At 42.4% G+C, this 144179-nt stretch overlaps 3 protein-coding genes and 2 long non-coding RNA genes across 9 annotated transcripts; 3 read left to right on the forward strand and 2 right to left on the reverse strand.

The window, feature by feature from the left end:
• Nucleotides 1-9995: 9995 nt before the first annotated feature.
• On the reverse strand, nt 9996-23371 carry tbc1d13 (TBC1 domain family, member 13). 2 transcript variants are annotated; one of them, XM_071363328.1, is made up of 13 exons: nt 23252-23371; nt 23116-23162; nt 20660-20733; nt 20529-20569; nt 16292-16353; nt 15472-15571; nt 15213-15295; nt 14799-14958; nt 13776-13986; nt 12023-12186; nt 11564-11724; nt 11261-11318; nt 9996-11149 (listed from the first exon to the last, which is right to left on the reverse strand). In XM_071363328.1, exons 2-13 carry the CDS (start codon nt 23136-23138, stop codon nt 11084-11086), a joined length of 1203 nt encoding a protein of 400 aa, XP_071219429.1. In that variant the 5' UTR covers nt 23139-23162; nt 23252-23371; the 3' UTR covers nt 9996-11083. The 2 variants fall into 2 exon arrangements, with proteins under 2 accessions (XP_071219429.1, XP_071219428.1); XM_071363327.1 differs by lacking the exon at nt 23252-23371 and having other exon boundaries at nt 23116-23251.
• Nucleotides 23372-26162: 2791 nt separating this feature from the next.
• On the forward strand, nt 26163-88219 carry LOC139551998 (protein zer-1 homolog). 4 transcript variants are annotated; one of them, XM_071363337.1, is made up of 16 exons: nt 26163-26457; nt 27344-27687; nt 27989-28139; nt 57168-57613; nt 57988-58155; nt 64998-65112; nt 68355-68501; nt 68810-68983; nt 73333-73548; nt 73664-73705; nt 74017-74136; nt 74304-74419; nt 74733-74921; nt 84498-84595; nt 84841-84943; nt 85139-88219. In XM_071363337.1, the coding sequence occupies exons 2-16, from the start codon at nt 27521-27523 to the stop codon at nt 85194-85196; spliced, it is 2310 nt and encodes a 769-aa protein (XP_071219438.1). In that variant the 5' UTR covers nt 26163-26457; nt 27344-27520; the 3' UTR covers nt 85197-88219. The 4 variants fall into 4 exon arrangements, with proteins under 4 accessions (XP_071219438.1, XP_071219439.1, XP_071219440.1 ...); XM_071363338.1 differs by having other exon boundaries at nt 27347-27687; XM_071363339.1 differs by lacking the exon at nt 26163-26457 and adding an exon at nt 26481-26999.
• LOC139552001 (uncharacterized) lies at nt 33009-34183 on the reverse strand. The gene is made up of 2 exons (XR_011670359.1): nt 33664-34183; nt 33009-33499 (listed from the first exon to the last, which is right to left on the reverse strand). It is a non-coding gene; the product is annotated as an uncharacterized lncRNA (long non-coding RNA).
• Nucleotides 69039-71936, forward strand: LOC139552000 (uncharacterized). The gene is made up of 2 exons (XR_011670358.1): nt 69039-71403; nt 71743-71936. It is a non-coding gene; the product is annotated as an uncharacterized lncRNA (long non-coding RNA).
• A 25332-nt stretch (nt 88220-113551) lies between the features above and the next one.
• Nucleotides 113552-118718, forward strand: LOC139551993 (glutathione S-transferase theta-3-like). The gene is made up of 5 exons (XM_071363329.1): nt 113552-113899; nt 116663-116750; nt 116945-117095; nt 117597-117773; nt 118221-118718. The coding sequence occupies exons 1-5, from the start codon at nt 113788-113790 to the stop codon at nt 118416-118418; spliced, it is 726 nt and encodes a 241-aa protein (XP_071219430.1). The 5' UTR covers nt 113552-113787; the 3' UTR covers nt 118419-118718.
• Nucleotides 118719-144179: the final 25461 nt, after the last annotated feature.

Genomic DNA, 144179 nt, shown 5'->3' on the forward strand with positions numbered 1-144179 from the left:
TGGAAGTCACTGGCAGCCTGGACGAGACAAGATCAGGTGGGACCATTCTAGCCAATGAGAGGGCTAGTTATCACAGCCACAAAGTCAACATTGGCTATACAGTAAAACAATTCACGAAAACAAAAATGTTATGTGTTTTAAAATTAGGGTCAATGTTGGGTTTTAAATCAAATTGTAATAAGATAAACTGTATAAATAGGCAGGGTTTATGAATTTGTGGCTTTATGACTTTTTTTCTCAAAGTTGCAGGGATGTCACATCATACCTATATTAGTACACTCGTAACAACCTAATCATTGCGAAACTTATATTTGATTAAATAAGCCACACGTAGAAAACATGCCATTACATGATAACCAAATTCGACACTAATTGACCTCAATACAAACACCTGCTGGAGTTATGATTTGATAGAATGTTGCACTTCACTCGCAATAGCTCAAGTCGAGACAGATAGAAAGGGAGGCAGACAGGCGGAGTAGAGAGATGCATGTGATTGAAAGATATTTTCTGTTTTTATTTGTTGTCTTTAGGCCTATGCATTTTACATAGTTGACAATATAAGTTATAGGCCCACTGATGTGTTCTATGCTCATATTTCTCTAGCTGCCAATAGATCACAGTGGATTAATTTGTCCATATGGCAGAGGCTAGTGCTCTCGCCAAAGTTGAATTTTAACTTTTAGATTTTTATAATTTTACTTCAGATTTTATGATTTAACCACGTGACAATGAGTTTGAGAAACATAAACGTTATTATTGAAATAAAAAATGTCCACGAAAATGCGCATATAAAAACAATAACTGGCACACAGATGGTAGAAATGGTAGGATAAATTGTAAGTTTCCTTAAATTCACGGTCTTTACGCTATTATTACAGCCATTCAAAATATTGCAAACTGGGCTAGCACATGCACACAGGAGGTCCCGTGAAAAAACGTGGGATCTTGGACATCTCATACTTCTGACTAGAGTGCGTTCAAAACAACTGGGAACTCGGAAAAAAACGAGCCCCAACTGGGAAAAATCGATTTGAAAGGTCATCTAACTCCGAATTCCAACTCGGTAACTCAGGCCTCTTCCTAGAGGTCCATCTTCCCGACCTGAAAATGACTGATGTCATGATTTGACCTGAGACTTTTCCCGAGTTCCCAGTCATTTTGAATTCAGCAATAGGCCCTATGGGATCATCAGATCATATATATTACTCTTTCACCCTGAGGCTTTGTGATTATTGAGGTCGGGAGTGTTGGGAAAAAAATTCTAATGCTGAGGAACTATCATTCGCAGTGGATGTTAAAAAAACAGACTTAGTAAAACAATTTATTGACTTGTGTGAGACAAATAAAAAAACTGAGTGGTGTACGTGGTGAGTTAAGACAATCAAGAAATCAGACATTGACAAATGGACACACCATACCTTCGCTACACCCCCCCTCCCCTTCTCGATGCAACATTTTAAATTCTACTCAAGACACATTGTCTTCACACACACTGAACAAAAATATAAACTCAACATGTAAAGTGTTGGTCCCATGTTTCATGAGCTGAATCAAAAAAATCCCAGAAATGTTCCATACGGATAAAAAGCTGATTTCTCTCAAATTTTGTGCACAAATCATTTTACATACCTGTTAGTGAGCATCTCTCCTTTGCCAATATAATCCATCCATCTGACAGGTGTAGCATATCAAGAAGCTGATTAAACAGCATGATCATTTCACAGATGCACCTTGTGCTGGCGACAATAAAAGGCCCCTCTAAAATGTGCAGTTTTGTCACACAACACAATGCCACAGATGTCTCAAGTTGAGTGAAAGTGCAATTGGCATGCTGACTGCAGGAATGTCCACCAGAGCTGTTGCCAGAGAATGAAATGTTAATTTCTCTACCATAAGCCGCCTCCAGCTTCGTTTTAGAGAATTTGACAGTACGTCCGACCAGCCTCAAAACAGCAGACCACGTGCATGGCGTCATGTGGGCGAGCGATTTGCTGATGTCAAAGTCGTGAACAGAGTGCCCCATAGTGGCGGTGAGGTTTGGTATTTTATTAGGATCCCCATTAGCTGTTGCAAAAGCAGCAGCTACTTTTCCTGGGGTCCACACACAACATGAAACATAATACAGAATGACATAACACAGAACATCGTTAGACAAGAACAGCTCAAGGACAGAACTACATACATTTTTAAAAAGGCACACATAGCCTACATATCAATGCATACACACAAACTATCTAGGTCAAATAGGGGAGAGGAGTTGTGCTGCGAGGTGTTGTGTTGATCTGTTTTTCTAAACCAGGTTTGCTGTTTGTTTGAGCAATATGAGATGGAAGGAAGTTCCATGCAATAAGGGCTCTATATAATACTGCACGTTTTCTTGAATTTGTTCTGGATTTGGGGACTATGAAAAGACCCCTGGTGGCATGTCTGGTGGGATAAGTGTGTATGTGTCAGAGCTGTGTGTAAGTTGACTACGCAAACGATTTGGGATTTTCAACACAATGTTTCTTATAAAAAGAAGAAGTGATGCAGGTCTTTCCTTGCAGCACTGGACCACACGACTGGACAATTTCTCGGAGATCAATTCCCTCACTTTGTCCTCAGACTCCATCCAGGTCTCGTGGAGATTCTGCAATTCTGTCCACAACCATGTTGTTTCGCCTTGATTGTCCCTCGAGATAGCAATGACAGATAAATCAGACTATCATGGATTCACACACAGAACTGATGTCCTCTCTCAGTGACTTACAGATTGCTGTCATCTTGTAGTTCTCCTGTTTCAACTCGTCGAGCTGACCCTGGGAGAACTGCAAACTGTTCTTCAGGTCCTGGACACCTCTGGTCAGGTCGTCCATTCTTTTATTAGTAGAATCCACAAGCATTTGGACAAAACACTTGGAACTATTTTCTTGTTATTGTAACAACTGCTTATCTCGTTTTGTTTGTTTAAAAGATCCTTCACGTGTGACAGACACCACTGGCACTGTCCTCAATGATACTCCCGCCGGCTTTGGTCTTTGTCATGGTAGCTAGCAACGTATGTTAGGCTGTTACTCCTCACAGTCCCAGACAGGGCAGGTCACGGGGAAAATTGAAAACAACAAACAGCAGGGATCTAGACAGCCACAAACCCGGAACAATCCGCGGTCCCAGCCATAACGGCTAACCCTGTCGTGGACTGCGTTCAAGAACACCTCACTAGCTTGATGTCCAGCTAGCTAGCAGCTAGGCTAGCTGCGATGCCAAATAGCTCCTCAGACTAAACCTTGTTCAGCAAGATCACTGTAAAGATAGAAGCAGTCCCAGCAACTGATGCCAACTGCGTCGCGGGATCCAACATAAGAAGCTAGGTTATTGTATGAGCAGGCATAAGCTACGGACAACGAACACAATTTAATTTTATCGATGGCAATTTGAAATGCACAGAGATACCGTGATGAGATCCTGAGGCCCATTGTGCAGTCCATTCTTTTTTTAAGGTATCTGTGACCAACAGATGCATATCTGTATTCCCAGTCATGTGAAATCCATAGAATAGGGCCTCGTGAATTTATTTAAATTGACTGATTTCCTTATATGAACTGTAACTCAGTCAAATTTTTGAAATTGTTGCATGTTGCGTTTATATTTTTGTTCAGTGTGTGTGTGTGTGTATGTATGTATACATACAGTTGAAGTCGGAAGTTTACATACACTTTGGTTGGAGTCATTAAAAATCGTTTTCAACAACTCCACAAATTTCTTGTTAACAAACTATAGTTTTGGCAAGTCTGTTAGGACATCTACTCCGTGCATGACACAAGTCATTTTTCAATTGGAGGTACACCTCCAATTGACTCAAATTATGTCAATTAGCCTATCAGAAGCTTCTAAAGCCATGACATAATTTTCTGGAATTTTCCAAACTGTTTAAAGGCACAGTCAATTTAGTGTATGGTAACTTCTGACCCACTGGAATTGGAAAAATACTTGTGTCGTGGACAAAGTAGATGTCCTAACCGACTTGCCAAAACTATAGTTTGTTAACAAGAAATTTGTGGAGTCATTGAAAAACAAGATTTAATGACTCCATCTTATGTGTATGTAAACTTCCGACTTCAACTGTATGTATGTATGTATGTATGTATGTCACAGTGAAAATGTCAGGTACACCTCACAAATATTTTATTTAAACCGTAAATTAAATATTTATTGTGCATTTGCAAACACTGTAAAAACATGTATAGAATTTCCAAACCCATACAAAAATGTATAATCATGCAAGACATTTTTGGGAGAAATGTCTTTACAGACACACACACACACACACACACACACACACACACACACACACAGAGCAGAGTACACATGAAAAAGAACAAACACTTGTTATCAGGGGTGGAAGCTTCTGATCCCTGCTTGAAAAAGCTACTTCAGTTTACGACATCCCTTCATCCAATGATGTCCAAGGCTCATATTTATAACATGGCAGCAATAAAAATAATTCTTAGAAAGAGACAGAGTAAAGCTTGGTGTTAAGTAACCAGAGACGCTGGTGTTTTCCACCACACAAATACAAAACAAGTTAGACAATCAAGAAGAAAATGTATTTATATGCTAGACATTCATTCCGATTCACTTTCTCACTCATCCCAACCGCCTCCTTTAAAAAAATAAAAATAAATAAAAAGAAGACTAAAATCATTCTCTTGCACTTTTTGTTCAGGCACATGTGAGATGAGCAACAACAAAAAAAGAAGCAACAAATAAGTACTGCTACAAGTTTACAAGAGCCTGCATGCGTTTTTGAATTGAGTGAATTGAAATTCATGGTTTTGTCCTTTCAGCTCTGTGAACACAGACGAGGTAGGAGATAAGGACAGAAAATGAATAATGCTGAACCAAACATAATGACTGTTGACTTGCTTTGCCCTTCAATAAATTCCTCTACAACAATTTGAGGGTCTTAAACCACTTCCTTTGTTCAGTTGCTTCCTTTATCTCATTTCCTTCATGTACGCTGATCTGAGAACTTCTCAGAAGAAACAATACTGTGGAAACCTATCCGGTCTGTTCACCGATCAGCATAAGGAAAGAAGACATTACATGGCAAGGAAGGGATTCAACTCAGCCAATCCCCCCAGTTCGCCAGAGAAAATGCAGCTGGGATTAAGTCTCCCTTAGCTAAGAGCACTTCAAGCACAAATGATCAATCTAAACATGACGTCCCTCTCTTCGCCAGTCTCTCCAATTTCACTAGCTATTAAACGGAAGGGATGGGAGGAAGGCGTTCGTTTAAGAAACATTAGTACAGAAACATTGGTTGTGCCAGGCAAGTAGACACATGCCACAATGCCATGCTGCTATCCACCATGGTCACCAACTAACCACAATGCACTCTGATAAATCTTGTTGTTGGGTGAGAGTAGTGGCCATTTTGTCTGCATCACCCAGTCAGTCAACCAATCAGAATGATCATGACTGTAAACAAAAATAAAAGGTTGCTACGGTTTTTCACTGGACACCCTTTTGACTGGTAGCGCTTCTCTTATGTAAAGGATTTTAAAGTTAGCAGGAGAGCAGCTGAACTTTCTGACTGGTCAGTTGTCTGAAAATGGGCCATAATGTCATGATGCCCATTACCAAGAACCAGATGGACAAAGTTCCCATGGCTTTTTTAAAATAATTTTTATTGTGAAAGCAAATTACTCCCAAAAACAACTTTGAAAATGGTTGAACTACTAGTGTTCTGCTTTTCCTAACCCACTTGTCTGCTATTCTTATACTTTGTATCGACTATGCATACTCTCCCTCTCTAGCCCTGTTATTCCACAATTATAGGAGCTTTTTGCCACATATAGGCTATACTGGCTCCCATCAAATGGTTGGCAGAGATGAGACCAGAAGCCGCGAGCTGCCTTCTGAAACAGTCTCCATATTGCTGTAAAACAGATTTTGTTTGAAGTCCAGAAAGGCGAGAGCCAAGGGAATGATGAAAGAATGGTGAAAAAAAAGGAAAACAAATAAATCACAATTGAGCAAGATAAGAATGAGAAAAAGATGGAGAACGATAAATCATTAATCGTTGACAACAGACGTTTGTGAATTACAGGAAGATGAGACTATCCTTCTTTGTCATTGGTGAATCTCCAAGGGGGAATGTATCACTGTTTATATACACAACACATTCAGAAAGTATGCACAGCCCTTTACTTTTTCAACCTTGTTTTGCTTGACAGCCTGAATTTAAAACAGATTAAATTTAGATTTTGTTTCACTGATCTACACAAAATGAAAAGCTGAAATGTCTTGAGTCAATAAGTATTCAACCCCTTTGTTACAGCAAGCCTAAATAAGTCAGGAGTAAATGTGTGCTTAACAAATCACATAATAAGTAGCATGGACTCACTGTGTGCAATAACAGTGGTTAACATCATTTTTGAGTGACTACCTAATTTCTGTACCCCACACATACAATTAATTGCAAGGCCCTTCAAATCGAGTAGTTCATTTCAAGCACACACTCAACCACAAAGACCGGGGAGGTTTTTCAGTGCCTCGCAAAAATGGGCTCCAATTGACATAAAAAATCTAAAATAATAACCAGATGCTGAATTTCCCTTTAAGCATGGTGAAGTTATTAAGCTTTGGATGGTGTATCAATACACCCAGTCAATACAAAGATACAGGCGTCCTTCCTAGCTCAGTTGCCGGAGAGGAAGGGGAAACCGCTCAGGGATTTCACCATGAGGCCAATGGGGATTTTAAAACAGTTACAGAATGTAATGGCTGTGATAGGAGAAAACAGAGGATGGATCAACAACATTGTAGTTACTCCACAATACTAACCAAAATGACAGAGTGAAAATAAGGAAGCCTGTACAGAATAAAAATATCCCAAAACATGTATCTTGTTTGCAACAAGGCACTTAAGTAATGCTGGAATAAATATGGTAAAGAAATTTACTTTTTGTTCTGAATACAAAGAGTAATGTTTGGGGAAAAACCCAACACAACACTGAAAGCCACTCTCAGCAAAGGGGAAGCCAACTCCATATTAATACCCATGATTTTGGAATGAGATGTTCGACGACCAGGTGTCCACATACTTTTGGTCATGTAGTGTCCCTTAGTACCTCACTTTAGTACAATAATGCTACATTGAATTATAGTTAGTCACAGACTGTTAATTTGTACCAATTCCTGCCTAGGGGATGTGTCAGTTGGAGGATACCATCTTGCCAATGAAATAGTGTTAGAATGTATAGTGCCATCGGAAAGTATTCAGATCCCTTGACTTTTTCCACATCTTGTGACGTTACAGCCTTATTCTAAAAATGGATTAAATAAAAATAAATCCTCAGCAATCTACACACAATACCCCATCATGACAAAGTCTAAAACAGGTTTAGAGGTTTAAAAAAACGAATACATTATTTACTTAATAATTCAGCCACTTTGCTATGAGACTTGAAATCCTGTTTCTATTGATCATCCTTGAGATGTTTCTACAACTTGATTGGAGTCCACCTGTGGTAAATTCAATTGATTGGATATGATTTGAAAAGGCACACACCTGTGGTCCCACAGTTGACAGTGAATGTCAGAGCAAAAGCCAAGCCATGAGGTCGAAGGAATTGTCCACAGAGCTCTGAGACAGGATTGTGTCGAGGCACTGATCTAGGGAAGGGTACCAAAAAAATGTCTGCAGCATTGAAGGTCCCCAAGAACACAGTGACTTCCATCATTCTTAAAACGGAAGAAGTTTGACCACCAAGACTCTTCCTAGAGCTGTCCGCCCGGCCAAACTGAGCAATCGGGGGAGAAGGGACTTGGACAGGGAGATAACCAAGAACCCGATGGTCACTCTGACAGAGCTCTAGAGTTCCTCTCTGGAGATGGGATAACCTTCCAGAAGGACAACCATCTCTGCAGCACTCCACCAATCAGGCCTTTATGGTAGAGCTTTGTGGGCTATACTCGGCCTTGTCTCAGAATGGTAAGTTGGTGGTTGAAGATATCCCTCTAGTGGTGTGGGGGCTGTGCTTTGGCAAAGTGGGTGGGGTTATATCCTGCCTGTTTGGCCCTGTCCGGGGGTATCATCAGATGGGGCCACAGTATCTCCTGACCCCTCCTGTCTCAGCCTCCAGTATTTATGCTGCAGTAGTTTGTGTGTCGGGGGGCTAGGGTCAGTCTGTTATATCTGGAGTACTTCTCCTGTCTTATCCGGTGTCCTGTGTGAATTTAAGTATGTTCTCTCTAATTCTCTCTCTCTTTCGCTCTCTCTCTCTCGGAGGACCTGAGCCCTCGGACCATGCCTCAGGACTACCTGGCATGATGACTCCTTGCTGTCCCCAGTACACCTGGCCGTGCTGCTGCTTCAGTTTCAACTGTTCTCCCTGCGGCTATGGATCCCTGACCTGTTCACCGGAGGTGCTACCTATCCCAGACCTGCTGTTTTCAACTCTCTAGCAGGAGCGGTAGAGATACTCTCAATGATCGGCTATGAAAAGCCAACTGACATTTACTCCTGAGGTTCTGACTTTTTGCACCCTCGACAACTACTGTGAATATTATTATTTGACCATGCTGGTCATTTATGAACATTTGAACATCTTGGCCATGTTCTGTTATAATCTCCACCTGGCACAGCCAGAAGAGGACTGGCCACCCCTCATAGCCTGGTTCCTCTCTAGGTTTCTTCCTAAGTTTTGGCCTTTCTAGGGAGTTTTTCCTAGCCACCGTGCTTCTACACCTGCATTACTTGCTGTTTGGGGTTTTACGCTGGGTTTCTGTACAGCAATTTGAGATATCAGCTGATGTAAGAAGGGCTATATAAATACATTTTATTTTATTTGATAGAGCGGCCAGAGGGAAGCCACTTAGTAAAAGGCACAACAGCCTGCTTGGAGTTTACCAAAAGGCACCTAAAGACTCTCAGAAACAAGATTCTCTGGTCTGATGAAACCAAGACTGAACTCTTTGGCCTGAATGCCAAGCGTCACATCTGGAGGAAACCTGGCATCATCCCTACGGTGAAGCATGGTAGTGGCAGCATCATGCTGTGGGGATGTTTTTCAGCAGCAGGGACTGACTAGTCAGGATCGAGGCAAAGATGAACGGTGCAAAGTACAGAGAGATCCTTGATAAAAACCTGCTCCAGAGCGCTCAGCACCTCAGACTGGGCTGAACGTTCACCTTCCATCAGGACAATGACCCTAATCACACAGCCAAGACGAGGCAGGAGTGGCTTAGGGACAAGTCTCTGAATGTCCTTGAGTGGCCCAGCCAGAGGCCGGACTTGAACCCGATCGAACATCTCTGGAGAGACCTGAAAATAGCTATGCAGCAACGCTCCCCATCCAACCTGACAGAGCCTGAGAGGATCTGCAGAGAAGAATGTGAGAAACTCCCCAAATACATGTGTGCCAAGCTTGTAGCATCATACCCAAGAAGACAAGGCTGTAATCACTGCTTCAACAAAGTACTGAGAAAAGGATCTGTATAGTTATGTAAATGTGATTAAATACATGTATTTGCAAACATTTCTAAAAACCTGTTTTTGCTTTGTCATTATGGGGTATTGTGTGTAGATTGAGGGAAAAAAACATTTAATCAATTTTAGAATAAGGCTGGAATGTAACAAAATGTGGAAAAAGTTAAGGGGTCTGAATACTTTCCGAATGTACTGTAGACCGAAATGGATGGCGATACTAGGGAGTGCCAATAAAACTGAAACGCAAACAGTAAAAAGGTAACTGTTTCGTGAGCTGTATCATTGTCACAATAATGATTAAATTGTCATTACAAAGCATACCATTCTCTGTGTACTTAACAAAGTATCACATTATTATGTAGGTCCTACAGTTTGAAAAGGTACATTTCAATGGTGCATTAACTTTGTGGTAACTGTTAGCGTTTTGAGATAAAAAAAAAACAGTAACACATTAAATGTTAGTGATTTTCAGTTGTCAACTCTGTTATCTGTCAATTCCATTACCTGAATACAGAAATGTTATCATAGCATTTTAATGTCATTAATTATACATATTTAATTATTATTATCAAATAATTTGTTCTCTCTAATTATCCAACAGTATGCAGAGCAAAATGTGTTATTCCTCACTTAACATGTCATTAATGTTCCATTTATTATGCTTTACATGTGAACCACTTTTTTAATGCGACCAGAAATGACTCAAAATATATTAAAAACTTGAATGCCCAATTTAATCTGACTGTTTTGTTTGCAAAGTAATGCCCTTACAATAAAATAGACCATCATCATCATCATATCAATTTCCCCCTAAGGCTAGATTTAAGACAATGAAAGGGTTAATTTAGCGTTTCCTTCCTGCCTGTTGCTTCATTAGCTTTTGGGCTAACGTATAAGCATGCACTTTGGGTTAGTGAGTAAGGTACAGGTTTCACACCCCATTCAATTGATACCAACATTTTCAAACATACATTAATATTGGAAATTCAAGGGAGAGGACACAACTGGTTGGCGTTAAACTGGCCAGACTGAGTTTAACTGAAAACAAACAGAGAGGACCTTCACGTTTCAATTGCCCATTACCAAAGGCATACGATCCTAGTAACAATCTATACTTATTTTTTGTTGTGGTTAGATTTTACACGGTAGTATTATATTTCGTCTTTCGTACGAGCGCCACAATAAAAAAGAACCATGTTCACATGTAAAAAATAAACAAACTGAAAAAAAAAAAAAACTTGGTTTTAAAATAACCTAGGAGTGTTATAATAGCACTGACAAACTTTATAATGACGCTGTTGTATGGGTAACTGGTTTCTCTGCTTCATATATGTAGATTGTCATTTTTTTCAAGTGTTCAGTGCAAAAATAAATAGCTTGAGCCCACACACCCTCTCTGAGAGAGTGGAAATACTGTCGGGCTGTGAGTGTGAGACAAGAAGTCTAAGTATCGAGTTTGGTTGCTTTGACCAACCGTGCACCACCCCGGCACCAGGTGGCTTCCTCTCCCTCCCAGGGTGCAATGGGGCCTTGTTGTCACCTAGGGTTACCAGTTTCAATGGTGCATCCCCCAAATCCAGGAGAGGGAGATAGGGGGAGGGGTGGCTATGAGCCACCCTGAAGCTCCTTGGCCTTGGCCAGGATGGTGTGGACATCTGAGATGGGGTAGTCCTGAAGAAGAACATGGACAATCAGTCAAATGTCAAATAAAACCTCCTTAGTTGCCCAAGCATGACCTATATTGGCCCCACTATTTGGATAGACCCTTTTAGATGATCTTACCTGCAGCAGTCTCATGTTGACCGTGAAGTCTCCTGCCAGCAACTGATCTCGAATCAGTCTGAAACCACACAGGACAAGCATGCCAATCAGGACAGAAATAACAAACATAACACATTATACGGTAAGATCAAATTCCTATCCAAATCCATCCAAATTCAAGTCAATTCAGGAATTGCATTGCATTCCTTAAAAAAAAATCAACAGACTTGGGGAATTGGGTATGGGGTCAATCTGGGGTTATGGACGCGGGTTTGTCCAGGGGGTAGTGGTTCATTGCTGGGCAGGACAGAAGGGGGAACTCACACGAGCATGGCGCAGCAGACCAGGATGAGGAAGTCGAAGCGGTCCTGGTCGGAGAAGAGCGTGTCCCAGATGCGGATGACGTCGGGCAAGAGGAACTCCTGGGACAGCAGCAGGGTCAGCCAGCGGAAGGTGAAGTACTGCGGCTTGATGTTCTGCTCCTGCTGTTAGAGAGAAGGGCGGGAGGGAGGGAAAGAGGTTGAACAATTTAACTAACCCCCATCATTACTACAAACAAAACATTAGCCCACTAAATTAAGTCATTTAACTAAATCCAACACACTTTTTGTAATTACATGAAAATAAATAAATGTATGCACCTGTCACCTTTTGCAAAATCTACCCCTCTCCCCTGTCCATACGAACTTGTATCCTTTCAGAGCCATGAAGGGGAGTCAACAAGGGCCTAGGGAAAGGGCCTAAGGATGGTTTTGGGACTGGGCCCAGGAGGCCTTTGCTCACCAGTTTCATATAGAGGTCCATGTCCTTCTCTTTGAGCATGGAGTAGACGCTCTCCATCTTGTAGGTGATGCCGCACTGCGAGTCGTCCAGGCTCTTGATGAACATGTCCCGGTTCTCTGACATCAGGTTGGTGAAGCAGAAGAAGGTGTCTGCCTCGGCGTGCTCTGATTGGTTGGACAGGCAAATCAATCAGTCGATCAATCATGCCCTACCTAGTGTCAATTGTGTCTGTCTGTTAACACGACTGCCAGTCAATCAAATATATTATAGACAGTAACCATGTTTCCAACAACAGTTTTTATGCAACTAAAGTCATACCATATCAAAACAAATCAAGACAGCTGTGATGGAAATAGGAAGTGTCGGTACAATTTCAAAAATGTCAGTCCTCCTGAGTGGCGTAGTGGTCTAAGGCACTGCATCGCAGTGCTAGCTGTGCCACTAGAGATCCTGGTTCGAGTCCAGGCTCTGTCACAGCCGGGCCGCGACCAGGAGACCCATGGGGCGGTGCACAATTGGCCCAGTGTCGTCCGGGTTAGGGGAGGGTTTGGCAGGCAGGGATGTTTTTGTTCCATCATGCACTAGCGACTCCTGTGGCGGGCCGGGCGCAATGCACACTGACACGGTCGCCAGGTGTACGGTGTTTCTTACGACACATTGGTGCGGCTGGCTTCCGGGTTAAGCGGGCGGGCGTTGTGTCAAGAAGCAGTGCGGCTTGGCTGGGTTTCGGAGGAAGCACGGCTCTCAACCTTCGCCTCTCCCGAGTCCGTATGGGAGTTGTAGCGATGGGACAAGACTGTAACTACCAATTGGATACCACGAAATTGGGGAGAAAAAGGGGGTCAACATTTGTTCGTTCGACATTGTGGGATCTTTTTGTGACTGTAAAATTAATTATGCAACAAATTGGGGTGAAAACAATTTCTTGCGCAATTGTTGATAGAATAACTATCGTGTCGAGGTAGATTTGCAGTCACCCGATGCTACGTTGTGTGGTGGTCCGACTACGACTTGAAAAAACATGCCGTTTATTAGGCTACAGATGAAATAAGTTATGATGAACTTCATAGGATGGCGAAAGTACACAGTGATGAGCTTGATGCTCATTTCCAATAAATATCCTGGGTCTTAATTTGTATGTTAGTGACATGATGATCGGTGATTAGCATCCAATTAACAAATAAGAATGATCTTGATCTTATCCATCTCATCATACAACCTAACCTGTCCACTTTGTCAGTGAACTGTTGTCTAGAGAGAAGACTCGGCAAGTTTGCCATTTATTTGCCAACAGTTTGTGATAAAACCATAGATAGAGTGGAAAATGCAATGGAAACATACTGAACTTACTTTAATTTTTATTCGTTGCATGAGAGGAAAAGTGGTTTTTATGTGCATTACGTCATCACGCATAGCCTTTTTAATAATATTTGCATGAAAATCTGTCGCAAATTGGACTGAAATCTAGTTAGTAAAATACTTCTTATGAAATGTTGGCCATCCCTCACTTGTCCTGTAGGTGGCAGTGCTGACTCAGCTTGATCCATTCCATCACAGAACATTAGCATTCGGATGCAGAAACCAGTGGAATGGGGCTAAAATAAGGAAGTAGCAGCAGGCAGCAGCAGATTGGGCTGATGTTTGCATTTAATACAATAGGAATTTATTTGTCCATCTGCACTAGAGACGAAAATGTGCCTTCTGCTATGCTCTCAAAATACACACGCACACACACATCCCCTCCTGCACCCACCTTTCCACTCGTTGTTGGGGTCGGTGGCAAAGGTGTAGTAGATAGGGCCCACCACCTCGTTCATGCCCTGCACGTAGGCGATGCCCGGGTTGAGCTTGGCGTAGATGAACAGGATTCGCTCCACCACCTCCCAGTGTGCCTCGCAGCCGCTGGGCAGCACCTCGTACTCGTTGGACGGGTACAGGTTAAGGGCCTTGCCCGGGGAGCTCACCTGGAGATGGGGAGGGGAAAACAGAGGAAAGAATTAGGACCGGATGAGAAACAAGTCCTAGTTCTGAAAGGATTGGATTAGATATACACAATATGGCCAAATTTCTACCACGCCTATCAGAGGGTAACCTAACGTAGCAGGAGTAAAATAAATGCCTGAAACTAGGGGGAAAAAAACTGTTGGGGGAGGTTCTCTTCTGCACTGTTCAACCAATCCAGTAAATGTAGAGGAGTTAAGAGGGAGTGTCGCTTTGTTAACGTCCAAAAGCGGATGTCACGTCACAGGCTCTTTCCCTGAAAACCGGAATATCCGGTTGTTGGGGACTCAGCAGAGGCTAATCAGAGGGCAACGTGGATCTACTACCATATTGCTTAGGGTGACAAAACAGATTTAAGCCACTCGTGAGAGTTCTTAAAGCAGTTGAAGCATTACAGCTCTCCGCCATAGAAGACCATTGGAGGGGCATCCAGTCAATTGTTATGGGATGGAAATGGACACAAACTGAAAACACCCATAAGTAAAATAAAGGTTATCGACCCATCATCGTCAAGCCAATACACTCACCTGGACCTTGCAGTACACACGCACCACTGCGTGCACATCATGACTGCATTGCTTAAAGCAGGAGAAGGGGGATTGAACATAACACAGGGTGGTAGAGTCAGCCCATCTGAATAGTGTTTCCCCTAGCATTACCAAAACAAGGTCACCCTGCAGCCTCCGGAAGTGGAGGCATTAACATTGACAGAGCAATATGTCTGTTCATACACATGAGAAACAAAAACGCACACGACTCTCCCCCTCTCACTCACATTGGTGACCCCGCTGCGGTTGCGGTCCACAGTTTGGGCCTTGAGGGTAGTCTGTTCCACACGGCGCCTGAGTGTCTCGTAGTCGTTCTGGGGATCCAGGATCAGCTGGCAGGGGTAGTCTGTGGGCCGCTGGAAGAACGCCATGTCGGGGTACAAGCGCCTGCCGTCATGAAATACACTAGTTAGTGTATTCCTATGTGGAACATAAGGCTTCCACGAGAGAGCCACTGCTTCCAATCTTCTGCCTTTTTGGAGATGGTATTACATGACTGGGTACTGGAATACATTAAGACTTTAAATCACCAGTCAAGTTGCTCGCCCCTGCTCTGAAGGATGAGTGACTTAAATTACAAGGAGATGCACGTCAGTCAGCCAAAGAAGTACCTAGCTTGTTGCCCAGGCAGTCAGACCTACCGGACATCTTTATCAATCTGTAGCAGCACCTCGTTATCTCTGAAGTAGTTGTTCCACTTGCTGTCTGGGTTGGGGTTGAGAGGCTGCGAGAGCGAGAAAGATAGAAAGAGGGCATGAAAATGAATGTATGGGAGACTGATCTGCGAAATCTGTGAAAAATCATTTATACACATTAGCTCAGACAGTCCAGCAGTGTGTATCAGAGTAAGAAATGTTCATGTTTTGAGGGCAAAAAAAATGAGGGAGAGGGGAAACTCACGTGGTCCTCCATAGTCACGTCCTCTCTGGAGAGGCCCAGGTTGGCCTTAGCGATGCCTGGCTGGATGATCATCTCCTTTAGGAACTGGGAATACACCTCCCTGTGGGCCACAAATAAATACAATCATCTCTATGCCTGTGGGTAACCGCAAGAGACAGGGACCATCGGAGGTCTGAAACACCTAGTAGTTTCCTTTAAGGAGTTCAATTTGACTTGATTTTGACTTGGGGGGAAAAGTCCTCAAAGATACAGCCATGATATCATGGAGATACCAACATATTTCTTGTACTGACCCAATTCTCTCTGGTTTACATGAATTGACTAGGGGCTAGGCATTGTTTCTTGACAGGGCCAGTACAGGCAATTCAGGCAGGATCAACCAAAAACACTTGAAGTATTTGAAGTATTTGAATAATGTGAGGAGAGAGCCAATAGAAGCAGCAGACAAGCATGACTCATCATCACCATCACTGTTTCCCGGGCCGAGCAGACCTGATATAGCTGTCCGGTGCTGGGTGTTGTGTTTTAGTGTGAGATTTTAATAGGTCAGGTTATGACTCAGCTGTTTGTATAGAAACACTTGGTAAAATCTGAAGGATTCAAAAGTAAACTCCAGTGGGACAGGAGGGATATACTTGACTAAGAACCGGTTAGTTACCGAGGTATAATTCAGGCATAGATGGAAGGACACACTCAGTGACTAAGACTTGAGCAGTAGATGTTTTCATGCACTTTATACACAGAGTACAAAACATGTCCATTAATCTCCTCCTGTTAATAAAGAATTGATGTCCACCAGCACTGTTGGAGACATGTTTACCTCTGCTTTTTGAGGAAGGAGTCCCATATCATCTGGTCCAAAGGCAGGTAATTGAGCAGGACCTGGAAACATTGAAGCAAGTTATCAGAAATTTGAATCGCAACCATTCATTAGAACAGGCTTAAACTAGCACTAAAACTAAGGCTAATGCTACATACTGTAGATCACGTGTCAAACAAAAGGCCTGCAGGCTGAATCCGGCCCGTGACACGTTTCCATCCAGCCCGCGCAATTATTTGGGTTGTCAATTCATTTTGGCCCGCCTCCATACCACCCCCGATGCACTGCATTGCAAACGTGCTGCACGCCAAAAGGCAGTGCATTGCCACAGACACACTCCTCCTCCCAGATCCACACACAAGCCAGTGCGCTGCATCATATCATCACTCATAACACTGACCAAAAAAAGTTCTAAAATAAAGCATTCACACGTGGGGTACACCTTACTACTAAACACACACGTGTGTAAATTAGTCAACAGTTGAGTCAACTAGTTTAGGAAATTACAGCCTGATGCACTCGCATCTGTGAATTCAATGTCAATTGAGCTACTTTTGTCTGTCCCGTTTACAGCGGGCAGCGGAGGGAAAGTGTACATAAACTGTACAGACACATGCCACAGTCCTAGGCTACTAAAATGTTGCAGTCTGGCTTCGGTTTTTAAAGCTTGACAATGACTTTCCAGAAAACTAAACTTGCAACACAACACCATGCAAGGAGAAACATGTAGGCCTATTACAGCCACATTTGAACAGTAGCCTAGACTCAATTACAAGAAGTCAATGTGCGGGGGTAAAGGTTAGTTAAGGTAATTTGTACATGTCGGTAGGGGTGAAGTGACTATGCATAGATAATAAACAGCGAGTAGCAGCAGTGTAATAAAAAAAAGGGAGGGGGAGGGTGTAGTCTGGGTGGCCATCTGATTAATTGTTCAGCAGCCGTATGGCTTGGGGGTTGAAGCTGTTAAGGAGCCTTTTGGTCCTAGACTTGGCGCGCCGGTACTGCTTGCCGTGCGGTAGCAGAGAGAACAGTCTATGACTTGGTTGACTGGAGCCTTTGACAATTTTTTGAGCCTTTCTCTGACACCGCCTGGTATAGAGTCCCTGGATGGCAGGAAGCTTGGCCCCAGTGATGTACTGGGCCGTAGACACAACCCTCTGTTCCACCTTCCGGTCAGATGCTGATCAGTTGCCATACCAGGCGGTAATACAACCGGTCAGGATGCTTTCGATGGAGCAGGATGCTTTCGATAGAACTTTAAGGATCTGGGGACCATTGCCAAATATTTTCTCCTGAGGGGGAAAAGGTGTTGTCGTGCCCTCTTCACAACTGTCTTGGTGTGTTTGGACCATGATAGTTTGTTGGTGATGTGGAATCCAAAGAACTTGAAACTCTCGACCCATTCCACTTGAGTCCTGTCGATGTTAATGGCGGCCTGTACGGCCCTCCTTTTCTTATAGTCCACAATCAGCTCTTTGACTTGCTCACATTGAGAGAGCGGTTGTTGTCCTGGCACCACACTGCCAGGTCTCTGACCTCCTCCCTGTAGGCTGTCTCATCGTTGTCGGTGATCTGGCCTATGACTGCTGTGTCGTCAGCAAACTTAATGATTCGAATTTGGCCACGCAGTCGTGGGTGAACAGGGAGTGTTATTGCCTACCCTTACCACCTGGGGGCGGCCCGTCGGCAAGTCCAGGATCCAGTTGCAGAGGGAGGTGTTTAGTCCCAGGGTCCTTAGCATAGTGATGAGCTTTTTGGGCACTATGGTGTTGAACGCTGAGCTGTAGTCAACGAACAGCATTCTCACATAGGTGTTCCTTTTGTCCAGGTGGGAAAGGGCTTTGTGGAGTGCAATTGAGACATCTGTTGGGGTGGTATGCGAATTGGAGTGGGTCTAGGGTTTCTGGCATGATGGTGTTGATATGGGCCATGACAAGCCTTTCAAACCAATTCATGGCTACCGAGGTGAGTGCTACGGGGCGGTAATCATTTAGGCAGGTTACAGTCGCTATTTTGGGCACCTGGGACTATGGTGGTCTGTTTGAAACGTAGGTATTACAGACCCAGCCAGGGAGAGGTTGAAAATGTCAGTGAAGACACTTGCCAGTTGGTCCGCGCATGCTTTGAGTACACGTCCTGGTAATCCGTCTGGCCCCGCGAGCTTTGTGAATGTTGACCTGTTTAAAGGTCTTGCTCACATTGGCTACGGAGAGCGTGATCACACAGTCGTCCGGAACAGCTGATGCTCTCATGCATGCTTCAGTGTTGCTTGCCTCAAAGCGAGCATGAAAGGCATTTAGCTCGTCTGGTGGGCTGTCACTGGGCAGCTCGCAGCTGGGTTTCCCTTTGTAGTCCGTAATAGTTTAAGCCCTGCCACGTCCGACGACTGTCAGAGCCGCTGTAGCAGGATTCAATCTTAGTCCTGTATTGACGCTTTGCCTGTTTAATGGTTTGTTTGAGGGCATAGCCGGATTTCTTATAAGCGCCCGGATTAGTGTCCCGCTCCTTGAAAGCAGCAGCTCTACCCTTTAGCTATGGATGTTGCCTGTAATCCATGGCTTCTGGTTGGGAAATGTACGTACGGTCACTGTGAGGACGACATTGTCGATGCACTTATTGATGAAGCCGGCGACTGAGGTGGTATACTCCTTAATGCCATTGGATGAATCCCGGAACATATTCCAGTCTGTTCTAACAAAACAGTCCTGTAGCGTAGCATCTGCGTTAATCGGCATGGCTGATTAATTAGAGCCGATTTCAAGTTTTCATAACAAATCGGTAAATCTGCATTTTTGGATGCCGATTACATTGCAATCCATGCGTGGCAGGCTGACCATCTGTTACAGGAGTGCAGTAAGGAGCCAAAGTAAGTTGCTAGCTAGCATTAAACTTATCTTATCAAAAACAATCAATCTTAACATAATCACAAGTTAACTACACATGGTTGATGATATTACTATTTTAACTAGCTTGTCCTGCGTTGCGTATAATGAATGCGGTGCCTGTTAATTTATCATCGAATCAGCCTACTTAGCCAAACGAGTGATGATTTAACAAAAGTGCATTCGTGAAAAAAAGCATGTTTCTACAACTTGGAGTCCTGTGGTAAATCCAATTGATTGGACATGACTTGGAAAGGCACACACCTGTCTATATAAAGCCCCACAGTTTACAGTGCATGTCAGAGTAAAAACCAAGCCATGAGGTCGAAGGAATTGTCCGTAGAGCTCCTAGACAGGATTGTATCGAGGCACAGATCTGGGGAAGGGTACCAACATTTTTCTGCAGCATTGAAGGTCCCCAAAAGACAGTGGCCTCCATCATTCTTAAATGGAAGAAGTTTGGAATCACCAAGACTCTTCCTAGAGCTGGCCGCCCGGGGAGAAGGGCCTTGGTCAGGGAGGTGACCAAGTACCCAATGGTCACTCTGACAGAGATCCAAAGTTCCTCTGTGGAGATGGGAGAACCTTCCAAAAGGACAACCTTCTCCGCAGTACTCCACTAATCAGGCATTTATGGTAGAGTGACCAGACAAAAGCCACTCCTCAGTGAAAGGCACATGAAAGCCTGCTTGGAGTTTGCCAAAAGGCACCTAAAGGACTCTCAGACCATGAGAAACAAGATTCTTTGGTCTGATGAAACCAAGATTGAACTTTTTGGGCTGAATGCCAAGCGTCACGTCAAAGAAACCTGGCACCATCCCTACGGTGAAGCATGGTGGTGGTAGCATCCTGCTGTGGGGATGTTTTTCAGCGGCAGGGACTGCAAAGTACAGAGAGAGATCCTTGATGAAAACTTGCTCCAGAGCGCTCAGGATCTCAGATTGGGGCGAAGGTTCACCTTCCAACAGGACAACGACCCTAAGCACACAGCCAAGACAACAAACAAGTGGCTTCGGGAAAAGTCTCTGAATGTCCTTGAGTGACCCAGTCAGAGCCAGGAGAAACTCCCCAAATTCAGGTGAGTCAAGCTTGTAGCATCTTACCCAACTAGACTCAAGGCTGTAATCACTTCTAAAGGTGCTTCAATAAAGTACAGAGTAAAGGGTCTGAATACTTATGCAAATTTGATATCAGATTTTTTGCTTTGTCATTATGGGGTATTGTGTGTAGATTGAAATAATTTTTCATCATCAATTTTAGAATAAGGCTGTAGCGTAACAAAATGTGAAAAAAAGTCAAGGGGTCTGAATACTTTCCGAATGCACTCTGTCTATTAAAGGGCTGGAGCAACTCACTTTCCAGCAAAGTGCACGGATGCCTCCTTCAAACGGGATACCTGTAGAGCGATAGGAAACATGAAAATGTCTTAATAAAATATGGAAAAATACTTCTTTTTTTTAATGGTGAAAGCAAAGTTCTTGCTTACCGCTGAAGCAAAGTTCCCGAAGCACCTTTAAGTCAAGCTTCTCTTCACTCAAGGCCACCTTGAAATCCTGGATCCTTCATTTGCACAAGAAAGGGAAAAATAACATCTCAGAGTAGGTTGTGTTGTAAGAGGCATATTGTTTGTTTGCATTCATCGTAGATCATAAAATAATGCCTCCCATCAAGAAAGAGGAAGGTAACATTCCTATAATGCCTCATTCAGATCATTACACATGCAGCAGACAGACATAAACAATATAGGACTGGGTGTTCTGAGTGGGTAGACTAATATGTTTACTGTGACAACCACAAATAAAGGAGGAAAGGATCCAAAAGAATGCAAAACACATTATTTTGTGTCACAATCTACAAAGGGCTGCAGTTTCATTTGTTTACCTTGTGCATTGACTGCGGGGGGGGGGGGGGGGGGGGGTGGGGTCAAATCATGTGCCCAGAAAAGGAGGGGGTTGATCAAAATACCCTCCCCCTAACTTGGTACCTATAGCCATAGACCCCCATAGCAACATCGTCAAGTAGTTCAACTTCCACCCTAGACAACTGCTAAGTATACGGTCTTTGACGTTCTGATTTTACCAACACAACCTGCTCCAACTCTTCTTATGGTACAACATAACATATTCAATGGAGGGACTTGGTCAAAGTGGCCCTTTATTGTTTTGTAACACTGCTAAATGACTCATTCAAAACGGAAGTACTGCCACTAGCCTATTCACTGAAACACCCTTCTTACAGCTGGACTGCATTGAGACAGTGACACCTATGTGCTCCCTATGATCAATGCGGGCTGTCCTGCTGTTCTGATCAGCTGACTCTCCAGCCAAATAACAGGACCCATTGATGTGGTGGTTAGGCTACATTACCACTACCAGGAAAAGCAGTATTGACTCTCCCAGAGGAACTCAAAATAGATCGGGCGGACTGATTGTGAACGATTTAGCCAAAAAAACTCAGAGGCCTAGTCTATACAGCAGACCGTAGGTTATAGGCTACAGCAGGTCTTATAGAAAGAAGTGTGTGTAGAACTGACAGGATTGGCTATTCAGCGATTCAACGTCAGAGAGTTGTGTCCATTCTTCATACACCATATCTGTGATATTCAGATTTTGTTCTAACCTACTGAACAGAACCAAATAAAAAGTTATTTGATTTCAATCTAGTATGCCTTTCTCCTGTAATAGCAATTTCTCTTTCCTAAACTTCACCGGCAGCTACATCCTGTTTGTCATGGCTCTCTGGAAAACTGCAGATGATCAGAAAAGTTACTAGGCTTGGGGCTATTCAAAGGGAAAACAGTTCATCTGTTTTTTTCATCAAACACCAGTGCTCACGAGACACCAGCCCTGACCTCAGATCATTAACGAACACCAGGCAAAAGTGCTTTGCTGTCACAGTTAAACCATAACTTTGATTGCCCTTCATAACATTGGATCCAGTCTTTTCCTGGAACAAGAACGTCCACAAGCATGAGTGAATAGTAGCCTAAACGCCAGGGAAGCTTTATAATGAGTAACCTTCAGCTTCTTGCAACTAAGCCTTGCAGCAAAATTTCAGCCATCAAAGAAAATAGGTTACTGTAGTAGGCATTTGAACCGTTTTATTTACAAAGAGTCTGCATTTTCTTGGCTACTGTTTGATACTGCCAAATAGCGGGAGTGTAAATATATTTAATACAAGTGACTTAGTGCGTCCTGCTTTGAACTGCCCTTGTCTCGCAAGAATTTAAAAGGATGTCCTGTTAGTATGTCCATTGCATAGGGCAAATGTTATGCAATAGGCTATATAGCAACATTGCATCTTGAGTAGACTCGTTTGTACTTCTCCCTGTATTTGGGGCTTATAATTAACATGAAGTCAAATACAACGCACAGGTTTGACTGTCTCGTTTAAAAGGGTCTCAAGTTTGTTTTGATCAGTGAAGAATGTGTGCATGATGTTAGCAACCTTGCTTAGTTGCATAATTGTATTTGAGGAATTAGGTAGCTAGCACCAGTTCTGCATTTTCTCTTATTCCTTCCTCGTGTTTGCCACTACATCGTTCATTAAAATCTCGAATTAAATGCTCCTTTAGGGGGTGGACTGCTTGAGCCTATGAATGAGCCAGCTAGCTAGAGCAGATAGCTAGGAGAAAAACAATTCCATTCAAGCGGATTGGAATTTAAAAACATTGTCTGCAGTGTAGTACAGTACAATGAAGCTAACATTTTCCTCGATGTTGCTAGCAGATGATTTCCCATTTCCTCGAGACAACGCAACGGGCAGAGCTAGCTAGTTAACGTTAGCCTACGGGGCTTTCAGAGTCCACCACGTCATAATCCACGATCAATTACAGTGAACGCATCACATGACATTTACGATTGACAAACATAGCTATATCACATTTAATCGAAGGTGTTGTTATGGCCTACTTTCCATTTATACATCAAATCTACATCTCACCTGATTCTGTAAGAGCTAGACATGTTGGATGAATCCAAAACCAAGACCTGTGTGCCACAAGAAAAATACTCCGATGGTGAAACATCCGCAACGACACTTGGGAAAGATTACTTTGCTGTTTGTTTTCAGATCTCACCTGCCAATTTCATTAGAAAAAAATCAGGTGTAATTCTCTTGCAATCAAACTTATAAAAGTTTGACTGAAAATATGAACATTAATATTTGAAAACCACTATTTCTGACTATTTCTGACTCTCACTGTAAACTTCACCAGCACATCAGCATTTGGCAGCGAGGGATGATCTTACCAGTGAATGAAGTGGGTGAGAAAAGGAAGGTGGTTCCATGGTGGACTGAAGAGTGCACTGCAGCTATTCAATAAAGAAATAGGGCTTACAGAGTGTTGCGTAGAAATAAGACTCCTGAGAATCTACTTGATTTCCAAAGGAAGAGAGCTTTAGTACGTAGGGTCATTAAGTCTGTCAAGAGAAATGCATAGAGACAGTTCTGCTCTACAATAGGCAGGGGTACTGAGCTGGGGGATGTATGGTTTATGTTGAAGAAGATGACTGGAAGAAGCAAGTTCACTTGAATTCCAGTTTTGGTTGTGGATCAAAAAATGGCCGTAACTGATAAAGAAAAATATGACTTGTTGGGGAAGACATTTGCTAGGGTACATAGTGGGGTTACTTTGGATGAAGTATATAAGCAACGCAGGTGTGAGATTTTAAATGCTCACGTTAATGTGTATAAGAAACGGGACACTGTTGACTCTTCTTTAGATGCTGTTGTAACGGATGTGAAATGGCTAGCTAGTTAGCGGTGGTGCGCGCTAATAGCCTTACAATCGGTGACGTCACTTGCTCTGAGACCTTGAAGTAGTGGTTCCCCTTGCTCTGCAAGGGCCGCGGCTTTTGTGGAGCGATGGGTAACGATGCTTCGTGGGTGACTGTTGTTGATGTGTGCAGAGGGTCCCTGGTTCGCGCCCGGGTCGGGGCGAGGGGACGGACTAAAGTAATACTGTTACACTGTCTTTACCATATATGAGATGCGTTCAGCCTTAATAGGCTGTGGGTATACAGCCCAAGGTCATGATCAGTTGTGCTATGTAATGTTTAAGTATCTACCTGATGAGGTCATACATGTTCTCCTGGGATTATTTAATACGAGTTGGAGTGAGGGGGTTATACCGTCTGGTTGGAAACGTGCAGTAATATTACCTTTTTGTAAAGCCTGGTAAGGACCTTTCATGTGTTGATAGTTATACCCACCATTGTGACCTGTATGCTCTCGTTGGCTGGTCCTCGATACATATTCGTCGCCAAACCCACTGGCTCCAGGTCATCTATAAGTCTTTGCTAGGTAAATCTCCGCCTCATCTCAGCTCACTGGTCACCATAGCAACACCCACCCGTAGCACGCGCTCCAGCAGGTATATTTCACTGGTCATCCCCAAAGCCAACACCTGCTTTGGCCGCCTTTCCTTCCAGTTCTCTGCTGCCAATGACTGGAACGAATTGCAAAAATCACTGAAGTTGGAGTCTTATATCTCCCTCACTAACTTCAAGCATCAGCTGTCAGAGCAGCTTACCGATCGCTGCAGCTGTACACAGCCCATCTATAAATAGCCCATCCAACCAACTACCTACCTCATCCCCATATTTGTTTATTTGTTTTTTTCTGCTCTTTTGCACACCAGTATTTCTACTTGCACATCCTCATCTACATCTATCACTCCAGTGTTAATTGCTAAATTGTAATTACTTCGTCACTATGGCCTATGGCCTTACCTCCTTACTTAATTTGCACACACTGTATACAGATTTTCTATTGTGTTATTGACTGTACGTTTGTTTATCCCATGTGTAACTCTATGTTGTTGTTTTTGTCGCACTGCTTTAATTTATCTCGTCCAGGTCTCAGTTGTAAATGATAACTTGTTCTCAACTAGCCTACCTGGTTAAATAAAGGTGAAAAATATATATATATAAAAGAAAAGTGTACCAATGGCCTAATGGAATTTGACTTATGAATTAGGGCTAGGATTACCACTGCTATTTTTTTTGTTATTCCTTGTCACCATAATCAATCGTTAATCTTCTACTTTGCATTATTTTATGTAAATAATAATTAGATTCGTTTATTGCAGTAACTATGCACATATTTTGTGTAGTGTGTGCTATGCCAGACCTGGCTACAAGTTCATTAAAACTCATCAGTTTGAGATAGCTAATAAAAAAACATTAAACAAATTGTATTACCGTGAAATGCTTACTTAGGAGCCCTTAACCAACAATGCAGAGTTTTTAAAAAAGTAAGTAAGACAAATTTGCTAAATAAACTAAAGGAAAACTAGTAACACAATAAAAATACATTCACGTAGATAGTACTTCAATTAGCCTGACTAACCAGTGCCCCCCCGTACATTGGCTACCCGGACTATTTGCATTGTGTCCCCCCACCCGCCAACTCACTCTTTTACGCTGCTGCTACTCTCTGTTTACCATCTATGCATAGTCATTTTAACTATATCTACATGTACATATTACCTCAATTAGTCCGACTAACCGGTGCCCCCGCACATTGACTCTGTACCGGTACCACCATGCTACTGTTATTTTCACTGTCATTTTAGTTTTTTATTTTATATTTCTTTACTCATCTATTGTTTACCTAATACCTATTTTTGTACTTAAAAATTGCACTGTTGGTTAGTGCTTGTAAATAACAAAGAAACTTTGATTTGATATGAAATAACAATAACGAGGCTATATAGAAGTGGTTCCTGTACCGAGTTCCTGTACAGGAGTACAGGGTAGTTGAGGTAATTGTACATGTAGTTAGGGGTAAATTGACTATGCATAGATAATAAACAGAGTGTCTGTGTTTCCGTGGAGGCTGCTGAGGGGAGGAAGGGTATCAAACACATCAAAGATGTGGTTTCCATGTGGTTGATACCACTCCATTGACTCCATTCCAGCCATTACTATGAGCCGTCCTCCTCTCAGCAGCGTCCAATGGACAGTGTGTGTGGTTAGAGTCAAGTGACTGTACATCGAGCCAGTGCAAAAAATAATAATAAAATAAGGGTGTCAATGCAAATAGTCCGCTACCTTCCTTATCCAAAATGTGGAGAGGATTTAACTAACAGTGAACATGCAACAATATGCTTTCTTAAAATTCAATGGGAAATAATTAACAGAACCTTCCCCTGAAGCAGGAAGCAATTCCTAACAACACAGATGAACCGGAAAAGGAGCTTGTTTTGTTGACATCAGACGAACACGAAAGAATATAAATGATAAAACAATAAATGAATTGAATCAACCAAAGAAAGCTAAGGTATGACAGTGTCCGATAAACTGCAAATGAGCAATGTGGACAAATCCTGTGTAAAGTAGCTAGATCGCCAAACATTGATTCACTAGCTAGCTAATGAATCTAATTAACGCGAGTTACAGTAGCTGAGCTAGCCAGCAATGGATTTGATGTAGCTAACTAACGTTATTTAGCAAAATAGCTATATGTCATGGTTGCAGGTTACACTACATAAATATACATTCGTACTTGACACTTTTGATACAGCTAACGTTACAGTAGTCAGTTAGCCAGCCATGGCGCACTGTACGCTCATCTAGCTGAGGTCAGGACCGAACTCTCAACTCCGTTGCGCGATTTGCTAGCAACAACATTGAGTCCCTTAGTCGATACTTGTAAGCTTTTTCAGAATTGTAATTTTTTACATGTACTTATTTTGGTCCTGTACAACTGAGGCTGTTTCGCGGGTTGCTGAAATTCATACTTCTAATACAATATGTTATCGAATACAAGCACCGACTTTTTCGTAATCGGTTTTGCTCAAATGGAGACATAACGGCTTGAAAGTAAGTTACTATGTAAGCTGAGATTCAATTGGATTTTCCATTTAGTTTGGCCATGTAGCAGACAAACTGGTACGAATTTAACCTGCCAAGTCCCACTTGTTTAGGTGTTGCTCAAATGGAAACGCTTTCTTTATTTAGCGAACTAGCTAGCCAAATACTTTGTTTACAGTCTTAATCCTACTTTTTTATGACACGATTTACAGTGTTAACAATGAGTTTATGATAATAACTTGCATCATTAGACTGTAATTGCCATTTCCATAAACATGAAGTATATACTTTTTGATATTTCTATCAAAGCAATGTCAAGTATCCTAATGACAACAACTTGTCTTTGTCCCCAGCAGCTTCTTGTAGACCTAACCCCTGAGTTAGGGAGGTCTTGAGCACACACTGCCTCTTCTGTGACCACCTCATCTATCCCGATGCCTACCCTTTGAGAGCTGCCTGGCACCTACCTCCTGAGGCCACCTGCTTTGCCCTGTTGTCAAACAGAGGGGAAGTGAGAAGCAGCAGCCGACATGGCAGCCAAGGCAGGGGACAACCCCGACAGCCTCATGGCACTGACCACAGCCTTCTGCCTGAGGAACCTGAGGAGGACCATGTGCTACCTGGGAGAGAGGAACAAGCTCTGCCTGCGCTCAGACATCTTCCTGCCCAGCGAGATCTGTGACAAGCTGGTCAACACGTACGTATAATTGCTAATCCTAATGTTCAATTAAGCAATGTCAGACTGGTTTTGCTTGTTGGTTTGTCTAATTTTTCACATTATGTTACTATGGTCTTATCGGGTGTCAAGGATGCTTTCATGATCAATCACTTTATTAGCAGCAGCTCCTGAGCATTGATTTATGACTTGCTTCAAATCTCAATGTATAATGTATGTAAATGAATTGTCAAATGCCAACCATAGTTTGATACTATATATCAATTTGATCTTATGTCTTGAATAATAATTTTTCTGCTGTTTTATGTATCTATCTTCACAGATACATGGAGCTGGTCCATATGGACAGTAACTTTGAGCCGCAGGACGGCTTCTTCCAGCTGTTCTCGGACCCGCACAGCACCAGGCTCACCCGGGTACAGCTGAGGGAGGACTTTGTGCGTGACAGGGACCTGGAGGCCATTGGGAAACAGGTGGGACATTGTGGAGGTAGATTAGTCTGGTCCCAGTTCTGTTTGTGCTGTATAGCCCCTGTGGACCATAGGGGTTGGCTATACAGTACAAACAGATCTGAGAGCAGGCTATAGGTAGACTAGAGTGCCCTAAAATGTCATGCTGCTTTTGTATTTCCTGTAAAGGCAGCAGGGGCACTAATGGGTTTTCGAGTGATGGTGAATAAAAAAAATACATTGAAATCCCACAAGTGCCCCTGCTGCGTTTTTCATACATGAAACGGGTGGGGTGGCAGTGGTTCCTTCTGGAGGGCATTGGAATGGTTTCTCCAAGTACCTTAGGCCTAAGCTAACCTCTAAACAAATAAGCCATGACAATACCTTCTTTCTAAACAAATAAGCCATGACAATACCTTCTTTCTAATCAGGACCAAAACAACAGCCAGACGCACTGATGCAAAAAAAAGTATAATTATGTCCAATGGCAAAATTTTACTCATTGAAAAAAAGCACATACTATGAGTGAACAAAGCATTAAGAACACCTGCTCTTTCTATGACATAGACTCACCAGGTGAATCCAGGTGAAAGCTATGATCCCTTATTGATGTCGCCTGTTAAATCCACTTTCATCAGTGTAGATGAAGGGGGGAGACAGGTTAAAGAAATGGTTTGTGTATTCATCCATTCAGAGGGTGGATGGGCAAAATATTTAAGTGCCTTTGAATGGGGTATGGTACAGTGGTTCCTCCTTTAAAACTTGCGTCATACTGCGCCACACCTTGCGTGTGAATTCTGCAGAATTCTGTGAATTCAGAATTCTGTAAATTGTCAGCCATTTTTTGTTGCTGCAAGTTATTTCTAGTTTGACCACCAGAGGGCATCTTTGAGAAGCATTTGATACTAATCCGTATTGGCATTACCAGAGAATTTAAAACCATTTTTGTAATAACATAGTATATGGGATTGATTTTAAGAAATTTGGCTTAATTAATTTGATTAATATTATGGTGTTTCTATTCAGAGAAAAACGAAACCCACAGGGTTTCCATTAGGATGGAATGCAAAATATCCCGCTGTACAACGTGACGGTAGGGAGTAGGCTACAGGATTGGAGGATTCTAAATTGTTTACCTTCAAGAGACAACTTTGTTCCAATATTTCTGTAAATCAGTGATATTTATTCCCATAGTAATTCGTTATGGATCCATAACTAAATCAACATCTGCAATTTGAAAGAGTATTTTTTAATGAAATGTGTTTATTTGTTTATTAGGCTACTCTGCAGTCTACAATGCATACTGTAGTAAACATGGGAAAGTGCCTAATTCCTTACATAAGGGAGAGCAGGCCATGTCTGTACTACAGAATGCAGGGCACGCGGGAGACCGGTGTTATTTCATAGTTGTGATGTCTTCACTATTATTCTACAATGTAGAAAATAGTACAAATAAAAATACTGGAAGGAGTAGGCGTGTCCAAACTTTTGACTGGTACTTGCTTAATTAATTTGATTAATATTACGGTGATTCTATTCTATGAAAAATGAAAAACCCTCTGGGCTTCCGTTAGGATGGAACAGAAAATATGGCGCTGTACAACGTGACGCTCATAAATTCTGAGCGTTGTCAGTTTGTAAATTCAGACTGTTGAGCTCTCGGTGCGTGAACTGGACGTTAAGGCCGATGAGTAGGGTTGATTTGAGCATTCTGGCCTTACAACGGCAGTCAAGCACCCAAGCTAATGTTGGCTTGCTACTTCCAGACACAAATTTACTTGCCCTAGCAGAACTAGTCAGGCAGTTTTTGTGTTAACCGGAGCGTTAGTGACTGTGCTGCTGGAAACAATTTAATTACGCTTTTTTGCCGACTTTACTGACACCGGCCATATTCAACCGGTGTTGAGTAAGGTCATTATTCTGTGCTCTGGTACACTCAGATGAGAGTGCTCTGAAATCGGTGTAGATAGCCAGAGCGAATTTACAAAAGCACCCAAATGTCCATTGAGAACGCACAACGACTATACCATTTAGCTAAGCTAAGAATGACAGGAATTAATCAAGTCAGTAAACGTTGGTTAGTCAGATAGCCTTTAGTTAATATTCTGTCAAGTTTGATGTATATCTGCTAACGTTAGGTAGCTAGCTAACATACCGGTACATACTGCTGTAATGATATGCTATGTGGTTCGTAAGGACAGCGTAGCTAACAAATTGTCAGCCAACATAACGTGTAAGGTAACTTATTTGAAAAGTCATTACTTTATTACATTGAGTAATGGTCATTGGTCCCTTGGTCATTAGGGCAAATCTGGTCTGCGATAGGAGGTTTTTTTTCACACCTACCTCGGCTATTAGACTATTCTTTAGTAATGGTTGCATAGTCTATTGTTCAGCTATTAGCCCAACTTGCAACAAATTGTTGTTGTTCCCATCTCGTTCCTTTCCCTCTGACGCACTTTGTGCGTCAAGAATTCACTCGGTTGTGCGTCAAGAATTCTGCATACAGTAGCACGTTTGTATGAAGGTGTGGTTATTCACAGGCAAATTGTTATATGCTATTGAGGTACAGTTGTGTCTTTTTGTCGAGAGCAAAACTTTATTTTCAATCAAAAATAATTGTTCTGAAAGCAACTTTTTTCCGACACAAAGGAAGTCATAGCGGACACCTACGAAGAAGGACTGTGTGATGATGGCATCTCAGGTAAGCAGCACTGGGCGTTCTTCAGTCCAACTTTCACACAGCTAGCAGTTAGCTCCTACGATTCAGTGTATGTTCATAACATTCTACTATATTACATACATGAATACCGTAGAATGATAAATCATGCAATTATTATTCTCAAGCTAATCAGGCGTTCGTAGCTAAATGCTTTTGTTCTCGCCATTTTCAGTTGAATTATTTTAACTTTCTTTCATGGCAACTCATAAGCAGGCCATGTCATATTTGTTTCATAGTTGATATATAAACATATTTCATGACAGTGTAACGGTTAGCCTTTTTTTTTTTTTTTTTTACAGATGGATGAAAGAACACTATGTCTGTCACGAAGAGTTTTTGCAGCGTGTAGATGGTGCAGGTATCATTGCATATTTCCCATCACCTAATGAACAACCACAATACCAGTCTGGTGTTAGGCTTTCTGTGCTGTATTGATGTATCCTGAAAATGACATCTGCTGCTTTATATTTAACGGTCATAACTCAGCTTATTTTTTGTAGATATGAAAACAATAACTATTTTCTTTACTTTCAGAGTACGAGCTGATCAAGGGGTCGAAAATGTAGATTTTTCCAGTTGTTCACTGTCCGAGGAACAGGCCGTGGAAGCTTTATTGCTGGCAAAAGTGCAACCAGAGGTAGTTAAACTGTTCTGTGTTCTTTTTCTCTCTCCATCTCTGCCTGTCTTTTTGTACATGGAACCTGTCTCACATGTATTAATTAAAAAACCCTGAAGATGTCAGCTGCTAATTTTCAGATTTACACCACATAAACACACAGCAATTTTCACTGGACTATCTGTTGCTGCCATGTCATGATTTCCCTGGGGGTTAACCTTGCAATAACCAAGTGGTGAGACACATAGCCCTCTATATTTAAATGTTTCAGGTACACTCCCGATAGGTGTCTGCGTCACATACAGTATCTTCTATTGACATTATCTTCTATTGTTTGTCCTCATGTGTCTGTTGCTGCCATGTCATGATTTCCCTGGGGGTTAACCTTGCAATAACCAAGTGGTGAGACACATAGCCCTCTATATTTAAATGTTTCAGGTACACTCCGATAGGTGTCTGCGTCACATACAGTATCTTCTATTGACATTATCTTCTATTGTTTGTCCTCATGTGTCTGTTTTTCAGCATAAAGTGCTCTGTAGCCACTTAGTGTGGACACCAGGTGGGACCCCACACACACACAATAACATCTCTCTAATTCACTTCATCCCTTTCCCCCATCTCCCTAAATCCTCTAGGTTATATCAGCTGTTTTGGTGAACCCCTCCCGCATCTGAACTGGCTGACACAGAGGGCACAGCATGATCATAGGTGAGAGGTCACTTGGTCGGGTCAACAGGAAGTATTATTAAGGATATGCTTTACATTGAAATACAGACAGAGATGTAGTAGTCCCAGAGTTAATGATCCAAGGTCAGTTTTGCATTTCACCTCCTGATGATTATGATCACTGACCGTGTTAGAATAAAAAAAAACAAGGCTTAATCATGCTCTCTCTCTATCCACCTGTCTCTCGTCTGCAGGTATGTTTTGATGTGAGAGAGGAAGCCAGTCCCGTCATTGCCACCTCACCCGCTCTTAAGATAACCTTCAGGCTGACTGGGGGCCAAAGGCTGGTTATGAACTGAGAGAATATTAGGGTAGCACTGTAATTCATTAATCATATGCTGCCTGCCGCTGTTCTTACCTATTTCCCTTTCTGTCTTCTACACCTCTCTCTTCCTCGTTTTATAATGCACACCATATGTGCATTGAAGTACAGATTGAACTTGTATTTATAATATAATATTACAATTATAATGCATGTATTATGTATTTATAACACCTGGATAATGATCTTCTTTCAATAAAGCGTTTCACATTCTCCACTGGTTGAAATTAAGTATCTCATTGAAATACTATCCTGTGTCCTCAGATTAATGCAAATGAAGGGAGTTAGATATGCATCGTTTTTTTTCTGTATATATGAATTACAAATCAGCCTTTACTTAAATCATGTTTCTAGTCTATTGCATAGTTACAGTGTGTAATCATTGATGTCCCAGAAGCAGGAGTGGTAAACACTGTTGAAGTGTATAATTGTAATACATACATGCAGACATTCCATCATTCAAATAATGGAGTTTGAAATGACTGAAAAATAATATCTCAGAGATTCATACCTGAACTGCACCTTTATTTGCCAAGGAAGAGTACATTATCAGTGAATATATTCAATGTACAGGCAACAATGTGGGAATCTCATGCGCGGTAATAACTACAGTACATGTATATAGGACTTTCATCCGTGGCACAATAAAGTTATTATACTCTATCCATAGGCTTCATTAATGCCATTCGGACTTGATACAACAACTATGATAGCTGAGGTTCATAAGTTTTGAATTAATATTCATAGCAAACGTTTTAGGGTCCATACACAGATCGGCTACATACTGTAGCTAGCTACACATCCATAGGTATACAGTTATTTTTTTCCCTCCACTACATAATAACAAGTAAATAGTTAGCTAGATATGTTACTTCAGCTGCATTGCAAGGCAAGCTTACACAATTGTACATTCATTTTGCAGTAAATGCTTTAGCTAGCTAGATTCTTTACATCCACTGTTCCACAAGACGACAGCCTGGTTTTCTCAAGAGTCCCTAAAACATTAAACAACACAAATTATAAATTAATTCTCCTGTCATAACACTAGCTAGCTAGCTGGCTAATGTTAGCTAGTCAGCTAACTTGCTAAATAGCAATTTCCGTAAATTAACTTTATGACAAAAAAAATGCACAAATGTTTGTCTCTACATTAACTAACCTATTCCTCTCAATTGTAAATTTTTTGCTTGACTCATTATGGCGTTATAACCACTTTACATTTGGTTCCACCGTAATGTTTTGTCAGCCATCTTCACCCAGGGACGGGTGGCTCGTGTCAATTTCATCTTTGGAACCACTCGATATGATTGGTCATATAAAAACCTTGGGAACCAAATGCATAATGAGTGCTCTAACTCCCCCTTGTGGTGTTCTGGAGCAATGAAGCTGTGACGCTGGGTACCTCTCAGTCCCGCGGTGCAAGCTCGCAACTTTTAAAGGAGGAACCACTGTAGTAGGTGCAAGGCGCACTGGTTTGAGTGTGTCAAGAAATGCAGTGCTGTTCCAAAGGACATCCAGCCAGCTTGACACAACTGTGAGAAGCATTGGAGTCAACATGGGCCAGCATCCCTGTGGAACACTTGTAGAGTCCATGCTGTTCAGAGGACAAAAGGGTGCAATTATTAGGAAGGCGTTCCTAATGTTTTGTACATTGTGCATAGTGAGCATAATGCTAATAATTCAACTGTCATCTTAATAAGGATAATTCATTAGCAAAAATGCATTATTTCATAACAAAATGTAGTGCAAAACGACTCACTGTATAATAACTGTTGTACGCAAAGATTCAAACCAACTGTCCAGTGTTGACACAGTTTATATAGTAATAGACCTTGACATGAATGCCTATACATCATATATAATGGTTGGGGGAAACCGTGGTGGGGGAGACCGTGGTAAAGGACACCTGTCACCTTGTGTCATCCAACCCTCCCATTTGGAGGACAGGGACCAAGTGGTGTCCTGTTTTCACTAATCACCCAGTATTCCGAGTTTAGTTTGTCATGGTGTACAACATTGGCAGCTAAAAACTGAATTGCAGTGTACAGTCCATGCCTAAATAAATAAACAAATAATTAAATAAACAAATCAAGTGCTAAATGTTCTTGGGAGAGAGCATCACGGTCATAGCCAGGGGTAAGCCCCGGGAGCCTCAATCAGGGTCAGTCTGGTCTTGGAGCAATGAAGACTGTGGTCCAGAACCATTAAACAGAGCAGTCTGGTCTCTGTAGCTAGAAAGCTACTCCTTGACCACCACTGATCACGCAGCACCCACTTGGGTGATGCCCCAGCAGCCGATGGGGCCGCCGGAAGGCTCACCGCACCTCAGGGGTATTCTAAAGCAGCCTGTAGTCTTCCCGAGCATTTGTCCACATCTCTGCTTTCCTCTTGCTTAGGGCTTCTCTGCTCAAAAAACATAACATGCTAGCCAGTTAGCTAGCTTGTCAAACCAACCATCCTTCTGATCTTACTTGACAGTTTTATAATGAAATACACTGTTAATAATACGAATTTAAAAAATGCAATCAAAAACAACACAATATTACTAATATTTTACAGAATTTACTGGAGCGATTATGCTATGCTGCCTTTACGGTGTCACTCTGTAGTAGGTTAATATCCTTAATTCTTTGACATTCATGCACCATTTTGTAAAATGTATTTAACCTTTATTTTGACAGGGAGGAAATGTTGAGACCAAGGTCTCTTTTCCAGATGAGCTCTGTATATCACAACAATACATATCAAAATACTATGGCGTCAAATCGGCCTCTAAAGTTCATTGTACGCGAGATGGCGCTGTCGAGCAAGATGAAACAACGTTGAGCAAGCAAACGCTGAGTCGAGAGCGCAGAGGGAGAGCGCAGAAATTTGGTCTGCGAGCGGACATGCCAAACTTGAGCTTGCAAGTGTGACTCTGGGCGAGCAGAACATCATTGCCGCAGATCAAAAAGAAAAATGCCTGAATCCCAAAATATAAAACTGCAAGCAAAGAAACATGCACATTTCTTTTATTTGAAAGCATCAAATTGTTGAACAATAATCACGTCTTTGTCAAGTTTTCACTCTCAATTTCTTAAGTTGCTCTCTCAAGTCTTGGTATCTTTGGGTCTTTTTTTCTGATTGGATTTCAGGCTGGTGGGGGACGGGCTTAGAGGCGGTGGGTGTCTAGAATGGTCACTTACACTGGAGTGATGGACGAACTAACAAATGCTTGCCCTTGACCTATCCAGTGGGTCATCAAAAGTTACCAGAGCCACAAAGTCAGAAGGCCCGCCTACTCGACCAATCAGATGAGGGAGTGTCATGACACATATGCTGACCGGTTTGCAGGGGCAGACTAAAGACATGCATTTATTGTATCTATTACTACATCAATGATTCGGTTATTTATTAGATATAGTAAAACCAGCTGTTATAAATACAATGTTTTAATCGGATGTCTTATTCAAACTCAGCTTTCAAGCTTATGTTTGCCCTTAATCATAGTTACTTGTCTTAACCCATAATAGGTTTACTCCAATATCTGCATTGTTTTTAAAATGGCAGCATGTAGACAAACACATTGACACAGCTTGAGTTCATTTTTTATTTTCAAAATCCACAAGTAAAACGTACACAGTTTCACAGAAATGTACATTTTAGAAATTGGCAGATTTTTTTGGGGGGCTGGTTTAAGATACTTTTGGTCATGCAGTGTAAGTGGACACCTCCTTGTCAAATATCTCATTCCAAAATCATTGGCATTAATATGGAGTTGGTCCCCCCTTTGCTGCTATAACAGCCTCCACTCTTCTGGGAAGGCTTTCCACAAGATGATGGAACATTGTTGCTGGGACTTGCTTCCATTCAGCCACAAGAGCATTGGTGAGGTCGGGCACTGATGTTGGGTGATTAGGCCTGGCTCGCAGTCAGCATTCCAATTCTTCCCAAAGGTGTTCAATGGGGTTGAGGTCAGGGCTCTGTGCAGGCCAGTCAAGTTCTTCTACACCGATCTCGACAAACCATTTCCTTATGGACTTCGCTTTGTGCACGGGGTCATTGTCATGCTAAAACAGGAAAGGGCATTCCGCAAACTGTTGCCACAAAGTTGGAAGCACAATATTGTCTAGAGTTAAGATTTCTAAGGGGCCATGAAAAAGAGCCCCAGACCATTATTCCTTATCCACCAAACTTTACAGTTGTCACTGCATTCGGGCAGGTAGCGTTCTCCTGGCATCCACCAAACCCAGATTCATCCGTCGGACTGGTAAAGCATGATTCATCACTCCGGAGAACGCGGTTTCCACTGCTCCAGAGTCCAATAACGGCGAGCTTTACACCACTCCAGCCGACGCTTTGCATTACGCATGGTGGTCTTATGCTTGTATGTGGCCGCTCGGCCATGGAAACCCATTTCATGAGTTCTTGTGCTGACGTTGCTTCCAGAGGCAGTTTGGAACTTGATAGTGTTACAACCGAGGACAGATGACCGCGAACACTCGGTGGTCCCATTCAGTGAGCTTGTATGGCCTACCACTTTGCGACTGAGCCGTTGTTGCTCCTAGACATTTCCATTTCACCATAACAGCACTTACAATTGACCGTGGCAGCTCTAGCAGGGCAGAAATATGACGAACTGATTTGTTGGAAAGGTGGCATCCTATGACACTGCCACGTTGAAAGTCACTAAGCTCTTCAGTAAGGCCATTCTAATGCCAATTTTTCTTTATGGAGGTTGCATGGCTGTGTGCTCAATTTTATACACCTGTCAGCAACGGGTTTGGCTAAAATAGCCAAGTGTCCACATACTTTTGTGCTGTGTATATGTAGTGTATACGTGCAAAAAAAATAATACAAATGTATCATTCACATAAGATTCCACCTAAAATGACATGAACTTCCTTGCTACTCGCCTCCTTCTCAAAACCCATTGGAGGTCTGAGGGGAGGAACCTTGGGTCCTCTCCGAGGAGGCACAAAAAAAGGCAAGGAATCGAGGAAAGATAAAATGGCACAGTGCTGTTGCATGTTTGCCTCAATATGGAATGGCAGACGTCACTGTGTGTTAAGGCAGGTTGCTTATTTAAGATTGCACTGAGTGACATAGGAGCTGATACAGGTTGCAGGTGTCCCTTTCAATAAGAGAACAAGGATAGGGAGAGAGACTTTTATGTTCCAGTTTAGAGAGATTTAGCTCCCATTTATTTGTCCCAAACAATGATCCATTGCATTTCCATATGTTTGTGGTTGGATATTGGACACACAGATAAAGGGGTAAATGCTGGAGAGTTCTTCCAAGGCATGGCTTGTTTGACACTGAACTAAAAGACAAAGAACTTTGGTATTTATTAAGGGAATTGGCTACAGGTGCGTTTAGAGCAAGGATATGTATAGAGGTCTCTAGTGCCCAAAAGCATATCTTAACATGGGCAGCGTTGATACCATGCGATCTCTATACATCTCTATGGCTCAGAGGTGCCTGCATTTAAAGGTAAAGTTAACCAAAAAGTCTAATTAAAGTGACAGTTCCCTAAAAAGTATAAGAAAAATTAGAGCCTTTTCTACAGCCGCCTCCAAAAAAAACTGTCTTTGCTGGTTTTGCTCTTACTCCTCAAAGACTCAAAGCGGCCTGGTTTAATGCTCCCAAATCATGTCCAATCAATTGAATTTTACCACAGGTGGATTACAATCAAGTTGTAGAAACATCTCACAGATGATCAATGGAAACAGAATGAACCTGAGCTCAATTTTGAGTCTCATAGCAAAGGGTCTGAATACATAAGTAAATAAGGTATTTCTGTTTTATTTTTATACATTTGCAGAAATGACAACAGTTTTTCGCTTTGTTATTATTGGGTGTTGTGTGTAGAATGATGTTTAAAAATATATATATTTTATAATGACATGCTGACCAGACTGGACACGTGAGCGTTGCAAAATAATTTTAGAAATCTATGTTATTCAATTATTGCCTCCACACTGCTCTCGCGGCCAACGAGCGTCTGCTATGCCAAGGGCTAAAATAGAACTCGCTGAAAGTCCTGCCTCTCCCATCTCCTCATTGGTTTATAGAAGCAGGTACCCACGTGCCATCTCCTCATTGGTTATACCCACGTGGGTGATTGAAAGACGAACTGTGTTGCCGGTCGTTGTGGTAAAAGTGTAGATGCCAATCACCATATGAGTTCAAAGATGAAAAAGCCTGGAAGGAGGAGAGATGACTAGAAACGATTCGGTTGGCCGTTTTATGTGTGGATTAATTTTTCGGAGTAGAGGACCTTGTGCAGTTCAGGTAAAATAACAACTCAATGTTTATATCCCAGGACAAATTAGCTAGCAACAGCAAGCTAGCTAAATAGGACAAATTAGCTAGCAAGTGCAAGCTAACTAGCCATACATGTTTAATGCTTTTCGACCTGTCTCCAAATTAATGTCATTGGTTCAGTTTGTTTTGATATTTTAACCTGCGTGTCGTGATCGCGTTTGGTGTAGGGCAGGGGTGTCAAAGTCAAATGGACGGAGGGCCAAATAAAAAATTTAGCTACAAGCCGAGGGCCGGACTGTTCGAATGTTCATTGAAAAATTTTTAAATGACGCATATAGTCTAGTGAACCTAATTGAACCTACTGAAAACCTAACAAATATATTCCAATATGATCAGATAAATAAAGCAATATTTTCTTATGGCTCTGTCAGTAATCTTTAATTTTCAACAGACACAAAAGACAAATTTCCTTTATATAAAAATCCCCATAACATGAACATTAAATGAAAGAAACCGGTATTCAAGGCACCATCAGTAGCCTATATTTTCTATTTTAGCAAAAGTGGGCTAAATTTACTTCAAAGAAAAAAACAATAATAGCAATTTTCTATCATCCACTCAACTGAAATATTTTTAAAATATAATTGGATTGAAATACAATAAAATAAAGTGCAAAAATCTATTAATCAAAAACAACACTTTGTTTAAGGAGAAGTAACATGCAGTGAAAACAAATATTAAACTTTAACTTTTAAACTTGAACTGAGTAAAAACTCTAAATATGTGATTGCACAGTAATGTTCACTTGTTTGAGGTTGAGGGTGATACTTGGTGGTGTCCCATCTTTTCCACAAGTTCATCAATGTTCGGGGTAAGGCTCTGAGCTGAGGAAATCCTCAGAATTGAGTGGAGGTGTTCAGCAGTAAGTCGACTTCTGTGTGATGTTTTGTTCAGGTTCATCAAAGAAAACAGTTGTTCACACAGGTATGTGCTGCCAAACATAGACAACGTTTGAGCAGCCTGGATGCGCAGCTGGGGCATTGTGTCGGGGAGGAAACGGGCGAACTCCGCAGCACCCACTGCCGCATATTTTGCCCTCAGTGCATCATTGCATTGGAGGTCAATCAACTCCATTTGGAGGTTTGGTGGTGAGCTTTCCACGTCAACAGCAAATGGGTTACCGAGCAGTTCCAACCTGCTTTTTTGTGCTTCAAAGTCAGCAAATCGGCGTCGAAAGTCAGCGGCAAGCATACCTATTTTATCAGCCAACTGTGCGCTCGGGAACGCACTGGTAGAGAGCTTCTCTTTCATGGTCTGGCAGCTGGGAAAGTGGCTCAAATTTTCTTTCCGCATCTGCGTCTCCCACAGAGTCAGTTTGGTTTTAAATGCCTTCACTGTACTGTACATATCAGAGATGACATGATCCCGACCCTGCAGCTGCAAGTTCATTGCATTCAGATGACTCGTAATGTCACACAGAAAAGCCATTTCACACAGAAACATTTCGTCTCGGAGTTGTGTTGTGTCTTTCCCTTTGCTGTCCAAGAACAGACAAATCTCCTCACGAAGCTCGAAACATCTTTGAAGCACCTTTCCCTGGCTTAGCCATCGCACCTCTGTGTGATAAGGCAAATCACCATGCTCCGTTTCTAACTCCGTCAGAAATGCCTTGAACTGGCGGTGATTCAAACCTTTGGCTCTGATAAAGTTAACTGTGCGCGTGATGATGCTCATTACATGCTCCATTTTCAAGGCTTTACCGCACAACGCTTCCTGGTGTATGATACAATGATAAGCTGTCAGCTCACCTGTCGCGTTTTCCTCTTGCATCTTTTCCCGTATCTTCGCCACCAGTCCGCTCCTGTGTCCACACATCGCAGGTGCTCCGTCGGTTGTCAAACCCACGAGTTTTTCCCAAGGCAGCTCCATCTCATTTACACAGCAGCCTACTGCTCGGTGCGTCACCGTTGCATTGTGGGAAATGTAGTATTGGTGCGTGTAAAAGATCTGCGGGCTGCCGGCTTGCTGCGGTCTGCGGGCCGGTTCTAATAATAAATCAAGATCATCCCAGGGGCCGTAAAAAACCTTCTCGCGGGCCGGATGTGGCCCGCGGGCCTTGACTCTGACATATATGGTGTAGGGGGACAAAATAAATGTATGCACGATAGCGCATTATGGCGCACGCGCGCAGCCGGTTTGGGTTCGGTGTAAAGGCTATAACCTAACAAAGTGTAGAAAAAGGAAAGGGGTCTGAACTTTCCGAATGCACTCTAGTTGCGGTTTGAGTTTGGACGCCACTGGTCTGTGGAGGTGGTTTCGGTCATAGTGTAGGAAGAGTCCGATAAGGTGATGGTGAAGTGAGACAGTGGTTATGGTGAAGTGAGACAGTGGTGATGGTGACTGATCTTGTGATCCATCCTGATCTAGAACCTGCAACTCCTTTTCTGACTCCAGATCTTGAACCAGCAACTTGACCCTGTAACTCACCCTCTGACTTTTCACTGGCAGAAGGGAATTACAACAGGAGAGGTTGTGGTGTTATGCCTGCTCCTGTAAGCCCCTCTTCTAGCTGTTGAAGAGGGTCATGAGCTATATGGTGGGGCAAGGCTCAACCCTCTGTTGTTGCCCTGGGGGTGGGGGGTGTATTACAAAAAAGGAGGATGATATTCAATATCATTAAATTTGGATGACATTTCCCAGAAGCAGCCATGTATGCATTAACACATTTTAAAATGTGACTTAGATTGTTTTAACCAAACTACATAGCATAATGATTCAAATACGATGGTGTAGGCCTACTCACAATTCAGGTGAATGCATATTCAATAGGAGTGAGTTAATGAGCTTGTTCTGGCTGATCAGTGTAGTCTATGGTGCTTCGGATGACAAACAACCTGTTTGCCTTCCATTTGGGACTTATTAGCCTACTGATCAACAACATTTGCATAGAGTCATTACTCCAGCATGTATTTATTTGTTATGGATCCCCATTAGCTGCTGCCAAGGAAGCAGCTACTCTTCCTGGGGTCCAATAAAATTAAGCCTGTTATACCATTTTTAAAACATTAAAATACATTTCAAAACAGATTTCATAACACAATAAGTGTGTGCTCTCAGGCCACTACTCTACTACCACATATCTACAACACAAAATCCATGTGTACATGTGTGTATAGTGCGAATGTTATCGTGTGCATGTGCCTGTGTTTGTCTCGTCACGGTCCCCGCTGTTCCATAAGTTGTATTTTTATCAGTTTTCTAAATCTGATTGTACTGCTTGCATGAATATTTTTCACAACATATACCCAATAGACATACATCTAAGTAAAGGAATGGATTTAAGAATATATAAATATATGGACGAGCAATGTAGTCATGGCTCAATGTAGTACTGTCTGCCTCCCATAATTTGTTTCGGACTTGGACTGTGAAGAGACCTCTAGTCGCATGTCTTGTGGGGTATTCATGGGTGTGCAAGCTCTGTGATAGTCGTTTAAACAGACAGCTAGGTGTTTTCAATCAAACAATCAAATGTATTTATATAGCCCTTTTTACGTCAGTAGATGTCACAAAGTGCTAAAACAGCAAGCAATGCAGATGTAGAAGCATGGTGGCTAGGGAAAAACTCCCTAGAAAGGCAGGGGCCGAGGAAGAAACCTAGAGGAACCAGACTCTGAGGGGTGGCCAGTCCTCTTCTGGCTGTGCCGGTGGAGATTATAAGAGTACATGGCCATTTAAGGTCAGATTGTTCTTGAAATGTTCATAGTTGACCACCACAGTCAAATAATAATCAGTGGTTGTAGAGCGTGCACAGGTCAGTACCTCAAGAGTAAATATCAGTTGGCTTTTCTTAGCAGAACATTCAGAGGTCGAGACAGCAGGTGCGGTGGAGAGAGAGAGAGTTGAAAACAGCAGGTCCCGGACAAGGTAGCACGTCCGGTGAACAGGTCAGGGTTCCCTAGCAACAGGCAAAACGGTTGAAACTGGAGCAGCAGCACGACCAGGTGGACTGGGGACAGCCAGGATCTTCAGGCCAGGTAGTCCTGAGGCATGGGCTCAGGTCCTCCGGGATGGGAGGGAAAGAGAATTAGAGGGATCATATTTAAATTCACACAGGACATCATATAAGACAGGAAAATTACACCAGATATAACAGACTGACCCTAGCCTCCCTGGCACATAGACTATTAAAGCATAGATACTGGAGACTGAGAAAGGGGTGTGTCGGGGGACACTGTGGCCCTCCCCGACGATACCCCCGGACAGGGCCAACTAGGCAGGATTTAATCCCATCCACTCTGCCAAAGCACAGCCCCCACACCACTCGAGGGATATCAACAGACTACCAATTTACTACCCTGAGACAAGGCTGACTATAGCTCACGGTGATTCTAGCAGCCGTGTTTAGCACTAATTGAAGTTTTATTTAGTGCTTTATCCGGGTAGCCAGAGAGTAGAGCATTGCAGTTGTCAAATCTATAAGTGATAAAAGCATTGATTAGCTTTTCTGCATTATTTTGGGGCAAAAGTTTCTGATTTTTGCAATGTTACGAAGATGGAAAAAAAATCGATCCTTGAAATATTCTTGAAATGTTCGTCAAAAGCGAGATCAGGGTCCAGAGTAACGCCAACATCCTTCAGTTTTATTTGAGACTGTACAACCATCAAGATTAATTGTCAGATCCAACAGTAAATCCCTTTGTTTCTTGGGTCCTAGAACTAGCATCTCTGTTTTGTCCAAGTTTAAAAGTAAAAAAAATCCACCATCCAGTTCCTTATGTCTGAAACACAGGCTTCCAGGGAGGGCAATTTTGGGGCTTCACCATGTTTCATCGAAATGTACAGCTGTGTGTCGTCCGCATAGCAGTGAAAGTTGACATTTTGTTTCCGAATGACATCACCAAGAGGTAAAATATATAGTGAAAACAATAGAGGTCCTAAAACGGAACCTTGATGAATGCCGACATTTACAATTGATTTGTCAGAGGACAAACCATCCACAGAGACAAACTGATATCTTTCCGACAGATAAGATCTAAACCAGGCGAGAACTTGTCCGTGTAGACCAATTAGGTTTTCCAATATCTCCAAAAGTATGTGGTGATTGATGGTTTCAAAAGCAGCGCTAAGGTCTAGGAGCATGAGGACAGATGCAGAGCCTTGGTCTGATGCCATTAAAATGTGATTTACCACCTTCACGAGTGCAGTCTCAGTGCTATGATGGGGACTAAAACCAGACAAGCGTTTCATATACATTGTCTTCAGGAAGGCAGTGAGCTGTTACCCAACAGCTTTTTAAAAAATGTTTTGAGAGGAATGGGAGATTCTAGTTGGAATAGGGTCCAGTATGCAGCTTGCCGGTTTAGAGGCCATGACTATTACGATGAATGTCAAGAGATACAGGATTAAAAAAACTTGAGTGTCTCCATTGATCCTAGGTCCTGGCAGTTCTGTTTTACTCAGGAAACCTTAGCTTTGGAGAAATATGCAGATTCAAAGTGGAGTCTGTAATTTGCTTTCTAATGATCATGATCTTTTAAATCGAAGAAGTTCATGAATTTAGCACTGCTGAAGTGAAAGCTATCCTCTCTTGTTGAATGCTGTTTTTAGTTAGCTTTGCGACTGTATTAAAAATAATTTTAGGATTGTTCTTATTTTCCTCAATTAGGTTGGAAAAATAGGATGATCGAGCAGCAGTGAGGGCTCTTTGATATTGCGTGGTACTGTCTTTCCAAGCTAGTCGGAAGACTTCCAGTTTGGTGGAGCGCCATTTCCGTTCCAATTTTCTGGAGGCTTGCTTCAGGGGTCAGGTATTTTCTGTATACCAAGGAACAAATTTCATGTGACAAATGTTTTTTGTTTTTAGGGGTGCGTCTGCATCTACGGTATTACGCAAGGTTACATTTTGATCCTCAGTTTGTGGTTAACCGATTTTTGTCTTCTGAGGTCCTTGGGTAGGTGGAGGGAGTCTGGAAGGGCCTCTAGGAATCTTTGGGTGGTTTGATAGCACAGCTTTCAATGATCCTTGGTTGGGGTCTGAGCAGATTATTTGTTGCGATTGCAGATGTAGTAAAATGGTGGTCCAATAGTCCGGGATTATGAGGAAAAACATTTAGATCCACAATATTTTATTCCACGGGACAAAACTAGATGCAAGGTATGACTGTGCCAGTGAGTAGGTCCGGAGACATTGTTGGACAAAACCCACTGAGTCGATGATTGCTCCGAAAGCATTTTGGAGTGGGTCTGTGGACTTTTCCATGTTAATATTAAAGTCACCAAAAATGGGAATATTATTTGCCATGACTACAAGGTCCGATAGGAATTCAGGGAACTCAGTGAGGAACGCTGTATATGGCCCAGGAGGCTTGTAAACAGTAGCTATAAAAAGTGATTGAGTAGGCTGCATAGATTTCATGACTAGAAGCTCGAAAGATGAAAACAGTATTTTTTTTTGTGTGTGTAAAATTGTTTTTGCTGTCATAAATGTTAGCAATACCTCCGCCTTTGAGGGATGCGCAGGGGATATGTCACTAGTGTAACCAGGAGGAGAGGCCTTATTTAACACAATAAATGTATCAAGCTTGAGCCATGTTTCAGTCAGGCCAATCACATCAAGATTATGATCAGTGATTAGTTCATTGACTATAACTGCCTTGGAAGTGAGGGATGTAACATTAAGTACCCCTATTTTGAGATGTGAGATATCACAATCTCTTTCAATAATGACAGAAATGGAGGAGGTCTTTATTCCAGTGAGATTTCTAAGGCGAACACCGCCATGTTTTGTTTTGCTCAACCTAGATCGAGGCACAGTCACGGGTTTATACTACTATCTGTACTTACTGGTGGCACAGACGCTGTTTCATCCTTTCCTACAGTTAAATTGCCCTTGCCTAACGATTGCAACACGGCTATCCTCACCATAATACCATAGTTCTCCTGTATATTATGAGTACAGCGACTGCTATTATTTGATGGCGAAGTGTTAATGTTACTACTTAGCTTTTTTGGGTGGTGGAGGTCCTGTCGAACCATGTCCAGATGTATTTATTTAACCTTTATTTAACTAGGAAAGTCAGTTTAAGAACACATTCTTATTTACAATGACGGCCTACCCCGGCCAAACCCTAACCCGGACGACGCTGGGCCAATTGTGTGCCGCCCTATGGGACTCCCAATCATGGCGAGTTGTGATACAGCCTGGAATCGAACCAGGGTCTGTAGTGACGCCTCTAGCAGAGATGCAGTGCCTTAGACCGCTGCACCACTTGGGAGCCCAGATAAAGCGTCCGGGGTGAGAAAGTTGAATGAAAAAAGTTTAGCGATGAAAAACAGAGATGTAGGTAAATGTATTAAAAGTCAAAAACGAAAAGCTTGGCAGATAGCCAAGTAACAACAGACAGAACGGAGACAAGTCCGGAATTAGTGATTAAGTCAATCTCTCTACTACTTTGAGCCAGGAGAGATTAACATGCATATTGTTAGCTCTCCATGTACATTTAAATCAAATCCCAAATAAAATGTTATTGGTCACATACACATGGTTAGCAGATGTTATTGTGAGTGTAGCGAAATGCTTGTGCTTCTAGTTCCGACAGTGCAGCAATATCTAACATGTAATCTAACAATACCACAACAACTACCTTATACACACAAATCTAAGTAAAGGAATGGAAAAATAATATATACATATAAATATATGGATGAGCAATGACAGAGCAGCATAGGCAAGATGCAATAGATGGTATAAAATACGATATGTACATATGAGATGAGTAATGCAAGATATGTAAACATTATTAAAGTGACTAGTGATCCATTTATTAAAGTGGCCAATGATTTCAAGTCTGTTTGTAGGCAGCAGCCTCTCTATGTTACTGATGGCTGTTTAACAGTCTGATGGCCTTGAGATAGAAGCTGTTTTTCAGTCTCTCGGTCGCAGCTTTGATGCACCTGTACTGACCTCGCCTTCTGAATGGTAGCGGGGTGAACAGGCAGTGGCTCGGGTGATTGTTGTCCTTGATGATCTTTTTGGCCTTCCTGCGACATCGGGTGCTGTAGGTGTCCTGGAGGGCAGGTAGTTTGTCCCCGGTGATGCGTTGTGCAGACCTCACTACCCTCTGGAGAGCCTTGCGGTTGAGTGCGGTGCAGTTGCCGTACCAGGCGGTGATACAGCCCGACAGGATGCTCTCGATTGTGATCAGTAAAAGTTTGTGAGTGTTTTGGTGACAAGCCAAATTTGTTCAGCCTCCTGAGGTTGAAGAGGCGCTGTTGCGTCTTCTTCACCACGCTGTCTGTGTGGGTGGACCATTTCAGTTTGTCGATGTGGATAGGGGGGTGCTCCCCCTGCTATTTCCTGAGGTCCACGATCATCTCCTTTGTTTTGTTGACTTTGAGTGAGATGCTATTGTCCTGACACCACACTCCAAGGGCCCGAAAAATAACCTCTCACTCAACGTCAACAAGACAAAGGAGGTGATCGTGGACTTCAGGAAACAGCAGAGGGAGCACCCCATCCACATTGACTGGACAGTAATGGAGAAGGTGGAAAGTTTTAAGTTCCTCGGTGTATACATCATGGACAAACTGAAATGGTCCACCCACACAGACAGTGTTCAAAATGATAATCAGCTAGCTAGCTAGTTAGCTAACTATGTTGGCGCCTTAGTCTCTTCCTCCCAATGAGTCTCTCGCGCCAGACGACTTACTTCTGCACGTGAGACTAGATCTGCTTTATCAGGTACAGATGGCCCTAAAGCAAAAAGATAATTGTAAGTAACTTGTAAATAAATAATCATAACAGTCATGAGAGCTTGGGACCTGATAAACGGATCAACTACATCCAACAGGAGTCCAAGGACAGAGGGATACACTAGCTAGAACCTTCTCATCGTACATCTGGTAGAACCAAAAGTTGGCAATCAGCTCCTATCTAATATCTTAGTACCATGTTTATCTAGCCAGCTAGCTAGCTAACACAACAGATTAAAGGGTTAGTTATTGTAATCTTTACTAACTGGTCACATAGCTATCTGCTTAGCTGGCTTGCTTATTGCATGCATGTCCCGGGACGTCGACACAAGCCTTATTATTAGTGAAAAACTAAACTAATATTTTCAACAGGAGTTTGATTTAGGTCACTGTCAATTCATCCATTTCTCAATACTGCTCCTTTCTGTTGGAGAATGAGCTAGCTTGCCTCTGCTGATGAAGATCTTGTGCAGTGCTTGTGGCTCAGGGATTGAGTGGCGGCTTAGCCGATAGTCCCTCTACAGAGCAAAGAAGCTGCTATCGGCTAAGCCGATAGACTAGAAAAGGCCAATATCGGCTTGATATATTGGCTTGGCCAATTTATCGGTCGTTCTCTATTCCAAATGTCTCTAACGGTCCCCCCAGAGTGAGGATTCTAATGCGTGTGATGTTAGAATTAATTGACTGTATGCAGACATTTGCACATCTCCAGTCAGAACAGTACCTGCCCAAACGTTTTCCCCCTGGTGCCCGCATTGCCTCATTGTTGTTTTCCTTACTAATAATTCCTGTGTGCGTTCGTGTCAAAGTAAGTGCATTATAACCTTGTTATCCACTTTCTGTATATCGTGTTATGTAATTGCTACTGTAGCACACCGTATTTATGTGTGGAACATAACGCATTCGGTGTGTTCCTTTATAACCGCGGCCACACAAGGTACTGATTTCATAACCTCTATGGTGTTATACTCAATTGCGCTTATGTAGTTACGCTTTTCTATTAGTTCTGTAAAACAATGTTCATGCTAATAGCATCAAATAAGTATTAGCTTGTGTTGTATCCTGAAGCTGCCCAGGCTGGCCTTATCTTGACCATTGCATTGTCCTGTATTTGGCCTACATAGCTCTGCCCTGCCCCCTTGTGGAGCTCTTCAATTATTATGTTACTTGTAGTATTGTTTTATTGCTATATCCTGATATTGTATTCTAATTGCTAATAAGTCCTCTTTGATTCTGTACTTTCAGAAACCACACACACACACACACACAGTATTGAACATAACTTGCCAACATCATAAGTGGAACTGGACATATTTTGTGCCCGAAGATCGAAGACAGCTTTTGTATGCTAGCAACATACTGTTTGGAGAGGGAGTAGGGAGTGGAGAGGATGATTTGGGAGTGGGGAAGTGGATAAGATATTGTCAATATAATTGCATAATGGAACTGTATTTAATTTATGTGAACTGTCTGTCCAATTACAAAAAAGGGGGCTTTGAACTCCAGACTGGGACTCATCAAAGCCAACAGCAGGGCCAGGAGGGATGAAATGGCTAGAGGTCTTCCAGCTACCGCCAACCTACTGTACTTTACCGACTGTTGATCTGCCTACATCACCACCAGCATCTTCAGAGGGACCTGGGACTTTGTCAGTGGGCTATGGGTCCTCAGATTCAGGATGCTCAATGGCCACAAGCTTGGGGGGCAACTCCTCACTGTCAGAATCTCCCGAATTGCCGCATTTATGAGTTGTCTCCTTTTGAAAGACCTTGCTAATGCTACAGCTTAGCCAACTAGCTACATACATAAACAACAACACTGAATAGCTCCAAGTGAGTGTCGGGTGACATGATTGGCAGCCGGTGTGGTGATTAGGGTTGTCCCCAACAAAAATGGATTGGTCAATTTCTTTTCATATATAGACATGTTTTATGTTTTAATAAAATCAACTATATGTAGGCTACTGAGCTTGTCAGATTTTTGTTTTGTTAAGCACTGAGATTTAAAAATTAAGACACAAATTACTAAAGAGGGAGCCAGAGGTCAATACAGCCTAACTAGAAGAAAAAAACCTGTTCCCGGTACCGGAGCGCCAAGTCTAGGTCCAAGACGCTTCTAAACAGCTTCTACCCCCAAGCCATAAGACTCCTGAACAGCTATTTGCATTGTCCCCCCCCCCCCGCCTTCTACACTGCTGCTACTCTCTGTTATTATCTATGCATAGTCACTTTAATAACTCTACCTACATGTACATATTACCTCAATTACTTCGACACCAGTGCTCCCGCACATTGACTCTGTTCTGTTAACCCCTGTATATAGCCTCCACATTGACTCTGTACCGGTACCCCCTGTATATAGCCTCCACATTGACTCTGTACCGGTACCCCCTGTATATAGCCTCCACATTGACTCTGTACCGGTACCCCCTGTATATAGCCTCCACATTGACTCTGTACCGGTACCCCCTGTATATAGCCTCCACATTGACTCTGTACCGTAACACCATGTATATAACCTCCACATTGACTCTGTACCGTAACACCCTGTATATAGCCTCCACATTGACTCTGTACCGGTACCCCCTGTATATAGCCTCCACATTGACTCTGTACCGGTACCCCCTGTATATAGCCTCCACATTGACTCTGTACCGTAACACCATGTATATAACCTCCACATTGACTCTGTACCGTAACACCCTGTATATAGCCTCCACATTGACTCTGTACCGGTACCCCCTGTATATAGCCTCCACATTGACTCTGTACCATAACACCCTGTATATAGCCTCCACATTGACTCTGTACCGGTACCCCCTGTATATAGCCTCCACATTGACTCTGTACCGGTACCCCCTGTATATAGCCTCCACATTGACTCTGTACCGGTACCCCCTGTATATAGCCTCCACATTGACTCTGTACCGGTACCCCCTGTATATAGCCTCCACATTGACTCTGTACCGTAACACCCTGTATATAGCCTCCACATTGACTCTGTACCGTAACACCCTGTATATAGCCTCCACATTGACTCTGTACCGTAACACCCTGTATATAACCTCCACATTGACTCTGTACCGTAACACCCTGTATATAGCCTCCACATTGACTCTGTACCGTAACACCCTGTATATAGCCCTGCTATTGTTGTTTACTGCTGCTCTTGAATTATTTGTTATTCTTATCTCTTACTTATTTTTGTTGGTATTTTCTTAAAACTGCGTTGTTGGTTAAGGGCTTGTAAACATTTCACTGTAAGGTCTACCTGTTGTATTCAGCGCATGTGACAAATACAATTTGATTTGATTTACACTTCAGCTACTACAGCAACTGAAATGACTGCAACACTTAACAAAGAGAATTGTATTTTTGGACAAATCTTTCAACAAACCCCAACTACATTTTGTAATAAATTATGTGGAAATTGAGCACGTTGAGGTGACTAAACTGCTTGGTATAACCCTGGATTTTAAACTATCATAGTCAAAACATATTGATATAACAGTAGCTAAGATGGGTCACACCTGGACTATTTGTCGCACCTGGACTATCAGTCGTGTGGTCAGGTGCCAAAAAGAGGGACTTACAAAAATTGCGATTGGCTCAGAACAGTGCGGCACGGCTGCCCCTTTGATGAACACAGACAGCAAAAGTGAATAATATGCATGTCAATCTCTCCTGGCTCAAAGTGGAGGAGAGATTGACTTCATCACTACTTGTATTTGTGAGAGGTATTGACATGCTGAATGCACCGAGCTGTCTTGTTTAAACTTCCATGCATACCCCACAAGACATGCCACCAGAGGTCTCTTCACAGTCCCCAAGTCCAGAACAGACTATGGGAGGCGCACAGTACTACATAGAGCCATGACTACATGGAACTCTATTCCACATCAGGTAACTGATGCAAGCAGCAGAATCAGATTTTAAAAAACAGATACAAATACACCTTATGGAACAGCGGGGACTGTGAAGCAACACAAACATAGGCACAGACACATGCTTACACATACAATATATGCACTATACACACGTACACAAGGATTTTGTGTTGTAGATATACGGTAGTGGAGTATGTGTCTGAGGGCACACATTTAGTGTGTTGTGAATTATGTCATGAATGTATTGTAATGTTTTAAAATGTTTACATTTGCCTGGTCTGTGCGCTCGTTGCACTCATCCTCTGCTTGCGGTACCCATCCGCTGCGCTTTCTCAACAGTGTTTGCTTGCTCAATGATCCTTCATCTTGCTCGACAGCGCCATCTCGCTTCGGTGGACTTTCGAGGCTGATTTGATGCCATAAAATAAAATATACACATTAAACCACACATCCATATATGTGCATTTTAATGTGTATATACATCTATATAAACAACAATGCATGAAAAGCAAAACACAATCATAAAAAGGACACATTCTTTAGTAAAAAAGATCCCAGCTATCTGAAATGCCCTAGAGGCACCAGTTCCTCCAATTGTAAAGCGCATTGGCGATCATGCCGCATGTAAGGTGCAACTTCTTTTTAAGCAGATCTACCCAACTCGGTGGAGATAGAAGGGATCTCCAGTTACCCGACCCGGTCTCAGGGATGGCTATCTCATAAGTCTATAAATTAATAATGAAGTAAGGTACGGCGGAAGTTTCTGCAGGAGGGCTTTATACAAAAAAAATGAGCGCAATGCATCCATCTACAACACTTCTAAGAGGGCCAGCCTACTTTCTGAATGCGGTGATGTGTACTGAACCTATCGGCCATAATAAAGCGTAGAGTGCTATTATAAACTGCGTCCAATGGCTTCAGTACAGTGGCAGCTGCATTCATATAGACAATATCCCCATAGTCTATAACCGCTATGAATGTCAACTGCATGATTTTGTTTCCTGCTATTTAATGAAAGACATGGCCTATTCCTCTAAAATAAGCCCATTTCAATTCTTAATTTCTTGACTAACTCATCAACATACATTTTTTAAAGATACGTTTTTGTTAATCCAGATGTCTAGATATTAATAAGCGGGGACACGATCAATGAGGGCATAAATCACCAAATACATTTTTATGGCCTCTAGGCTGCTCGTTATGGCGCACACCTGTCACCATCGTTACGCGCACCTGCGCGTCATCAGACTCACCTGGACTCCATCACTTCCCTGATTACCTTCCCTATATATGTTACTCCCTATGGTTCCTTACCCAGGCGCCATTGCTTCTGTTTCAGTTTCATGTCTGTGTGCTCTTAGTGTTTCTTGTTTTGTATAATGTTCCATTTATTTTATTAAAACACTCTCCCTGAACTTGTTTCCTGACTCTCAGCGCACAACGTTACATATACTGGGTTTTACTTGCATTAAGTACCAATTTTAGTTCAACAAAGGCTTTCTGCAAAACAATGAAGGCAGATTAAATCTCCAAAAGAGCCTGGTCAACCATGGCGGCAATAGCATGCACAGCAGTGTCATCTGCATACAGGTGTATGTAAAAAAACAAAACAAATGGTGTGTTTATATAAACCGAAAAAAGTACAGGACCTAAAATCGATCCCTGTGGGACACCTTTTGTAATGTCAAAACCTGACTTAACACCACCACAAAAACACATTGTGTCCTGTCTGTCAAGTCATTTTCTGATCCATACTGATTGCAGACAATCTTTGAATCAATATAGTGGTCAACAATATCAAAAGCTTTCAATAAGTCAATAAACAGAGCAGCACATTGCTTCCTCCGATCCATACCCTTTACCACATAATTTAACACCCAAGGTTGTAACATAGATGGTGCTATGACCTGGTCTGAAACCAGACTGGTTTAATAACACTTAGAATACATCTCGTGGCTAGGAAGGATCTCAGCTGACAGTTGATTCATGATTTAAAAACATTGCTAGCCAAGATAATTTTGAGGTAGGGCGATAATTATTTAGGTCGGAGGGGTCACCACCTTTGTGGAGAGGGAGGACATGGTCTGCCTTTCAAACCATGGGGAAAGTACCCAAGATTATTGTTTAGATAAAAAAAAATGTCAATGAGTCTACAATCAGGGGAGCAGAAAGCTGCAGCATGAAAGGATCAAATAAAAAGCCTGCAGAGATAAATCAAATCAAATGTATTTATATAGCCCTTCTTACATCAGCTGATATCTCAAAGTGCTGTACAGAAACACAGCCTAAAACCCCAAACAGCAAGCAATGCAGGTGTAGAAGCATGGTGGCTAGGAAAAACTCCCTAGAAAGGCCAAAACCTAGGAAGAAACCTAGAGAGGAACCAGGCTATGAGGGGTGGCCAGTCATCTTCTGGCTGTTGACTAAAAGCATCACATCTAATTTTTCTCAGTAATGATGCGAGAGTCTGACACAACTTGCTTAGTCAGGAAAGGCATTTCCACGCCACATGCGTTAACTGTTTTCCCAAATTTAGACGGATCACTTTTCTCAAATGAGGAAGTACATCTATTTCTCAATTGCCTGAAACACTGCCAATCAGCTATCGAGTCAGTTTTTCTAGCCTTGGCCCAGGCCTGATTTTTAGCATCCTAATGAGATCTGAAAGTTCTATAGAGAACCAATGAATTGTTCTATTTTTAACTCGAAGGTGTTTAAAGGGGGTGTGTTTGTCTGCCAGAGATCAAAATAGATTAAGTTCTAGAGCCAATTCAGAGTCCGGCATGCAGCTGATAAAGGAAAGCTCAGAGCAATAAAAAATGAAAACATTATGTGAGGAACAATGTTTTTCTGTTTGGTATCTTGAATACATACAATAGGACAGTGATCACTGATGTCATTAGCAAAGACACCACTCAATAAGTACTTGTGGAGGCAAATAAGTACTTGTTTGTCAAAATTAGTGAGGAGTTTTGATGGGTTTCTTACATTCATCTAAGTCAGGTTAAAGCCAAGACGAACAAATATTCTTCAAATGATCAGAGGCCGAGGTAAAAAAAATCCAGGTTAAAATCTCCTAAAAATAATTAATTCAGATGACAAAGGTTTGAAATATTATCAACAGCATCTGTTATTGCAGCAGGGAGGTGGGAAATCCCCGCTACAAACACATGTGTATAACCAAACACTTTTTGGGGATAGTAACACTTATAGATCATGATGCCACATCATGCATCCAGACATCAAGAAGGTCCATCTTTGACATCAAGCGTTGCACGTTTACGTTCAACAGCCCAAGCCCTCTACGTGATTTGAAAACCTAGCTAGTCTCCATATTTGTGAAATTCACAATAGAACTAAAAGCACTTGTTGAGAGAACCACTAGCTGCTGGATTGACAGAGGTATTCCTGGATTGACAGACATTCAGGGGAGTTACAGAAACATAAATGAGGGTACTTTGCTGCACTTCTGCGGGACATAACATGCTTTTCATGTCTGCTGTTGCTAATTATGATATGGAGGACTGGAGCACTAACAGACCCGGACCATCAGTCTCTAAAACAGTTTGCAATGTTGCTGGAATTAATGCTGGAACCCCTTCGGTTAGGTGAATCCTGTCTCTTTTTCCACTGTTGTCTTTATTTCAGCTACAGGTGTTAACAGGCTAATGGAGTAGTGTTTCCACTGCTTACATTGACAGTAGCACAACTATTAGGGGATGAGCAGGGTCAAGGCTGGAAAGGTCTCGGTTCACAAACCCCTTAATGTCCGACAGCGTTAGTTCACCTGGTACTGTGAGGCTAGACTTGATAATTGATACCAAAGGGTTTTGTCTTGTACAGTACACCCCACCAGCAGAAGGGAAATTCATAACATAAAGCAACTCAAAAAGGTCATATGTAAGCCCATTTTCAAATTGCCCCTATATAGTTAAACCAATCAAATTGCGGCCATATAATTCAACCATTCTGGGCCTTTCAGATCTTCGTGAGGGATCAAGTGGGGTTAGGCCATTTATATACACTCACAACCATTTTAAAAGGTACACACACACTGCCTGGGTTATAAGCTGTGTGTGTCACTCGCTCACGCACACAATCACAGGTACTCATAAAAGGTCAATTGGCCCTTCACCAGTGTATGGTATGATGCAGTTATAATGTATTATAAGACTTGTCATGAGCATGCATGACCTCCCTTATCATCTTATTGTTAACTTATATTTATGATCCTGAAATGCCATATTTACATAAGTATTCAGAGCCTTTACTCACTACTTTGTTAAAGCACCATTGGCAGCGATTACAGCCTTGAGTCTTCTTTGGTATGACGCTACAAGCACCTGTATTTGGGGAGTTCCTCTCATTCTTCTCTGCAGATCCTCTCAAGCTCTGTCAGTTTAGATGGGGAGCGACACTGCACAGCTATTTTCAGGTCTCTCCAGAGATGTTCGATCGGCTTCAAGTCCGGGCTCTGGCTGGCCTTCTCAAGGATATTCAGAGACTTGTCCCGAAGCCACACCTGCATTGTCTTGGCTGTGTGGTTATGGTCGTTCTCCTTTTGGAAGGCGAACCTTTGCCCAAGTCTGAGGTCCTGAGCGCTCTGGAGCAGGTTTTAATCAAGGATCTCTTTGTACTTTGCTCCGTTCATCTTTGCCTCGATCCTGACTAGTCTGCCACCATCATGCTTTACCGTAGGGATGGGGCCAGGTTTCCTCCAGACGTGGCGCATGGCATTCAGGCCAAAGACTTCAATCTTGGTTTCATCAGACCAGAGAATCTTGTTTCTCGTTGTCTGAGATTCTTTAGGTGCCTTTGGCAAACTCCAAACAGGCTGTCATGTACAGTACCTTTTACTGAGGAGTGGCTTCCACCTGGCCACTCTACCATAAAGACCTGATTGGTGGAGGGCTGCAGAGATGGTTGTCCTTCCGGAAGGTTTTCGCATCTCCACAGAGGAACTCTGGAGCTCTGTTAGTGACCATTGGGTTCTTGGTCACCTCCCTGACCAAGGTCCTTCTCCCCCGATTGCTCAGTTTGGCCCGGGTGGCCAGTGCCAGGAAGAGTCTTGGTGGTTCCAAACTTCTTCCATTTAAGAATGATGGAGGCCACTGTGTTCTTGGGGACCTTCAGTGCTGCAGACATTATTGGTACCATTCCTCAGATCTGTGCCTCGACACAATCCTGTCTCAGAGCTCTACTCACAATTCCTTTGATCTCATGGCTTGGTTTTTGCTCTGACATGCGCTGCCAACTGTGGGACCTTATATAGACAGGTGTGTGCCTTTCCAAATCATGGTCCAATCATTTGAATTTACCACATTTGGACTCCAATCAATTTGTAGAAACATCTCAAGGATGATCAATGGAAATTGGATGCACCTGAGCTCAATTTCGAGTCTCATAGCTAAGGGTCTGAATACTTATGTAAATAAGGTATTTCTGTTTTTATTTTTAATACATTTGCAAAAAATGTCTAAACCTGTTTTCACTTTGTCATTATGGGATATTGTGTGTAAATTGATGACACATTTTTTTTATTTAATCCATTTTAGAATAAAGCTGTAACATAACAATGTGGGGAAAGTAAAGTGGTCTGAATACTTTCCGAAGGCACTGTATAAAGAATTATACCTGCAGGCTTTAGGTAAAGTGTTACCAAAACAGGTCAATGTTGCCTTTCTACATGACCAATTCAGGAAACATAGGCTAAGCAATGAAACAGTGACATTCAACGTTTGTTTTGAACTAACACAGCCACTCTTCGCCCCAACCAGGACTTGATAGAGCTCCACCTCACCTACTGCAACAACCTATCAGCTCACAGCCTCAGGACTTTAACTAGATTCCGCCAGACCCTGGTCTCCCTCAGCCTGTTCGGCTGCAGCCGCATCTTCTATCGCAAGGGTGGTGCCCCACTGGCATGCGACGAAGAAGAGGAGGAAGATAGGCCGGCCTCCAGACAGGCACTGGACACAGACTTCAGCTTCCAGGGCTTCAACCGGCTGCGGCTGCTCAACCTCGGGGGTCTGCCTGAGGAGGTGGACGCTGAGGCTCTGCTCAAGCCCCTGCCGGCCCTCACCTCTCTAGACCTGTCCGGGGTGCCGCTACCCAAGGCTGCCTTCCTGGCCCACTGGAAGGAGAGGCTGGCCTCGCTAGTGCTCTACAATGTGGACCTCTCCGAGGAGCTAATCAACACGGTGGTGGAGCTGGGACACCTCAGGTGAGCTGGGAAGGGTGAGGTAAAGGGTTTAATCTTGATAACTGCCTCAAAATTGTTTCTTTTTTGGGCACCTTGGTTCTGGAATATCCATCAGAATTTGCTTGATTTAGAGAGTTCAAGTTGAGAGTTCAAGATATGCTGCAGGATACTGTGTGTGTCATTGTTTGTTTTAAATCCTAGACCATGGCTAGGTGATGATTATAGATGTAGGGTTTTGAGCAATAATTAATCAACAAGAACTGTTCATCATGATGATGAATTTATTATCTTGAACTCTCAGCTTCTCAAATTGAATTATCTAAATCAAGCAAACATCACTCGTTGTGCAGTACACTTGTTACATTTTTTTGTACCCTTCTTTCTATGTTCCCTAGGCACCTGGATATCTCCAGAGAGCGCACCTCCAAGTGCAAGATGACCCGTAAGATCCTGACGGCCATTGTGCAGGGCCTAGTCAACCTGGTGTCACTGGACATCTCAGGTCATATCATGCTGGACAACTGCACAGTCCCACACTTCGAGGAGGCCATGGGACGTCCAAGGTGAGCTGCTTCTATGACACTAGCTTGTAAACTCAACAAAAAAAGAAACGTCCTCTCACTGTCAACTGCGTTTATTTTCAGCAAACTTAACATGTGTAAATATTTGTATGAACATAACAAGATTCAACAACTGAGACATAAACTGAACAAGTTCCACAGACATGTGACTAACAGAAATGGAATAATGTGTCCTTGAACAAATGGGGGGTGTCAAAATCAAAAGTAACAGTCAGTATCTGGTGTGGCCGCCAGCTGCATTAAGTACTGCAGTACATCTCCTCCTCATGGACTGCACCAGATTTGCCAGTTCTTGTTGTGAGATGTTACCCCACTCTTCCACCAAGGCACCTGCACGTTCCCGGACATTTCTGGGGGGAATGGCCCTAGCCCTCCCCCTCCGATCCAACAGGTCCCAGACGTGCTCAATGGGATTTAGATCCGGGCTCTTCGCTGGCCATGGCAGAACACTGACATTCCTGTCTTGCAGGAAATCAAACACAGAACGAGCAGTATGGCTGGTGGCATTGTCATGCTGGAGGGTCATGTCAGGATGAGCCTGCAGGAAGGGTACCACATGAGGGGGGAGGATGTCTTCCCTGTAATGCACAGCTTTGAGATTGCCTGCAATGACAACAAGCTCAGTCTGAGGATGCTGTGACACATTGCCCCAGACCATGACAGACCCTCGGTATAACGCTCATTCCTTCGACGATAAACGCGAATCCGACCATCACCCCTGCTGAGACAAAACCGCGACTCGTCAGTAAAGAGCACTTTTTGCCAGTCCTGTCTGGTCCAGCGACGGTGGGTTTGTGCCCATAGGCAATGTTGTTGCTGGTGATGTCTGGTGAGGACCTGCCTTATAACAGGCCTACAAGCCCTCAGTCCAGCCTCTCTCAGCCTATTGCGGACAGTCTAAGCACTGATGGAGGGATTGTGCGTTCCTGGTGCAACTAGGGCAGTTGTTGTTGCCATCCTGTACCTGTTCTGCAGGTGTGGTGTTAGGATGTACCGATCCTGTGCAGGTGTTGTTACACCTGGTCTGCCACTGCAAGGACGAGCAGTTGTCCGTCCTGTCTCCCTGTAGCGCTGTCTTAGGCGTCTCACAGTACGGACATTGCAATTTATTGCCTTGGCCACATCTACAGTACTCATGTCTCCTTGCAGCATGCCTAAAGCACGTTCACACAGATGAGCAGGGACCCTGGGCATCTTTCTTTTGGTGATTTTCAGAGTCAGTAGAAAGGCCTCTTTAGTGTCCTAAGTTTTCATAACTGACACATTAATTGCCTACCGTCTGTAAGCTGCTAGTGTCAGTTTGTGCAGTTTGTCTGGGTGTCAAATGGGGTGTCAAAATGTGCAGTTTGTCTTGTCTTTACTATCATTAACTGAAGACTTAGTTTTATCAAAGATTCTCTGTAATTATTATTACGCGATTAAACTGATTAATCATGTAACTGTAATTAACTAGGAAGTCGGGGCACCAAGGAAAATATTCAGATTAAAGTTATAATTTTCCTAATATATCTTTTCAGATATTTTCATATCTGATCAATTAGTCTTCTTAATTAATGAATTATTTACTTTACCTCACGTTAGTCTCATTCCAAACGTCGTAAATTGTTGGTTATCTGCAAGAACCCAGTCTTCACTATGAGTCATCCATACATCAATTGTCTTAAATCATTTATTTATTAACTTCTTGTGAATAGGGGGGCGCTGTTTTCACTTTGGAAAAAATCGTGCCCGAATTAAACGGCCTCGTACTCTGTTCTAGATCATACAATATGCATATTATATTATTATTACTATTGGATAGAAAACACTTGGCAGTTTCTAAAACTGTTTGAATTAAATCTGTGAGTAAAACAGAACTCATTTGGCAGCATACTTAATAACAGGAAATGAAAAATCTGAAAACGAGGCTCTGTGTCAGGGCCTGCCTATTCAACTGGCTTTTTTTTATCGATCTGTATGCACTTCATACGCCTTCCACTAGATGTCAACAGGCAGTAGAAGGTTGAATGGGGTGTCTAGCTTGATGTGAGGCCGAATAAGAGCTTTTGGAGTGGCAGGTCCGGTCTTTTGTCAGTTTTCGACGGCGCGCAGGGGAACCTCACATTGTCTTCTGAAAAGCGTTCGGTATACACTACGAATTGCTCCGGCTCTCATTTTATTTGATACATATGATAATAACATCATAAAGATGGATTTTCAACCGAGTTTGACCAGTTTATTCGAAGTTTATTGGGTATTTTGGAATTTTTCGTTCCATGCGCCAAGAGATGAAGGACACGTGCGCTCCACAATGCTAGCCAAAGTTGCTAATTCGACAGAAGAAATGGACATTCTAAAACCAAACAATGATTTATTCTGGACCTAGGACTCCTTGCACAACATTCTGATGGAAGATCAGCAAAAGTAAGACAACATTTATGATGTTATTTCGTATTTCTGTGTAATATGTTGACTCCAACACGGCGGAGAATAGGTGAGCGCTGTCTCACAATAATACTGTATGCTGTAGTAAAGTTATTTAAAAAAAACTAACACAGCGGTTGCATTAAGAACCAGTGTATCTTTCATTTGCCATACAAGTATTTTTATGTAAAGTTTATGATTAGTTCTTTGGTTAGATTAGGTGAGTGTCCAAAATATCTCCGGACATTCTGGTGAATTGTTGCTACGTATTCACAATGTATAACCACGATTTGCAGCTCTAAATATGCACATTTTTGAACAAAACATAAATGTATTGTATAACATGATGTTATAAGACTGTCATCTGATGAAGTTGTCCAAAGGTTAGTGATTAATTTTATATCTATTGCTGGTTTTTGCGAAAGCTATGTTGGCGGTGAATAAATGTTTTTGTGTGTTTGGCTATTGTAGTGAGCTAATAGAAATATATATTGTGTTTTCGCTGTAAAACACTTAAAAAATCGGAAATATTGGCTGGATTCACAAGATGTTTATCTTTCATTTGCTGTACACCATGTATTTTTCATAAATGTTTTATGATGAGTATTTATGTATTTCACGTTGCTCTCTGTAATTATTCTGGCTGCTTTGGTGCTATTTGTGATGGTGGCTGCAATGTAAAACCAGGATTTGTAGCTATAAATATGCACATTTTCGAACAAAACATAAATGTATTGTATAACATGATGTTATAAGACTGTCATCTGATGAAGTTGTTCAAGGTTAGTGATTCATTTTATCTCTATTTGTGGGTTTTGTGAAAGCTACCTATGCGGTGGAAACATGGTGAAAAGATGCCGTTGTGTGTTTGGCTATTGTGGTTAGCTAATATAAATACATATTGTGTTTTCGCTGTAAAACATTTTAAAAATCGGAAATGATGGCTGGATTCACAAGATGTTTATCTTTCATTTGCTGTATTGGACTTGTGATTTCATGAAATTATATTATACACTGCTCAAAAAAATAAAGGGAACACTTAAACAACACAATGTAACTCCAAGTCAATCACACTTCTGTGAAATCAAACTGTCCACTTAGGAAGCAACACTGATTGACAATACATTTCACATGCTGTTGTGCAAATGGAATAGACAAAAGGTGGAAATTATAGGCAATTAGCAAGACACCCCCAAAAAAGGAGTGATTCTGCAGGTGGTGACCACAGACCACTTCTCAGTTCCTATGCTTCCTGGCTGATGTTTTGGTCACTTTTGAATGCTGGCGGTGCTCTCACTCTAGTGGTAGCATGAGACGGAGTCTACAACCCACACAAGTGGCTCAGGTAGTGCAGTTCATCCAGGATAGCACATCAATGCGAGCTGTGGCAAAAAGGTTTGCTGTGTCTGTCAGCGTAGTGTCCAGAGCATGGAGGCGCTACCAGGAGACAGGCCAGTACATCAGGAGACGTGGAGGAGGCCATAGGAGGGCAACAACCCAGCAGCAGGACCGCTACCTCCGCCTTTGTGCAAGGAGGTGCACTGCCAGAGCCCTGCAAAATGACCTCCAGCAGGCCACAAATGTGCATGTGTCAGCATATGGTCTCACAAGGGGTCTGAGGATCTCATCTCGGTACCTAATGGCAGTCAGGCTACCTCTGGCGAGCACATGGAGGGCTGTGCGGCCCCACAAAGAAATGCCACCCCACACCATGACTAACCCATCGCCAAACCGGTCATGCTGGAGGATGTTGCAGACAGCAGAACGTTCTCCACGGCGTCTCCAGACTCTGTCACGTCTGTCACATGTGCTCATGTGCTCAGTGTGAACCTGCTATCATCTGTGAAGAGCACAGGGCGCCAGTGGCGAATTTGCCAATCTTGGTGTTCTCTGGCAAATGCCAAACGTCCTGCACGGTGTTGGGCTGTAAGCACAACCCCCACCTGTGGACGTCGGGCCCTCATACCACCCTCATGGAGTCTGTTTCTGACCGTTTGAGCAGACACATGCACATTTGTGGCCTGCTGGAGGTCATTTTGCAGGGCGCTGGCAGTGCACCTCCTTGCACAAAGGCGGAGGTAGCGGTCCTGCTGCTGGGTTGTTGCCCTCCTACGGCCTCCTCCACGTCTCCTGATGTACTGGCCTGTCTCCTGGTAGCGCCTCCATGCTCTGGACACTACGCTGACAGACACAGCAAACCTTTTTACCACAGCTCGCATTGATGTGCCATCCTGGATGAACTGCACTACCTGAGCCACTTGTGTGGGTTGTAGACTCCGTCTCATGCTACCACTAGAGTGAGAGCACCGCCAGCATTCAAAAGTGACCAAAACATCAGCCAGGAAGCATAGGAACTGAGAAGTGGTCTGTGGTCACCACTTGCAGAATCACTCCTTTTTTGGGGGTGTCTTGCTAATTGCCTATAATTTCCACCTTTTGTCTATTCCATTTGCACAACAGCATGTGAAATGTATTGTCAATCAGTGTTGTTTCCTAAGTGGACAGTTTGATTTCACAGAAGTGTGATTGACTTGGAGTTACATTGTGTTGTTTAAGTGTTCCCTTTATTTTCTTGAGCAGTGTATGATATCCCTGTGGCGCTAGGCTAGGCTATGCTAGTCAGCTTTTTTGGTGAGGAGGGAATGTGCCCTAGTGGGCTAAACCGGCATGGCGGCTTGTTAGACAAAAGGGGAGTGGGGGTCAGATGAGAAGTCACTACAGAGTTGATAATTATAACAATTGAAATGCTAATCCTTTGCACATGAACGCTCACTCATTCGGGAACAATTGCAATCAATATATATATATATACGCTCAGTGTGTCGTCGGGATCTCTGCTGAAAAGTTAGTTTCTGTTGGAGAGTTTCCGTCCTCTCTCTCTCTCTCTCTCTCTCTCTCTCTGTCGTGGATAGAGTGGATTGTTCAGAGTGACATTCATTCATGTCGTTATGGATAGGTGTTTCGGCGGTTGTCGTTCTTCGCGTTCAATGATACCGAATTCCTAGCTGCAGACTAGTAATTAATATCAAAGACTTGTTCTTATTCTGTCGGTATCGATAGTCTAAGAGTTTAACCACGTGGGATGGTTAAAAGATTCAGCAGTCTGGTCTCAAACCTTGGCCCTCTCGTTATCGAGGTAAGCTGGTCTGCAACCTTTGTCCTCTCGTGATTGAGAGAAACATGGTCTGGTGATAGAAAACCCGAGTGGGGGTTTTATTCGGAAAGTCAGAAAGGGCCTTTCTCAGGATGCCCGACCATAACTGTGCTCATGCGCGGTCCTCTGATTTAGTTAAACTCAAAAGGGAATTGGAGTTTCCTTCATTAAACAGTCCAAAATCACATTACACAATTTTACAAACAGTATCATCCTCACTCATTCATCTTATACAACAATTAGATGTAAACCTCATATCTGAGGTTATTATATAAACAGCGTTATGGTAATGTGGTCCTATTGTCTCCCATGAGTTTCACCAAGTTGTAACAAACGGACCAGTTCGTAGCTGGATTCTTCACCGATCTTTTATACCTTCTCTGGAACATAAATGTTGTTCGGACCTCAAGTTCTGTGAGGTGGAAGAAATTCCTTTGTTCACTATGAAAATCTGTCTCTATACTGTGGCCATGAGGAGATCATCTCCTCCAGGAATTTACGACCTCTCTGACCACAGCAGTCTAGTTGTAGGAGGTAAGGAGAGGGGGATGGGGCTTGCTGTACCCAAAGAGGGCAACGTCATGACAAGTTGCAAACCGTAGTCTGGCTTTTTAATGGCGGTTTTGGAGCAGTTGCTCCTTCCTTGCTGAGAGGCCTTTCAGGTTATGTCGATATAGGACTCATTTTACTGTGGATATAGATACTTTTGTACCTGTTTCCTCCAGCATCTTCACAAGGTCCTTTGCTGTTGTTCTGGGATTGATTTGCACTTTTTGCACATAAGTACGTTCATCTCTAGGAGACAGAACACGTCTCCTTCCTGAGCGGTATGACGGCTGCGTGGACCCATGGTGTTTATACTTGCGTACTATTGTTTGTACAGATGAATGTGGTACCTTCAGGCGTTTGGAAATTGCTCCCAAGGATGAACCAGACTTGGTTCAATTGGAGGTCCTGGCTGATTTATTTAGATTTTCCCATGATATCAAGCAAACTTTGAAGGTAGGCCTTGAAATACATCCACAGGTACACCTCCAATTGTCTCAAATCATGTCAATTAGCCTATCAGAAGCTTCTAAAGCCATGACATCATCTTCTGGAACCGACTTGCCAAAACTATAGTTTGTTAACAAGAAAATTGTGGAGTGGTTGAAAAACAAGTTTTAATGACTTTGTCATGTAAATAGTAGGACTGGTTGATGTATTCTCTGTACGTTTTCCATGTTATGTAAGTATGACGGACTCATGTCCTCTTTTTCTTTTTTAGTATCGAGCCCTGCAAGAGCAGCATCTACCCTTTCCAGGAGCTAAAGAGGCCTCTGCAGTTTCTGGGGCTCTACAACACCACCCTTTGTAATGTGACACACATCCCTGCTTACAAGGTAAAGATTGACCAACTCCGGTCCTTTAGAACTACTGGGTGTGGTGCGTAGGCTTTTGCTCCAGCTCATCACTAACACCCCTAATTCAAATATTTTCTTATCAAGGTCTTCGTTCAGGTCCATGATTAGCCAAATTAGCTGTGTTACTACAGAGCTGGAACAAATGCTAGAGGAGGGTTGAACCAAAAACCTACACATCCAGTCAGTCTCTAAGAGGGTTGGCTACACCAGGGTGGTATTCATTCATCATCAAACAGAAGACAACTGACTGAAACAGGAAACAACTACCTGAGATTGCCCAATAAGAAACATTTGTTTTCGCTTTCCATTGCAAAACGTTGTGCCATAGTGTGCGCTAATGAATACCACCCTGGTGTATTTGTATGATCAGAGGAGGCTGGTGAGGGGAGAACGGCTCATAATAATGGCTGAAATGGAATGGTAAAACATGGAAACCATGTATGTATGTATGTATGTATGTACGTACACTCGCCTCCGTATGTATTTGAGCCTATAGTGTACCACAGAATGAGTCATAATACCCATAAAACCTAGTGGTCAAACAGAGAAAAGGTTCCAATTTGTTTTTCCACCATTCATTTTTCCAATAGGGGATTGTAAAAACACTTCAAAAATGGGCTCTGTTTCGTGTAGGTGTGACGTTTTGGTAACTGTAAATCTCTCTTGGACAAAGTGACTTTTAGCAATATATTTACTTGTATTTACCCCCCAAAAATGAAATGCTAATTAGCTGCTAATGTGGCTATCATAAAGAACTACAAATGCCATGATGATATGGACGAGACTGCTCAATCAAGGCAAAGGTAAGAACCTCTGGATTAACTATCTATTAGCTAAATGTAGTAAATAATAAACTGGCTACATTTCTTAAAATGGACAATTCTGTGAGCTGTCTTGTGCAAGTTTTAAATTGACACAAAAGTATCAGCAATAGATGATGTGCAGGAGCTTGCAGGGATTTCTAGTTTTGCATGATGTCTACTTTGATGCTAATTATCATTTTGAAATCTGAGAGTAAATAGAGCGAATATATTGATAATAGTCACCTTGTCCGAGAGAGATTTACATGGATATCAAAATGTCATGCCAGGGTACGACTACACAAAACACAGCCCTTATTTTAAGTGTTTCTAAAATAGGTATAGTATATAGGTCTCTGGAGCAGGCAGCTACACTGTCAAACTAGAAAGTCTCAAAACACCATGACTGTGTAATGTACGCAATATTTCAGAGTGTTTTCATATAGACAATATATACAAAAGTATGTGGACATCCCTTCAAATGAGTGGATTCGGCAATTTCAGCCACACCCGTTGCTGACAGGTGTATAAAATCGAGCACACAGCCATGCAATCGCCATAGACAAACATTGGCAGTAGAATGGCCCGTACTGAAGAGCTCAGAGACTTTCACCTGGCACCGTCATAGGATGCCACCTTTCCAAGAAGTCAGTTCGTCAAATGTCTGCCCTACTAGAGCTGCCCCGGTCAACTGTAAGTGCTGCTATTGTGAAGTGGAACATCTAGGAGCAACAACAGCTCAGCCCCAAAGTGGTAGGCCGCACAAGCACACAGAACGGAACCGGCGAGCGCTGAAACGTGTAGCACATAAAAATCGTCTGTCCTCGGTTGCAACACTCACTATCGAGTTCCAAACTGCCTCTGGAAGCAACGTCAGCACGTAATGGTTTGTTAGGAGCTTCATGAAATGGGTTTGCATGGCCGAGCAACCGCACACAAGCCTAAGATCACCATGCGCAATGCAAATGCAGGGTCCATACAGAAATGGTTTGTCGAGATCGGTGTGGATGAACTTGACTGGCCTGCACCAGTCCCTGACCTCAACCCCATCAAACACCTTTGGGATGAATTGGAACGCCCACTGCGAGCCAGGCCTAATCGCTCAACATCAGTGCCCGACCTCAATAATGCTTTTGTGACTGAATGGAAGCAAGTCCCCACAACAATGTTCCAACATCTAGTGGACAGCCTTCCCAGAAGTGTGGAGACTGTTATAGCAGCAAATGGAGGACCAACTTCATATTAACCCATGATTTTGGTGTGAGATGTTTGACGAACAGATGTCCACATACATTTGGTCATGTGGTTTATTTAGCAGATGTTATTGCGGGTGTAGCAAAATCAACAGTAACTCTTGAACCGTTCAAGCTAGAGACACCAAACCAACTTTGTCATGTTCAGGCTATCCTAACTTCAAATTCTAGAACTTGTATCAACTTATAACGATATACATTTTGTATACATGCATAAAATAACCCACCAACATTGTCTGGAACCGTTCAAGCTATGGCACCAAACGAAGTTTCACATGTTCAGGCAATCCTATCAATCAATCGATCCCTCACAAGCTAGAATGCACACCAGATTTTATTCAGGAAATGTACTTCTAGTTTTAACCATGCTCATATTTTGGGTTCTGATGGGGTAGTGTTATGAATTTTATGAATAAATGACTAAACGATGTATACATTTAACTATAACTATAACTAATTGAATTCTACCCTGTTTTTCTATATTGATAAATAATGTTGGTTCATAAGAAAGAGGTTATGTAGCATGTACGGGGGAAGAAAGGAATGTCTGTGTGTGCCTAAAGAAAACTAAGTGGATCATTAACCTATGTTTGAACCGACCAAGCTATAACTCTGTAGAGATAAGAGAAGACAGCAAGAGCCCCTCTAGGTTTTCCCTATCTGGGGGGGGGGGACACTGGAACTGTCAGCTAAGTGGTAATAAACTGTGGTGAGACTTTTGGAGATAATCCAGATATTGTGTGTAATGTATGTGCGTTAGTGTGTTGGAATGGACTTTTGGTCAGCTTTGTCCTTGTCGGAGAAGAGGAGGGACATTTAGAAAGCTATGACGCTGTGTGTGATATATAAACTAATGTACATGGTTTTTTGAGTAGAGCTCTCTCGAGAATAAAGCTATTGATTAATTTGGACACTGGTCTTTGTCTATTTTATACAAATAAGAATCTTACAAATTCTTAGAAACGAAGAATGTTATAATTAAATTGGTTAATGAACATATAGGAAACTATTTCCTTCAACAGGTAGGAAAGTTGAACTTAGCTCATGAGGCATGCATAAGTTATCTTCTTCAAGAATCAATGGGTATATATCATAAGTCAAAAAAATATATGTAGCAGTTGCTGATTGCCCCGTAAATACATAATCTGTCTATCATGCCTGTGTTCAGGTCACAGGCTCTAAGAATGAAGACCAGGTCCTGAATGCCATCGAGGTCTACACAGAGTTCCGCCCGGAGCTGGCCCACCGAGCCATCAACCAGCTGTTTGATATCGCCAGGATACAGCACTGCAGCCAGCTACTGCGGGCACTGCAGGTTAGGGACTTTTTTGGTTTAAATTAAAGTAGGGTGTGTCAGCATTTCTCTTCAAAGAAATGCTTCTTTAATGCTTTAGATAGCGTAAGAGCCCGGACATTTGTTTACTTATCACACCTCTGTGGTTTTCTGCTTTATAAATGAAAATTGCACACTCCTTTATAATTTTGCAGTGAACTTCAAAGAAGAATGGAGTTTTTATCTTTCTAAGTTACCCGTATTCCTTATTCAGCACCTCAAGGGTTTGTGTTCTTTATTCCTATAGCCCCCTTGTGCTATAACCCTTCTGTCTTTTCGTGATCAACCAGCTGGTGATCGCTGCACTGAAGTGCCACAAGTACGACAAGAGCATCCAGGTGACGGGCAGCGCGGCCCTCTTCTACTTGACCAATACAGAGTACCGCAGTGACCAGAGTGTGCGGTTGCGCCGGCAGGTCATCCAGGTGGTGCTCAACGGCATGGAGCAGTACCAGGAGGTCACGGTAAGGTCACAGGGAAAGGTCCATACCTGGGTTCAAATACATGTGTATTTGAGAATCTGGTATTTAAAATGCTATTTCTGTGTTTTGGAGTTGTTTTTTAATATATATACACAGCTCAAAACAAGTACATTTATGAGTATTTGAATGGTTATTTGTAAAAACCAAATAATCTGCCAAATTGTATTTCACAAAACCTTTGTTAGAACTCAAGCAGAGTTTGAAGAAAAAGATTAATTGGCAAAGAAACTACAGGCCATGAGTAACTTGGTCAAAAGAATGGCACTAATTGGCCTATAGGTGGCGCTGTTATAAGCAGTCTCACTTAAACCCTCATCCATCACCTGTTTGACTGAGACGCTTCAAACTTTGTATGTAGGTGTCTCATCATGCTGAACAAATTAAATGTACCTCTGGTATATCTCTTAATTTATGAACCATAGGGCCAAAAGACACCAAATGTGGAATGTACAGTGCATTTGGAAATAATTCAGACCCCTTCACTTTTTCCACATTTTGTTACGTTACAGCCTCATTCAAAAATGTATTCAATTTTTTATTTTTTTTAAGTACTCATCAATTGACACACAATACCCCATAATGACAAAGCAATTTATTTTAGCAAAAAATACAATACAAAAAATGAAATATCACATTTACATAAGTATTCAGACCCTTTACTCCGTACTTTGTTGAAGCACCTTTGGCACCAATTACAGCGTCAACTCTTCTTGGGTATGACGCTACAAGATTGGCACACCTGTATTTGGGGAGTTTTTCCTATTCTCTGCAGATCCTCTCAAGTTCTTGTCAGGTTGGATGGGGAGTGTTGCTGCACAGCTACTTCCAGGTTTCTCCAGAGATGTTCGATCAGGTTCAAGTCCGGGCTTTGGCAGGGCCGTCTAAGGATATTGTGATTTGTCGCGAAGCCACTCCTTCGTTGTCTTGGCTGTGTGCTTTGGGTCGTTGTCCTGTTGGAAGGTAAACTTTTGCCCCAGTCTGAGAACCTGCTCCAGAGCGCTTAGAACTTCATCAAGGACCTCTCTGTATTTTGCTCCGTTCATCTTTGCCTCCACCCTGACTAGTCTCACGGTCCCTGCCACTGAAAAACATCCCCACAGCATGATGCTGCCACGACCATGCTTCACCGTAGGGATGGTGCCAGGTTTCCTCCAGACGTGACGCTTGGCATTGAGGCCAAAGAGTTCAACGTTGGTTTCATCAGACCAGAGAATCTTGTTTCTCATTGTCTGAGAGGCTTTAGGCGCCTTTTGGCAAACTCCAAGCAGGCTGTCATGTGCCTTTTACTGAGGAGTGGCTTCCGTCTGGCCACTCTACCATAAAGGCCTGATTTGGTGGAGTGCTGCAGGGATGGTTATGCTTCTGGAAGGTTCTCCCATCTCCACAAAGGAACTCTGGAGCTCTGTCAGAGTGACCATCAGATTCTTGGTCACCCTTCTGACCAATGCCCTTCTCTCCCGACTGCTCAGTTTGGCTGGGCGGCCAGCTCTAGGAAGAGTCTTGGTGGATCCAATAATAATGGAAGCCACTGTGTTCTTGGGGACCTTCAATGCTGCAGACATTTTTTGGTACCCTTCCCCAGATCTGTGCCTCAACACAATCCTGTCTCGGAGCTCTACAGACAATTCCTTCGACCTCATGGCTTTGTTTTTGCTCTGACATTCACTGTCAACTGTGGGACCTTATATAGACAGGTGTGTGCCTTTCCAAATCATGTCCAATCAATTGAATTTATCACAGGTAGACTCCAAACAAGTAGTAGAAACATCTCAAGGATGATCAACGGAAACAGGATACACCTGAGCTCAGTTTTTCGTGTCTCATAGCAAAGGGGCTGAATACTTATGTAAATAAGGTATTTCTGTTTATGTTAAATAAATTAGCTAAAAATGTCTAAAATCCGTTTTTTGCTTTGTCATTATTTGGTATTGTTTGTAGATTGATGAGGGGGAAAAAACTATTTATCAATTTTAGAAAAAAGTCAAGGTTTCTGAATACTTTCCGAAGGCAGACCCTTCTACAGACCCTACTGAGTATTCCCTACAAGTATTTTATTTCTGCACCCAGAATAGTTCTTGCTCTAAGCCAATATGTATTCCATGTACAATGATTTGCTTTGGGGCATTTATTTGGCATTGGAACATGTTTTAAAACCCCAATTTAATTAAAATGTCACTTAAATATGAACAAATATGAATCATTGTTAATTTTTTGACAATTATTTTTCAAATCATGAATGGTTGACACTTTTCTACTATTACTTGGGTAACTTTTATTTGGAAAATGTCCATAATTCCATGACCCGGAAGTTATTTTTTTGTGTTGCTGACGAGACACTGATCATGTGACGAGTTCGCAAATCAAATGCCCCACTTGTGCTGCCACTGGACAGCGAAAAACAAGTAAGTGAACTTTTATTAATTGCAATTTAAGTTAGATTACATACTGTAGCTACCTCAATCGTTTATTTCAATAATTTCGGTGACTTTACAGCAATTGCTAGCTAGCTGAAATTTAGTTAGCTAGTATGATCAGCTAAATACAAATCCCCCTAGATACAGCCATGTCTCATAGTCACGTCATGAGATTTTTAAATGAAAGAGGAATGGAATAATACGAATGGAATGCAGTTTCCCATATTCCCGTTTAGAGTTTCTGTCGCAGCATAGAAATGCCCTTATCCGGATGTTGTGACAAAGGCATTTCCTAACAGACCTAACTTTCTTTGTTGTTACTTTAAGGTTGGAACCAACATGCAGCACCTCCAGCAGGCAGAGAGGCAAGAACCGTTTGTCCGCCAGCTCAGAGACAAGCTACACTATTCACAGCCCTGTCTAATGTTCAATGTAATTTACTGCATTGCTGGACTTTTTAAAACTTCATGTATTTGTATTGTTTAAAAATTGTGAAAATTAAAGGAAATATATGGTTTAAACATGTATTTAATGTTTATTTGTTTTAGCTGTTAGTGATAATTCCCTAAATGTTAAAACATTTGTTTACATCATTAAGCCTTTATGTATGTATAATGAACGACCAAAGGTGTCTGTCTGACCTTATAGTAAGTACAGCGTCATATGATAGAAGGCATTTAGGTATGTGTTATAAATGATCAAAGGGGTCTGACTTCAAATTAAGTACAGTGTCATGCCTTAGTCTTTGTGGATGTGTTATGAATGAATGGTGTCTCACTTCAAACTAAGGAGTACCTGACACTACGTAGTGTCAATAAATAGGTTATTAACGTTCTGCTGATTTATGAAGGTTCTCTCATGATCCACAGGTTACTGTAGGATGTGAGAGGTATTTAAATGGGTTGATGGACCTGCAAAGCGTGTGCGTGCGCGCCAAAACCAAGATGATTTGGAGTAGTCCAACCTGAGATTACCGCACCAGGTATTCATTCCTCTTCTGTTCCTCTTCTGTTCCCATGCTGGCGACCAGGGCTTGATTACAACCTGTTACAATGGTGCCAACATTTTGTGGCTGATCTTTCAGTGGGGGAGTGGGTGATTGTGTCGAAGACCGCACATATAAGCCTCATCAGAGTGACCTTACTGAGTAAATTATTTGTCATCGTCCCTACTTAACAAGGTCAAAATGTCATAGTTATGGCTAAACCCTGCCCATTTCCACAATGTATCTTCTTAAAATGTGATTTTAAACCTAACCCTAACTAATGAAGGCCAAGTTTGATGTGTTGGTTCACCAGACCTTCCGCGCATTAGGGCGGAAGTGTCTGGGAACGGGATTAGGTGTAATGTGACTAACATGACATCACTTTAGAGCATTTCCCATCCTTTAGCGCAACATGTCACATGCCTTTATAAAGCACATGTTTATATCATATTCAACAAAGTGGGTTATGTCACATTTGACATTGGAGATTGTCACAGTTATGCCACATTTATGAAGCATGACATACGCTTATATATGCTTTTTAACACATTTATGTAGTGCTTATGAAGGGATTATAAAGGCTTTATGAAGCCTTTATGAAGCCTTTATAAGGTGAACGTCATTTAAAGCGGGACCAAACATTCAACTGCTTGTCTTTTCAAATAAAAGATATCTGAATATTTACTTCGAATGTACGTGAAATTGAGATGCTTTAAAAAGTATCTGAACCCCGGTCTGGAGGGGTCAACTGACCCATCACGCCAACCAGCATGTCACCCTAGTAGTCTCTTCCCTTCTCAAGTTAAAGCAAAGTTTATTCCCTTCACAAATTTTAAAGGAATGGATTGGTATAAACTAAGGCTGAAGGAGTTTCCACCATATCCCTCAACTCAGCTCCCCCTTTCCCCCCTCCTCACCAATCCCCTACCCAGGTCCAGAGGAACTGCTGCCTGACGTTGTGTAACTTCAGCATCCCTGAGGAGCTGGAGTTCCAGTACGGCCGGGTCAACCTGCTGCTGCTGAAGATCCTGGAGCCGGCCCGGCAGGATGAGTCCATCCAGCGCATCGCCGTGCACCTCTGCAACGCCCTGGTCTGCCAGGTGGACAACCACCACAAGCAGGCTGTGGGCAAGATGGGCTTTGTCAAGGTAGGGAAGACTGATGTATCCATATACTTATACACAGATTCATAGATTCTCTCAAACACAGCCCGCAGTAGGTCATTGATGCTATGATTTTTCATACTCACTTTTTTTTTCTCAGACAATGTTGAATCTCATCCAGAAAAAGCTACAGGACAGGATGGTGAGTCTCATTTGGATTATTTCTTGTGAATCAAAAATCCATATTTTGTACATCCCTACCATTCTACAAGTCTGAAATGACCTGGCAGAACCTGTAAAACTGGATTGAACCACATCACATTTGGATTGTGATGAGTCTTAGCTCATTCCAGACCTAATAGTATTTTTACATGCAATCCTTAAGGAAACATTGTGTGTTAAGCCAATTCAAGTGTATTGTCTGGAATGGCGTTGCCTGGCAGGCTACCTAGAGTTCACTTCGGATAAAAACAAATACCGATTTTTTTTTTTTTTTTTTTGCTCTTTCTACAGTGTGACCAGGTGATGGAGTTCTCCTGGAGTGCCCTGTGGAACATCACTGACGAGACGCCAGACAACTGTCAGATGTTCCTTAACTGCAAGGGCATGAGCCTCTTCCTGGACTGCCTGAAGGTTAGCACACCTCAGGGATTTGTTTGAATCTACAACACCTGAAGGGTTCTGTTCTGTCAGGGAATGCTAGATTTGCCCCTCAAACAGTCTTTTCCACTGAAGATTCTCGATCTCATCATCCTGTGTGTTGCTTTTGTATGTCCTCTTTGTCCTCCCCTGGCTCTCAGGAGTTTCCAGACAAGCAGGAGCTCCACCGTAACATGCTGGGGCTGCTGGGTAATGTGGCAGAAGTGAGGGCTCTGCGACCACAACTCCTCACCCCACAGTTCATCTCTGTCTTCAGGTAAGAGACGGTCCTTTGTCTATATTAAATGGTTAAATGCTGATCCTGCTGCTATCTTGGACCAGGGGCCGTATGTATCAAGCATCTCAGAGTAGGGGTGCTGATTTAGGATCAGTTTTGCCTTTTGGATCACAGTAAATAAGATTACATGGATAGGGGGAGACCTGATCCTAGATTAGCACTTCTACTATGAGTCGCTTGATGCATACGGACCCAGGTTCGTCTTGCAATAGAGATTGCAATACTATTGACACTAACCTGGATAAATAAAGCTGGATTCTGCTTTGCTACTGTGACTGTTCTCTGGTGACAGTAACCTGCTGGACAGCAAGGCAGATGGGATTGAGGTGTCCTATAATGCGTGCGGGGTGCTGTCCCACATCGTGTTTGATGGGCCAGAGGCGTGGGCCATGGAAGAGCCACTGAGGGACACGGTCATGGACAAGATGATGGACGCTATCCAGAGCTGGGACGTCACCTCCCGCCGGAATATCAACTACAGGTAAACAGAGAGCTCAATCGAGACGGGCCTCTTGAGACACAGCGGTGGCCGCTGATTGGCTGAATACCCGAGGTGGTTGGAGTTGTCAACAAAGCAGCATGACAGAAATATGATGCCAAGTTTTCGAGCTACCGATAGTTTCTTTGAGAAGATATATAAAGCAATCTTTGCATTTGAATAACAGCATAAATACACCTATTTCACCGTTGCATGTTAAAAACCACTGCTGCAACTCCTGCCACTGTTTCGAACAGATTCGATTATGCTAAATAGAAAAGGCGGCCAGCTAACGAAAGAACGAATGCACCAGGATAGCGAGCTAACATAATGTCACAAAGCATAATGCGCTAGCCAGTTAACTTTCATTCTGAAATGACTTCTAATTTCAGGAGTTAGTCAGATATTAGTTTTGAAAGACTTGAGTTTGACACGAGAGCTAACTAGCTAGGAGCTAGCTAGCTAGCTGCTTATCAAAAGTAGATAGCTAACTGGTTAATTTGACCAATAAATCAACCAAACTATTTCAAAAATGTTCTGTAGCTGGCTAATTAATTTGGTAATGCTTTGTGATACACCTGGTTTATGCTGTTTTAGTCCACACAACATGTCGCCCTGTCACCTACAGTAAAACCTTATAAACAACATCAGGGGGAAACAATAAAATTGGCCATGCTTTTTGTTCTACCAGATCCACGATGAGAAGGTTCTAGCTAGTGTATCCCTCTGTCCTTGGACTCTTGTTGGATGTAGTTGATCCGTTTATCAGGTCCCAAGCTCTCATGATTGTTATGATTATTTATTTACAAGTTACTTACAATTATCTTTTTGCTTTAGGGCCATCTGCACCTGATAAAGCAGATCTAGTCTCACGTGCAGAAGTAAGTCGTCTGGCGCGAGAGACTCATTGGGAGGAAGAGACTAGGGCAGGCCCAGAAGTTCTGACTGAAAGGACGCACATTTGAGTACCCCAGACGGTCCACTTACTTTGTGCTGTTATAATTTATGCTATGATATCCTGCGATTTCATTGGGGCAGTTCCCCCTCATAGCAAATAGCTGGCAAAAAAATGGAAGCAATGTTCCCATGACCTGTGTGCCCACGGAGGCAGAGCTGGCTGTCACTGAGGGGCAGAGTAGTACAGTGCATTGGGAAAGTTTTAAGACCCCTTCACTTTTTCCACCCGTTGCTTTGGGAATCGAAATTGAGCTCAGGTGCATCCTGTTTCCATTGATCATCCTTGAGATGTTTCTACAACTGGATTGGAGTCCACCTGTGGTAATTCAATTGATTGGACATGATTTGGAAAGGCACACACCTTTCCAAATCAGGGAAGGGAAGACCCCATGAAATGGACAAAAATGAATGGCATCATATTGGCATTGGGGGAACCATATACACAATCGCAAATACCACTCAAATGGACGGCAGTTCATCAAAACCATATTGCAAGCCGAACATGGCAAATGCCACATGTCATACTCCAAAAATCCCAAAGATGGCGAGCGTGTTCCACCATAGATTTTCAAATGGGAAATGGTCACAAAGTCAGGTCCCAAGGGTGAAATTTTCAAAATCTCAATTGTTTTTCAACTTTTTTTTAAACCTCGTAAAAAGTGTTTTTTTGCACAGTTTTTCGAATTTTAGATTTTTTTATAGATATACATTGGCAATGGACACTTTCAACTTGCAGAAGAGCATGTTCACACTAACAATATAGCATATGTGTAATGGACACTAATGTGTAATGCCCATTTGGTGATGTTAAATCCCTCATTAAATACATTGGAAATGTACAATTATACACTGTCCATTTGCAATGTCTTACAATGGGCATTTACCATCATGAATTGGACATGCTTTAATATACTGCAGAAATGCCCAATTGACTGGATCGTTGAACTCAGGGTGGCCGAGCAGTGATAATGGTTCCCGTCCATCACTCGTCGGTGTTGTTTTCAGCATGTCCATTTGGTGATGGAAAATCCCTCATTAAATACATTGGAAATGGACAAATGTAAACTGTCCATTTGCAATGGCTTACCATCACGAATTGGACATGCTCTAAAATATTGCAGAAATGCCCAATAGACTGGCTCTTTGAACTCGGGATGGCCAAGCAGTGATAGTGGTTCTTATCCATCGCTCGTTGGTGTTGATTTCAGCCTGTCCATTTGCTGATGGAAAATCCATCATTAAATATATTGGAAATGTACACTGTCCATTTGCAATATAAAATGTACAATGCCAATATATTATACTGCCATCAAGTCAACCATCATTCAATAAGATATCATACTGACACCAAACTCACTTTGTACAACTCTTTTAGAAGCCAACTATCACATATTTCAGAGCCGGCCCACAATTCATAGCACCTTTTGTTAAAACCATTAAAAAATAATCAAAAACATAGTTACATTCGAGCTGCGGGTCCAGTTCTGACATTATGTGTAGACCTAGCTGAGGCGACCCCGAATCCTTAGTCGATAGGTCATTCGGAGTCCGAGCAGTGACCTTAATTAGTGCTGAAAATTTACGGGGTTGCTACGGGGTCCCTGAAAGCGCTATCAGACAGAAACTTTAGGGACTGTCTCTATGGGCCGAGGCGGTTTCAATGCACCTAATCTTGTGATTCTGGGACTTTTCTAAATGTTGTCATTTTCTCGACGTTCAAAATGAATTGCAAATGGACTACGGTGATGCCATTTGCCAACCCTCTCAGTGTTGATTTCAGCCTGTCCATTTGGTGATGGTGTATCACTGTTTAAACTTATTGGAAATGGACAAAAGTCAGCCATCTAGTCAGCGTTCATCAGTCAATAAGATATCATTCTGACACCAAACTGATACATACTGACACCAAACCCACGTTGTCGAACTCGTTTAGAAGCCAACTATCAAAATTCACAGCGCCTTCTGTTAAAACCCTTTTTAAAAATTCAACACGTAGTTATGTTCTAGCTGCGGGTCCAGTTCTGACATTATGTGTAGGCCTAGCTTAGGCGACCCCGAATCCCGAGATTCGGCTTGATAGGTCATTCGGAGCCCGAGCAGCGACCTTAATTAGTGCTGAAAATTAACTTTTTCCGGCCGTTGCTACGGGGTTCCTGAAAGAGCTATCGGACAAACGTTAGGGTCCGTCTATGGGCCGAGGCAGTTTCAATGCACCTAGTCGTGTGATTCTGGGACTTTTCTAAATGTCGTTATTTTCGCGACTTTCAAAATGAAGTGAAGTTATTGCCTGAGAACCTTCTAGAGCCACATAACTCACCGTGCACTACCGACCACATTGACTATGTGTGTGTGTGAGTACAGAAAATCACAGAAATAACGTAGAGCTCCGAAACCAGCCTTAACGGATTCGCCTAAACATGCCGCAACTGGATCTATAACTTTTTGGGGGAAAAAACACATTTGTTTAACCATCATCAAACGGACATTGTACGATTTCACGTAAATTACAATAGATAAATGTCTGGTTCTATTTTTCCTTACACCGTAGGATTATGTACTTTGACGTGAAGAGGCCAAATTAGCGCTGTATTACCGTTTTTGACCTTTAATCCCAGAAAATGGGCATTAACTCAAAGAGCGTTGAGGCCTCGACGCCATCTTGTTTTTGGGCTAAAAGTACATTTGGCCAAACCTTTGCTCACCGAGTTTCGTCTTCGAAGTCTTTTCCATTTACGAGAAACGGCCATGCCCATTTGGTGATGTTTTGTCCATTTGCAAAGCAGCCAGTCTCCATCTGGTGGAATTTTCCAGTACAGCTGAAAATTGTCCAAAAAGTAAAAATTTTGTAAAGTGGAAACCAAATGTCCGAGATACTTTATTTGATGACTTTCCGGAAGACCGGGCCCTGGGGGACGACCTGAGGCCATCGGCCTATTTTAATAACACCTGCGGACGTCTAGTAAAGGGACCGTACATTTGCAATATGGAGATCCTCATCAACAATACGGGAAATGCCACTTGCGTCCCTTATGTAGAATAGTATTCAGACCCCTTGACTTTTTCCACATTTTGTTACGTTACAGTCATATTCTAAAATGAATTACATTGTTTTTTCCCTCATCAATCTACACACAATACCCCTTAATGACAAAGCAAAAACAGCTTTTTCGTAATTTTAGCAAATGTATTCATAAGTATTCACACCCGTTACTCAGTAATTTGTTGAAACACCTTTAGCAGTGATTGCAGCCTTGAGTCTTCAAATCAAATGTTATTGGTCACATACACATATTTAGCAGATGTTATTGTGGGTGAAGGGAAAAGCTTGTGTTCCTAATTCCAACAGTGCAGTAATATCGAACAATACACAAAAATATAAAGTAAAAGAATGGAGTTAAGAAATATATAAATATTAGGACAAGCCCATGTCAGAGTGGCATTGACTAAAATAGAGTATATACAGTGTACATACACTTAGGATGGATCCTTAAAACTCGTTTTTCAACCACTCCACAAATTTCTTGTTAACAAACTATGGTTTTGGTTGGGACATCTACTTTGTGCATGACACAAGTAATTTTTCCAACAGTTGTTTACAAACAGATTATTTCCCTTATAATTCACTGTATCACAATTCCAGTGTGTCAGAAGTTTACATACACTAAGATGACTGTGCCTTTAAACAGCTTGGAAAATTCCAGAAAACAGGTACAAAAGTATCTATATCCTCAGTAAAACGAGTCCTATATCGACGTAACCTGAAAGGCCGCTCAGCAAGGAAGAAGCCACTGCTCCAAAACCTCCATAAAAAAGCCAGACAAAGATCGTACTTTTTGGAGAAATGTCCTCTGGTCTGATGAAACAAAAATAGAACTGTTTGGCCATAATGACCATTGTTATGTTTGGAGGAAAAAGGGGGAGGCTTGCAAGCCAAAGAACACCATCCCAACTGTGAAGCATGGGGGTGGCAGCATCATGGTGTGGGAGTGCTTTGCTGCAGGAGGGACTGGTGCACTTCACAAAATAGATGGCATCATGAGGAAAGAAAATTACGTGGATATATTGAAGGAACATCTCAAGATATCAGTCAGGAAGTTATAGCTTTATTGCAAATTGGTCTTCCAAATGGACAATGACCCCAAGCATACTTCCAAAGTTGTAGCAAAATGGCTTAAGGACAACAAAGTCAAGGTATTGAAGTGGCCATCACAAAGCCTTGACCTCAATCCTATAGAACATTTGTGGGCAGAACTGAAAAAGCATGTGCGAGCAAGGAGGCCTACAAACCTGACTCAGTTACACCAGCTCTGTCAGGAGAAATGGGCCAAAATTCACCCAATTTATTGTGGGAAGCTTGTGGAAGGCTACCCGAAACGTTTGACCCAAGTTAAACAATTTAAAGGCAATGCTCCCAAATACTAATTGAGTGTATGTAAACTTCTGACCCACTGGGAATGTGATGAAAGAAATAAAAGCTGAAATAAATCATTCTCTCAACTATTATTCTGACATTTCACATTCTTAAAATAAAGAGGTGATCCTAACTGACCTGAGACAGGGAATTTGTACTAGGATTAAATGTCAGGAATTGTGAAAACAGAGTTTAAATGTATTTGGCTAAGGTGTATGTAAACTTCCGACTTCAACTGTACATATGAAATGAGAAAAGCAGTATGTAAACATTTTTAAAGTGACCAGTGATTCCATGTCTATGTACAGTATGTGCCATGTAAAAAAGCTAACGTTTAAGTTCCGTGCTCAGAACATGAGAACATATGAAAGCTGGTGTTTCCTTTTAACGTGAGTCTTCAATATTCCCAGGTAAGAAGTTTTAGGTTGTAGTTATTATAAGAATTATAGGACTATTTCTCTCTATACCATTTGTATACCTTTGACTATTGGATGTTCTTATAGACACTTTAGTATTGCCAGTGTAACAGTATAGCTTCCGTCCATCTCCTCGCTCCTACCTGGGGGGGTGAAATACGAGTCTTTGGTCATTAATATGGTCGAATCCGGAAACTATAATTTCGAAAAGAAAACGTTTATTCTTTCAGTGAAATACTGAACCGTTCCGTATTTTATTTAACGGGTGGCATCCCTAAGTCTAAATATTGCTGTTACATAGTACAACCTTCAATGTTGTCATAATTATGTACAAATCTGGCAAATTAATTAAGGTCTTTGTTAGGAATAAATGGACTTCACACAGTTCGCAAAGAGCCAGGCGGCCCAAACTGCTGCATATACCCTGACTGCTTGCACGGAACGCAAGAGAAGTGACACAATTTCCCTAATTATAAGAAATTCATGTTAGCAGGCAATTTAACTAAATATGCAGGTTTAAAAATATATACTTGTGTATTGATTTTAAAGAAAGGCATTGATGTTTATGGTTAGGTTTGGTGCAACGACAGTGCTAAATCATCACCCGTTTGGCGAAGTAGGCTGTGATTCGATGAGAAATTAACAGGCACCGCATCGATTATATGCAACTCAGGACACGCTAGATAAACTAGTAATATCATCAACCATGTGTAGTTAACTAGTGATTATGTGAAGATTGATTGTTTTTTATAAGTTTAACGCTAGCTAACAACTTACCTTGGCTTGTTGCTGCCCTCGCGTAACAGGTAGTCAGCCTGCCACGCAGGCTCCTCGTGGAGTGCAATGTAAGGCAGGTGGTTAGAGCGTTGGACTAGTAACCGGAAGGTTGCAAAAACGAATCCCTGAGCTGACAAGATAAAAAACTGTCGATCTGCCCCTGAACAAGGCAGTTAACCCACTGTTCCTAGGCTGTCATTGAAAATAAGAATGTGTTCTTAACTGACTTGCCTAGTTAAATAAAGGTGTAAAAAAATCGTTGTCCAAAAATACCGATTTCCGATTATTATGAATACTTGAAATCGGCCCTAATTAATCGGCCATTCCGATTTAATCGGTCGACCTCTAGTTACAACCTGATTTTTAAATGATTAAATATAGATTTGTTGTCACTGGCCTACACGCAATACCACATAATGTCAAAGTCACTAAGTATTCAACCCCTTTGTTATGGCAAGGCTAAATAAGTTCAGGAGTAACAATTTGCTTAACAAGTCACACAATTATTTTTGAATGACTGCATCTGTGAGGATCAAATGGCTCAGATCAGCTTGGCAATGGTTGACAATAACCAGACCCTCTCCCACCCGCAAAAGGGGGGGGGGGGGGACTGCAGGGTTGACAGCTCACACTTGGTTGTAAATTAAGCAGGAGAGGGCTCACTTTACCCTCTAGTATTGGCTAAAGGAATGTCCTTTGTCTCCTGAGACTTTTGCCCGCCTAAAACTCTAACGTTCAAAAAGTGAATACCGGAACAATATTTCTAACATAAAAATGTGGGGAATGGTCAGTGGGGAACTATGGAACATTTATGTAATATTGGTTTTCATTTTGTGATGTCATTTTATGTCAAAGTATATCCCCTTTATCTGTCACGTTTCCGTCCAATACATTGTGCATATGATATGAAAAATTATGAAAGTATATCTGTTAAGATAGGAATGTTATTTTAGGAGGTATAAGAGAATCTATCTCCTATAAGCTATGCATAAGTAAGTAGCCACGCCCCGAGTGAGGTCGGAGAGCATGTCAGACGGACGGAGCCGTTCCCTTTGGCCAGAGTGCATAAAAAGTATTGGTAATGAAATTAACATTAGACCAGAAAAGCGTGGAGTGGTCACATCACAAATGGTTGGAACTTTGAACCTCAACACGAGGTGAAGAAAATGAACTCACCTACCAGACCTGATTATCCACACGAGGTGGAGAAAGAAGAACTCAGACAATCACTGGTACGGCGATGAAGTAGTTCTGAGGAAAAACCCCAATGGACACCGGACAACTAAGAAGGACATTGTGACATTTTGTACACAATCAGAGCCTTACACGTGAGGAGACCCAATCAAACCCCTTTCCATGAAGGTTTGGTTTCGACAGAGATAGACGACGAACGAAGGCATTCACACGTAAATACATTCATGATTTCTAACTCCAAATGGGCAATAGTTTGTGTGACAAGTAAATGATTACTGTGAGTAGTTTCCAAATGTATCAATGATAAGTGTCTCTTTCTCTCCCTCTTTTGGTAAACAAGCAGTCATGTTGTTGTTAGTCCGCTAGAGACTTTTTCTCATGTATTATATGTGTATGTTTATTCTGTGTTATTATTTAGTTGGTAAATACGGGTAAATAAGTGATTAAACCAATTTGTGTAGTACTGAATCACGAGTAAGGCTGGAGTTTTTTGGAGATCCAAAAAGGTTATGACTGTTCAGAATGATGATATGATAAGAGGTTATGGTTAATATGTTGACTGTTTTATGGATGTTATAGGTAAAGACCTTAGAGTTTAATTCGGAAGATGGTAACTCTTTAAACAAATTCTAATGAGTTCATTGTTACATAATTAATTTAATTGGGTAACAATTAAACATAGTTAGTGGATTAAATAAATAACAGTCATCAGATCAATGAAAGGAAAGTCACGACAAATGTTACCATCAAGGACTGGGGAGTTTTTCAGGATACAAAATAAACGAATGGAGCTAAGCACACACAAAATCCTAGAGGAAAACCTGGTTCAGTTTGTTTTCCACCAGACATTGGGAGATCAATTCACCTTTCAGCAGGACAAATCTACGCTGGAGTTGCTTACCAAGAAGACCGTGAATGTTCCTGACTTGCCGAGTTAGTTTGGACTTAAATCTGCTTGAAAATCAATGACAAGACTTGAAATGGTTGTCTAGTAAAGATCAACAACCCTTCGGTAAGGGTTTTTTCGGGTGTTCGGGCACACATTTTTTCTGAAGGCCGGTTGAAGTCGGTAGCCGAAGTCTACGCCCCCTTTGTCAGTGATTGGTGCACAGTAGGGATTTTTCAGTGCACATTTTTTCATTGAGAAATACTGCACCAAACATCTTAGTTAGATATAAAATTGTGTGACTAAGATCTTCACGGCAAAACGTAAAAATACATGACAGATTTCTTGAGTTTGGACGAAGTGTATACTGGCTACGGCATTTCGAAATGGACAAACGGTACTATTGCCGCTTTTTCTCTTTTAAGGAAGTATGCGAGCACACTCTTTCGACTAGGCGCCAGACGAACTGAAGCATGCTGATGCCTTTAGACTTACCCAGAAAGACTCACAGCTGTAATCGCTGCCAAAAGGTGCTTCTACAAAGTGTTGACTCAGGGGTGGGAATACTTATGTAAATGAGATTTCTGTTTCATTTTCAATACATTTGCAAAAATGTACAAAAACATGTTTTCACTTTGTCATTACGGGGTATTGTGTGTAGATGGGTGAGGAAAAAATTATTTTAAATCCATTTTGATTTTAGGAAGGAACACGAAAATTAGGAATACGTTAAGGGGTATGAATACTTTCTGAAGGCACTATGTATTTTTAATACAATTACTTTCTTGATCACAATCTCAATAAAATGCCTGTATAGGCAAGCCGCTGCTGTTAAGGTTACAAATACCACCCTGATTCCAACTATAAGATGTGCGAATGGATTTCACTTTTCTGAATTAACACTTACCTGGCTTTCTCCCTCCCTTTTTTCGGTTCAGATCCTTTGAACCCATCTTGCGCCTGCTGTCCCAGAGCGTCGCCCCAGTCAGTCAGCACTGGGCCACGTGGGCACTCTTCAACCTGGTGTCAGTCTACCGTGAGTATTGATACAAAGACTGATCCCACTTCTGACACCAGTAAGCAAGTTGCTGGGTAAACTTGCTTATTGGTGTCAGTGGTGGGATCCGTCTTTGCCACACTGTATCAATTTCTTTATGTTGTTATATTATTAATCAAATAAGTGTGGATTGACTTTTGGAGTATTTATTCTCACTCATCAGGGAAATATGTCTGCTTTCGAGAAATGTTTTTCTCCCTTATTTTCTTCCTCTCTTCCCTCAGCGAGTAAGTACTGCCCTCTGCTGATAAAAGAAGGAGGGATTGTTCTCCTGGAGAAGGTGCTGGAGCTCCAGACATCACATGAAGAGACCAAGGACATGGCGCGGTATGAACTCACCTGTTAACCCATCCAAATGTTATAACCAATGCGTTATTTATGGAGGGGTTGTTGATCAATTTGGGCTCTATTACATTGCATTTACTTTCATTTCAAGCAATGAGTTGACATTTTGTTCATACATTGAGGACTTCCATAATCCCCCCTAATGAAAATGCTGAAGCCTCCCTCTCTCTGTTTCAGGAAGGTGATGGAGCAGTGTGAGAACCTCAAAGAAGGCCCCATGGAAACGACGAGGTAGACAACGGCCAACAGACGACGACGTCAGGGGAGCAGTACCGCTAGACGAACAAAAAAGGCAAAACTTCATAGGAACCCTTCACTATCTTCTCACCACAAGTGTCAATTGTGTGCATCAATTTACTGTAGAGCAGAGCAACTGTTCTTTGCCTCTCAGCCAGGCTTTCTGGACAGAACCTTGTTATGCGACACTATTAGGAAGTTGAGATGTGATGCACCGAGTTTGTGTGTGTCTGTGTGTGTTTGCGCGTGTGTTATTTGTGTTTTTGTTGCACATGATAAGTATAATTTGTATAATGTATTTGTGTTCATTTATTGATTTGTTTTGCTTTTTGGTGTGCGTGCTTGTCTTCGTTTGGGTGTGAGTGTGCTAGAGTGTGTTTGCGTGTGTAATGAGTGTGTGTAATAAGAGTGTGTGTGTGTGTGTGTGTGTGTGTGTGTGTGTGTGTGTGTGTGTGTGTGTGTGTGTGTGTGTGTGTGTGTGTGTGTGTGTGTGTGTGTGTGTGTGTGTGTGTGTGTGTGTGTGTGTGTGTGTGTGTGTGTGTGTGGAAGGACGTATGTGTGTTATAATAAGGATCAAAACACCAGGGAGATGTTTGCCTCTGAAAAATAGGAAACAAAAATGGAGGTTGTTATGGTATTTTTCCCACCTTAGTCTGTTATATTTGGTCTCGTGAGAGGCCCTCCGTTGTATAAGCTTAATTTCCAACACAGCGCTGTCAACGCCCATCATGCTCCTTCTCAGAATTCTGAGAAGCCATTTCTGCCACAGCCATTTCTGATGCAGAAATTTCAAATGGAAATTTCAAATGGATGACGCCATGAGGTGTGGACGGTCGATTAGTTTTATCCCAATCAGCACTGATCTGTGGACAGTTGTTATTGAGCAGTGAAGTTGCCATGTCTGTGGATGCATCTCTATCCCACACTGATCGAGAGCATAACCGTGGAGGTGTGTAGCCGTGACAATGACCCCAGTAGAAGTCTTCCTAGATCCTGTGGCATGGGGAAGGACTTTTCGTTGTACGTATTTGGAGTTACCATCTGTTCCAGCATTGTTTATGTCAGTTTTTTTGTTATATGATTATAAACATTCCTATGATTTAATCTGTAAATCTAGGCTTTGTTCCCCATTCCTTACATATATAACAAATCAGGAAGGACTATACTGTTAGGGCTTTTGGAATCTCAACAAAAAAATGCCCATGTTCTTAAATGTTAAGGAAAATCTGAAGGTGGATGATTTTAACTTTGTGTCTTTCATGTATGTGGATACAATGCCCTCAACCATAAAGTCTTAGCGTCATATATTTAGATTTGACACATTTAGGAAAGCCTGTATCTCATTTCTGAACATTTAGTTGCCATGTAAGAAGTCTTTATCCTAACATTTGCACATGATTTGGTAAGGTAGTCGAGTGATGCAGTGGTATACTTGGTCTCCAAAAGCCAACAACAAATGTGAAGATTAGTTCATAAAATGCTGACCTCAGATTTTTACGCAACATTAATTCAAGAATTGATGCTGTATTGTAACGTTCAGTGGGGTCGGAAATTATTGACACCCTTGATAAAGATGAGCAAAAATGACTGTAAAATAAATAATAAAAATACTGAGCTATATTTTATGCAAAAAAAAGGGAAATTATATTTTATACCAATACAATTACTCAGAGAAATAGATATTGTTTAACAAGTAATACTTTTTTTTCTCAAAGGTAGGGGTCAAGATTGACACCCCTGTTTTCAATACCTTGCGAGGATAACGGCACAGAGACATTTCCTAAAGTGTTTTAAGAGTTGGAGAACACAATGGGAGGGATCTTATCCCCATCCTAAATACAGAATCCTTCCAGATCCTTGATATCCTTCGTCTGCGCTGATGGACTGCCCTCTTCAATGCAAACCACAGGTTTTCAATGGGTTTCAAGTCCAGAGACTGAGGTAGCTATTCCAAAATGTTGATTTTGAGGGCAATTAACAATTTCTTTGTGGATTTTGATGTCTTGCTGGAAGTTCCACTTGCGGCCATCTTAAAATGGATGACATCCATGGGTCTTTGTTCAGAACTAATCGCTAATTTCCCCCTACAGACCTTGATGTCAGTAGAGATAAATAGCTTATCATTAGAAGGAATATGTTCCACACTACACTTACTCTTCATAGATTGATCATTAGTTTGATTATTATTTTGATATTTCACATGAAGTCCCAACACATTCAAACATGGATTTTTCCTTCGCTTCTTGAACAGAAATCCCCTCTGGTCCACTAGATATAGAATTCATTAATCTTTGCTTTTCCATGTATATTGTCTTAATACTTTTTCCATGTGATTTTGTATGTTTGTATAGTGCATTAGGAAAGTATTCATACCCCTTGAATTTTCCCACATTTTGTTACGTTACAGCCTTATTCTAAAATTGATAAAATACTTTTTTCCTCTCATCAATCGACACACACTACCCCATAATGACAAAGCAAAAACAGGTTTTTAGAAATTGTTGCAAATTTATTTAACATCAAAAATAAAATACCTTATTTACATAAGTATTCGGCCCCTTTGCTATGAGACTCAAAATTGAGCTCAGGTGCATCCTGTTTCCAATGATCATCCTTGAGATGTTTCTACAACTTGATTGAGTCCACCTGTGGTAAATTCAATTGATTGGATGCGATTTGGAAAGGCACACACCTGTCTATATAAGGTATTGTGTGTAGTTTGATGAGCTGGAAAAGAATTGAATCCATTTTTTAATAAGGCTGTAAAGATTTTTTTTGGGGGGGGGGGGTATTGGGGTCTGAATACTTTCCGAATGCACTGTATGCCTCGTTCAACCATATTTATATTGTTATTTTACAATTATGGCGGGAGGTTATTTCCAAATGGGAGGCTGAATTGGGCAAGGCCTGTAGAAATGGAAAACATATTATTGTTGTTAGAACCTCACTTCATAAGAATTTTGCTGATGTTGGATTCTCTAATATTCAATAAATGGGTAGAGTTACATAGCACCAAAGGGAGGATGGGTCTTGGTTGATTTGTGTAGGTCTTTCAGGCTCTTTAGCACTTAATGAACATATCACATACTGTACAGTAAGTTAATAAAAAGGAGACAATTCAGTTGTAAATGTGAGGCATCTGAGGAAAATGTAGGTAACCCTTATTTGACATCACTCTAAGTCTTCATAAGAGCTATGTATTCAGAAAAATTGTGAAATTAGGGCTATATTATGTTCAGTGCCTTCAGAAAGTTTTCACACCCCTTGACTTTTTCCACATTTTGTTGTTTCAAAGTGGGATTAAAATGGATTTAATTGTAATGTTTTTTGTCAACGATCTACACAAAATACGAATGTCCAAGCAAAGTGAAAAGAAATTCAATAAAATAAATAATTATGGAAAATTGGTTAGATAAGTGTTCAACCCCCAGAGTCAATACATGTTAGAATCACCTTTGGCAGCGATTACAGCTGTGAGTCTTTCTGGGTAAAAGGCTCTGCATGGTCAAGCCGATGACTGCAATGCGGCCTCCACAGAAGTCATGGCATTCATACTTCTCGCGCTTCTGGGAGCTGTCAAATGCATCCAATAAATAGCTCTGCACCGCACCACTCAGTGCTTCAGGGTTCACATACAGTGCCTTCGGGAAGTATTCAGACCCCTTGACTTTTTCCACATTTTGTTAAGTTGCAGCCTTATTCAAAAATGTATTCAATAATTTTTTCCCTCAACAATCTACACACAATTCCCCATAATGACAAAGCAAAAACAGGTTTTTAGAAATGTTTGCTAATTTATTAACATTTACATTTTTGTCATTTAGCAGACGCTCTTATCCAGAGCGATTTACAGTAGTGACTGCATACATTTTTGTCCTTTTCCATACTGATATTAGGTCGGTGTTAATGTTTTGTACCCTCGTCTGATTAAATTACATATATTTAGCCTACTAGTCAACCATGCATGTCTTTGCACTGATGATGAAAGAGGAGTTGTTCAGTGCGCATGATAGGGTTGACTTCCACAACCTTATATGGCAAACCATAATAGTCGAGGAATGCTCACATTTTGCTGCAGTTTGAACAGGTCTTGTACTGATATATACAGTAAACTTCAAGTCGTTGGCAAATGTCAGATCAGAGCCCAAGTTTGAGGGGATGCCCTATTGGGGAGCTGTGCATAAATATGAGGGTGCGCACAGTGGTTGTCCCCATGTATCTTTATTTCTAAACCGTTGCATTAAAACATGAGACATAATTTAAAAAGAGTAGCAGCAAGTTGTTTTGTGCACATCCAGGGAAATGCTGATGACTGTTACAGAGAGAGACACATACTGTAGCCATAAAATAATGGATGTCCCACAATGAATGAGAGATTGCACAATGAATGATGTGACATCAGTGGCGGTCGGTGCCATTTAAGATGAGGGAGGGCGATTCATTTTTAATGAGCATGTCCTTATTTCTATTACAGCATATTGAATGGCTGTCATTCCTGTTCCATTCACCCAGACATTAACCCATTGTTAATGTTGTAAATTACTATTGTAGCTGGAAACGGCATGCTGGCCTTCTAGGCAGAGTTGCAAAGAAAAAGCCATATCTCAGACTGGCCAATAAAAATAAAAGATGGGCAAAAGAACACAGACACTGGACAGAGGAACTTTGCCTAGAAGCACAGCATCCCGGAGTCGCCTGTTCACTGTTGACGTTGAGACCGGTGTTTTGTGGGTACTTTTAATGAAGCTGCCAGTTGAGGACTTGTGATGCATCTGTTTCTCAAACTAGACACTAATGTACTTGCCTTCTTTAGACTAGTTGAGTATCTGGAGCACCAGCATTTATGGGTTCGATCACAGGCTCAAAATGGCCAGAAACAAAGTGCTTTCTTCTCAAACTTGCAAAGAAAAAGCCATATCTCAGACTGGCCAATAAAAAGAAAAGATTAAAATGGGCAAAATAACACAGACACTGGACAGAGGAAGATTGGGAAAAAAAGTGTTATGGACAGACAAATCTAAGTTTGAGGTGTTCGGATCACAAAGAAGAACAATCGTGAGGTGCAGAAAAAATGAAAAGATGCTGGAGGAATGCTTGACACTATCTATCAAGCATGGTGGAGGCAATGTGATGTTCTGGGGGTGCTTTGGTGGTGGTAAAGTGGGAGATTTGTACAGGGTAAATAGGATCTTGAAGAAGGAATGCTATCACTCCATTTCGCAACACCATACCCTGTGGACGGCGCTTAAATGGAGCCAATTTCCTCCTACAACAGGACAGTGCAATAACTATTTAGGGAAGAAGCAGTCAGCTGGTATTCTGTCTATAATGGAGTGGCCAGCAGAGTCACCGGATCTCCACCCTATTGAGCTGTTGTGGAAGCAGCTTGACCATATGGTCCGTAAGAAATGCCCATCAAGCCTCCAACTTGTGGGAGCTGATTCAGGAAGCATGGGGTGAAATCTCTTCAGATTACCTCAACAAATTGACAACTAGAATGCCAAAGGTCTGCAAGGCTGTAATTGCTGCAAATGGAAGATTCTTTGACGATTGCAAAGTTTGAAAGACACAATTATTATTTTAATTAAAAATCATTATTTATAACCTTGTCAACATCTTGACTATAATTCCTATTCATTTTGCATCTCATTACATGTATGTTTTCATGGAAAACAAGGACATGTCTAAGTGACCCCAAATCTTTGAACGGTAGTGTATATTTTCAAAGAAGCGTGGATCATCGTTATTTGGTCCGTAAAGGTTAATGAGCCATATCTGTTTATGGTCCAATAACATGTTTAAAATCATCCATCTACCTTGCGGATCTGTTTGGACAATTTGCACTTTCGGATCAAAATTACGGTTAATTAATATCATCCCCCCTTTTGAGTGTCTTTGCCCGTGGGAGAAGTATATTTCACCCCCCAGTCCTTCTTCCACACAACTTCATCTGAAATTGTTGAATGAGTTTCCTGTAAACAATATATATTATATTCCTTCTCTTTGAGCCAGGTAAATATTGTTCTTATTTTCTTATTTTCTGCTAAGCCATTACAATTGTCCAACCTGAATGGAAACTTGAAAATGTAACTTCACCAGAGCCTCTTAGAACCCTGCAGACACTTTGGGACTAGATACATTACATGCACAGCTACCATAGATCGTCTGGCCTTCATTTTACCATACCTGCTTTATTAGCACAGATATTCTGTCACAGCGACCAACCAGACACACAACATACACATCACAGGCTGTGAGCAGCTCATGGGCACTTAGGGGTAAAGTGCCTTGCTCAAGAGCACAACAGCAGTAGGTAGTATACAGAACTATTGTAGGTGGTAACCCTCTGGCTGCCGGATCATTCCCTGCAGATTTCCCCACAGGCAGCTAGGGGTTCGAACCGATAACCCGCCAGTTATTGGCCTGCCTTTCTAACCTCAAAGCTACTGCGGCCCCTATTAATTTATCCCTTTCCTCAAATCTGCCAGTCTGCCCTTGAACAAGGCAGTTAACCCCCGACAACAACAACCAGGCTGATTCAGAGGGGTTAGGTTAAATGCGGAAGACATATTTTGGTTGTGCATCTGACTAGGTACCCCCTTTTCTTTTGCAGCAGAGGATATAGACCAGGAACGCTGTTGCTTTTGGACGAATCGACCATAGCCTGAAGTTAAAGAACATAAGACTTACATAGTGAGTATTCTGTTAACCTCTACCTTTTTTTTATACACGAGGGGAGGTCCTCGTGACACACATGAATACATACAGTGCTTTTGGAAAGTATTCAGACCCCTTGACTTTTTCCACAGTTTGTTACATTACAGCCTTATTCTAAAATGGATTAAAAACATGTTTTCCTCATCAATCTACACACAATACCCCATAATGACAAAGCAAGAACAGGTTTTTAGATATTTTAGCAAATGTCAAAATTAAACAAAACATTTAAGTATTCCGACCCTTTGCTATGAGATTCAACATTGAGCTCAGGTGCATCCTGTTTCCATTGATCATCCTTAAGATGTTTCTACATCTTGGAGTCCACCTGTGATAAATTCAATTGATTGGATATTTTGTAAAGGCACACACCTGTCTATATAAGATCCCACAGTTGACAGTGCATGTCAGAGCAAAAACCAAGCTATGAGGTTGAAGGAATTGTCTGTAGAGCTCCGAGATGACAGGATTGTGTTGAGGCACAGATCTGGGGAAAGGTACCAAAACATTTCTGCCACATTGAAGGTCCCTAGGAAGACAGTGGCCTCCAATCGGGGGAGAAGGGCATTGGTCAGGAAGGTGACCAAGAACCCGATGGTCAATCTGACAGAGCTCCAGAGTTCCCCTGTGGAGATGGGAGAACCTTCCAGAAGGACAACCATCTCTGCAGCACTCCACCAGTCAGGCCTTTTATGGTAGAGTGGCCAGACGGAAGCCACTCCTCAGTAAAAGGTACATGAGAGCATGCTTGGAGTTTGCCAAAAGGCAAAAGGCACTCCAAGATTGAACTCTGTCCTGAAAGCCAAGCGTCACATCTGGAGGATACCTGGCACCATCCCTACGGTGATGCATGGTGATGGCAGCATCATTCTGTGTGGATGTTTTTCAGCGGCAGGGACTGGGAGACTAGTCAGGATGGAGGGAAAGATTAACAGAGCAAAGTACAGAGAGAATCTTGATGAAAACCTGCTCCAGAGAACTCAGGACCTCAGACTGGGGTGAAGGTTCACCTTCCAACAGGACAAGGACCCTAAGCACACAGGCAAGACAATGCAGGAGTGGCTTCGGGACAAGTCTCTGAATGTCCTTGATTGGACCATCCAGAGCCCAGACTTGAACCCAATCTAACATCTCTGGAGAGACCTGAAAATAGCTGTGCAGCGATGTTCCCCATCCAACCTAACAGCGCTTGAGAGGATCTGCAGAGAAGAATGGGAGAAACTCCCCAAATTACGGTTTGCCAAGCTTGTAGCGTCATACCCAAGAAGACTCGAGGCTGTAATCACTGCCAAAGGTGCTTCAACAAAATACTGAGTAAAGAGTCTGAATACTTAAGTAAATGTGATATTTCAGTTTTTAAATCTAAAAACCTGTTTTTGCTTTGTCATGATGGGGTATCGTGTGTAGATTAATGAGCAGCGTCTTGTATTCCTAGTTGAAATAGTTAGGGAGCGTGAACAAAGTGCAAACTTTTTTTACATTCAAATTTCAATAGCTCCTTGGTCATGTGACATACTTACTTCAAACAAGGTTCGGAATGTCCACTGACTACCCTTCTATATTCCACACCCTTTAGTTTGTCCATTTTCATCTCACATGGTTTTCCATGAATTTTTCAAAATGTAGAATTTCAATAGCTCCTTGGTCATGTGACCTAGTGACTTCAAACAAGGTCCAGTATGTCCACTCAGTGGGCCTACACATTGCACACCCTTTAGTTTATCCATTTTCATCTCACATGGTTTTCCATGAATTTTTCAAAATGTAGAATTTCAATAGCTCCTTGGTCATGTGACCTACTGACCTCAAACAAGGTTCAGAATGTCCACTGACTATACCTTCATATTGCACACTCTGATGTTTGTCTACTTTCATCTCATGCTATTAGACTTAAATCTGTAAGCTTTGCAGGCCTTCATTTTACATGGGTGTTTAAAAAAAACTTTTAAGTCAACAAATGTTCCATCCTCGCAATAACTATCTTTCACATGGACACTAAAAAGATCCGCAAATGGCTGTATGTGGAATGGATGAAGGACAGGAGAGGTGTTCAAACAGAGGTGCTTAAAGGAAGGCGCACAGGTAGGCCTCATGAAAAACACTGTTTCATATGCTCTTTTTAATCACAGTAATAGGCAGTGATTTGTCAGTCACAGTGAGCTTGATAACGTGAAAGAATCCTTTTTATAGCATCACTTTCATATACTGTACATTAAGACAAATCCTTCTACGTTGAGTATTAGAACGCAGTTTACATAACCTGATAATGACTTGATATTTGAGTGCATTCACAACAAGCCACCTGCAGACAACTTACAAAATGCAATATTGCATTTGAGGGTTTGTTTTTCTGATAAATACGTATTTGATGCATGGCCTACTATTTCTAACTGGGAAAATAAATTCCTACGTCTTTTGTGAGTAAAATCCTTTTTCCAAAATTGATTTAGGTACATTTTTGTGAAGAGGTATGAGGGTTGTGATATGGGTCATTTAATAGTAAAATCATTTAAGGGATCAATACATTTCTATATTGCTTCCCCAGTATCTGCGTGAACCATCAGGCCAAGTGTTTTTGGTTGACCCGGCTGAACAGAAAGAGAAGGAGGAATCGGAACACGCTGCATTCAAGTTCAGGTCTTAGTTATTCCATTGTACTGGATCTAATACATATTAGCATTTTACATACATTCATAAGTGTAATACTTTTTTATGACATACTGTGAAAAACTCTCTTGGCTGCTGGCTCTGTCACTTTCAGACATACGCAGAGCAGACTTGAACTACAGGGGTTCTCTGTAAAGAGAGAGTAATCCAAAAGGCACAGATACACCCCTTGACTTTCAATTGGCACCGTTGACCTGTATGTATTCTCTCCTGATTGGCTCTGTGGTGCACAGTCTGGCAGTCTGACTAAGGGAGACATCCTCCTTTGTATTTATGGGAACAAATATTTCCTAACACTTTGGATCCTATTCTTGGACAGTTAGAAAGAAGACAATGCATCAATGCAAAAAACAATGTATTACTAATTACTGTCCATGAGTAACCTCAACCTTGTGGGTCTGTGGGTGTCTGTGGGTGTATTCAATCAAGATCTCAGCGATCACTGCCTCATTGCCTGTATCCGCCACGGGTCCGCGGTCAAACGACCACCCCTCATCACTGTCAAACGCTCCCTAAAACACTTCAGCGAGCAGGCCTTTCTAATCGACCTGGCCCGGGTATCCTGGAAAGATATTGACTTCATTCCGTCAGTAGAGGATGCCTGGTTATTCTTTAAAAGTGCTTTCCTCACCATCTTAAATAAGCATGCCCCATTCAAAGAATTTAGAACCAGGAACAGATATAGCCCTTGGTTCACTCCAGACCTGACTGCCCTTGACCAGCACAAAAACATCCTGTGGCGTACTGCATTAGCATCGAATAGCCCCTGTGATATGCAACTTTTTAGGGAAGTTAGGAACCAATATACACAGGCAGTTAGGAAAGCTAAGGCTAGCTTTTTCAAACAGAAATGTACATCCTGTAGTACAAACTCCAAAAAGTTCTGGGACACTGTAAAGTCCATGGAGAATAAGAGCACCTCCTCCCAGCTGCCCACTGCACTGAGGCTAGGAAACACTGTCACCATCGATAAATCTACAATTATCGAGAATTTCAATAAGCATTTTTCTAAGGCTGGGCTTGGTTTCCACCTGGCTACCCCTACCCCGGTCAACAGCTCTGCACCCCCCACAGCAACTTGCCCAAACCTCCCCCATTTCTCCTTCACCCAAATCCAGATAGCTGATGTTCTGAAAGAACTGGACCCCTACAAATCAGCTGGGCTAGACAATCTTGACCCTCTCTTTCTAAAATTATCCGCCACAATTGTTGCAACCCCTATTACTCGCCTGTTCAACATCTTTCGTATCATCTGAGATCCTCAAAGATTGGAAAGCTGGTCATGCGTGCACCTCAGCCACGCTCAAGGTCTTAAACAATATCATAATCACCATCGACAAAAGACAATACTGTGCAGCCGTATCCATCGACCTGGCCAAGGTGTTCGACTCTGTCAATCACGGCATTCTTATCGGCAGACTGAACAGCCTTGGTTTCTCAAATGACTGTCTCGCCTGGTTCACGAACTACTTCTCAGATAGAGTTCAGTGTGTTAAATGGGAGGGCCTGTTGTCCGTACCTCTGCCAGTGTCTATGGGGATGCCACAGGGTTCAATGCTCGGGCCGACTCTCTTCTCTGTATACATCAATGATGTAGCTCTTGCGGCTGGTGATTCTCTGATCCACCTCTACACAAACGATACCATTCTGTATACTTCTGGCCCTTCTTTGGACACTGTGTTAACTAACCTCCAAATGAGCTTCAATGTCATACAACTCTCCTTCTGTGGTCTGCCTGCATCTGCCCACCCGCATAGCATCACTACTCTGTGTAACAGTTTAACTTTACGTCCGTCCCCTCGCCCGACCCGGGCGCGAACCAGGGATCTTCTGCACACATCAACAACAGTCACCCACGAAGCATCGTTACCCATCGCTCCACAAAAGCCGCGGCCCTTGCAGAGCAAGGGGAACCACTACTTCAAGGTCTCAAAGCGAGTGACGTAACCGATGGAAACGCTATTAGCGTGCACCACCACTAACTAGCTAGCCATTTCACATCCGTTACATCTGGACGGTTCTGACTTAGGTATTTGTAGTTGTCTACATATTCTAAGTGTCTGATTAGACTGTAAACTCTCCTTCCAGACTCATATTAAGCATCTCCAATCCAAAAATAAATCTGGAATCGGATTCCAATTTCGCAACAAGGCATCCTTCAGTCATGCTGCCAAACATACCCTCGTAAAACTGACGATCCTTGACATTGGCGATGTCATTTACAATATAGCCTCCAACACTCTACTCAGCAAATTGGATGCATTCTATCACAGTGCCATCCATTTCATCAACAAAGCACCATATACTACCCACCACTGCGACCTGTATGCTCTCGTTGGCTGGCCTTCACTTCATATTTGTCGCCAAACCCACTGGCTCCAGGTCATCTATAAGTCCTTGCTAGGTAAAGCCCCGCCTTATCTCAGCTCACTGGTCACCATAGCAGCACCCACCCATAGCACATGCTCCAGCAGGGGTATATTCCCCAAGGCCAATTCCTCCTTTTGCCACCTTTCCTTTCAGTTCTTTGCTGCCAATGACTGGAACAAATTGCAAAAATCACTGAAGCTGGAGACTCATGTTTCCCTCACTATCTTTAAGCATCAGCTGTCAGAGCAGCTTACAGATCATTGCACATGTACGTAGCCCATCTGTAAATCGGACATCCAACTACCTCATCCCCATACTTTTTCGGAATCCAAGATGGCGTAGCAGTCGGACGTGTCTTTGTCTCGTCTTGTCCCGTGTAAATAGTCTATGTATTTTTCTTATACATTTCGTATATATTTTAATTTCACTTTCCATCTAGGAACTGAATATACATTCCTACATTCCGCCTCACCCAATGTGGTACGGACCTGCTATTTTTTTATACTTTAGAACCGTAACCCCAATCAGAAGCTAGCCAGATAACTAGCTAGTAGTCAGTTAGCCACTGCTGCGGTCTTCACCCTCAACTCGGACACAGCCAGCTTCAATACCGGGCCAATACCTGCCAGTCTGCAAGCGCGATATCAACCCAGAGCATATAGGACTGCTTTTTCTCTACCACATCACCGGATTCCTGACGCAAGCTCTGGACAATTACACCGTATCATCACAGCTAGCTAGCTGCAACCGAGTGGCTACTACTGGCTAACACCTCTGTCCCGAAGCAAGCACCAGTTAGCCTTGAGCTAGCCTCGAGCTAGGCCCATCTGCCGGCTAGCCGAAGAGGTCTACCAGCGAATTCTTGGGCTACAATACCTCTTTTGCCAATTGGACTGGACCTACCTTCTGCACAGACACCAGCCCTGTTATTAGCCTGGATATTACTCACCAATTTACCAGCATCGGACTGTCTCTCGACAACAACGCCGGATTCCTGCCGTAATCCCTGAGCCACTACTTCTGATCCTCACAGCTAGCTTGCAGCTAGCGCAGCTAGCGCCACTGCCACGAAGCTAGCACCAGTTAGCAAACACAATTCTACAATTCACAACCTCTCTTTCGCCATCGCCATCCGGCTTGGATTCTCTGTCGACACGACCACGTCTGAGCAGACCCCCTCCGTCTGAGCAGACCACCCCCCGGGCTACTAACTTTAAACGCCGCGTGCTAGCTTAGTGGAGGCCTCCCTGCTCCATCTACGGCTGCCCCCTGGACACTATGATCACTTGGCTACATAGCTGATGCATGCTTGACTGTCCATTAATTCACGGTACTCCATTCTGTTTATTTGTGTTTTATCTGTCGGCTCTGTGCTTTAACTCAGGATCTGTGTGTAGTTAATCCGACCCTCTCTGCTTAGTCGTCGCCATTTTTACCTGTTGTTGCTGTGTTAGACTAGCACCCTGTTATTGCTGCTGTTATCTTACCTGTTGTTTTAGCTAGCTCTCCCAATCAAGACCTGCAATCACTTTATGCCTTATTGTATGTCTCTCTCATATATCAATATGCCTTGCATACTGTTGTTCAGGCTAGTTATCATTATCATTGTTTTGGTTTGCAATGGACCCTGTAGTTCCACTCTCCGTACCTCTGTTACCTCCTTTGTCCCACCCCCCACACATGCGGTGACCTCACCCATTGAGACCAGCATGTCCAGAGATACAACCTCTCTTATCATCACCCAGTGCCTGGGCTTGCCTCCGCTGTACCCGCGCCCCACCATACCCCTGTCTGCACATTATGCCCAGAATCTATTCTACCACGCCCATAAATCTGCTCCTTTTATTCTTTGTCCCCAACGCTCTAGGCGACCAGTTTTGATAGCCTTTAGCCGCACCCTCATCCTACTACTCCTCTGTTCCTCGGGTGATGTGGAGGTAAACCCAGGCCCTGCATGTCCCCAGTCACCCTCATTTGTTGACTTCTGTGATCGAAAAAGCCTTGGCCTCATGCATGTCAACATCAGAAGCCTCCTCCCTAAGTTTGCCTTACTCACCGCTTTAGCACACTCTGCCAACCCTGATGTCCTTGCCGTGTCCGAATCCTGGCTTAGGAAGGCCACCAAAAATTCTGAGATTTCCATACCCAACTATAACACTTTCCGTCAAGATAGAACTGCCAAAGGGGGAGGAGTTGCAATCTACTGCAGAGATAGCCTGCAAAGTTCTGTCATACTTTCCAGGTCTATGCCCAAACAGTTCGAACTTCTAATTTTAAAAATTAATCTCTCCAGAAATAAGTCTCTCACTGTTGCCGCCTGCTACCGACCCCCCTCAGCTCCCAGCTGTGCCCTGGACACCATCTGTGAATTGATCGCTCCCCATCTAGCTTCAGAGTTTGTTCTGTTAGGCGACCTAAACTGGGATATGCTTAACACCCCGGCAGTCCTACAATCCAAGCTTGATGCCCTCAATCTCACACAAATCATCAAGGAACCCACCAGGTACAACCCTAAATCCGTAAACATGGGCACCCTAATAGACATTATCCTGACCAACCTGCCCTCCAAATACACCTCTGCTGTCTTCAATCAAGATCTCAGCGATCACTGCCTCATTGCCTGTATCCGCCACGGGTCCGCGGTCAAACGACCACCCCTCATCACTGTCAAACGCTCCCTAAAACACTTCTGCGAGCAGGCCTTTCTAATCGACCTGGCCCGGGTACCCTGGAAGGATATTGACCTCATCCCGTCAGTTGAGGATGCCTGGTCATTCTTTAAATGTTACTTCCTCACCATATTAGACAAGCATGCTCCGTTCAAAAAATGCAGAACCAAGAACAGATATAGCCCTTGGTTCACTCCAGACCTGACTGCCCTCGACCAGCACAAAAACATCCTGTGGCGAACTGCAATAGCATCGAAGAGCCTCCGCGATATGCAACTGTTCAGGGAAGTCAGGAACCAATACACGCAGTCAGTCAGGAAAGCAAAGGCCAGCTTTTTCAAGCAGAAATTTGCATCCTGTAGCTCTAACTCCAAAAAGTTCTGGGATACTGTAAAGTCCATGGAGAACAAGAGCACCTCCTCCCAGCTGCCCACTGCACTGAGGCTAGGTAACACGGTCACCACCGATAAATCCGTGATAATCGAAGACTTCAACAAGCATTTCTCATTGGCTGGCCATGCCTTCCTCCTGGCGACTCCAACCTTGGCCAACAGCCCCGCCCCCCCCGCTGCTACTCGCCCAAGCCTCCCCAGCTTCTCCTTTACCCAAATCCAGATAGCAGATGTTCTGAAAGAGCTGGAAAACCTGGACCCATACAAATCAGCTGGGCTTGACAATCTGGACCCCCTATTTCTGAAACTGTCCGCCGCCATTGTCGCACCCCCTATCACCAGCCTGTTCAACCTCTCCTTCGTATCATCTGAGATCCCCAAGGATTGGAAAGCTGCCGCGGTCATCCCCCTCTTCAAAGGGGGAGACACCCAGGACCCAAACTGTTACAGACCTATATCCATCCTGCCCTGCCTATCTAAGGTCTTCGAAAGCCAAGTCAACAAACAGATCACTGACCATCTCGAATCCCACCGTACCTTCTCCGCTGTGCAATCCGGTTTCCGAGCCGGTCATGGGTGCACCTCAGCCACGCTCAAGGTACTAAACGATATCATAACCGCCATCGATAAAAGACATTACTGTGCAGCCGTCTTCATCGACCTGGCCAAGGCTTTCGACTCTGTCAATCACCATATTCTTATCGGCAGACTCAGTAGCCTCGGTTTTTCTAATGACTGCCTTGCCTGGTTCACCAACTACTTTGCAGACAGAGTTCAGTGTGTCAAATCGGAGGGCATGTTGTCCGGTCCTCTGGCAGTCTCTGTGGGGGTACCACAGGGTTCAATTCTCGGGCCGACTCTTTTCTCTGTATACATCAATGATGTTGCTCTTGCTGCGGGCGATTCCCTGATCCACCTCTACGCAGACGACACCATTCTATATACGTCCGGCCCTTCCTTGGACACTGTGCTATCTAACCTCCAAACGAGCTTCAATGCCATACAACACTCCTTCCGTGGCCTCCAACTGCTCTTAAACGCTAGTAAAACCAAATGCATGCTTTTCAACCGTTCGCTGCCTGCACCCGCACGCCCGACTAGCATCACCACCCTGGACGGTTCCGACCTAGAATATGTGGACATCTATAAGTACCTAGGTGTCTGGCTAGACTGCAAACTCTCCTTCCAGACTCATATCAAACATCTCCAATCCAAAATCAAATCAAGAATCGGCTTTCTATTCCGCAACAAAGCCTCCTTCACTCACGCCGCCAAACTTACCCTAGTAAAACTGACTATCCTACCGATCCTCGACTTCGGCGATGTCATCTACAAAATAGCTTCCAATACTCTACTCAGCAAACTGGATGCAGTTTATCACAGTGCCATTCGTTTTGTTACTAAAGCACCTTATACGACCCACCACTGCGACCTGTATGCCCTAGTCGGCTGGCCCTCGCTACATGTTCGTCGTCAGACCCACTGGCTCCAGGTCATCTACAAGGCTATGCTAGGTAAAGTGCCGCCTTATCTCAGTTCACTGGTCACGATGGCTACACCCACCCGCAACACGCGCTCCAGCAGGTGTATCTCACTGATCATCCCTAAAGCCAAAACCTCATTTGGACGCCTTTCCTTCCAGTTCTCTGCTGCCTGCGACTGGAACGAATTGCAAAAATCTCTGAAGTTGGAGACTTTTATCTCCCTCAACAACTTTAAAAATCTGCTATCCGAGCAGCTAACCGATCGCTGCAGCTGTACATAGTCCATCTGTAAACTACCCACCCAATTTACCTACCTCACCCCCCATACTGCTTTTATTTATTTACTTTTCTGCTCTTTTGCACACCAGTATCTCTTCTTGCACATGATCATCTGATGATTTATCACTCCAGTGTTAATCTGCTAAATTGTAATTATTCGATTTATTGCCTACCTCATGCCTTTTGCACACATTGTATATAGATTCTCTTTTTTTTCTACCATGTTATTGACTTGTTTACTGTTTACTCCATGTGTAACTCTGTGTTGTCTGTTCACACTGCTATGCTTTATCTTGGCCAGGTCGCAGTTGCAAATGAGAACTTGTTCTCAACTAGCCTACCTGGTTAAATAAAGGTGAAATAAAAAATAAAAAAAATAAATATTGTTATTTATTTTATTTATATATATATATATATATATATTTTTTTCCCCCTTTGCACCACAGTATCTCCACTTGCACATTCATCTTCTGCACATCTCCAGTATTTGCGAAATTTTTATTATTTCGCCACTACGGCCTATGTATTGCCTTACCTCCCTAATCTTACTTAATTTGCACACACTGTATATAGACCTTTGTATTGTGTTATTGACTGTACATTTGTTTATTCCATGTGTAATGTTGTGTTGTTTGTGTCACACTGCTTTGCTTTATCTTGGCCAGGTCGCAGTTGTAAATGAGAACTTGTTCTCAACTGGCTTACCTGGTTGAATAAAGGTGATTTTTTTTTTTTTTTTTAAATACTGTATGTGGGAATGTCTTATGTCTGTCCTACATGTAGTGCTGGTACATGGAATATTCCTCAACTGCATACATCATAAATTGCTATTGCAAATAGAAGTATTAGGTTCAACAACTGACATTTTCAGATATTATTTTGACAAACACACTTTGGTGCTTACAATTCGTTCTCTATTGTCATAGATTTGGTGGGCACTGTCATCTGTGATCTTTGTGATATGACTTTCTTTAAGCACGTACTGATGAAACTGTCACTTCATATTTTTTTCTTAAAGTCTACAAACGCTCTACAGTCGTGGCCAAAAGTTTTGAGAATGACACAAATATTAATTTCCACAAAGTTTGCTGCTTCAGTGTCTTAGATATTTTTGTCAGATGTTACTATGGAATACTGAAGTATAATTTTATTGACAATTACATGAAGTTGATGCAAAAAGTCAATATTTGCAGTGTTGACCCTTCTTTTTCAAGACCTCTGCAATCCGCCCTGGCATGCTGTCAATTAACTTCTGGGCCACATCCTGACTGATGGCAGCCCATTCTTGCATAATCAATGCTTGGAGTTTGTCAGAATTTGTGGGTTTTTGTTTGTCCATCCGCCACTTGAGGATTGACCACAAGTTCTCAATGGGATTAAGGTCTGGGGAGTTTCCTGGCCATGGATCCAAAATATCTATGTTTTGTTCCCCGAGCCACTTAGTTATCACTTTTGCCTTATGGCAAGGTGCTCCATAATGCTGGAAAAGGCATTGTTCCTCACCAAACTGTTCCTGGATGGTTGGGAGAAGTTGCTCTCGGAGGATGTGTTGGTACCATTCTTTATTCATGACTGTGTTCTTAGGAAAAATTGTGAGTGAGCCCACTCCCTTGGCTGAGAAGCAACCCCACACATGAATGGTCTCAGGATTCTTTACTGTTGGCATGACACAGGACTGATGGTAGCTCTCACCTTGTCTTTTCCGGACAAGCTTTTTTCCAGATGCCCCAAACAATCGGAAAGGGGATTCGTCAGAGAAAATGACTTTACCCCAGTCCTCAGCAGTCCAATCCCTGTACCTTTTGCAGAATATCAGTCTGTCCCTGATGTTTTTCCTGTAGAGAAGTGGCTTCTTTGCTGCCCTTCTTGACACCAGGCCATCCTCCAAAAGTCTTCGCCTCACTGTGCGTGCAGATGCACTCACACCTGCCTGCTGTCATTCCTGAGCAAGCTCTGTACTGGTGGTTCCCCGATCCCACAGCTGAATCAACTTTAGGAGACGGTCCTGGCGCTTGCTGGACTTTCTTGGGCACCCTGAAGCCTTCTTCACAACAATTGAACCACTCTCCTTGAAGTTCTTGATGATCCGATAAATGGTTGATTTAGGTGCAATCTTACTGGCAGCAATATCCTTGCCGGTGAAGCCCTTTTTGTGCAAAGCAATGATGACGGCACGTGTTTCCTTGCAGGTAACCATGATTGACAGAGGAAGAACAATGATTCCAAGCACCACCCTCCATTTGAAGCTTCCAGTCTGTTATTCGAACTCAATCAGCATGACAGAGTGATCTCCAGCCTTGTCCTCATCAACACTCACACCTGTGTTAACGAGAGAATCACTGACATGATGTCAGCTGGTCCTTCTGTGGCTGGGCTGAAATGCAGTGGAAATGTTTTTGGGGGATTCAGTTCATTTGCATGGCAAAGAGCGACTTTGCAATTAATTGCAATTCATCTGATCACTCTTCATAACATTCTGGAGTATATGCAAATTGCCATCATACAAACTGAGGCAGCAGACTTTGTGAAAATTAATATTTGTGTCATTCTCAAAACTTTTGGCCACGACTGTACTCCCAAAGTTGTGGCAAAATCGCTTAAGGACAACAAAGTCAAGCTATTGGAGTGGCCATCACAAAGCCCTGACTTCAATACTATAGAACATTTGTGGGCAGAACTGAAAAAGCGTGTGCGATCAAGGAGGCCTACAAACCTGATTCAGTTACACCAGCTCTGTCAGGAGAAATGGACCAAAATTCATCCAACGTATTGTGGGAAGCTTGTGGAAGGCTACCCAAAACGTTTGACCCAAGTTAAACAATTTAAAGGCAATGCTACCAAATATTAATTGAGTGTATGTAAACTTCTGACTGACTGGGAATGTAATGAAAGAAATACAAGCTGAAATAAATCATTCTCTCTACTATTATTCTGACATTTCACATTCTTAAAATAGATTGGTGACCCTAACTGACCTAGGACAGGTAATTTTACTAGGATTAAATGTCAGGAATTGTGAAAAACTGAGTTTAAATGTATTTGCCTAAGATGTATGTAAACTTCCGACTTCAACTGTACGTACATTTTACATACACATTTTAAATACATGGTACTTTTATATTTAGCAGTCACATAACAATAATACATTACCCAACATCAGCTCTTTAATCCCAACCCTCAGCCCGTCCCACCTATCACCATACACCACCCTCGTTTTGTTTCCATGTGCCATACATTTTTCAATTGTGCTGTGTTGTTTTATATAATTTATCCTTTCTAATCGTATAGTATCCACAGATTGTGAGCTAAAGATGATAACCTTTCCTACGAGTATTATTATATAATTTATTGCCTGACTATGGCTTTCCAAATCGCCCAACACTGCTATTTGTAAGGTTATTTTTAAATGCATGTTGTGATTCTAACTGACCTAAGACAGGGAATTTTTACTAGGATTAAATGTCAGGAATTGTGAAAAACTGAGTTTAAATGTATTTGGCTAAGGTGTATGTAAACTTCCGACTTCAACTATATATATATATATATATATATATATATATACAGTGGGGAGAACAAGTATTTGATACACTGCCGATTTTGCAGGTTTTCCTACTTACAAAGCATGTAGAGGTCTGTAATTTTTATCATAGGTACACTTCAACTGTGAGAGATGGAATCTAAAAAATCTAAAACAAAAATCCAGAAAATCACATTGTATGATTTTTAAGTAATTCATTTGCATTTTATTGCATGACATAAGTATTTGATACATCAGAAAAGCAGAACTTAATATTAGGTACAGAAACCTTTGTTTGCAATTACAGAGATCATACGTTTCCTGTAGTTCTTGACCAGGTTTGCACACACTGCAGCAGGGATTTTGGCCCACTCCTCCATACAGACCTTCTCCAGATCCTTCAGGTTTTGGGGCTGTCGCTGGGCAATACGGACTTTCAGCTCCCTCCAAAGATATTCTTTTGGGTTCAGGTCTGGAGACTGGCTAGGCCACTCCAGGACCTTGAGATGCTTCTTACGGAGCCACTCCTTAGTTGCCCTGGCTGTGTTTTTGGGTCGTTGTCATGCTGGAAGACCCAGCCACGACCCATCTTCAATGCTCTTACTGAGGGAAGGAGGTTGTTGGCCAAGATCTCGCGATACATGGCCCCATCCATCCTCCCCTCAATACGGTGCAGTCGTCCTGTCCCCTTTGCAGAAAAGCATCCCCAAATAATTATGTTTCCACCTCCATGCTTCATGGTTGGGATGGTGTTCTTGGGGTTGTACTCATCCTTCTTCTTCCTCCAAACACGGCGAGTGGAGTTTAGACCAAAAAGCTCTATTTTTGTCTCATCAGACCACATGACCTTCTCCCATTCCTCCTCTGGATCATCCAGATGGTCATTGGCAAACTTCAGACGGGCCTGGACATGCGCTGGCTTGAGCAGGGGGACCTTGCGTGCGCTGCAGGATTTTAATCCATGACGGCGTAGTGTGTTACTAATGGTTTTCTTTGAAACGGTGGTCCCAGCTCTCTTCAGGTCATTGACCAGGTCCTGCCGTGTAGTTCTGGGCTGATCCCTCAACTTCCTCATGATCATTGATGCCCCACGAGGTGAGATCTTGCATGGAGCCCCAGACCGAGGGTGATTGACCGTCATCTTGAACTTCTTCCATTTTCTAATAATTGCGCCAACAGTTGTTGCCTTCTCACCAAGCTGCTTGCCTATTGTCCTGTAGCCCATCCCAGCCTTGTGCAGGTCTACAATTTTATCCCTGATGTCCTTACACAGCTCTCTTGTCTTGGCCATTGTGGAGAGGTTGGAGTCTGTTTGATTGAGTGTGTGGACAGGTGTCTTTTATACAGGTAACGAGTTCAAACAGGTGCAGTTAATACAGGTAATGAGTGGAGAACAGGAGGGCTTCTTAAAGAAAAACGAACAGGTCTGTGAGAGCCGGAATTCTTACTGGTTGGTAGGTGATCAAATACTTATGTCATGCAATAAAATGCAAATTAATTACTTAAAAATCATACAATGTGATTTTCTGGATTTTTGTTTTAGATTCCGTCTCTCACAGTTGAAGTGTACCTATGATAAAAAATTACAGACCTCTACATGCTTTGTAAGTAGGAAAACCTGCAAAATTGACAGTGTATCAAATACTTGTTCTCCCCACTGTATATACTGTATTGTTAAAGGAATTTCATTCCTGTGTTTATCAACCAATTCAATTAAAACACTCTGCCCATAAATAAGAATTTGTAAGATAATTATCAGCCCTAAATGGACAGAAACCAGTCTTAAAATCAATCAATAGCGTTTATTCTCGAGAGTACTAATCATAATACATTTTACATCAGGTTATATAATAAAGATGATGTCATAGGTTTTAATGTCCAACCTCCTCTCGGATACAATGGCAATACAGTTCGAGTTCTCATTACTGTCTGCCACCTGTTAAACTATCTACAACCAACCCAAGGTCTTTCCCCTCCCTGGGTAGAGACATCATTCTAGCCTGTCTGAAGATAAACCCATTCTTTCTAACAAGGAACACATAACATTCAACATTTATGATTATTCATTCTTATAGTAGTATTCTGTTTAGTTATAATTGTAAGTCAAATGTATACATATTTTAGTCATTAAACACAAAAATCCCGTAACATGTATATATATATATATATTAGTATGGACTACAGTAGGCTACAAAATAAAATTTCCAGTGACACACTCACCCAATGATGAAGACGAAGCATAGGCTATTTGCTCATTGGCCAATATCTGAAGATAAGCTACTTTGAAAAACAGTACTGTTTGCTCAGAATCTCTCAAAAGTTTATATTTTTTTATATTTTCTAATACAGACAGAGAAGTATTCTCCTTTCAGCGGTAGGCATTTTCTTTCTAAACGGTAGGCCTACGTTTTTCTCATGATTGTATTTTGAAATTTGTAAAAGGCAAAGTGGCAGCCGCAACCGACCATAGAAATATAATCCATAGATCAAACTTTATTTGTCACTTGCGCCAAATACAACAGGTGAAATGATTGCTTACAAGCCCTTAAGCAACAATTCAGTTTTAAGAAAAAGAAATGTTAGGTAAAAAATAGGTAAGTTAGAAATAACATAGTTAAAGAGCAGCAGTAAAATAACAGTAGCGAGGCTATACACAGGGCGTACCGGTACAGAGTCAATGTGCAGGGGCACAGGTTAGTCAAGGTAATTGAGGTAATATGTACATGTAGGTAGAGTTAAAGTGACTATTATGCGTAGATAATAACCAGAAAGTAGCAGCAGCATAAAAGAGGGGGTGGGGGCAATGAAAATAGTCTGGGTATCCATTTGATTAGCTATTCAGGAGTCTTATAACTTGGGTGTAGAAGCTGTTAAGAATTATTTTTGACTAGACTTTGCACTCCGGTAACGCTTGCCGTGCGGTAGTAGAGAGAACAGTCTACCACCAGGGTGGCTGGAGTCTTTGACAATTTTTAGGGCCTTCCTCTGACACCGCCTGGTATAGAGCTCCTGGATGGCAGGAATCTTAGCCCCAGTGATGTACTGGGCGGTACGCACTACCCTCTGTAGTGCTTTGCGGTCGATGGCCGAGCAGTTGCCATACCAGGCAGTGATGCAGCCAGTCAGAATGTTCTCGATGGTGCAGCTGTAGAACTTTTTGAGGGTCTGAGGACCAATGCCAAATCTTTTCAGTCTCCTGAGGGGGAATAGGCTTCACGACTGTCTTGGTGTGTTTGGACCATGATTGTTTGTTGGTAATGTGGACACCAAGGAACTTGGTGCTCTCAACCTGCTCTGCTCCAGCCCCGTTGATGAGAATGGGGGAGAGCTCAGTCTTCCTTTTCCTGTAGTCCACAATCATCTCCTTTGTCTTGATCACGTTGAGGGAGAGGTATTTATCCTGGCATTACACGGCCAGGTCTCTAACCTCCTCCCTATAGGCAATCTCATCATTGTTGGTGATCAGGCCTACCACTGTTGTGTCGTCGGAAAACTTAATGATGATGTTGGAGTCGTGCCTGGCCATGCAGTCATGTGTGAATAGAAAGTACAGAAGGGGACTGAGCACGCACCGCTGAGGGGCCCCAGTGTTCAGGATCAGAGTGGCAGATGTTGTTACCTACCCTTACCACCTGGGGGCCCGTCAGGAAGTTCCGGATCCAGTTGCAGAGGGAAGTGTTTAGTCCCAGGGTCCTTAACTTAGTGATGAGCTGTGAGGGCACTATGGTGTTGAATGGTGAGCTGTAGTCAATGAATAGCATTGTCACATAGGTTTTCATTTTGTCCAGGTGGGAAAGGGCAGTGTGGATTGCATCATCTGTACACTTCCTGGTAATCTGTCTGGCCCCGCGCCCTTACTCACATCGGCTACGGAGTGCGTGATCATACAGTCGTCCGGAACAGCTGATGCTCATGCATGCTTCACTGTTGCTTACAATTTAGCTCGTCTGGTAGGCTCGGGCAGACACTGGGCAGCTCGCGGCTGTGCTTCCCTTTGTAGTCTGTAATAGTTTGCAAGCCCTGCCAAATCCGACGAGCGTCGGAGCCGGTGTAGTACGATTCAATCTTAGTCCTGTATTGATGCTTTGCCTGTTTGATGGTTAGTCTGATTTCTTATAAGCGTCCGGATTAGAGTCCCACTCCTTGAAAGCGGCAGCTCTACCCTTTAGCTCAGTACTGATTTTGTCTGTAATCCATGGCTTCTGGTTGGGTTATGTACGTACGGTCACTGTGGGGACGATGTTGTCGATGCACTTATTGCTGAAGCCAGTGACTGATGTGGTGTACTCCTTAATGTCATTGGAAGAATCCCAGAACAAATTCCAGTCTCTGCTAGCAAAACATTCCTGTAGCTTAGCATCTGCGTCATTTGACCACATCTTTATTGACCGAGTCACTTGTGCTTCGTGCTATGGTTTTTGCTTGTAAGCAGGAATCAGGAGGATAGAGTTATGGTCAGATTTGCCAAATGGAGGGTGAGGGAGGGCTTTATAAGTGTCTCTGTGTGTGTAGTAAAGGTGGTCTAGAGTTTTTTCTTCCCACTCTGGTTGCACATTTAACATGCTGGTAGAAATGAGGTAAAAACGGATTTAAGTTTGACTGCATTAAAGTCCCCGGCCACTAGGAGTGCCTCTGGATGAGCGTTTTCCTGTTTGTTTATGGCCTTATACAGCTCATTGAGTGCGGACTTAGTGTCAGCAGACTTAGTGTCAGCATCGGTTTATGGTAGTAACTAAACAGCTACGAAAAATATAGATAAAATTATCTTGGTAAATAGTGTGGTCTACAGCTTATCATGAGATACTCTACCTCAGATGAGCAAAACCTCAAGACTTCCTTAATATTAGATTTCGTACACCAGCTGTTGTTTACAAAAATACAGACCGCCATCCCTTGCCTTACTGGAGGCAGCTGTTCTATCTTGCTGCTGAAGCGTAAACCACGCCAGCTGTATTTTATCCATGTCGTTGTTCAGCCACGACTCGGGGAAACATAAGATATTACAGTTTAACGTCCCGTTGGTAGGATATTCGAGATTGTAGCTCGTCTATTTTTTGTTATCCAATGATTGCACGTTGGCTAATAGGACTGATGGTAGAGGCAGATTACCCACTCGCTGTCAGATCCTTACAAGGCACCCCGACCTACATCCCCGATATTGTGCCACCCAGAAGCAATGATGAAGATGGTACATGACAGCTATTTGACAAGTCCAAAAGCCTCTTCAACAATTTTTTTGTATGATGTATAATAAACTGAAATGTTGTATAGACCTTTATCTTTTGTTCGGTAAAAGTACATGAATGTGTGAGAAACGGATGAGCAAAAAACGTGGGATTTTATCATATATGCGAAAACTTGCCTTTTTGAATTTTGTCTAACGTTAGTAGCTAGTAGCGTAGTCAAGGATGCACGATGCAATATTGGAACTCTACACTTGACAGACCAGGCAGAACAAAAGTAAACCTTGAATTTGGAGGTTTGAAATATCCTTCTGGTGGCCAGGTTTACATATTTTAAGAAATGCCATTCATTGGTGGTTTTAAAGTTTAAGATATTTGATAGGCTGATGCAGAATTTGTTACAGGAAATAATCACTGTCACCTGCTCAGGTTAACAGGGCATAATGTGCCAGGTTATGTAATGAAAACAGCTAACGTGTAGCATTTCATCATGTGCAACGACGTCAACAATTTTAATTGGCACATTTTAAGACCGAGAAAAAATAAGTATGGGCCCTTAGTGTCATCCTCAGTGGTGTAAAGTACTTAAGTAAAAAAAACTTTAAAGTACTTTCAGGGTATCTGTATTTTACTATTTATATTTTTACATTTACATTCCTAAAGAAAATTATGTGCTTTTTATTCCATACATTTTCCCTGACACCCAAAAGTACTTGTTACATTTTGAATGCTTACCAGGACAGAAAAATTGTCAAATTCACATACTTATCAAGAGAACATCCCTGGTCATCCCTACTGCCTCTGATCTGGTGGACTCACTAAACACAAATGCTTTGTTTGCAAATTATGTCTGAAGGTTGGAGCGTGCCCCTGGCTATCTGTAAATAAAAAAGCAAGAAAATGGTGCCCTCTGGTGTCCACATACTTTTGGTCATGTAGTGTATATAAACAAAATCCAACAAGATCCTATAAAATACCAGGAGTATCTTAAGAAACAAAAAGAAAGTTAACACAAGAGAAAATAAAGTGGTGAACTGAAATCCATCTCACAACTTTCCCAGTGAGATTTTTTTTTTAAAAGGAGGCCATATAAAATAAACCAAAGAAACAGGTCAGCTGTCCAGAAATGTGTGGTTATGGAGTCATACCTGTAAAGGAACACACCACCACACTCACCTGAAGTCTTACAGCTACAAAATGATGACCTAACTGTCCCTCACATGACTCCACATCTATGTTAATGTTTTGGCCCATGCACAAACCGTGATAATTCAACAGAGGCAGACAAACCCCAACCTTCCCCCTGTACAGCACCCCAGCCATCTCCTAGCGCAATACAGCCCATTGTAGACATATGAGGGACTGATTGGAAAGTGTTGTGTAATATAATGAAGACCCTTACCCTGGTATTATACAAGATGTTGATGCAGAGAGCTACACTCTAGTCAAGACGATGAGTTGTGTGGGAGCCAACTGATTATTTTGGCCAATGAGAGAATGTGTTTGGGTTTGTCCCTGAGCCTCATCCAGCGACAAAATGGCATATGATGCTTTATGGCGCAGTCTGGGTGGAAATTTACGCTCTCGTTAAGCAATAGAGTGCATTAAGGGCAAAACCTCATCTTGAGTGAGCACACACACCTGTCTCATTTATTACATTTTATTTGATGTAACCTTTATTATCTATTTAACTGGCAAGTCAATTAAGAACAAATTCTTATTTACAATGACAGCCTACCAAAAATATAGGACAAAACACACATCATGACAAGAGAGACAACACTACATAAAGAGAGACCTAAGACAACATAGCATGGCAGCAACACATGACAACATGGTGGCAACACAACATGGCAGCAGCACAACATGTTAGAAGCACAAAACATGGTACAAACATTGTTGGGCACAGACAACAGCACAGAGGGAAAGAAGGTAGAGACAACAATACATCACGCAAAGCAGCCACAACGGTCAGTAAGAGTGTCCATGATTGAGTCTTTGAATGAAGAGATTGAGATAAAACTGCTCATGAGTTTGACTCAATAGACTGCAGCCAGTGAACAATAATTTGTTTAATGTCAACCAGTATTTCCAACCCTGTACATGTATTTCTGCCTAATGCATTGAAGCCCAAAATTGTTCTAAAAGACACTTAAGTTATTGAGGCATGTATCTTTGTTTTTTTGAGGTTTTGAATGGTGTGTTCTATGTCTTCAATAAAATTAAACATGTACAACTGTGACATTAAAATATTGAATGGTATTTTTCATCAGTTGTTTTATATGAAATGTAATTTCCACCACACTGTCGTTACCACAACGCTAAGTCATTACCATCACGGTACATAGTTTTTATATTGATGATTTCCCATATGTGAACCTTTTGATATGCTTGTTATTAAGATAATTCCTAAAATAATTTAACATATTGAAATGTTTGAGTCTCACCGAGGCATATATGGACATTTAGACAGGACAAATACATATAATTAAGAAAACTTCAAAATAGTTTTAATTGAATTTTTTAAAACTTGATTTAAAAAAAACGATGTGAAATGTTATATAAAATACCTTAGACACAATCTGTAATTTCCTTTTCAACTAAAATAGCACATTTTATGACTTGGAGGTAATGACATTTCCCCTCAGGTATTTGTGGAAACCGATACAAATCTTTATATAGCTTAAATAGCATTTATTATGACATTCAATATCCAAAAGTGCCCGTATTTGCGAAATCAATCATACATAGCCTGATGTGCGGAGAAGAGGCTGCAGAGAAGTCAGGCTGTTGCTCCCCTAGTTGGCAAGCAGATGTAGTCAACAAGCAGCCACACTATTTTAGGGCAACTCCAACTAAAAAGGGTAACCGAACAATTGTATTTTAGTTTAATTCTTGTAACGTTATTCATAGTAGGTCACAATAAATTACACATCACCTTGAAATGTTCTATAGAAATAAAGTTTGATTTTTTATCAATGTTACATAGATCATGAGCTAACTGTCTGCATGTAGCCTACTTAAGTTATACGGAAGTCCACGCAACATTACAATTATGCAATCATTTCAATTGATGACAATCTTGTTTCGTGTTACATGTGTGCATTTTTAACCACTCAGTCACGCATTATCATTTTCTATGCGTTCTGGAAAGTGGGCTTGCACGCGAGTTCCAGTGAGTCCTCACGCTCAAGGGGTGTGGTATATAGTTCCTGAAGAAAAGTAGAACGGTTCCAAGAAATTCTAGAAGTCAGTCGGGTTTAGAAAACGCGACCGTGAAGACCATTTTTTTAATTTTCTTCCTATTAAAGATGGCTTTAGAAATGTATTTAGACCTTTTCTCACAGCCATGTCGCTCGGTGTATATCTTTGCCAAGAAAAACAAAATTTCTTTTGATTTTATGAAGGTTTCGCTTTTGGAAGGTAGGTTATTTTATTTTATTTTAGAGACTGTGCTTTTAGAGTAGCCAACTTCATTCTATAATTTTTACTGTTAAAAGAAGGTTATCTAAAGTTCAGTAAAAAGTAATTTACAGAAGTAGCCTGAAAATGTAATTTTCTGAAGGTGGAAGTCAGGTAGGTCAGGTAGGTCAGGTAGGCATCTATTCTTACTTGCACACAAGTAGCCTAGTGTGTTGTAGGCCTAGTCTACCCTAACCCTGTCCTGGGTTTCACAACTCCACGATACAGCTTCTACTCCCAAGCCATAAGACTGCTGAACAATTGATCAAATGGCTACCCGCACTATTTACATCGACCCCCCCTATCCCCTTTTGTTTTTGCACTGCTGCTACTTGCTGTTTATTATCTATGCATAGTCACTTTACTCCTACCTATACAGTACCAGTCAAAAGTTTGGACACACCTACTCCTTCAAGGGTTTTTCTTTATTTTTTATTATTTCCTACATTGTAGAATAATAGTGAAGACATCAACACTATGAAATAACACATATGGGATCATGTAGTAACCAAAAAAGTGTTAAACAAATCTAAATATATTTTAGGTTCTTCAAAGTAGCCACCCTTTGCCTTGATGACAGCTTTGCACACTATTGGCATTCTCTCAACCAGCTTCACCTGGAATGCTTTTCCAACAGTCTTGAAGGAGTTCCCACATATGCTTGAGCACTTGTTGGCTGCTTTTCCTTCAATCTGCGGTCCAACTCATCCCAAACCATCTCAATTGGGTTGAAGTCGGGTGATTGTGGAGGTCAGGTCATCTGATGCAGCACTCCATCACTCTCCTTCTTGGTCAAATGGCCCTTACACAGCCAGGAGGTGTTTTAGGTCATTGTCCTTTTGAAAAAAAAATGATAGTCCCACTAAGCACAAACCAGATGGGATGGCGTATCGCTGCAAAATGCTGTTGTAGCCATGCTGGTTAAGTGTGCCTTGAATTCTAAATAAATCACTGACAGTGTCACCAGCAAAGCACCATCACACCTGCTCCTCCATGCTTCACCATGGGAATCACACATGCAGAGATCATCCGTTCATCTACTCTGCGTCTCACAAAGATACAGCGTTTGGAAACAAAAATCTCAAATTCATCAGACCAAAGGTCAGATTTCCACCGGTCTAATGTACATTGTTCGTGTTTCTTGGACCAAGCAAGTCTCTTCTTCTTATTGTTGTCCTTTAGTAGTGGTTTCTTTGCAGCAATTCGACCATGAATGCCTTATTCATGCAGTCTCCTCTGAACAGTTGATGTTGAGATGTGTCTGTTACTTGAACTCTGTGAAGCATTTATTTGGGCTGCAATTTCTGAGGCTGGTAACTCTAAAGAATGTATCCTCTGCAGCAGAGGTAACTGGGTCTTCCTTTCCTGTGGTGGTCCTCATGAGAGCCAGTTTCATCATAGCGCTTGATGTTTTTGCGACTGCACTTGAAGAAATTTAAAGTAATGATGGACTGTTGTTTCTCTTTGCTTATTTGAGCTGTTCTTTCCATAATATGGACTTGGTCTTTTACCAAATAGGTCTATCTTCTGTATACCACCCCTACCTTGTCACAACACAACTGATTGGCTCAATCACATTAAGAAAGAAAGAAATTCCACAAATTAACTTTTAACAAGGTACACCTGTTAATTGAAATGCATTCATGAAATAAGCTGGTTGAGAGGATGCCAACAGTGTGCAATGCTGGTACCCCCTGTATATAGCCTCGTTATTGTTATTTTATCGTGTTACTTTTTTATTTTTTACTTTAGTTTATTTAGTCAATATTTTCTTAACTTTGTTGGTTAAGTGCTTGTAAGTAATCATTTCACGGTAAGGTCTACCTACACCTGTTGTATTTGGCGCATGTGAGAAATACAATTTGATTTTATTTGTTTAAGGGGAGGAGACAGGTTAAAGAAGGATTTTTAAGCCAACTGAGACATGGATTGTGTATGTGTACCATTCAGAGGGTGAATGGGCAAGACAAAATATTGAAGTGCCTTTGAACATGGTATGGCAGTAGGTGGCAGTTGCACCGGTTTGTGTCAAGAACTGCAACGCTGTGTCACGTCCTGACCATAGAAAGCTTTTATTTTCTATGGTAGAGTAGGTCAGGGCGTGACTAGGGGGTTGTTCTAGTTTATATTTTCTATGTGGGGTTCTAGGTTTATTTTCTATGTTGGTGATTTGTATGATTCCCAATTAGAGGCAGCTGGTTATCGTTGTCTCTAATTGGGGATCATACTTAACTAGCATTTTTTCCACCTGTGGGTTATGGGATATTGTTAATGTTTAGTTTCCTGTTAGCACTGCATTGTCGTCACGGTTAGTTTATTCTTTATTGTTTTTGTTTTTTTAAGTTTCACTTTCTAATAAAATATGTGGAACTCTACGTACGCTGCGCCTTGGTCCGACCATTATTTCAAACAACGTGACACGCTGCTAGGTTTTTCATGCTCAACAGTTTCCCGTGTTTATTATAAATGGTCCAACCCCCAAAGGACATCCAGCCAACTGGACACAACTGTTGGAAGCATTGGAGTCAGCATGGGCCAGCATCCCTATGGAATGCTTTCGACACCTTGTAGAGTCCATGCCCCTACAAATTGAGGCTGTTCTGAGGGCAAAAGGGGGTGACACTTAATATTAGAAAGGTGTTCCTAATGTACAGTACATTCAGTGTAGGTGGCTTATTACAGGAGTAAGTCTGTCATGTATCTCTGTCATTCACTACATTTCAGGAGAGCAGTATGGAGAAGAGTTTGGGAAGATCAACATGATCAGGAAAGCTCCTGCAATCCGAGATGGAGACTTCTGCTTGGCTGAAAGGTTGGAATGACAACATTAAGTTGAGATCAACCATCTCTACCTTATCTGATGAGGCAATGTAATACGACTACTTAACAAATCCTTTGTGATCCCTGGAGTAGCTAAACATATCCTCATTCTGATTTTAGTAATGATTCTAATACAGTGGCGAGGTAAAGCGTTTCAATGACTAAACGGGCCAATCATCCCTGCAGCATTGCCATCATGAAGTATCTGGCAGAGAAGTACCAGACCTCAGACCACTGGTATCCAGCCGATCTGCAAAAGCGTGCCCGTGTCAATGAATACCTGTCCTGGCAGCACATGGGCATACGTATGCATGGCTCAAAGATGTTTTGGCTCAGGGTAAGTGATGCTACTACATGCTTGGATTTAGAATTGTTTTCAAATTGTTCTTTGGACTTTGTTCAGTCCAACCCAGATAGCAATGTTTACTCAGTAGCATATTAACATCCTTTTTTCCTGTGGTCAAATAAAGTCACACACCAAGAAGATTTAGGTAATAATAATGGTATTATAAACTGGTAAATGTTTCCAGTTTTCCATGTTAGATGTGTGTGTGCGGGCAGTAGTTTGTGAAGAAATAGACTACAGCGTACACATTGCCAAAGCATGTGACTGTGGCCCTTTGAGTTTCACTGGCGGAAAAAATAAATCCTACTACAAGCATTGTTATAAGAATTTGATGCAGAGCTGTTTTGTACCTCTGTGTCCAAATACCTGTTATGTTAGATTTTGAGAGATGAGGTTGATCTCATGCCTTCTCGTTTTTCATGGCATAATATCAAGTTTCGGGAATTCAACACGTTTGTGTTTTACATTATCAAAAGGCTGCCTGTGTTGTAGCTCTTGATTCCAAAGATCATGGGTGTGGAGGTCCCCAAGGACAAGATGGATGGAGCCCTGGAGGACCTGGAAGGCTCTCTGAAACTCATTGAAGAAAAGTTCATTGGGGACAAGCCCTTTATCGCAGGAGACCAGATCTCCTTGGCCGACCTGGTGGCCATTGTTGAGATCATGCAGGTGAATGTTTTGCAGATCTTGTCTCTTTTCTCAGTTTCTTGCTTCACTGTAGTAGATTAGACCAAGATCGTTTTACATTGACATTTTTTGTCATTTACCAGACACTCTTATCCAGAGCAACTTACAGGCGAAATTAGGGTTTAGTGCCTTGCTCAGGGGAACATTGACAGATTTTTCACCTAGTTGTCTCGGGGATTCGAACCAGTGACCTTTGGTTCCTGGAAAAACTCTCTTAAAACCCCTTAGCTACCTGCAGTGAAATGTCCAAATCAATTACTAAACCTGTGTCTTAGGTCTTTGGTTTGGAGCTGCTTGTTTCCACAAGTGTTAACTAAAACAATTATTGATATACGAATCATCACAAACCTAACAACAATCAATTTTGTTGAAATATATTGTTATATTGTGGGCCTTCTGAGTCTATTTCTGGGTTTTGGTATCCCACAGCCTGTCGGTTCCGGCTTGGATGTGTTTGAGGGAAGACTTAAGCTAAGTGCCTGGCGAGACAGGGTTCAGGCGGAGATCGGGAAGGAGCTGTTCGATGAGGCTCACCGGGGGATTCTTGCGTCCCAGGAAATGGTCAAGAATATGGACAGCAGCAAGATGCAGGTCTTCAAACCCAAGATCTTGAGATTCTTCCTCTGAATGCTCCAATGACAGTGCAGAGGAATTGAAATGAAGCTGGTCCTCAGAGAAATAATCAAACTGTTAGTTAGCCACTATGCAGCATGTAACATAACAGTGTAACATAATAACAAAAACATCTACATTTCCTCTATGGAAAACATTTCCTGTTAGAATAAAAAAATTAATGTATGTAATTGTCACTAATGTTCTAAAAAGCTGTTTTTACCTTTCACTGTTTTTGATTGACTGAATACCGTATCGAATTCAGACAACCAGGTTTAACGTTTGCAAACAATATATTATCTGTTTCAAAGTTGACTGGGTGGGTGTCCATTTTTTTGCTGTCTACATTCTTATGAATCTGTCTGCGACTTACTCCTACTGGCTCTTCTTTCACAACAATCGACCACAGACTAGAGAAGTCTGGCACGCAATAGTGCATCGTTGGCTATTGCGTAGAACTATCATGCACCCCGATGGGGAGCTGAAATATGAGACACCTTTTCCTCTCACTCCCTGTGTGGAATGTAATCGCAGTTAGTGGATTCCTGCAAGTTATGGTGCGTGGGCCGTTCTGTAAAATGTTGGCAGGGATACTTCCTTATCTCATGGGAGAGAGGGAAGGAATCCACATCTGGTATTTAACTTCTGACCTCATGAAGTCGTACCCATAGCCCTATAGCACGTGCATTTGTGTTAGGGGAAGAGTTAAATAGTGTGTCTTATGTGTCTTCTAAACAATGTTCAGTGTGTTGACACTCCACTAACTTTAACACCAGAAGGCCACAGTGGTTGGTCTTTAATAATTAAACAGTGTTATTGTTTCCTTGCTATGTTGTGAAATGTGCTTCTGATTGTTTAGTATTCCAGAGTGGGGATTGCCCTATCTGTGCCAAAAAGATCAATATGTCTTGGTTGAGGTATAGCACATGAGTTTTGTCACTGACACTATACTTCTGACCCGGGACATGAACCCAAAGCTATTCCCTTTCTCTCAATAAATTCCTCATGCAAAAGCCAGCCTTAGAAACTGGGGGATTATCCCACCACTACCACCAGTGTTGCAGTTGAGGTGGAGTAACTTGAGTGGGGCTTGACCTTGCAAATTGCAATTATGGGTGATCATCACTCTACCACATGTACCATAAGGTTCAGATATCTTGGTAGAGGTGGTACACTTTCCCCTTATATCTGAAAAGCGCCTTGTGTCCATTCTGATTTGGTCGTCAAGAGACCAATATTATTTGATTCTAAGAGCCTGGCGTAATGGGATGTAGCAACCATGCACATTGTATGTCTACTAACTAGACAGATGTAATTCAGTAAATTGTCATTTGTATGTAACAGATTGGTATGCAGTCAGCCTACTCACCTACCACCACCCACAGTTTGTCCAAAGCAAATTGGTTTTTGCCTATACCAAATCATTCTTTGAGTCAGACTTTTACAGCGCTGTGAACTCATTTGACATTTGCCATGCTAGATGGTAGGCCATATGAAACATTGTGTCTGCTCAAAGTAGCCAGTTTCATTATTGGGAAATAAAACTAAACCGCTGCAATCCAAATGAATGTGGAAGACAAAAGGCATTGGGAACTTCCAGTGGGAGTGAAAGTTCAGCTGAATGTTAATTTGTTCCAAATGTCTGACATGCAGGAAAGATATACAAAAAATGGGCGGGCTATCTGGTTCTGTCTAAGGATACTGTGGTATCCCAGGAGGTCTACCCTGGCGGATGGTAATAGAGGGGAGGTACGTGAGGTGACGTTGGCTCCCTCTGCTGGGAATACGGGAGCTGGGCACCCCGACACGGACAACTAAGTGGAGGTAATTAGAGGAAAGGGCCAACCAGCCGTGGAGGCTAAAAATGAGACTTAAAAGGAGCACGATGGCACACCGCGGGAGAGAAGGGAGAGAGACGGACACCAGTTAAGAGAGAGAAGGAAGACCGAGCAAAACCTAAGTTATTTCCTTGAAATATTTATTTTCTGTCTTAAGTAAAGTTGTTTTTCTGACTAAAGCCTCCCTGTCTGTGTCAATCTCTGCATGCTCAACCCAACACCCCACGGTTTACCACAATACAAAGTAGCGTTTTGAATCATATGAGGCAGCAAACATGATGAAGATAGGGGATGTTGTGCGTCCCTCTGTCAATGTTTTTTATTTTTTATAAATAACGCTGAGAATTATTGTCATAAGGAGTTTCAAGGTTGGAACCCTCAACAGAATCACACAGGCTTTAGGGATTGCATATGTGATCAGGTAAGTGTCGCATAAGGACTAATAATACCAGATTTTAAAATAATTTCTTAAAGCTAGAACCCTTAATTGAAAAATAAAGCTGTCAACCCCCTCTGTTTTGGTAAAAAGCTGAGGAATGGGCTTAGAGAAATGTAATCACTCAAATGCATAGACAGAGCTATGAATGCAAGGAGTGACCGACGATTCCATTATATCAAAATTATAGTTTTAACCATGTTTTCAGGCTATACAGTGTTTGTTTATTTACTTTGTTTACAAACATTGGAGTAAAACAAGCTTACATTTCAGGTTCTGATGGCGTACGACCATTGAACTAAGCCCATGAGACATTTACAAAATATATTCTTTCAGAATAAAGGGTTATATATCATTAATATATAAGTCCAAAAATGGATGTAGCAACTAAGGACTCTAGCTTTAAATACCACTTAACATATGGACTTTTGTTTACTTATCAAACTAAATGTTTGCTCAGTGCCCCGTCACCAAAACTGGCATTTCCATCACAAGTATAGCCACAGCTGTCACAATATAGATTCTTTGGGATTACTGCAACTATTTTCATACATTTTTGGTGTTTAAAATATACTATTATTTGTCTTTCAAATGCCCATGAACCTGGGTATGAATGTAAGCACGTAATACCTTGACCACATCATTGCATCCCTCTCTTGCACACCTATGCAGGTATGCGTGCTGAACAAAGGCTACAAGGACACAGATGCAGTTCTCAGCTCTGTTACGACCAAGGTGAAGGGTATGGCCCTGACCAACACCTCCGACCTGGGCCTGCGCATCTGGGATGTGGCAGAGTGTCATCCCACCACAGGTATCACCCAGACATATAAAAGATGAGGTACAGTGCCTTCGGAAAGTATTCATACCCTTTGACTTATTCCACATTCTGTTTTTTAACAGCCTGAATGTAAAATGGATTAAATATATTTTTGTTCTCACCAATCTACACACAATACCCCATAATGACAAAGTTAAAACATTTGTTACCATTTCTTTGCTAATTTATTGAAAATGAAATACAGAAATATCTAATTTACATAAGTATTCACACCCAGACTCAATACTTTGTAGAAGCAGCTTTGGCAGTGATTACAGCTGTGTGTCTTTCTGGACAAGTCTCTAAGAGCTTTCCACACCTGGATTGTGCATTTTCCCATTCTTTTAAAAATTCTTCAAGCTTTGTCAAATGTTGATCATCGCTGATCAACTCAGGTCTTGCCATAGATTTTCAAGTAGATTTATGACTAGTTTAGAGTGTGTAGTTTAGTTTAGAGTAATTATCGTAATTTACCGAAGTTAGCTAGCCAGCTATTTGTCGTCCCTCTTAACGTAGGAAACACTGCTAGCTAGCCAGCAGCTAGCCAGCTAGCCAACGTCTACCGTCTACCGAATAGCAGCACTGTAGAGACTATTACATTTACATTACATTACAACGGAACGACTTGGTTAGTGTAGTGTTAGTGTAACAGTATAACTTTAGACCGTCCCCTCGCCCCGACACGGGCGCGAACCAGGGACCCTCTGCACACATCAACAACTGACACCCACGAAGCGTCGTTACCCATCGCTCCACAAAAGCCGCGGCCCTTGCAGAGCAAGGGGAAACCCTACTTCAGGTCTCAGAGCAAGTGACGTAACCGATTGAAATGCTATTAGCGCGTACCCGCTAACTAGCTAGCCATTTCACATCCGTTACATTAGCTAGCTACATAGTTGTCTTTGCTGTCAAGATAATTGTGTAGTTTTGAGTAATTGTCTAGGTTACCTAGCCAGTTACCGAGGCTACCTAGCCAGCTACACTTTCAAACTAAGTCAACAACGCAGCCACTGCTAGCTAGCCTACTTCAGCAGCACTGTATCATTTTAGTCAATAAGATTTCTTGCAACGTAAGTTTAACTTTCTGAACATTCGAGACGTGTAGTCCACTTGTCATTCCAATCTCCTTTGCATTAGCGTAGCCTCTTCTGTAGCCTGTCAACTATGTGTCTGTCTATCCCTCTTCTCTCCTCTCTGCACAGACCACACAAACGCTTCACACCGCGTGGCCGCTGCCTGGTGGTCCCAGCGCGCACGACCCATGTGGAGTTCCAGGTCTCCGGCAGCCTCTGGAACTGCCGATCTGCGGCCAACAAGGCAGAGTTCATCTCAGCCTATGCTTCCCTCCAGTCCCTCGACTTCTTGGCACTGACGGAAACATGGATTACCACAGATAACACTGCTACTCCTACCGCTCTCTCCTCGTCTGCCCACGTGTTCTCGCACACCCCGAGAGCTTCTGGTCAGCGGGGTGGTGGCACTGGGATCCTCATCTCCCCCAAGTGGACATTCTCTCTTTCTCCCCTGACCCATCTGTCTATCGCCTCCTTTGAATTCCATGCTGTCACAGTTACCAGCCCTTTCAAGCTTAACATCCTTATCATTTATCGCCCCCCAGGTTCCCTTGGAGAGTTCATCAATGAGCTTGACGCCTTGATAAGCTCCTTTCCTGAGGATGGCTCACCTCTCACAGTTCTGGGTGACTTTAACCTCCCCACGTCTACCTTTGACTCATTCCTCTCTGCCTCCTTCTTTCCACTCCTCTCCTCTTTTGACCTCACCCTCTCACCTTCCCCCCCTACTCACAAGGCAGGCAATACGCTTGACCTCATCTTTACTAGATGCTGTTCTTCCACTAATCTCATTGCAACTCCCCTCCAAGTCTCTGACCACTACCTTGTATCCTTTTCCCTCTCGCTCTCATCTAACACTTCCCACACTGCCCCTACTCGGATGGTATCGCGCCGTCCCAACCTTCGCTCTCTCTTCCCCGCTACTCTCTCCTCTTCCATCCTATCATCTCTTCCCTCTGCTCAAACCTTCTCCAACCTATCTCCTGATTCTGCCTCCTCAACCCTCCTCTCCTCCCTTTCTGCATCCTTTGACTCTCTATGTCCCCTATCCTCCAGGCCGGCTCGGTCCTCCCCTCCTGCTCCGTGGCTCGACGACTCATTGCGAGCTCACAGAACAGGGCTCCGGGCAGCCGAGCGGAAATGGAGGAAAACTCGCCTCCCTGCGGACCTGGCATCCTTTCACTCCCTCCTCTCTACATTCTCCTCTTCTGTCTCTGCTGCTAAAGCCACTTTCTACCACTCTAAATTCCAAGCATCTGCCTCTAACCCTAGGAAGCTCTTTGCCACCTTCTCCTCCCTCCTGAATCCTCCTCCCCCTCCCCCCCCCTCCTCCCTCTCTGCGGATGACTTCGTCAACCATTTTGAAAAGAAGGTCGACGACATCCGATCCTCGTTTGCTAAGTCAAACGACACCGCTGGTTCTGCTCACACTGCCCTACCCTGTGCTTTGACCTCTTTCTCCCTTCTCTCTCCAGACGAAATCTCGCGTCTTGTGACGGCCGGCCGCCCAACAACCTGCCCGCTTGACCCTATCCCCTCCTCTCTTCTCCAGACCATTTCCGGAGACCTTCTCCCCTACCTCACCTCGCTCATCAACTCATCCTTGACCGCTGGCTACGTCCCTTCCGCCTTCAAGAGAGCGAGAGTTGCACCCCTTCTGAAAAAACCTACACTCGATCCCTCTGATGTCAACAACTACAGACCAGTATCCCTTCTTTCTTTTCTCTCCAAAACTCTTGAACGTGCCGTCCTTGGCCAGCTCTCCTGCTATCTCTCTCAGAATGACCTTCTTGATCCAAATCAGTCAGGTTTCAAGACTAGTCATTCAACTGAGACTGCTCTTCTCTGTGTCACGGAGGCGCTCCGCACTGCTAAAGCTAACTCTCTCTCCTCTGCTCTCATCCTTCTAGACCTATCGGCTGCCTTTGATACTGTGAACCATCAGATCCTCCTCTCCACCCTCTCCGAGTTGGGCATCTCCGGCGCGGCCCACGCTTGGATTGCGTCCTACCTGACAGGTCGCTCCTACCAGGTGGCGTGGCGAGAATCTGTCTCCGCACCACGTGCTCTCACCACTGGTGTCCCCCAGGGCTCTGTTCTAGGCCCTCTCCTATTCTCGCTATACACCAAGTCACTTGGCTCTGTCATATCCTCACATGGTCTCTCCTATCATTGCTATGCAGACGACACACAATTAATCTTCTCCTTTCCCCCTTCTGATAAACAGGTGGCGAATCGCATCTCTGCATGTCTGGCAGACATATCAGTGTGGATGACGGATCACCACCTCAAGCTGAACCTCGGCAAGACGGAGCTGCTCTTCCTCCCGGGGAAGGACTGCCCGTTCCATGATCTTGCCATCACGCTTGACAACTCCATTGTGTCCTCCTCCCAGAGCGCTAAGAACCTTGGCGTGATCCTGGACAACACCCTGTCGTTCTCAACCAACATCAAGGCGGTGACCCGTTCCTGTAGGTTCATGCTCTACAACATTCGCAGAGTACGACCCTGCCTCACGCAGGAAGCGGCGCAGGTCCTAATCCAGGCACTTGTCATCTCCCGTCTGGATTACTGCAACTCGCTGTTGGCTGGGCTCCCTGCCTGTGCGATTAAACCCCTACAACTCATCCAGAACGCCGCAGCCCGTCTGGTGTTCAACCTTCCCAAGTTCTCTCACGTCACCCCGCTCCTCCGCTCTCTCCACTGGCTTCCAGTTGAAGCTCGCATCCGCTACAAGACCATGGTGCTTGCCTACGGAGCTGTGAGGGGAACGGCACCTCCGTACCTTCAGGCTCTGATCAGGCCCTACACCCAAACAAGGGCACTGCGTTCATCCACCTCTGGCCTGCTCGCCTCCCTACCTCTGAGGAAGTACAGCTCCCGCTCAGCCCAGTCAAAACTGTTCGCTGCTCTGGCACCCCAATGGTGGAACAAACTCCCCCACGACGCCAGGTCAGCGGAATCAATCACCACCTTCCGGAGACACCTGAAACCCCACCTCTTTAAGGAATACCTAGGATAGGATAAAGTAATCCTTCTAACCCCCCCCCCCCTTAGAGTTAGATGCACTATTGTAAAGTGGTTGTTCCACTGGACATCATAAGGTGAATGCACCAACTTGTAAGTCGCTCTGGATAAGAGCGTCTGCTAAATGACTTAAATGTAAATGTAATGTAAATGTCACCAAAGCCCCATATACTACCCACCACTGTGACCTGTACACTCTCGTTGGCTGGCCCTTGCTTCATACTTGTCGCCAAACCCACTGGCTCCAGGTCATCTACAAGTCTTGGCTAGGTAAAGCCCTGCCGTATCTCAGATCACTGGTCACCATAGCAGCATCCACCCATAGCACGCGCTCCAGCACGTATATCTCAATGGTTACCCCCAAAGCCAATTCCTCCTTTGGCCCCCTTTCCTTCCTTCCAGTGCCAATGACTGGAACAAACTGCAAAAATCCTTTAAGCTGGAGACTCACTAGCTTTAAGCACCAGCTGTCTGAGCAGCTCACAGATCACTGCACCTGTACATAGCCCATCTATAAATAGCCCATCCAGCTACCTCATCTCAATACTGTATTTATTTATTTATCTTGCTCCTTTGTACCCCAATATCTCTACTTGCACATTCATCTTCTGCACATCTACCATTCCAAAGTTTAATTGGTATATTGTAATTACTTCGCCACCATGGCCTATTTATTGCCTTACCTCCCTTATCTTACCTCATTTGCACACACTGTATATATACTTTTTCTACTGTTTTATTAACCGTATGTTTGTTTATTCCATGTGTAACTCTGTGTTGTTGTATGTGTCGAACTGCTTTGCTTTATCTTGGCCAGGTCGCAGTTGTAAATGAGAACTTGTTCTCAACTAGCCTACCTGGTTAAATAAAGGTTAAATAAAAAAATTTAAATAAAAGGGAAGGTAGAAGAATATCAGTGTACTTGTGTACAGCCGGAATGTATATTGTTTTGACAATTTGCTTAGAAAAAATGTAACAATTCTAAGTAGCCAATGTCGCCAGGTGAGTGGATGGTAGCACAAGTACTTTTTCATTACGCACCTCAAACTTAGCAGAAGTGGTTACTTGAATGAATGTTGATCTGTTGAGTTGGCTGTATTAATCCTTTCTATCTTGATTAGGTGTTTTCTTGCATTTGTTTGACTGCGATAAGAACCGTGAGCTCTCCCGCCATCTACACACACCTTATAGTTCAAACACCTGAGTCTTTATAGATCACCTAGCCTCTGCCCAGTCCCCAACAGTGGAGGCTCCTCAGAGGAGGAAGGGAAGGACCATCTTCCTCAGTGAATTTAATATTTTCCTGACTAGTCTCCCAGTCCCTGCCGCTGAAAACATCCCCACAGCATGATTCTGCCACCACCATGCTTCACTGTAGGGATGGTGTCAGGTTTCCTTCAGACGTGACACTTGGCATTCAGGCCAAAGAGTTCAATCTTTGTTTTATCAGACCAGAGAATCTTGTTTCTCATGGTCTGAGAGTATTTAGGTGCCTTTTGGCAAACTCCAAGCGGGTTATCATGCGCCTTTTACTGAGGAGTGGCTTCCGTCTGGCCACTCTACCATGAAGGCCTGATTGGGGGAGTGCTGCAGAGATGGTTGTCATTCTGGAAGGTACTCCCATCTCCACAGAGGAACTCTAGAGCTCTGTCAGAGTGACCATCGGGTTCTTGGTCATCTCCCTGACCAAGGCCCTTCTCCCCCAATTGCTCAGTTTGGCTGGGCGGCCAGCTTCAGAAAGAAGGTCTTGGTGGTTGCAAACTTCTTCCATTTAAGAATGATGGAGGCCACTGTGTTCTTGGACCTTCAATGCTGCAGAAATATTTTGCTACACTTCCTCAGATATCTGCCTCGACACAATCCTGTCTCAGAGCTCTACGGTCATGCTCTACAGACAATTCCTTTGACCTCATGGCTTGATTTTTGCTCGGTCTGAATACTTACGTAAATAAGGTATTACTGTTTTTTATTTTGAATACATTTGCAAGAATTTCTAAAAACCTGTTTTCGCTTTGTCATTATGGGGTATTGTGTGTAGATTGCTGAGGATAAAAAAAAATATATATTTTATAATAAGGCTGTAACGTAATAAAACATGGAAAAGGTTAAGGGGTCTGAATACTTTCCGAAGGCACTGTATGTCTGCCATTGGAGTTACAAAGGAGCCGGATAAACGTAAAGTTGCTCTCTTTCTTACTATAGCGGGACCACAGACAATCGATATATTCAATACCTTCATGTCTGCAAATGAGGAGGATAAAGACGAGTTTACAGAGGTACTGAATCAGTTTGATGCATATTGTTCACCTGAGATGAACATGATATATGAACGTTATGTGTGTCGCTTTCGTGTACAACAGCAAGGTGAAAAGTTTGACGTCTTTCTCACGGACTTGAAATGAAAAGCACAGACGTGTAATTTTGTAGACCTAACCTATGCTTAGAGATCAGATTGTCTTTGGGATAAATATCTCCAGAGTTAGAGAAAGATTGCTGCGGGAAAGTGAGTTACATTTGGACACTGCAGTAAAAATATGTCAGGCGAATGAGCTGGCACAATTGCATATTAAAACCTTTAGCTCCACAGCAGCAAACACTGCAGTGGAGGTGGAAAGCACAGCAGTGGATTTTGTGGACAAGGACACAAGGGGGCGCTTTGACCAAAGGAGCCACACGCAGTATGACTTTGACCAAAGGAGTCACAAGCAATATGAAGGTAATAGGTGTGGCACCAGGCCAGGAAGTGCCCAGCCTTTGGAAAATGTTGCAACAAGTGCAAGGGGCAAAATCTTTCTGGAAAAATGTGTTTTGCAAAGGACAAGTATGGGAGACAAAATGTTCACACCATTGAAATGGAGGAGAATGAACAAAGTGATTTGTTTGTGGGCACTGGATTGCATGGAGGACGGACGAGAACCCTCACAGGTCCATACTGTAGCTAGTGACCACTGGGTTTTAGTACTTGTGGTCAATGAGAGGGATTTTCATGAACTAAAGCACTAACCTGCCATCATGCAAAAGCATGTGGCTCTGAAAGCGTACAATGGCCAAGCAATTGAGACTAAAGGTTTACGTCGGCTAACTGTAAAGGGGAAAACAAGAAGCCACACACTTACATTTGTGATTGTACCAGAGGGTCATGATTCTCTTTTGGGGGATAAAGCATGTGAGTCGTTGGGACTGGTTAAGCGAGTGTACACCATTAATGACTTTGACTGGCTGCACAGTGTTCAACGGGTGACAAGTAATCAAAATGGTGAGGTGATTTGCTCAAAGATATTCTGATGTGTTCACAGGATTTGGAGCAATGCCTCTCATTCACTCTATTACTCTCACAGAGAACGCCAAGCCAGTGATTCATGCACCACGCAGAGTTCCGGTGCCACTACGGAAGGATCTAAAGAATGAGTTGGGAAGAATGGTAAAACTCAATGTGCTTGTGAAACAGAGGAGCCAACAGACTGGGTCAATTCCATGGGGTGTGTTCGGAAAAGGAATGGAGATCTGAGAGTCTGTATGGACCCCAAGGGCCTTAATACATTTATCAAAAGGGAGCATTTTCAGATTCCTAAGAGGGAGGAGATAGTTGGTGAAATGGCTGGCGCACATTATTTCTCCAAGTTGGATGCTTTAAATGGATTCAGGCAGGGGAAGTTGGATGCAGCCAGCACCAAACTGTGAATACTGTGCACAGTCAAGATATTCCTATAAGACGCTACCTTTTGGCATAAGTTCTGACCCTGAGCTCTTTCACAAGGCCATCCATGGTCCGTGGTCTGGGGTCCACCATTCAGGAACACAATGAGCGGCTGGAAAAGAATCTGCAGAGGGTTCAGAAGCATGGTTTAAAGCTAAATTGAGTTAAATGACAGTTCTGTGTGAAGGAAATCACATTTCTTGGGGATAAGCTGTCCTCGGATGGTGTGCAGCCTGATCATGCCAAGGTCAAAGCAGTGAGGGAGATGGCTAATCCCACACATAGGAAAGGCATTCAGCGTGTTTTGGGCATGGTCAATTATTTAGGGAAGTTTGTACCAAGCCTATCAGCCCAGTGAACTTAAGGGCACTTATTCAGGACAAGCCAGAGTTCTCATGGAACAGAGAACATGAAAAAGAGTGGAACGATGTAAAGAACATTTTGGCTGAAGATCCAGTGCTAACTTTTTTCGAACCTGACAGGCCTACTAAGGTGTCCACGGACGCCTCCAAAGATGGCATTGGAGCAGTGCTGCTTCCGGAGCAGAACAACAGTTTTCAGCTGTGCAAACATAATTACAAAAGTGTTTTCTAATGATCAATTAGCCTTTTAAAATGATAAACTTGGATTAGCTAACACAATGTGCCATTGGAACACAGGAGTGAATGTTGCTGATAATGGGCCTCTGTATGCCTATGTAGATATTCCATAAAAAATCTGCCGTTTCCAGCTACAATAGTCATTTACAACATTAAGAATGTCTACACTGTATTTCTGATCCATTTGATGTTATTTTAATGGACAAAAAATGTGTTTTTCTTTAAAAAACAAGGACATTTCTAAGTGACCCCAAACTTTAGTGTATATACAGTGGGGAGAACAAGTATTTGATACACTGCCGATTTTGCAGGTTTTCCTACTTACAAAGCATGTAGAGGTCTGTAATTTTTATCATAGGTACACTTCAACTGTGAGAGACGGAATCTAAAACAAAAATCCAGAAAATCACATTGTATGATTTTTAAGTAATTAATTCGCATTTTATTGCATGAAATAAGTATTTGATCACCTACCAACCAGTAAGAATTCCGGCTCTCACAGACCTGTTAGTTTTTCTTTAAGAAGCCCTCCTGTTCTCCACTCATTACCTGTATTAACTGCACCTGTTTGAACTCGTTACCTGTATAAAAGACACCTGTCCACCCACTCAATCAAACAGACTCTAACCTCTCCACAATGGCCAAGACCAGAGAGCTGTGTAAGGACATCAGGGATAAAATTGTAGACCTGCACAAGGCTGGGATGGGCTACAGGACAATAGGTAAGCAGCTTGGTGAGAAGGCAACAACTGTTGGCGCAATTATTAGAAAATGGAAGAAGTTCAAGATGACGGTCAATCACCCTCGGTCTGGGGCTCCATGCAAGATCTCACCTCGTGGGGCATCAATGATCATGAGGAAGGTGAGGGATCAGCCCAGAACTACACGGCAGGACCTGGTCAATGACCTGAAGAGAGCTGGGACCACAGTCTCAAAGAAAACCATTAGTAACACACTACGCCGTCATGGATTAAAATCCTGCAGCGCACGTAAGGGCCCCCTGCTCAAGCCAGCGCATGTCCAGGCCCGTCTGAAGTTTGCCAATGACCATCTGGATGATCCAGAGGAGGAATTGGAGAAGGTCATGTGGTCTGATGAGACAAAAATAGAGCTTTTTGGTCTAAACTCCACTCGCCGTGTTTGGAGGAAGAAGAAGGATTAGTACAACCCCAAGAACACCATCCTAACCGTGAAGCTTGGAGGTGGAAACATCATTCTTTGGGGATGCTTTTCTGCAAAGGGGACAGGACGACTGCACCGTATTGAGGGGAGGATGGATGGGGCCATGTATCGCGAGATCTTGGCCAACAACCTCCTTCCCTCAGTAAGAGCATTGAAGATAGGTCGTGGCTGGGTCTTCCAGCATGACAACGACCCGAAACACACAGCCAGGGCAACTAAGGAGTGGCTCCGTAAGAAGCATCTCAAGGTCCTGGAGTGGCCTAGCCAGTCTCCAGACCTGAACCCAATAGAAAATCTTTGGAGGGAGCTGAAAGTCCGTATTGACCAGCGACAGCCCCGAAACCTGAAGGATCTGGAGAAGGTCTGTATGGAGGAGTTGGCCAAAATCCCTGCTGCAGTGTGTGCAAACCTGGTCAAGAACTACAGGAAACGTATGATCTCTGTAATTGCAAACAAAGGTTTCTGTACCAAATATTAAGTTCTGCTTTTCTGATGTATCAAATACTTATGTCATGCAATAAAATGCAAATTAATTACTTAAAAATCATACAATGTGATTTTCTGGATTTTTGTTTTAGATTCCGTCTCTCACAGTTGAAGTGTACCTGTGATAAAAATTACAGACCTCTACATGCTTTGTAAGTAGGAAAACCTGCAAAATCGGCAGTGTATCAAATACTTGTTCTCCCCACTGTATATATATTTTTACTTTCACTTACTTAGCTAGCTAGTTTAGCCTACTCAAACACCCGTTTCAAACAGAGAGTGATGCTATGTTAGCTGGCTATGGCTATCCAATATTGGAAGTCTTCCAAGTCAAGGTAAGCTTTTGGTTTTATACATTTATTGGCACGGGGCCCACCGGTGTAACAGAAACGGCCCGATGAACTTGGTCCAATTCTGGGCAGTCATTCATTTTGATTCTGTGCCGAGTCCGATACCCGATTCCGGGCCGATTTAATCAGTTCCAGTCCCCCGGAAGAGGGCTGCTTTTGGGCCAATTCCTCATTGCTACCTGGGTACTGCATGATTGTAGTGGGTTTACTAACGTGTTAGTTCTAGTAGATACGGTGCATTCGGGAATGTATTCAGACCCCTTCCCTTTTTCCTAATTTTGTTACGTTACAAACTTATTCTAAAATGGATAAATAAAAAAATGTGTCATCAATCTACACACAATACCCCATTACGACAAAGCGAAAACATTTTTGCAAATGTATTAAAAATTAAAAACAGAAATACCTTTATTTACATAAGTATTCAGACCCTTTGCTATGAGACTCGAAATTGAGCTCAGGTGCATCCTGTTTCCTTTGCTCAACCTTGAGATGTTTCTACAACTTGATTGGAGTCCACCTGTGGTAAATTCAAATGATTGGACATGATTTGAAAAAGCACACACCTGTCTATATAAGGTCCCACAGTTGACAGTGCATGTCAGAGCAAAAACCAAGCCACGAGGTTGAAGGAATTGTCTGTAGAGCTCCGAGACAGGATTGTGTAGAGGCACAGATCTGGGGAAGGGTACCAAAACATTTCTGCAGCATTGAAGGTCCCCAAGAACACAGTGGTCTCCATCATTCTTAAATGGAAGAAGTTTGGATCCACCAAGACTCTTCCTAGAGGCAGCTGCCCGGCCAAACTGAGCAATCGGGGGAGAAGGGCCTTGGTCAGGGAGATGACCAAGAACCCGATGATCACTCTGACAGAGCTCCAGAGTTCCTCTGTGGAGATGGGAGAACCTTCCAGAAGGACACACATCTCTGCAGCACTCCACCAATCAGGCCTTCATGGTAGAGTGGCCAGATGGAAGCCACTCCTCAGTAAAAGGCACATGATAACCCGCTTGGAGTTTGCCAAATGGAACCTGAAGGACTCTCAGACCATAAGAAACAAGATTCTCTGGTCTGATGAAACCAAGATTGAACTCTATCGCCTGAATGCCAGGTTTCCTCCAGTGTCACTTCTGGAGGAAACATTGCATCATCCCTACAGTTAAGCATGGTGATGGCAGCATCATGCTGTGGGTATGTTTTTCAGTGGGAGAGTAGACAGGATCGAGAGAAATATGATCAGAGCAAAGTACAGAGAGATCCTTCATGAAACCTGCTCCAGAGCGCTCAGGACCTCAGACTGGGGCGAAGGTTCGCTTTCCAACAGGACAACGACCTTAAGCACACAGCCTAGACAATGCAGGAGTGGCTTCGGGACAAGTCTCTGAATGTCCTTGAGTGGCCCAGACAGAGCCCAGACTTGAAACCAATCAAACATCTCTGGAGAGACCTGAAAATAGCTGTGCAGTGTCGCTCCCCATATAAACTGACAGAGCTTGAGAGGATCTGCAGAGAAGAATGAGAGGAACTCCCCAAATACAGGTGTGCCAAGCTTGTAGCGTCATACCCAAGAAGACTCGAGGCTGTACTTGCTGCCAAAGGTGCTTCAACAAAGTACTGAGTAAAGAGTCTGAATACTTATGTAAATGTGATATTTCAGTTTTTTATTTGGACCTTTTTTTGCTTTGTCATTATGGGGTATTGTTTGTAGATTGATGAGGGAAAAAACGATTTAATCCATTTCAGAAAAAGGCTGTATCTTAACATAATTTGGGAAAAGTCAAGGGGTCTGAATACTTCCTGAATTCACTGCATGTTGACTACAAAGTTAATATGGTGACAAAGATGTAGGCTGTGTGTAGCGGTTGGTTTGAAAGTTTGGTTTGGAAAGATTTTTTCGCATGGTCACTGACAGCTGTTTTATTGTGCACTGAAGTCCACAAGCGAAGAAAAAAGGTGAGAAGTGGAGAGAGCGTAGATGCGAGAAGGAATTTGTGAGGGAAAAATTATGTATTCACCTTATTTGTTTGAGATTAATAGTTAACAATATATACTTGAATAGTCCTATTAATGTGTTTAATGTGTTTTTTATGGTCTCACTCTAGCTTCCTGCAGCTAGTCTGGGTGTCGAGGACATTGGTTTTACTAGAGATAGCTTGAAGCTGACAATTGATTGATGGCTCGGTGATAAAAAATTCAAACAGCCACATTCCAGTCTATCATTAGTGGTGCATGTGAAACAAATGTCTCCGGTCTAACTGGGCCTGCATTCTATAGATGAGATAGCCTGAAGGAATAGAACAAACATTTCAGTGTTTTTGTTCTCATTCTTGCATCTGGGAAACTTAGCATGGAGGAGTAAAATAACACCCCCCGTGCAGATAAACGACAGGATGAACCCAGGGTGGTATAATTTTAGACTCTCGGCTCAACAGTCAAGGCTGTTGAGTCGATGGTGTCACGTTCCTGACCTGTTTTTCCTTTTTCTTGTATGTATTTAGTTGGTCAGGGCGTGAGTTGGGGTGGGTTGTCTATGTGTTATTTTTCTATGTCGGGTTGTTTGTGTTCGGCCGGGTATGATTCTCAATCAGAGGCAGCTGTAAATCGTTGTCCCTGATTGAGAATCATACTTAGGCAGCCGGGGTTCACGTGTGTGTTTGTGGGTGGTTGTATCTCGTGTTAGTGTTCGTGCCACACGGGACTGTTTTCGGTTTTGTCACGTTTGTTGTTTTTGTATTTGTAAGTGTTCTGGATTGTTTCGTTATAATAAATCATCATGAACGCAAATCACTCCGCATATTGGTCTGATCCTTCCCGCCTCTCCTCGTCCGAGGAGGAGGAAGACGACAGCCGTTACAGATGGTTTCATTATTGCGATAATTAATCGATATTGAATAAAGATGATTGTTTGAAGAAATGACAAATTCTCTCTCACTTGAATATAATTTCCAACACAAATGATATATACAACGAGAAAAGCGATCATGCGGTTTATATGTGGCTGCTAGTTCTGTGTTTGAGTGTGGTCAGGGGGTGTATTCATTCGGCCAATTCTGTTGAACAACTTTCCTTAAACGGAAGCCAACGAAACGGCAGAGTTGGGAAAAGTACTCAATTGTCATACTTGTAAAGATACTTGGGCTCCCGAGTGGTGCAGTGGTCTAAGGCCACAACCAGCTGTGATTGGGAGTCCCATAGGGCGGCACACAATTGGCCCAAAGTCGTCCAGGTTAGGGTTTGGCTGGGATAGGCCATCATTGTAAATCATCATTGAATTTGTTCTTATCTGAAAGGTTAAATAAAAACATAAATAAAATGACTCAAGTGAAAGTAACCCAGTAAAATACTACTTGAGTAAAAGTATCTGGTTTTAAACGTACTTAAGTACAGTGTTGTAAAAAGTACTCAATTGTCATACTTGAGTAAAAGCAAATGCTAAATATCAAATTCCTTATATTTAACAAACCAGACGGCAACAATTTCCTTTTTTATTACTTTTTTTGACAGCAAGGGGAACACTCCAACACTCAGACATAATTTACAAAGGAAGCATTTCTGTTTAGTGAGTCCACCAGATCAGAGGCAGTAGGGATGACCAGATTTGTGTGAATTTAACCTTCTTCCTGTACTGCTAAGCATTCAAATTGTAACTAGTACTTTTCGGTGTCAGGGAAAAGTAAAAAGTAAAAAAATACATAATTTTCTTTAGGAATGTAGTGAAGTAAAAGTAAAAGTAGTCCAAAAATATAAATAGTAAAGTACAGATACCCCCAAAAACTACTTCAGTAGTTCTTTAAAGTATTTTACAACACTGAGAAACGGTGATAAACATACCTGAATTTGACCAATGGAAACTCTCGTTTGCAACTGTTGCACTAATGAATCAATAGGGTGACAGGGAAACAGTTAATGTTCCCTGATACTATGATGTACCTACCGTGTGGGTATGTACTGTAGACATGGACGAGAGTTGAAAAAGGGTGTTTTTACAAAAGAGAATAGCAACACCTCTAGCCTTGGAAGAGAAGGATAATTGATAAACTTGAAGTCCAGTTGGATCTCAGATGCCGCTGGTCCGTGGCTTTTATTTGTGTTTCTTGCAGGAAAATTATGTCAGCAACTTTAACATCTGACTGATTCCCATGATCGTTTCCTGGCATTTATATAAATAAATGTATTCTAATAAAACATCTTAAACCTGTACAAATTAAAATAAAACTTGTCTGACAGCAGAAAACAAAAACAAAACACAGTAACAGGCCCCAGAGAAACCCACCCTCCCCACTGCTTCCCCCAATAGTTTTTATATTTTGTTTATTTAACCTCTATTTAACTAGGCAAGTCAGTTAAGAACAAATTCTTATTTACAATGACGGCCTACCAAAAGGCAAAAGGCCTCCTGCGGGGACAGAGGCCTGGGATTAAAATAAATAAATAAAATATAAATATAGGACAAAACACACATCACAACAAGAGAGACAACACAACACTACATAGAGACCTAAGACAACAACATAGCAAGGCAGCAACACATGACAACACAGCATGGTAGCAACACAACATGGTAACAGCACAAAACATGGTACAAACATCATTGGGCACAGTCAACAGCACAAATGTCAAGAAGGTAGAGACAAAAATACATCACACAAAGCAGCCACAACTGTCAGTAAGAGTGTCCAAGATTCAGTCTAAAAAAAGAGATTTAGATATTAGATTTAGAGTGTTTGTTGAAGCTCGTTCCAGTCGTTAGCTGCAGCGATCTGAAAAGAGGAGCGACCCAGGGATGTGTGTGCTTCGGAGACCTTTAAAAGAATGTAACTGGCAGAATGGGTGTTGTATGGGGAGGACGAGGGCTGCAGTAGATATATCAGATAGGGTTTTATAAATAAGCATCAACCAGTGGGTCTTGAGACGGGTATACAGAGATGACCCGTTTACAGTATAGAGTGCAGTGATGTGTCCTATAAGGAGCATTGGTGGCAAATCTGATGGCCGAATGGTAAAGAACGTCTAGACGCTCGAGAGCTCCCTTATATCTCCGTAATCTAGCATGGGTAGGATGGTCATCTGAATCAGGGTTAGTTTGGCAGCTGGGGTGAAAGAGGAGCAATTACGATAGAGGAAACCAATTCTAGATTTAACTGTAGCCTGCAGCTTTGATAGGTGCTGAGAGAAGGACAGTACACCGTCTAGCCATACTCCCAAGTACTTGTATGAGGTGACTACCTCAAGCTCTAAACCCTCAGAGGTAGTAATAACACCTGTGGGAAGAGGGACATTCTTCTTACCAAACCACATGACCTTTGTTTTGGAGGTGTTTAGAACAAGGTTAAGGGTAGAGAAAGCTTGTTGGACACTAAGAAAGCTTTGTTGTAGAGCATTTAACACAAAATCTGGGGAGGGGCCAGCTGAGTATAAGACTGTATCATCTGCATTTAAATGGATGAGAGTGCTTCCTACTGCCTGAGCTATGGTGTTGATGTAAATTGAGAAGAGCATGGGGCCTGGGATTGAGCCTTGGGGTACTCCCTTGGTGACAGGCAGTAGCTGAGACAGCAGATTTTCAGACTTTATACACTGCACTCTTAGCAAACCAGGCCAAAGACCCCTCAGAATCACCAATACTCCTTAGCTGGCCCACAAGAATGGAATAGTCTACCGTATCAAAAGCTTTGGCCAAGTCAATAAAAATAGCAGCACAATATTGCTTAGAATCAAGGGCAATGGTGACATCATTGAGGACCTTTAAGGTTGCAGTGACACATCCATAACCTGAGCGGAAACCAGATTAGCATACCCGAGAGAACACTATAGACGTCAAGAAAGCCAGTCAGTTGATTTTCCAACACTTTTGATAAACAGGGTAAAATAGAAATAGGCCTAAAACAGTTAGGATCAGCTTAATCACCCCCTTTAAAAAAGGATGAACTGTGGCTGCCTTCCAAGCAGTGGGAACCTCCCCAGAAAGAAGAGACTAGTTAAAAAGGTTGGAGATAGGCTTGGCAATGATAAGGGCAGCAACCTCAAAGAAGAAAGGGTCTAAACCAATGTTTTTGGGGTCATGTTTTTGGGGTCAAGTTTAAAGAGCTCCTTTTTTATTTAATTTATTTAACCTTTATTTAACTAGGCAAGTCAGTTCAGAAGAAATTCTTATTTTCAATGACGGCCTAGGAACAGTGGGTTAACTGCCTTGTTGAGGGGCAGAACGACAGATTTGTACCTTGTCAGCTCGGAGATTCGATCTTGCAACCTTTCAGTTACTCGTCCAACACTCTAACCGCTAGGCTACGCTGCCGCTCCCAGCACCTTGGATTCAGTGACTGCCTGCAGGGAGAAACTTTGTAGCGGGGCAGGGGAAAAATAGGGAGAAGCATCCGGTGATCGTCGCATGAGAAGGGGTGGGAGATGAGGAAATGTTGGACGGGCAAGGAGGCATGGCTGAGTCAAATAGGAATCCTGACTTAATGAAGTGGTGATTAAAGAGCTCAGCTCTTGTGCTTCTTGTCAGTAACAACCACATCATCAACTTTAAGGGACATGGGCAGCTGTGAGGAGAAGGGTTTATTCTCCTAGTCTTTAACTGTTTTCCAGAACTTCTTGGGGTTAGACCCACAGAGAGAGAACTGCTCCTTAAAGTAACTAACTTTGGCCTTCCAGATAGCCTGAGTACACTTATTTCTCATTTGCCTGAACGATAGCCAGCCAGCTTGAGTGTGCGTGTGCCGAGCCTTTCCCCAAATGCAATTCTTGAGAAGGAGTAACTCTGCAAGATCACGGTCTTGTTTTTAATTCTCATTTTCTTTATGGGGGCGTGTTTGTTAACAATACCACTGAAAATAAAAATGAAGGTCCAAGTGTCTTCGACAGAGGGGATCAAGCTGATTCTATACCATTTTACAGAGGCCAGTTCATAAAGGAAGGCTTGCTCATTAAAGTTTTTTAGCAAGCGTCTATGACAATCAGGACAGGTTGTTTCACTAAACTGCCATTACGAACACAGGCTGTAAAACAGTGATCACTAAGGTCATTACAGAAAACACCAGGCTGATACCTATCAGGATTATTTGTGAGGATAACATCGAGGAGAGTAGCCTTTTCTGGGTGTTTGGAGTCATACTTTGTGGGATTGGTAATAATCTGAGAAAGATTTAGGAAGTGTTATTGCTTTAGGACTTTAGGACTAGGTCAGGTGGCTTAAGCATGTCCCAGTTTAGATCACCAAGCAGGACAAATTCAGACTTAGTGTAAGGGGCCAGGAACTAAAAGGGTTTTACCAGGTATTGTTCATCCTGATCAGACAGGTTTTTACATGGACGATACATTGGAGATAATATACGACAACTACTAGAAATAATAGAACATCATGAAATATCTAAGAAGCAGGCCTGGTATTTATAGCGGATTTTGAAAAGGCATTTGATAAAGTAAGACTGGACTTTATTCATAAATGCCTGGATTTTTTCAATTTCGGTAATTCTCTTATAAAATGGGTAAAAATAATATATAACAACCCCAGGTGTAATATAGTAAATAAGGGCTACTTCTCTGAGAGTTTTGAATTGTCAAGAGGAGTTATTAAACGAGAATGTCCGCTGTCACCATATCTATTTGTTATGGTCATCAAAATGCTAGCTATTAAAAACAAAGGTGTCCATGTATGCCAATGACTCAAGTTTTATAATAAGTCCGCAAGCTAGATCCCTGCAATGTCTCATTGAAAATCTAGATAACTTTTCTGTACTCTCTGGACTTAAACCTAACTATGATAAGTGTACAATATTACGTATTGGATCTTTAAAAAATAAAACGTTTACATTATCCTGCAGTTTACCTATAAAATTGGCTGATGGTGAAGTAGACATACTTGGTATTCATATCACAAAATATATAAATAAGCTCTCCACAATGAATTTCAATAGAAAACTTGTAAAAATAGACAAGATCCTGCAACCACAAATTAAATAAATAAATCAAAAGTATGAATAAAAACATAATTTAGGAAGGTTTGTTGCTCTTTGTCTCACAGTTTTCCTTACAGCAGTGTCTTATTAAACGTACTATCTTAAATAATCTTAAATAAACCATCAACCTTTAATCCAATTTAACCTTTACCCTTTTCCTAACTTAAATATTTAACTTTTCCTAATTCACATTCCAACTGAAACCTATTTAACGCTGTCTTAAGCATTATATTACCACATTCCAACCCCCAGGGTTACACCTTCACGTAATCACTCCTTCCACTGTTCCCTGTGCTTGTTTACTTCCTCCTGTCTATTTATGGAAAAATTGCCCTGATTTACTCCTTAGTCATATCTCAGTTTACTCACTTACTTATGACGGTGCCTACACCTGATGATTCGTTTTTCAAATCATATGAGCAAAAAATATTTCGCTTTATCTGGGACGCTAAACCAGACAAAATAAAATGTGCCTATCTATATAATGAATATGAATTGGGTGGTTTGAGATTATGAAATATAAAAGCACTAAACATCTCTCTAAAAGCTTCACTAATTCAAAAGTTTTACTTGAACCCTAAATCGTTCTCAAGTAGATTGCTAAGAAAAGCGCATCCATTTAAAAAAAATTGCCTTTTTGCCTTTGTGCAGATTGCCATGTCTCATTTTCGATTAATTGAAAATGATACTTTTTTCAAAGTAACTCTCTTTTTCAAAGAAACATTGCAGAGCTGGCTGCAATTTCAATTTCATCCCCCTGAAAAGATAGAACAAATATTACAACAAATATTATGGCTGAACTTAAATGTGCTGGTTGATAAAATACCTGTATTTATGGGAAAGATGTTTGAAAAGGGTAATTTGTTCTTAAATGATATTGTAAATTGGAATGGTAGATTTATGTCCTTCATGGAGTTATCAGAATTGTACGGGAAGGTCTGCTCAATCCAAGAGTACAGCCAATTGATTACAGCATTACCCCCAAAACGGAGGAGGCAGGTGGCAGCAGGAGGAGGTAGGGAACTGGTTTGTCTGCCCAATATAAAGGATCAAAACTGGCGGAGGAATAACAAATCGCATAAATAGGAAAGTATTCCAGTTTCATTTGAGGACCAGGATGTTGACAACTGTGCCATACAGATTGCAAAATAGTTGGGAAGAGATTTTTGATGTACCGATTCCATGGTATGAGTTTATATATAAAACAACGCAAGATTCAAGACTTTGTGCTTTTCAGCTAAAATTATTATGTAGAATTCTTGCCACCAGCAAAATGTTGAATATTTGAGGCATAAAATCAATGAAGCTCTGCAGATTTCGTTGTGAGGATACAGAATCAATAGACCATTTATTTTGGCATTGCCCTCAGGTAGCCTGTTTCTGGTCTCAGGTTCAGGAATGGCTGAAAATGCATAGCATTTATCTAAAATTGACCCTAGAAAAAGTACTATTAGGAGATCTGGAGAGACCGGGTCAGTCAATTGCTAATATACTAATACTCTTAGTAAAATTATTTATCTTCAACTCGCAATCTGTGGATTTTATTCGATTAGATAGATTGAAATTGTACGTTAAACATCACAGCATAGTTGAAATATATGTGTTGCATAGAAACCCGAAGTGGGTGGCCAGCAGAGATAGATGGGATGGGCTGAGGGAAGCTGAGGGTTGGGAGGTGGAATTGGAGACAAGTGGGAGTGGAGTTGCTGTGCGGGAGATAGAATGATGGTCAAAGATTTTTTTTTTTAAGTCTAAATAAAGCATAATAAAAAGTATGTTTGAATGACACTGAGGGGCAGTGTTTTTACAACTAATGCCGGTTTGCCTGAGGCTGATGCCGTGCAGGTGTTTGTACACATGCATATACACACACGCATTCAAATAAACGCATACAAGAACACCCGACTGCCACTGAGCAGACTTTGAATGAATGAAAGTTTTCCTCAGCACTACTTCTGTGCATGTTGCTCATCTCATTCTCTTCTACCCTTTGGTGAAAGTGTTTCCAATCTGTCATTCCACTCATAAAAATATTGCTGTCAGTAGGCTTCGCAAATGCCATACAAATTGAACAGTATAACGCATGGCTTTCTTCACTGTATGACAGCCATTTCCGATTGGTGCCGTCTTTAAAACAGTTTTTTGATTCCTGCATAGGGTGGAAACATAAAAATGACTTTGGCCTCTTCAAATAATCAAAAGTTGGTCTGGCACCCTGACTCTCTCTTCCACCGAAACTGGACTGGTCCTGTCATCAACCTCAATGCTCTCTTCCATTGAAACTGCACTGGACCTATCATCAACCTGGATATGAATAAAATATTATATAAATGAACTAATAAAGGGCCAATTTTGAAAAACTACGAAAACACAGCAGCAGCCCCACTTTCATATCAAGTGAATGAATGACGACACAACACGTTTTTTTGTGTGGCTCTACTAACCGTTCACATTGGACTGTTGGCATGGTGATGAGTTTCAATGCATTGTCTAGTAAGAGGTGAAGTGGTAGGAACCGTGGCGATGAGGATCATAGCTAGCAAATCACTGTAGCCATATTCTCCCGCACAAAATATGAATTTGAAAGGGAAAGGACTTGATTGGTTTTACAATATGTATACTATTTGCAACCAATGGCTGTATAGAGATGAAATAAAATTAGCTAATTAACGTTTGGATATGTCAAATGCAATTTAGCTTTTAGAACGCAATGTAAAAGCAATCAGAATCAAATGAAAATGCTTATTTTAGCTAAGTAAATTATACAGCAGTAAATCACTGAAACTCAAGTGATTGCCATTTCCAACAAAATCCCCACAGAACGGCAAAATCTAGGCATTCAGAGCTTTGCTAGGCATCAAATTTGAGTTTTTCCCGCTAGCCGGTTTGAACACCCAGTTACTGTACGTCTTTACCTCAATTCTTTCTTTCTGGTACATTTACACAGCAGTAGCTGACCAATAGTATTTGCATTTCACTCATAAATTCTGATATAAAATGTTGTATTTGTAACACATTTAGGCACATATCTACTGCTTCGGCTGCACTGTCTTTGGCTTCGCTGTCCTCTCCGTCTACTCATTTACCCTGCGAACTGGGTTGTGGCATCTTCCTCTTGCCGGTCTAGCACTTCGATGTTAGCGTCGGTGGCACTGGTACTAGTACTACTACTACCGAATAAGTCGGTTAGTTTTTTACATTTACTTGCATTTGAGTGAAGACTTTTGACTCTTTTGTCTCTTAACTTTTCAGCCCCACCTTTACATTTTTTACTCTGCTTTTCCATTTTCTATTGTAGCTTGTTTTCGAGCTGTCACTGTCAATGTCAATGTGTGTGTGTGAGCGAGACAAAGGGGGCGGTGCTAAGGGTTGCATCGACGTTCGTTTCCCCCAGACCAACGGGCCTGGGGGAAAGTGTCACTCAACCTTCTGTTAACTTTTTTATTGTTAGTAAAAAATGTATAACTGGCCCAGAGGTTGACCAGCCCACCGGGAATTCTCCTGGTGGCCAGTCCGCTACTGGCTGTGGTCATGAGTAGATTTGCTTGTTTTGAGATCAAAGCAAGAGCTGCATTTAGCCACGTGTGCACATTTTGTTCATATCCTTTGCTAGTTAGTGAGTTATTAGCCCAGTTATAGATAATTTGGCGGTGACCCGTTCCTGTAGGTTCATGCTCTACAACATTCGCAGAGTACGACCCTGCCTCACGCAGGAAGCGGCGCAGGTCCTAATCCAGGCACTTGTCATCTCCCGTCTGGATTACTGCAACTCGCTGTTGGCTGGGCTCCCTGCCTGTGCCATTAAACCCCTACAACTCATCCAGAACGCCGCAGCCCGTCTGGTGTTCAACTTTCCCAAGTTCTCTCACGTCACCCCGCTCCTCCGCTCTCTCCACTGGCTTCCAGTTGAAGCTCGCATCCGCTACAAGACCATGGTGCTTGCCTACGGAGCTGTGAGGGGAACGGCACCTCCGTACCTTCAGGCTCTGATCAGGCCCTACACCCAAACAAGGGCACTGCGTTCATCCACCTCTGGCCTGCTCGCCTCCCTACCTCTGAGGAAGTACAGTTCCCGCTCAGCCCAGTCAAAACTGTTCGCTGCTCTGGCACCCCAATGGTGGAACAAACTCCCTCACGACGCCAGGTCAGCGGAGTCAATCACCACCTTCCGGAGACACCTGAAACCCCACCTCTTTAAGGAATACCTAGGATAGGATAAAGTAATCCTTCTAACCCCCCCCCCCCCTTAAAAGAGTTAGATGCACTATTGTAAAGTGGTTGTTCCACTGGATATCATAAGGTGAATG

The sequence above is a fragment of the Salvelinus alpinus genome, chromosome 24, assembly GCF_045679555.1.
Source record: "Salvelinus alpinus chromosome 24, SLU_Salpinus.1, whole genome shotgun sequence".
Taxonomy (NCBI): domain Eukaryota; kingdom Metazoa; phylum Chordata; class Actinopteri; order Salmoniformes; family Salmonidae; genus Salvelinus; species Salvelinus alpinus.

Coding starts and splice junctions, on each gene's coding strand:
- LOC139551993 (XM_071363329.1), top strand. CDS start 113,788: ATGGCTTTAGAAATGTATTTAGACCTTTTCTCACAGCCATGTCGCTCG. Junction 113,900..116,662: donor GAAGGTTTCGCTTTTGGAAG/GTAGGTTATTTT, acceptor ACTACATTTCAG/GAGAGCAGTATGGAGAAGAG. Junction 117,774..118,220: donor CCATTGTTGAGATCATGCAG/GTGAATGTTTTG, acceptor GGTATCCCACAG/CCTGTCGGTTCCGGCTTGGA.
- tbc1d13 (XM_071363328.1), bottom strand. CDS start 23,138: ATGTCTAGCTCTTACAGAATCAG. Junction 15,572..16,291: donor TCCTTCCTCAAAAAGCAGAG/GTAAACATGTCT, acceptor TGTGGCCCACAG/GGAGGTGTATTCCCAGTTCC. Junction 15,296..15,471: donor ACGTGACTATGGAGGACCAC/GTGAGTTTCCCC, acceptor TCGCTCTCGCAG/CCTCTCAACCCCAACCCAGA.
- LOC139551998 (XM_071363337.1), top strand. CDS start 27,521: ATGGCAGCCAAGGCAGGGGACAACCCCGACAGCCTCATGGCACTGACC. Junction 27,688..27,988: donor TGTGACAAGCTGGTCAACAC/GTACGTATAATT, acceptor CTATCTTCACAG/ATACATGGAGCTGGTCCATA. Junction 58,156..64,997: donor GAGGCCATGGGACGTCCAAG/GTGAGCTGCTTC, acceptor TTTCTTTTTTAG/TATCGAGCCCTGCAAGAGCA.